The sequence below is a fragment of the Platichthys flesus genome, chromosome 13 (assembly GCF_949316205.1).
Source record: "Platichthys flesus chromosome 13, fPlaFle2.1, whole genome shotgun sequence".
In the NCBI taxonomy this organism is placed as follows: Eukaryota; Metazoa; Chordata; class Actinopteri; order Pleuronectiformes; family Pleuronectidae; genus Platichthys; species Platichthys flesus.
In genome coordinates this window covers 2,265,619-2,403,420 of record NC_084957.1, presented here as the reverse complement: position 1 = coordinate 2,403,420, position 137,802 = coordinate 2,265,619, and the positions used below count along the sequence as shown (strand labels likewise).

General features: G+C 43.3%; 15 protein-coding genes across 36 annotated transcripts in view; 4 read left to right on the top strand and 11 right to left on the bottom strand.

Moving 5' to 3' along the window:
• lrrfip1a (leucine rich repeat (in FLII) interacting protein 1a) overlaps positions 1-24,560 on the top strand; it is a 30,448-nt gene extending 5,888 nt beyond the window's left edge. Inside the window, exons 2-28 of one of the 15 annotated variants that reach the window (XM_062402910.1) lie at positions 4,826-4,912; positions 7,821-7,838; positions 7,934-8,005; positions 8,664-8,705; positions 9,409-9,459; positions 9,676-9,711; positions 10,281-10,337; positions 10,415-10,456; positions 10,592-10,648; positions 11,603-11,662; positions 12,251-12,334; positions 12,604-12,678; positions 13,093-13,170; positions 14,145-14,243; positions 14,723-14,749; positions 14,863-14,988; positions 15,253-15,324; positions 15,605-15,775; positions 15,952-16,044; positions 16,266-16,358; positions 16,492-16,584; positions 17,260-17,398; positions 22,368-22,417; positions 22,919-23,039; positions 23,129-23,205; positions 23,291-23,395; positions 23,484-24,560. In XM_062402910.1, the coding sequence (XP_062258894.1) occupies positions 4,826-4,912; positions 7,821-7,838; positions 7,934-8,005; positions 8,664-8,705; positions 9,409-9,459; positions 9,676-9,711; positions 10,281-10,337; positions 10,415-10,456; positions 10,592-10,648; positions 11,603-11,662; positions 12,251-12,334; positions 12,604-12,678; positions 13,093-13,170; positions 14,145-14,243; positions 14,723-14,749; positions 14,863-14,988; positions 15,253-15,324; positions 15,605-15,775; positions 15,952-16,044; positions 16,266-16,358; positions 16,492-16,584; positions 17,260-17,398; positions 22,368-22,417; positions 22,919-23,039; positions 23,129-23,205; positions 23,291-23,395; positions 23,484-23,591 (2,133 nt within the window). In that variant the 3' untranslated portion in view covers positions 23,592-24,560. The other 14 variants (XM_062402909.1, XM_062402911.1, XM_062402895.1 and 11 more) reach the window with 14 other exon arrangements.
• A 506-nt stretch (positions 24,561-25,066) lies between these two features.
• Positions 25,067-27,715, bottom strand: tyw5 (tRNA-yW synthesizing protein 5). Of its 4 annotated transcripts, none has more exons than XM_062403073.1 (8): positions 27,474-27,715; positions 26,623-26,777; positions 26,462-26,531; positions 26,328-26,372; positions 26,056-26,220; positions 25,883-25,970; positions 25,628-25,744; positions 25,067-25,515 (listed from the first exon to the last, which is right to left on the bottom strand). In XM_062403073.1, the coding sequence occupies exons 1-8, from the start codon at positions 27,552-27,554 to the stop codon at positions 25,196-25,198; spliced, it is 1,041 nt and encodes a 346-aa protein (XP_062259057.1). In that variant the 5' UTR covers positions 27,555-27,715; the 3' UTR covers positions 25,067-25,195. The 4 variants fall into 4 exon arrangements, with proteins under 4 accessions (XP_062259057.1, XP_062259058.1, XP_062259060.1 ...); XM_062403074.1 differs by having other exon boundaries at positions 26,056-26,193; positions 27,474-27,712; XM_062403076.1 differs by having other exon boundaries at positions 26,623-26,772; positions 27,474-27,593.
• Positions 27,716-27,790: 75 nt separating this feature from the next.
• Positions 27,791-30,587, top strand: maip1 (matrix AAA peptidase interacting protein 1). The gene is made up of 5 exons (XM_062403072.1): positions 27,791-28,129; positions 28,221-28,292; positions 28,384-28,510; positions 28,585-28,735; positions 28,831-30,587. Exons 1-5 carry the CDS (start codon positions 27,821-27,823, stop codon positions 28,907-28,909), a joined length of 738 nt encoding a protein of 245 aa, XP_062259056.1. The 5' UTR covers positions 27,791-27,820; the 3' UTR covers positions 28,910-30,587.
• A 1,068-nt stretch (positions 30,588-31,655) lies between these two features.
• Positions 31,656-32,900, bottom strand: LOC133967578 (trace amine-associated receptor 13c-like). Its single transcript, XM_062403121.1, has 2 exons — positions 32,713-32,900; positions 31,656-32,469 (listed from the first exon to the last, which is right to left on the bottom strand). Exons 1-2 carry the CDS (start codon positions 32,874-32,876, stop codon positions 31,656-31,658), a joined length of 978 nt encoding a protein of 325 aa, XP_062259105.1. The 5' UTR covers positions 32,877-32,900.
• A 3,404-nt stretch (positions 32,901-36,304) lies between these two features.
• Positions 36,305-37,549, bottom strand: LOC133967568 (trace amine-associated receptor 9-like). The gene is made up of 2 exons (XM_062403106.1): positions 37,362-37,549; positions 36,305-37,118 (listed from the first exon to the last, which is right to left on the bottom strand). The coding sequence occupies exons 1-2, from the start codon at positions 37,523-37,525 to the stop codon at positions 36,305-36,307; spliced, it is 978 nt and encodes a 325-aa protein (XP_062259090.1). The 5' UTR covers positions 37,526-37,549.
• A 2,243-nt stretch (positions 37,550-39,792) lies between these two features.
• LOC133967605 (trace amine-associated receptor 13c-like) lies at positions 39,793-40,913 on the bottom strand. Its single transcript, XM_062403163.1, has 2 exons — positions 40,726-40,913; positions 39,793-40,612 (listed from the first exon to the last, which is right to left on the bottom strand). The coding sequence occupies exons 1-2, from the start codon at positions 40,896-40,898 to the stop codon at positions 39,793-39,795; spliced, it is 993 nt and encodes a 330-aa protein (XP_062259147.1). The 5' UTR covers positions 40,899-40,913.
• A 2,904-nt stretch (positions 40,914-43,817) lies between these two features.
• Positions 43,818-45,062, bottom strand: LOC133967574 (trace amine-associated receptor 13c-like). Its single transcript, XM_062403113.1, has 2 exons — positions 44,875-45,062; positions 43,818-44,631 (listed from the first exon to the last, which is right to left on the bottom strand). Exons 1-2 carry the CDS (start codon positions 45,036-45,038, stop codon positions 43,818-43,820), a joined length of 978 nt encoding a protein of 325 aa, XP_062259097.1. The 5' UTR covers positions 45,039-45,062.
• A 2,735-nt stretch (positions 45,063-47,797) lies between these two features.
• Positions 47,798-48,918, bottom strand: LOC133966983 (trace amine-associated receptor 13c-like). Its single transcript, XM_062402125.1, has 2 exons — positions 48,731-48,918; positions 47,798-48,617 (listed from the first exon to the last, which is right to left on the bottom strand). The coding sequence occupies exons 1-2, from the start codon at positions 48,901-48,903 to the stop codon at positions 47,798-47,800; spliced, it is 993 nt and encodes a 330-aa protein (XP_062258109.1). The 5' UTR covers positions 48,904-48,918.
• A 6,562-nt stretch (positions 48,919-55,480) lies between these two features.
• On the top strand, positions 55,481-57,643 carry LOC133966981 (uromodulin-like). Its single transcript, XM_062402124.1, is given in 7 exon segments — positions 55,481-55,505; positions 55,693-55,827; positions 56,242-56,429; positions 56,526-56,680; positions 56,792-57,037; positions 57,295-57,436; positions 57,551-57,643. Coding segments are annotated over 7 exon segments (984 nt in total).
• Positions 57,644-60,559: 2,916 nt separating this feature from the next.
• Positions 60,560-61,715, bottom strand: LOC133967405 (trace amine-associated receptor 13c-like). The gene is made up of 2 exons (XM_062402827.1): positions 61,546-61,715; positions 60,560-61,373 (listed from the first exon to the last, which is right to left on the bottom strand). Exons 1-2 carry the CDS (start codon positions 61,713-61,715, stop codon positions 60,560-60,562), a joined length of 984 nt encoding a protein of 327 aa, XP_062258811.1.
• A 2,767-nt stretch (positions 61,716-64,482) lies between these two features.
• On the bottom strand, positions 64,483-71,711 carry LOC133966979 (uncharacterized). Its single transcript, XM_062402119.1, has 15 exons — positions 71,575-71,711; positions 70,596-70,657; positions 70,175-70,269; positions 69,898-70,055; positions 68,782-69,028; positions 68,251-68,407; positions 67,680-67,767; positions 67,528-67,590; positions 66,809-67,008; positions 66,421-66,555; positions 65,820-66,007; positions 65,573-65,727; positions 65,216-65,461; positions 64,690-64,852; positions 64,483-64,575 (listed from the first exon to the last, which is right to left on the bottom strand). Exons 1-15 carry the CDS (start codon positions 71,709-71,711, stop codon positions 64,483-64,485), a joined length of 2,187 nt encoding a protein of 728 aa, XP_062258103.1.
• A 2,784-nt stretch (positions 71,712-74,495) lies between these two features.
• On the bottom strand, positions 74,496-79,230 carry LOC133966815 (uncharacterized). The gene is made up of 5 exons (XM_062401842.1): positions 79,076-79,230; positions 78,173-78,317; positions 76,866-77,071; positions 76,314-76,471; positions 74,496-75,881 (listed from the first exon to the last, which is right to left on the bottom strand). Exons 1-5 carry the CDS (start codon positions 79,137-79,139, stop codon positions 75,807-75,809), a joined length of 648 nt encoding a protein of 215 aa, XP_062257826.1. The 5' UTR covers positions 79,140-79,230; the 3' UTR covers positions 74,496-75,806.
• Positions 79,231-81,623: 2,393 nt separating this feature from the next.
• On the bottom strand, positions 81,624-85,973 carry cd28 (CD28 molecule). Of its 2 annotated transcripts, XM_062402957.1 has the most exons (7): positions 85,508-85,973; positions 84,358-84,449; positions 84,194-84,267; positions 83,367-83,599; positions 82,880-83,036; positions 82,654-82,805; positions 81,624-81,998 (listed from the first exon to the last, which is right to left on the bottom strand). In XM_062402957.1, exons 3-7 carry the CDS (start codon positions 84,264-84,266, stop codon positions 81,933-81,935), a joined length of 681 nt encoding a protein of 226 aa, XP_062258941.1. In that variant the 5' UTR covers position 84,267; positions 84,358-84,449; positions 85,508-85,973; the 3' UTR covers positions 81,624-81,932. The 2 variants fall into 2 exon arrangements, with proteins under 2 accessions (XP_062258941.1, XP_062258942.1); XM_062402958.1 differs by lacking the exons at positions 84,358-84,449; positions 85,508-85,973 and having other exon boundaries at positions 84,194-84,313.
• A 2,204-nt stretch (positions 85,974-88,177) lies between these two features.
• raph1a (Ras association (RalGDS/AF-6) and pleckstrin homology domains 1a) lies at positions 88,178-132,491 on the top strand. 4 transcript variants are annotated; one of them, XM_062403116.1, is made up of 20 exons: positions 88,178-88,359; positions 103,590-103,641; positions 112,062-112,196; positions 112,309-112,417; positions 112,527-112,666; positions 112,789-113,031; positions 113,163-113,315; positions 113,442-113,615; positions 116,414-116,488; positions 122,227-122,304; positions 123,410-123,484; positions 123,848-123,932; positions 125,269-125,390; positions 125,504-125,569; positions 125,704-125,847; positions 125,941-126,051; positions 126,705-126,803; positions 127,142-127,262; positions 127,669-127,799; positions 128,896-132,491. In XM_062403116.1, the coding sequence occupies exons 3-20, from the start codon at positions 112,062-112,064 to the stop codon at positions 131,269-131,271; spliced, it is 4,437 nt and encodes a 1,478-aa protein (XP_062259100.1). In that variant the 5' UTR covers positions 88,178-88,359; positions 103,590-103,641; the 3' UTR covers positions 131,272-132,491. The 4 variants fall into 4 exon arrangements, with proteins under 4 accessions (XP_062259100.1, XP_062259098.1, XP_062259102.1 ...); XM_062403114.1 differs by having other exon boundaries at positions 112,789-113,046; XM_062403118.1 differs by lacking the exon at positions 116,414-116,488.
• Positions 132,492-134,599: 2,108 nt separating this feature from the next.
• Positions 134,600-136,425, bottom strand: LOC133966976 (acetylcholinesterase collagenic tail peptide-like). The gene is made up of 9 exons (XM_062402115.1): positions 136,350-136,425; positions 135,962-136,059; positions 135,832-135,873; positions 135,690-135,716; positions 135,496-135,567; positions 135,169-135,234; positions 135,059-135,085; positions 134,898-134,942; positions 134,600-134,808 (listed from the first exon to the last, which is right to left on the bottom strand). Exons 1-9 carry the CDS (start codon positions 136,423-136,425, stop codon positions 134,749-134,751), a joined length of 513 nt encoding a protein of 170 aa, XP_062258099.1. The 3' UTR covers positions 134,600-134,748.
• Between the last annotated feature and the right edge of the window lie 1,377 nt (positions 136,426-137,802).

Here is a 137,802-nt window from a genome sequence, read left to right as displayed (position 1 = left end):
TGCTCACGGATCTGCGTTGTGTAACTTCCTGGAAGCTCCTGCTTACTCCCATCATGCATCGGGAGCAGTGGGACAGTTGCAACATAAACTGTTGTCTGAGGCGCCATCGCCCAAGCCTCAAGATGCTTCCTATTACGTCCACAAGGGAAAGCAAGGAGGACATTACACTGTCTATCCACCGAGATAAATTCACTGAAGCTCATGAAGTATGTCCCAGTGTTGTTCTAGTTATAGAAACACGACTTCTACAGTAGACCGTTTACTGTCTGTGGTGAATGGGCGGCTAATGATTACTTGTCGTCTCTTAGTAGTGCAAAGTTCTCTAATAAGTTTCATCTTTACAGTTTGGAGACAACTTTATATAATTTCCTTGGCTGCATCGTATTTCTTCTTCACTGTTACAGCTCCAGACGCCTCTGTTGTTTTTATTTTTAGAAATGTCTGAAGCACCCTATTTATTTTATTCCTGGTGAGAAGTAGCCTGCACACAGTGGCTTACCAGTTTGTCTGCTGTGCTGGGAGCTCTTCAGCTGTTCCATGATGTGACCTTGGAACATCACAGCCCTGCACAGTGTACACAGAGTGATGAGTCAGCATTGTTTGCATGGATCTTTAACGGGGTAGAAACTGAGAATTTCTCTTATTGAGGTCACTGTTGTAATGTTCTGCAGTGGAAGAGCTACTAGTACAAAACTAAAATGGCACAGAGTAGACCGCATACCTCCGCTGATGAAACCCCCTTTACATCGACTAAATCCAGATTTATCTGGTTCAACAGCTCATATCAGTCACATCCATCCTGTCCATAGTGGGTGCTGACAAATATGATATTGGCTAATTTGTATTGTCAGCTTTTGGTGACTTTGGTGAATAATCTCAGTTGAAGTTTCAGTCACCAGCTTATGTTTTCCAGAGCTTTCAATAGTCCCGAGACTAATTACTCCTTAAACAGCTCATGATTGGATCATGAGGGGATTTAGCTTTTTCAGACAGATTTATTCAAAACTTAAAAACGGGTGAGATGTTGATGCTGCCACAGCTTCTGATTTACTCGTCAGTAAATTAATGATTCTGAAACTGAGTTCAAATCTGTGACACCACAATGTACTCAACCTTGTATCTCGCTCCAACACAACACCTCAACCGCTGCTGCAGACCTGCGCCACACTGCAGCTCTGTAAATCATCTAATAAACGGGTTACCTTAATACCTTTTTTCTTTCTTCTATGGGTTTTGGGACAAAGGCTTATTTATACCATTTGAGAAAATTACATCCATCCAGTTGACTCATGTCTGTGGCGACGTAATGAGCCCAGCTTTTCCTCAGCCGCTCCCTTCTCGGCAGCGCAGGGAGAATTACTAGGTTTTCCAAAGAGGAAGCAAACTTTATATTCTTTTTTCCTACTCAGTCATTATCGCCCTTGACTGGATAATAAAAAAAAACTAGCTATGTGGGCACTTAATTTTCCTGCCTCACTCTAAACCCAGTCAGAGCCCCAGCTAGTTAGAGATCTGCAGTATTTCTGTTTGCTGTCATTGTCCGACCTGTCCGCCCTCATGGTCATTAAAATACCCGTTCATTTTGGCGGCTGACGGCCGGCACTCGGGTCGTGGGAAATAATCTCACAGGAGATAGAGGCCGGCCACACGGGCATCGAGCTGCGGTGGCACTTGGAGATTTGGTGGCCCCTTAGAGATTGTCAGTGGACACAAGGGCTCAGGTTGACAGAGTCCAGGCCAACACAGCTCATGAGCATGAAGGTCATGAAGTGCAATTCAAAACCATCCTTTGTGTAATTAAAGCTTCTTACACCCTCCCGTTGATTGATTGTAACTTTCAAAACTGTTAATTTTCCTCATATGTAAACAATTTTCAGACGTAATGTTCAAGTGGTCGATCTCGTTAGAGCCTCGATTTGGGTAATGAGGTCATTGGTTCCCCTTGAGAACAGTCACGCCTCTGAATTAGCTCAGTTTTGATAGAACCCAGGTCCATGTAGGTCATTATAAATAGCTGTGAATCAGGAATAAAAAGAATGTGTGATGCTGTTTACTGCCCTAGTTAGGTCAAACGTTCTATCTAGAGCCACCTACGATATATCAGTCATCTGGAGTTGCAGATAATACAATGGCTGACATCAGGATGTATGACTTGTAGTTTTTGTACATAGACAGATACTTGTACATCATACACAGGGTTTATACTGATACCAGTGTGTTAACTGTCTATCTGCACTGGAGGTGACAGTGAAAATATCAGTCATGCTGGACCTGATTGCTATTTCTGTACATCTATAGTTGTTCACCAGTGACTGTGAAGGATTCCTGCTAGACATGCTCAACAAGTTTCTGAATAATAGACAGTGTAGAGAGTACGTGAGGAGAAATGTAGAACCCTCTCTCCCTGGTTCTGATGAACTCATTTCAGCAAATAATAAAATAAATAAAATGCAGAAAATGTCCAAAAAACTGGGGTAAGGCCGGAGTGGTCACAACAGGAACATGTCCCAGCATTCAGATGAGGGGTGACACCTGGGTAGAGAGCAAGCAAGAGGCAAGAGGCAGGAGGCAGGAGGCAAGAGGCAAGAGGCAAGAGGCAGGAGGCAGGAGGCAGGAGGCAGGAGGCAGGAGGCAGGAGGCAGGAGGCAAGAGGCAAGAGGCAGGAGGCAAGAGGCAAGAGGCAAGAGGCAAGAGGCAAGAGGCAGGAGGCAGGAGGCAAGAGGCAAGAGGCAAGAGGCAGGAGGCAGGAGGCAGGAGGCAGGAGGCAGGAGGCAAGAGGCAAGAGGCAAGAGGCAAGAGGCAAGAGGCAAGAGGCAAGAGGCAAGAGGCAGGAGGCAGGAGGCAGGAGGCAAGAGGCAAGAGGCAAGAGGCAAGAGGCAAGAGGCAGGAGGCAGGAGGCAGGAGGCAGGAGGCAAGAGGCAAGAGGCAAGAGGCAAGAGGCAAGAGGCAAGAGGCAAGAGGCAAGAGGCAAGAGGCAAGAGGCAAGAGGCAAGAGGCAAGAGGCAGGAGGCAGGAGGCAGGAGGCAGGAGGCAGGAGGCAGGAGGCAGGAGGCAGGAGGCAGGAGGCAGGAGGCAAGAGGCAAGAGGCAAGAGGCAAGAGGCAAGAGGCAAGAGGCAAGAGGCAAGAGGCAAGAGGCAAGAGGCAAGAGGCAAGAGGCAAGAGGCAAGAGGCAAGAGGCAAGAGGCAAGATTTACGTTGACAGCACATGGACACAGGGATGGGGCCTAATCGCCTAAAGTCCTCAAATCTCATTTTCTTTCTCAGTTGACATCTTCACCGACGTCTTCTGTCCCGTGGTGTGTGTAAGAAATGTCCTCAACTTTCTAGCTGTGAACTTTTCCTGTCTGGAAAAAGTCAGAAGTATGAAGTTTGTCCTGAATGTTCAAATTGGTTCTGACCTTTTCTTTCTCACGTGCAGCCCTGAGAACTTACAGCAGCTCTATATATCGACCGTGGTTGATTTGCATTCTGATCATTGTCTCAGTGTTGCATGTTGCAGCCTTGTTTAACTGAATAGTCGATGACATAGTGAGTCAACCGTCAGTTGTGGCACATGGGGAATAGACTTCCTGCTTGGTGTTCTGTGGTGGGGGTGTACTGCGTCCACACAATTCACAGCCTGTCAAGTTAGTCGTTCACAGGAAAGTCTACTTCAGCATGATATGATTGTCTGCCTGACCTGCCTCTCACTGTATTGTGTTGATTGTTGTAAAGTATGTGTGTACTTCTCTTTCTCATTTGAATGAAGTCTGTGAACCTGTTTCTCTTGTAGTTAATGCAAACTAGTGACAAATGACAAACTGTGCAAAGTGTTCAACCTTCATCTGGTCAGTGTCCTGGAGATGGAGCCGATTCCTTTACTCGCTGGAACAGATGTTTTAATGTTTTCTTAAAAAAACATAAAAATGAATGTGAACAGAATGAATCATACACTGAAACTTCTTCATTTTGTGTGTGTGTGGGTTTTGGGTGGAGGGCTTTCTAAACCAGCTCTTGGTCTGTTGCTTCCTGTTGCTTGGTCATAATGACTGACACAAGGGAAATGCACTTGAGTGACGGTCGGGGGGGGCGGGGGGGCAGTGACTCCACCTAGAGGCGAACAAGCGGTAAAAGTGTCCACCGCAAAGTCAGGGGAAGAAAATGCTTACACACACACACACACACACACACACACACACACACACACACACACACACACACACACACACACACACACACACACACAGTACACACTGTGAGAGAGGTCCTTTTAAGGAAGAGGCTGAGCTCGCAGAGCTGAGTGGAGCAAAGGCAAAGCCCTCGAATACACACTTATAAATACATCCACACATTTACACACTGTTGTGACTGCATGTCTGGAGATTGTCACAAGATTGGTGACTTGTAAATACAGATCAGCAGATGGGATATAATACTCTGATAATAAATACTTTCATCTAGTGTAGTGTGACACCTGTGATATGAATCTTTAGTCCTATTTCTTTGGACTATGGATATAGCACTGCACCATCCAGCAAAGGAACCACTTATTCCTTTTGATTTTAGAGCAAAGACAAGTTGGTGTCCAGTTCATTTAACAATGTGTCACCATTTTCATATCGAGGGAAGCATGTTCCAGGTCTTGCTTTCTCTTTGTGGGAACTGTTGTGTTCCTGTATACGTTTAAGCTCTCGACCCTAATATGTGAAATGCCTTGAGATAATATATGTTATGATTTGGCATTTGAAAGTGTCTCTCGAGTCTAATTCAGCTCCTGTCTCCTATCTCTCTCTCTCTTTTCTATGTTCTTTCTCTCCGTGTTTCCATTCTTTCTCTATCCCGCAGGCCGAGGCCAGGCTGGCAGCGAAGAGGGCGGCCAGGGCAGAGGCCAGAGAGATCCGCATGAAGGAGCTGGAGAGGCAGCAGAAGGAGGTACGCCAGTCAGAATACACTCTCTCACATTTCAAAATGGTGAAATACCAGGCACTGTTAGGCTAACACTGCCCACATGTGGCCTGGTGTAGTATGTTGGTTTGAGCCAAAGAGAATCAGGAGTTTCTGTCTGGTACTTAAATGACACCTAAAGCAGCTCAGTGGTGTCGGACACATTCATGCAGCATCATTACATCCGATATTTGCCACTAGGTGCTGCTGGTTAATATGCAGAATAGAAAGAGGTTGTTGTTTCAACCCCAGAGTCTGCAGATTGTTGTTTCCTGTCGACAAACACTGTTAAGCTGAAAGACTCCTTGATCCTTTGACCTGTGATCCTGCTGGTCAAAGGTCCGAGGTGTAAACACAGTGCAACACTGCAAAGTGTAAGGGAATTCAGGAAAATGCAAAGGTACAGTTTAAGACGTAAGAGAATGTAGTGTTTATCATCACAGTGGTTTTAAAAGATTAAAGTAATTCTAAAACATACTGAATATAAGTCAGGATCAGCTTATGAACTCTGGATAAATCAGTTCTATCCTAAAATCCCTACACACGCTGTAAATTCATTTTAATAACTGACGCCCTGCTAATGGGGGATTACAGATAATCCACTACACAATTTTCACAACGATACAAGATCCCTGAAGAGACGTTTTCTAATTTATTAGTCATGCATTGTACTTTGGGAATATTCTGTTGGGTGAATATTGAGCGAGGTAAAAGTGAAGTTATATAGATGGTCAGTAGATGTGGATATTTTTTACAGTGTAGGTTCCTGTTGGGAGGATTAGTGCCGAGTCGGCCAAAAGCAATGAGTAGAAAGTCCTTAAAGAGGCTCACTAATTACTCTCAAGAAGGGTTTGAACCTTTTCCAATTAATCGCATGCCAAAAAACTCTTCCAGGGCTTTGAATGGAAACTTTCCAAGACTCATTTCTTTAGAAGTCTTATCAACATGTCAGCTTGTGGAGATGAAAGACCAAAGACCAGTTAACCCTCAAAGTTCCACCAGTTCTTTGTGGCCCTGTCACATTTTCTTCAGCAGTGGAAACTGTTTTTAGATGCATGTTTTTTTTTGTATTCTTTAAAATAAATATTCAGTCGATATTTAGTCATCAGTTGAACAAACTTTATACATGATTGATGAACAGAACGAGCAGAGAGAGCCTCAGTGTGTGAAAGGTCTGTGTGTGGTTGTGTGTTTGTACTGCAGGTCAGTAGTGTGTTGCTTGTTGCTCCTTTTCTGGTTTACTGACTGTAGCATGGAGAGAGTCACACTTAGATAAGCTTCCTGTTCTTTACCTGCAGGATATATATAAACCATTTTCCATTATACCATCAAGGTACACTGGGAAATCAGCACTCATTTATTAAGCAATCACAACAAAGCCCAACAACAACAGTCTCACACACACGCACTGTCTTTCTCTCTCTCTCTCTCTCTCACACACACACACACTCACACACACACAGACCAGACAGCTTAACAATGATTGTTAATCTGGTGTGTATGCCTGTGTGCGTGTGTATATGTGTGTGTGTGCGCCTCAGCCGTGCGTCCTAAACCCTTTAGCCGAGTTCTAAAGTAGCTTAGCAGGTTGCGCTCCCAGGTCCAGGCTCCAGTGGAGCAGTTATTATGGTTGCGATGTTGTTGACGTGAGCGATGGGTCGCAGCGCTCACCGCCACGCTCTGAGTTTCTGGATAAACTTCTCACTCACTGAAAACAGAAGGAAAAAGTGGATTATTGGCTTCATAGCAGGAAACGAGACGTCGTGAGATCTTAGCTCTGCGTCCTGCCGGGAGCTCTCCAACATGACCGCCCATGGTCTCACCTGCTGAGCGCTGAGGAATGCAACCTGTCCTGGGACCCTGAGGCCAGCAGGACGGCCGGGCATCGGCTCACAGTGAGGGGGCTGAAGGCTGCCCTCACTGGACGCCCAAGAACCCCTCTGGTCCACAAGGGGAGCTCGGTGAGTTCAAGGGAGCGGTGGCAAACCAGTAAGCTGACTGGGTAACTCACCGATGAATGGGCTTATGGCGTCGCCTCGCTCAGTTGCTAATTGGGTGTCCAGACGAGTAATGACCGATAAGTCGTAGACTCAGTCCATCCAGTCAGATATTTGTCTGCTATGGACAAACATTATGCTCTGGTTAATTCTCACATGTTGTATTTGATGTTGAAAGTGGAAATGACAGCGTTTGGGCAGATGTCAAAGGTGAAACCGGAGAGAGTTGTGGGTCAGGGGTCAAATGCAGAGATGTTTCTGTGTCAACTCTTCAGGGACAGCATGTGTTTGTCTCATAGAACAATGAGGATATTTGATGAATCACTGTATTCTGGCAGCAGAGCCTCCTGGACTTCCCCCATCACTCATATCGTGATGCTTTATACGCTGTATACAGCCGACCTCTGCTGCAGTTAGAGGTCGTCAGTTTGAGGATGTGACCTTTAAGACAAAGACGTCCACTGCAAATCCTTCTGTGAAAGCAGGAAATCTGTAGGTTGGGCAACTGTACAAGGAGACAGTGGCAGCAAATCTGGATTAACGCTCTGGGCCGACGGGATGGAAAGTGCAACAGTCAGGGTAGGGTGTGTTTTCAGTGTGTCGTGCTGGGGCTCGATCTGTGGGAGGTTCTGAGATGCATGAAACTCTGACGCTACTTGAAAGTTAAAATGATTATTTGCTTTAATGTGTGTACGTCCTCAAACGTCCACAAGTGGCCGTGCTTATCCAGGCACATGCTTGTGTCTTTGCATGTCTCCTCTTTGCTACAGTTGATTTTCAGGGACACATCATCTCTCACCTTAATTCCTCTCATGAGGCTGATTTATTTTCTCCTCTTTTCATGTTTGATATCTTCTCACATTCCCCCTCCTCCTCCTCTCCCCGGTGCTGGTATGTAGATCTTTCAGGTGCAGAAGGTATGCTTCCTCTTCCTCTTCCTCTTCCTCTTCCTATTATTATTGTGAACCAGTTACCTGTGGTCTGTTTTCTGACCTTCACTGTCTCCTTTTAGAAATATTCTGGGCTGAACACTAAATTTGATGAGCGTGTGGACAACCGATGGGGAGATATTGAACAATGGATGGTACAGTTTCCGTGTGATAACAATTCAAACCAACCTCATCGGGAACTTAATATTTTTGCATGGGTTCATATCCTGTGTGTTGGTGGTTTTGCAGTGTTCCCAGTCTGCTTGTAATTTCCGGATCATTCCTGATAAGCCAGATTTTTTTTTTTATAAAAGAACAGATTATTATAATATGTCAAAGCTTGGACATTAATGCTGATGTCATTGACAGAGCCGGCTTTCAATGAGCATGACTATCTGCCTTGTGGGTGTGAGGCTGCATGAAGGGTAACACATTGATTACTCGGTTTGAACAGTCCTGCATCATAAGAGAGGTTCAACAACCTGTGTGCGACTAATTGTATTAACCATGGTGTGTTTTTGAAGGTGCATTGAAAGAGGGTGACAGGATTGTGTCCAGTGTTCCCATGTTGATGTTGTTGCTAACTGTGCGTCAGTGGTTTGTTGGCTGGATTACTGGTTGAGTGTGATGCTCACAAGCACGTGAAATGTTTGTGTGGCTGAAATGTAAATGTGCAAATCCCTGAACTGCACAAGATGTGTTGTACTTCCTCCGTCATCCGTCTCATTGATCTTTGACATTTCTCTCCTCCTTCACGCTCTCTCTCCCACTCCTCTCCACCCTTACTCCCTCCTACCTCCCTCTGTCATCCAGGAGGACAGTGAGCGATTCTCACGTTCTTCACAGATACACAGGGTTTGTAGCTTTCCCTCTGTTTCCGGCTTCTCCTCTGAACCGTTGTCTGTCCTCAATCACTTGAAAAGAAAGACACAAGGGAACGACATTATTCAATCTTAGATTCAGGTTGATGAACATGTACTGTAGAGTAGTGACTGTTATAAACACTGCTGATGTCTGTTGTCTGGAATATAATGAATTATGATCATGTTCTAATGTGTTCTTGGTTTAATATGTTGTTAAAATGTCCTCACATTGCTTTAATAATTCAGGATAATCTAGATTTTCACAACCCTCATTCTATTAGTGCCACTTAAGTCCTAAGAAACTGTATTGTTCTATGTTCACATGTGTTTCTCTATTTACCACAGTTTTCTGTAACCTGGCTTTTATGTGCAGCTCAGAAACTCTTTGAATATTGGATTTTATTTGAGATTGTGTTTCACAAAGTACATTTTAATAAATGATTTTTAGAAATGTGCTTTTCTCATTCAGTCAGAGATATTTTGTAACCTACCTCTTGGTGTGAGCATCACTAGGAAAGCAAGACAAGGCATTAGGTAGCAGAGGAAACCTAATTTTTAAAACCACAGGTCACATATAGAGCAGTAGTAGAATGAGCCTCTGTTGAGAAAGATGTTAAAATCCACTGTTCCCAGTCACTGTTGATTCACCTGTTGATGTCCAGTCTAACCATCCATTCCACTGCTCTCTCACACAGCTCTCAGACGATGATGAGCGGATGTCAGTGGGGAGCCGGGGAAGTGTCAGGGTCAGTATCACTCAAACAGCTCCTCTTCAAGCCCCTTTCTCTCTTTCAGTCCTTATCACTACAATCACTTTAATTCCTAAAAACTACACCTGATCTTCTTCAAGGTTTAGTGACGTGGACGCTGTGTGTGTCTGTTCTTGATAATCAAACGAGGTGCGTCAGTGTGGGCGGCACTTGTTGCTGGTTGTGTTGATGTTGTCGTGTTTTTCTGCACAGTCACCTCTCGATGCGGTCGGGTCTTACGCTGGAGGGGTAAGGGCTGATCTTCTTGAAACAGTCTGGTTTCTAACCCGTCTCGTTGTTTGACTAACAACTGGTTTGGAAGGAGTCACATAGTCAACAGGACTGTTTGTGTTAAAGACAGTATATGTAATATATGAATTAAAGACAGTACGACACATTAAGGTCGAATTATGAAGGAAACTCTGCATGAATGTGGACTTACTTGTTTATTATGTTGGCTCATGTATTTGTTGGAGCTTGTGTGAAGGGTCATTGCCAAACTTGGAGAACGTTCGGATTTGATTTCAACAAAAAGATCTCTGTGTTATTTGGCTTCAACCAAAAAAAAACACGTCAGTTCTATTTCAGGATCTGTTTTGTCTCTGGATTCTAAGTGATGTTTTTTTGTTGGGGGGGGGGGGGCAGTTTATCAGCTGAATGGGTTTGTTTGGTCTTGCACGTTGTTCCACTGTGACCTTGAAGAGTCCGTTCCTCGTGCATGTGGACGTGTTGCATGTTGCCTGGATTCTCGAGAAGAGATTTGTCTCGACGGCTCGTTCTCACCCTTCACGGTTTCTCCGTCTCTTCCTTCACTTAAGGGCGCCTCACTTAAGAAGCCAAAGAAAAAGAAGAAACATAAGCACAAGGACAAAGATGTACGTGAAAGCTCAAACTGCACGAACCGCCTTCAGAAGTGGCCTCAGTGTTTCTCAATGGTGTTCTCTATTCACAGGGGAACGGCTTTGACGATGATCACAGTGTCGTGTCCAGCAGGGTCAGTAGCTGTGTGTGTCCGACTGTGTGTACGCACATCTGGATCTGGTTGTTTGTGGGGATGACAAGTTGATTGCATGACTGCTCACAGGGAAGGGGATCAATCATTCCTGTCTTTTCTCTCTCCTGCTGTCAGAGCTCGAGACTCAGCGATGAAAGCCGAGTTTCCCGCGGCTCCAAGCTAGACCTAACGGTGCGTGTTGCCCCCCCCCCCCCTGCCGATCAATGTTACTGAAAAGTCTTATTATAATAACAAGGTTTGATCTAGTGTTGATCATTTGAAAAATACCGTTATACAAAACCACAGAGGTATGAAATTGACTTGGTATTGATAGTTTGTGTGATTGAGGTCAGACCCAAACATGGTGATGTGAGGACTTCATTAAAACTTTCAAACAGAGGAAACGTCTGTAGAGTTTGAAGGGAGTTCTTCATTTCTGCTGCAGGGGAGTTGCACAAAGCAAAGTTTGAAAAAAAACATTGAGGAATTGGCAACTTAAAGCAGCACCGTGTAACCTTCACTGAGAAACAGCGCCCTCTGTTGTCGCTGTAACATTGTTTAGAATTCATCTTGTAAAAGTTTCCCGACATTCTGGAGATAACCACTGGTTTTTATTGACTTGTCAGTCTCTTGAGCTGATCCACAAGGTTTTACTCTTGAACTTGCTGGACCTGATGGTGACGGTTGAAACGGAGACTTTCAGTCAGTGACTTCTCAGAGGAGATCCAAACCACTCACCAAAATTTACAAAGAGCAAGAACAGACATTCAGGGAGGGACACCAGCACCATTCTCCCAAGTCAGTGAAGCATCAAACTCATTTTGAAGCTGGGTAAACAAAGTGGCATAGTGTTGAATAGAGGAAGAACAGAAGCTTCTCATCGCAGATACATTTCCTTCAGAAACCCGCTCCTCCTGGTTTTACACGGTATAAAAACCTTTCATCTTTAATTCGACCCTCGTCTTCCTGCCAGTGTTACACAGAACAGAGCTCCGCTGTAATAAAGAGGTTTTTCTTCACCAGAGAAAAGATTTACTGCTCATCCTCAACACTTGTGCTCCTCAATCCACCAACAAATTGTGTAACTGCCCACAAACTGTTTGTGGTGGTTTGATGTTGTCGCTTCCCCCCCCCCCCGACTTGCAGAGCTCCAGACTGAGTGACGACAGCCGGTTGTCTCGTGCCTCGAGATCCGAGCTGCAGCCGGTGGGTTGTGGCACTGCTCTGCAGACTCGGGCTTTGTTGTCGAACCACTAATGGCCTGTGATGTGCACTTCTCTCTTATAGGACTAAAGTTGTGATCATGTGCTGCCATATTAACCTGTTTCTATTAACGACCTTTTGCATTTGAGTTGTTTAGTGATTTGTCAAATAAGCTTTCCTGAATAATACATGCATGTGCAGCATGTTTTTGTTTTGTGTTAAATTTCCCAGAGTTGATTCGTAGCAGTGTAGTTATATTTTTATTTTAAATGACTTTGTGTTGAAGTCTTTATAAGCACACAAGTTGTCTAGTTGTTTTTCTGTCTTAAAACGCGCTCGATGGTGTGCACTGGTCTGTGTGGGTTGTGTTGTGTTGTGCATGTGATTTACTCAACTTGTACAGACAAAGTCTGAGTTACACTTTTGTGCCATGGTATGAATACAATGCCAAGTGTAAGTTACACTTTTGCTGACAAGTTGAGGCGACCTTCCAGGACGCATGCTTTGAACTTCCTGTCTCCTCTCTTTCCCGTGTCCCTTCTTCTCTCGGCTCATTACTCTTCCCTCCTTCTGCCCCTCTCATCTTTCCAGAGCTCCTTCTCTTCCTCTGACCTGTACGGCCTCAACGGTCTGTCCTCCTCTAGAAACGCAGGTTCAGCTTTCAATGGTTACCAGGTCTGTACACTCAACAAAGGAACTGACTGTCTTTGGAGGGGACAAAAGAAAAGAGACTTTAAATCAGTTACAAGTTCAACTTTCACTGGTGTGACTGACGCCTAGTATAACCCAGTCCCACCAGTATATTCAATATTTCTCACACATATCGGGCAATGACTGGTTTAGCTGGGTTTTCTTTTCAGAATTGTTCTGTGTTCACACCCCTGAACCATGAGCATCCTGTTTACTCTGTGTGCTTGTTTGTGTGTGTGTGTGTGTCTGCGCAGTCACATGTGCAGAACTCCTTATATGAAGACAGCATTTGCAGTGGATCACGCAGACTCACTGGATCCAGCTCCCATGTAAGAATGAGTTGGGAATATGGGTTTTGTTGGTTTGACAAACATGAGCGTGGCCATGTTTTTTGAAGTAACTGAGTTGGTGTGCGACTAACAGTTGTGACCGACGCCTTGTGTCCTTGAGTTGGACCTTCTTTGACCTGCTGACTGACAGAAGGGTTGTTGTTGTTGTTGTTGTTGTTGCTGCATGGGGAAAACTTTGCATCTATTATGATCTAGTTCAACGTTTCAGTTCTGTTACCGGTTTTGGAAACAACACATTTTGCACGAAGCTGATAGTGACGTAGATTCTGAAATGCTGTGTCACGTGATGCGTGTGCTGCCTGTTGTGTTGGATTAAGTGAGCCTTTAAAGAATGCCCTGCTTGTGTTGGACTGAACGTGTCGACTGGAACATGACAGTGTGTTTTCTCCACAGCCATTAGACTACACTAGTTATCGCAGCTCCGGCTCCAGAGCCTCCAGCAGGGCCGGTTCAGCCCGGGCCAGCCCAGTGGTGAGCTCCTCCTCCTCAGACCCCCTGCTACCCACAACATGATGAGCGTCATCATGTTCTCACACTGCAGCATTGATTAACGAATCCACTGTTTCACTTCAGAGAGAATCCAAGACGCACTTAAAGCCACATGCAGCATTAGAGGGCCCTCGCACCTCTGTGCTGTCACTGCATAGCGACTCTTTAGTTCTGCACTAAACATAAAGATTCTTCTCTTGTGTGAGCGCATGAGCACAAGTAGGTGGTGGACATGGAGTCGACTTTGTAAATGGAGAACAAGATGCCGTGTGACATTTCAACTAGAGGGAGATATGAAAGTGGAAGAAAGCGCTGAGGTTGCTCCGGAGCAGCAGTGAAGAGATAAACCTCACAGATGAGCTTGTGCCGTTAACAGTTCGGGGGGGAAATTGATAATAAAAAACACTTTATTTATGGCTGGTGCCAAAATCTGGTGTCAACCGGTGCAGAATCCAAAGATCATTAAAGGTTCGTTGATGCCACAGCATGTGCACAAAGGTGCGAGGGCCCTTCAGTGAGGTGGCATGAATAGAAACACTTAGGTAACTGGTAACATCCCACAGTTCCCAGCCTGTAGCAGCAACTGGGCTTCAGTTCAGGCTTGTTTTTGGATTTAGACGTGTGTTGATCCATCAGCTGTCATTGTGTGAAGCGATGGGCTGCACCAGAATGTCCAAGGTGACTTTTGGTGAATTAATTACAGTATGATGCATTCATGTTCACTAGTTCAACCCATTTCATTTCCAACACGCAGCTTGTCCAGTTACTTCTCTCCCTGAGAAAATACAAAAATAGGAGGTTGATGATATTTTAAATACAATGAAAATAATATGCGTAAATCCTCCACGTCTACACTTGCTTTGTTTCACAGACAGTTTTTTTAATTGACTGGTGTTTCTTGTTGTAAATGTTTGGCTCCATTGTTGATATGTCTCGCCCCCTGCTGGCTGATGTAGGACAACTGCAGCTCTGTTGCCAGTTATTTGAGGAGTGCGGCCGGTGGCAGTGGCCTCCACCGGGACCTGGACGATGTTACTATCCCTGACTTTTCAGATGTGAGTCTGTCGCCCCCCCCCCCCCCCCCCCCGCAGGCAGAGGCTGGGATGTGAGCTGGATTCCTGCTCGGTTGTTTTGCAGCTCATCCTCACTCTTTGTGTGCTGATTCCCAGTTTGTCTTAACAACCGGATTGTTTCTGAGTGTGTGGCTTGATGCACAAATGGTGGATTATGATTCTATTATTGCTTTAACACATGATTTGTTGTTGTATGGACGGAATGTCAGACCAGTCGATTGACACATCGACTAATCATTTGCATGATGTTCCACATTAAAATATAAGTTGTGTTCATTGATATAAAACAGGTTGATCTGTTTTGTGTGCGGTGTTTTGAGTAGGAAGCATCAAGGTAAAGGTTTAATCACTGCTGCCTGTTGAACTTCTTTCCTTTCGCCCCCCCTCAGTCCTTTTGGCCTCGTGGCCTCTCTATGATCCTCTGATTCCTCTGACTGTTATTTTGTTTTTTGTCTCAAAAGGTGGAGGACAGAGATTATCTTGAGAAGGTGAGTGAACCACTCGTCACTCAAAATGCATTCAGGGATTTCAGTTCATGTAGAATATTGACAATACGAATTTAAGAGCCTTTTTTTTATATGTATTTTTTCACTTGTCTTAGGGATCTCGAGCAGCTTCTGCCTTAACTGCAACGACGCTCACATCCTTGGGTGGGACGTCCTCCCGGAGGGGAAGTGGAGAGACGTCCTTAACTGTAGACGCTGAGACGTCCATACGAGAAATCAAGGTAATGCTGAAGAAACGAGAAGGATGAAGAGCGGAGAGACGCTTCCTGTGCGTCCACACGAGAGAAATGCTTATTTGATCAGAAAGTTCTTCAATGCAGTTCTGTGCTCGGTTCATTCCATTTGCATTCTTTCTGCAAAACACTTCTGTCCGTGTGACTGTTGCACAGAACCTCCTGCTTCCCTCTTTCTGATGCTGTCACCCTGTGCTTCTCTGCTCGCTGTCCCCACTGCCTCTGCCTCTGCTGCTGCTGCCTCTTCACCAGGAGATTCATGAACTGAAGGATCAGATTCAGGATGTGGAAATCAAGTACACGCAGAACCTAAAAGAAGCTAAGGTATAAGCCTGAGTGAGACCCTCCCAAAATCTGCTGAGCGTGCACTGGTAACTGCAGATCGATAAACCAACTGACGATTCTGAACTGAAACTGAAATAAATGAAGGTTTTGTTTATACTTGTGCATTAGACTCAACAGTTAAATAAGGTTGCATCTGCATGCTTCTGCCTTTCTTCATGACGGCCTTCATGTCTTCACTTCAACCAGCATTTAAACCTGTGAGCTGCAGATAAGTCCCCAGCTGCTACATCCGTCTGTTCTCTCTGTGTCGTGACCCCAGGACACGTTATCAGAGGTGGAGGAGAAGTATCGTAAAGCCATGGTGTCCAACGCTCAGCTGGATAACGAGAAGAACAACTTGATGTATCAGGTGGACACGCTCAAGGACTCGCTCATGGAGCTGGAGGAGCTGTTGTCGGAGTCCAATAGAGCATACGAGGAGAAAGTCAAGGTACACGAGGGGAGAGAGGGATGATGGTCTGAGAGCTCTGTAGAAATTTGGCCACTTGAAATTCCAGTAAAGACGAATGGCGATGATTTCAAACTTCTTGTTTACAGAGGATGAATGCTTAAAAATTAAAACACTCAAGTTTGATCTGTTGTCCAACTGCGTTTTGTTCTCCACAGGATTTCGAGCGAGAGAAACACGCCCACGGTGTCCTTCAGTTCCAGTTCAGTGAAATGAAAGAGACACTGAAACAAAGTGAAGAGCTGCTAAATGTGAGTATCTGTGTCCCAGTGGGATAACGTGTCACTGAGCGGTGGAGTAAACATGGATGAGCACTCCACAGTCCAGTTTGATGGACAAACCCACTTCTCTCTACTCAGTCTGTCACTTAGAGAAGCTTCTTCTTTCTTCATCCACCGTTCGCCTGCGCTGCGTTTCTCTTTCCTCTTCCTCTCTCTTCCTCTCAAGCTTGTTTCCCTTTCTTGCCACTCAGGAGATCCGTCAGCTGCGTTTGAAACAGGACGGTTTTGTTAGAGAAATATCTGACCTGCAGGAGACGGTGGAGTGGAAGGATAAAAAAATCGGGGTACGACCCGTGAACCCTTTACATTTTTTACATTCGGTATTGTCTCTCCTTTTGCATGATGCTGAACACCTTTTACTTTCACTTCTTTCCCACGATCTCCCTTCCTCTCTGCCACTGCTGCGGCTCTGCTCAGGCCTTAGAGCGACAGAAAGAATACACAGACGCCATCCGAACTGAGCGAGACGAGCTCAGAGAGGAGGCGGTGAAGCTCAAAGACATTCTGAAGGTACTCGGAGAACACGTCTGTCTAATTCCTCTTGTGCTCAACTCCAGCGATGTGTGAGCGTGTGGGGAAATACAGTTTGAAACTATAAAGGTGAAAATAAGGTTTTCAGTGTATTATTACCGTGTTGATTACATTGAATATTAACCCCTTATTGCCTGAATTCATTTCCAATTATATAAAACAAATATTATTGGTGTTTTGGGTCTGTCATACAGATTAAGTGGAAGTTGTTAATTTCAATATAGCATATACAAAAGATATAAATTAGCGACATTAGGCATAATGGGGCATAACCTTAATTAAACAAATTTTGGTATGTAGATTATTATAATGATGCTGCTTTTGCTTGAAATTGAATAACAATATATGTTTTCTGTACAATCATTGCTGTTCCATCATCACAGTATTTCAAATACAGCTTAATACCTCAAAATAACTTTACTGCACAGTCCCAAGGGGCTAGTATGTATTTTTCAAGTCCGACCACTAGAAGGCGGCAGAGTGCCTCCAATACCTTCCTTGGTATGTGTAGTATTTGCACCATCAGGCACAATCGTCACCTCGGCGGCATTAAGAACGGAATGGGGTTTGAGGCAAATTCGCGACATTTGTCAACAAGGGTTTAACTGTCGACTCATTGACTGAGCTAATGCTTTGACTTTGTCCTGTGTTTAGAAACATGGAATCGTGTTGGGACCGGATCTAAGCGTCAACGGGGACATCGGTGAAGCAGAAGTGGACGGCTCCTCCTCTGGAGACACCGCTCACCAGCCGGCTCCGGACTCTCAGACAACAGAGGGGAACAGCATGCTCGGTAAAACCCACTGTGGAACTACACCTTCATTTCTTCTGAACGCATGGCTCATCTTTAACTTGTGTTATTTTAACTGTGATTTGCACTGATCTTAAAGGATAAACCTGGTGATCATCTAGATTTTTCTTGAGATTGGAATCAATTCTTGGAACCCTGGGCCTTGAAAACAGTGGGTGACGAATGCTCCCACCACAGAGTCAGTGTTCTGGATCTTCTGGAGCCTGCAACTCACCACGAGAGACTTTTATTAAAGAGAATTACAATCAAAGTCTGAACATCTACAATTCCCTCGCAGTTTGAAACTATTAACGGTTTCAGAACAGATGCCAAAGTTTCCACAACAATAATAATAATGATAATAATAATGTATTCTACTTACTTTACTGTGTTCACTTTAGCATCACTGTAAAAGTGAGTGATATGGTCCTTTATTACTTTCAACACATGATGTCCCACAGAGACAGAATATTGTCCTGCTGCCATAAATAATAATGACACTAACAAACACACAATTTACTCCAGTTTGACAAAATGGTTCTTGATGATGTTGGCGAACAACATCATCAAGAACGGTTTTGAGAGTCACCAGCTTTATCCTTCGAAACTAAGATCACTAACTTGTCTCGTGTTCATCGCTAACGTTTTGACCTTTGCATCATTTCTCTTGCACCTTTCGCATCATCTGGTTGTGTGTGTGTGGTGTTGGTGTGTAGATGATGTCTGGTCTCTTGTGGCATATCGACCGACGTGTAGAGACATGTGGATTATTATACAGATGCTCTTGAGCTGCCAGTCTCCGGCTTCTCTTCTTGTCAATCAGCTGTTCGGGGGATCCAGATCTTCTTTTCGGTGTCGCTCCTGCCTTTCTTCTTCTTGTGCTTCTCTCGGGTATCTTGACTCTCGTGCTTCTCTCCTTCCGGCCTCTGAACCAATCAGGTGTTCTGCCCTTATCTGCGAATGTGCTTCCTGATGAAGACTTTCTGAAAAATCATGTCTAAAGTCTACGTTTCTTTGGCCTTTTATCATCATGTGCTCTTCATGATCTCCCAGGCAACAGAGATGAGACTGAGGAGCTGGATCCAGATCAGCAACCAGACATTTTGAAAGAGGAAGCCAAAGAGAATCAGTTGAGCTCTGATCGGCTCTGTGATGCTGCCGTGTCCTCAATGGAAACATCAGCAGCTGCAGACGAACAGCAGACATTGGACGAGAGCACTGGAGGAAGCGACCTCAGCAAAGACTTGAGTGTTGACATTCCTGATCATCCAGTTACTGAAGCCGAAGATATAATTGTAACAAGTGCTGAGGGAAATAGTCCAGACACAGAAACAACCCCAGGTGAGGAAGGTTTAGTGGAGACAGACACCCAAAGCAAGAGGGATGGTTTTAAACAGACAAGTGACGAGCTTAGTGAAAACATACAGGAAGCAGCTGTGGAAAGTGATTTGAGGAGTAAAGAAACGTGTCCTCAGCAAACAGACGTGAAGGACATCTCGAGAGACGAGGAGAACGAGGAGGCAGAGGAAGTAACGGGTCAATCTCAGGCTGCTGCTGCTTCAGGGAAAAGGAAGAAAAAGAAGAGAAGAGGCAAAAAGAAAGGGAACCAACAAAAAGATGAAACAGAAAAAGAAAACATCAAAACAGAGGAGAGTGTAGAACCAGATAAAAAAGACAATAAGTCAAAAACAGAACCTGATAAAGGTGATTCTGCAATCGTCAAGGAATCAAAGATGGATCAAGTAGAGAAAGAGCAGGTCGGGAAACAAGCTGAGGAAGTAGAAGCAGCAGAATCAGTCGAACCAACTGAAGCTGTTTCTCTCAAAGAAGCTTTCACAGAACCGAGAGAGGATCATGTTCCAAACGAGCAGGACAAGGAGCCAACTGTGGAAATACAAGAAATAAAAGAAGCAGCACCAAGCGAAACCCTCTCTTGCTCTGAAACTCCTGAGGAAATAAGAGTAAGTCCTTTAACAAATGAACAGAACAAAGATCAGAGTGAAACAGCAGAAATAATCCAGGTGGTGGCACCGACTGAAACTTTTTCTCAAAGTGAAACCCTGAAGGAATTATGCAGAGAAGCTGGAGAGGATGAGCAGAGCGAAGCAGGAGCAGTTGAATCATGTCCTCCAGAGACCCAGCTCAGTACATGTGATCTCACCGACCCCTCCAACAGCACAGAGGGCATCGATGGCCTCGACAGAAAGTACACTGACAGTGTAGATGAGTCAGAACTCTCAGCTAATGGTCACATCCTCCATCCTGAGTCCAAAATCATTGATGATGCAGAGGATGAAGAAGTTGATGAGATGAAACCTGAATGTAAAACTGAGGGAAACACTGTAGATGAACCACACGTTCCGAGCAGCAACGATGTTCCTGCTGAGGTCTCCGAGTCCACAAACATTCCTGAGGGAACAGACCTCACATCGGCCTCGTCGCCAACGATCCGTCTCAAAAGCACGTCTGATTCCGAGCCTCAACCGGAGCCATCATCGCTGAGGGAGGTGTCTCCCATCGAGGTTCCTGGTGAAGATCCTGAGGAGACAACTGAGACACTAGAAGACGTAGAGGAGGCAGGACCAGAGACTGAGCAGGAGGGTTTTCCTCTCGGTGTCACCGATCCAGAGCAGAAACCAGATGAGATAGAAAAAGAAGAAGAAGAAGAAGAAGAAGAAGAAGAATCGGATAAAAAAGAGAATGGGTCAACAACAGAACCTGATAAAGGTGATTCTGAAATCCTCAAGGAATCAAAGATGGATCAAGTAGAGAAAGAGCAGGTCGGGAAACAAGCTGAGGAAGTAGAAGCAGCAGAATCACTCGAACCAAAGGAAACCGCTTCTCTCAAAGACGCTTTCACCGAACCGAGAGAGGATCATGTTCCAAACGAGCAGGACAAGGAGCCAACTGAGGCAATACAAGAAATAAAAGACGTAGAGGAGGCAGGAACAGAGACCAAGCAGGAGGGTTTTCCTCTGGGTGTCACCGCTCCAGAGGGAAAACCTGATGAGATAGAAGAAGAGCTGGACAGAGACGTGAATGAACCTGCAGGTTTCATCGAGCCAGAAAACTCCTCACGGGATGAAAAGACTCTGTTAGAGACTGAAGCTCAGGTGGAACATCTAGCTGATGTAGAAAACCAGACATCAGAGTGCGTGGAGCTGAAGAAGGAATCAGACGCCAAAGAAACAGATGAGATCAATACCTTTGAGAATCTGAATTCACCAGAGTCTCAGAAAGAGTCCTCCTGTTCTCCAGCTGAGCTCCTGCCTGAATCCAGCAAAGACAAATCTGAGGATGACTCGCCTCCACTTAACCAGCAGGGCAGTGATGAAGAGGATGGTGAAGATGAGGAAGGGCAATCTTTTGATTTTGACGACGTAGATGTTGAGGCAGCTTTTGAAACGAATCAAACTGAAGACGAGGACATCGAGGAGGGAGTTGAAGCCGTGTCAGATCCAAGTGAAAATACGCAAAGCGAGTCCACTGAGAGACACGATGAGGCGTCCGGGTTCGATGAGCAGGTCGAGTCAGAAGCAACACGTCAGGCCTCAGCACGCGAGGCGAGGCTCAGCACAGAGGAAGGAGCGGTTTTAAACGTTGGAGGGTCGTCGGCTGCTGTTGCAGAGGACGTTAACCAGGCAGCGTCTTCTCCAGTAGAGGAAGGATCAGTTAAGCCAGAGCTCAGTCCCGTCCACGTAGCCAGAGACAAAGAGCCACCGCATTCAGGCAAAGGCCAGAGGAAGAACAGCAAGAAAGGCAAAGGAAAGGGCAAAGAGGACTGTAAAATGTCTTAGTTCATAGAGGACTCATAGTGTAGACTTATGTCCTTCAGTAGTCGTTGCTTAGCTCTTAAAAAAGGGGTAGATTAAATATTTGCAAAACCTCACAGCACTTTGTTGAACACTGGTGTATGTATGTGTGCATATGTTATTTAAAAAAAAAAAGCACAGTGAAAGTCCAATAAACATCGCTTTTCAAAAGAAAGGATCATTTGTGGAGCGATGAAGATGTAAACTGAGAGGAGACAGAACTTGTGTTTAGTTATCGATGCACACGTAATATGCTGCTTGTGATGTTTTATTGATTTTGTTATGTTGTGTCTCTGGAGTAGAGCCACAGAAGAGTTGTTCTGCTTGATGCAATTGTTATTCCCTAGAAGAGCTCATTCTCATTAAAGGAGCCACATATAAGTTCTCACTACATAGTGATCTATGTACAGCTCTTTATTTTCCAGCGTAAAAGAAAGCTTCAGTTTCGATAGCGTCACGGCTGCATCCAGTCCACTCCTGCTCAGAGGACGTGTTATTATGACCTCGTGTCTCGAACATGGCAGGCGACCGTCACCGTCAACCATTTCCCACGAGACGCCACCTACTGGTAGAAGAGTGAACTTACATATAGCATCTTTAACACTGTAGACCTCTGGCTTTTTACATTTTCTAGGTATGTTGTGAAGGTTAAAATGAAAATATCCAAGCCTCTGAATTCTAGAGCACATTGATGTATGATAAATTGATAAATACATGTTTTATACTTTTTGTTGCACTTCATGGAGAATATGTCTTTGGTCCCTGGACAATGAAACACCAATAAATCCCCTGTTGACACCTATTTGAAATGTTGATGGAAACTCATTTTGGTTTATCTGTTGTCACACATTGTGTGGTTGTAAACATGTTGTGTGACTGTAAATCCACCAGCTGCACTGACCCTCCTCTCCACAGTCTGTGCATGCTAACACCCCCCACCCCCACCACCCTTACACCCCAATCCGTCACCCCCCCCCATGGATTCCTGTTGTGTTGCATGCATCCACCTCGCTTGACCCAGCCCCCTCACACCTCACCATCTCCCTGGTTCTCCCCACCCCTGGTATGTTCACTGGTTTGGTTCTTTTTTTAAAAGATGGTCTCTAGTTGTTGTGAGTGATTGTTGCTTTAATTGTCTTGATGTGTGTTTTGTCTTTTAGAGATTCGCCTGAGGAAACTTGTGGATGAGCGTGAAAAGATGATAGAGCAGGTGAGTCAGTGGTTCTCCTCTGAGACAGTAATACTGTTTACTGATGAGGGATCACTAAGTGGAATGTACTTTTATAACAATTAACTAGTTTATTTGGATATTCTAACATACCTAAGATATGTGTTTGTTATCCGGTTTCACTTAACCCAACATCCTCCCCTCTGGATAACTTATGTCCATGTCCACCTGATCAGTATAAGCAAATCATAGCACAGCATCTACATAGGAATGATTCTATCCCATCCCTTTTGATCCATATAAAAGGTTGATCACCTTGTGGTTTCCCCTTTTATCAACTCAATAAGCTCTATTAAAGAAACTGTGAAATATTCCACCTGCCACGAAGACCTGCTTTTAATATTTACTTATCAACTGGAACCAGCCGACTAGGAGCCGAGGATCATTAAGAGAGAGAGAATCTAGCAGGTTGGGGTTTAACAGCATCACATGCAGGACGAGTAGCTGAGTGAGCGACTTGTCATCTGGTGTCACCATCAACAGGTGAAGAAGCTGAAGGCGCAGCTGGAACAGAAATCACCAAAGAACGGCACAGACAGCGGCTCAAGTCCGGACGGGGAGGTTCTGGAAAATGGAAATGATCCCAACATCCTAGAAGTACAGAGTAAGTGATGAACATTGATGTTTCACTTGAAAGTCTCTGTTGCTCCCTCATATGAATCCAGAACGTTTGTTTTGAATGTTTTCCAGAAGACTCGAGCAGGCAAATGAGCGACTTGAAGTTCAAACTGGTGAAGGCCGAACAGGAAGTCACTGCTTTAGAGCAAAACGTAAGCCGAGAGGAGGCGTGGCTGTTCTGTGGGTTTGACAACAACAACACAACAATGTTCTGAGTTGTTGTTTTGTGTCGTCAAGGTGACCCGACTGGAGGGCCAGGTGACCCGCTACAAGTCTGCAGCCGAGAACGCAGAGAGGGTGGAGGACGAGCTGAAGGCGGAGAAACGGAAGCTCCAGAGAGAGGTAGAGTGTTGCTTCCTCACACTGCAGGTTGTTCAGCTGGCTCCTTTCCACCAGCAGGCGTCTCAATCTCCCACGTTTCACCCAACAGCTGCGGTCGTCCCTGGACAAGGCTGAAGAACTCGAGTCGAGCAACAGCCACCTTTCTAAAAGACTGGAGAAGATGAAGTCCACTCGCGGCATGGCACAGACTCCATAGCACCAACCCCCTACATCAAATCCACCGCCTGTGTCCAGAGCTGGCTGGTCACATGGAAGACAGACGTCCTGCGCTCTGTCCGTCCTCTGCCTGACGCCAACATTAGGAAAATTAACCCCAAAAACCCAGAAAGTTAGTTGTTTAATCTACAGAATAGAGACGTCCACCAAGCAATGTGCCATTTTTCTCTGTTTTCTGTCTGATGAGAAAGAAAAGAAGTTCATGAGATGTTTGTGGTTGAACCTCTGCACTGCTCTAGTTTAGGAGGGGGGGGCACATGAGGAGCCCGGGGACAGAACGGCACCAAGGAGACGTCTCCGTTATCCCTTGTAGTAGGAATGTGGCTCCGCCCTCTTTCTACTGCCTCTAGTCAGGATTCAGGATGTGTACTCGCCGTGATCCCACTGAGGACAGGGAAATCCATGTGGACACAGATCCCAGTGCAGCGGACAGTACCAGCGGCCACGGCCCAAGACTTTTCCCTCAAGAGGGCGCGAGTGCTTTGTGTGTTTTGTGAATGAATGAGCGGAACTCAAGTGTATCGATTTCTTTTTTTTTGACCCAAAGCCAAATGACATTTAAAAAAGGTAAATGTTGGGGTGTCAGTCCAGTTCCTCTGTTTTAAAACAAGCTGACCACGGCTTGTTAAGTTTCTACCACACAATATAATCTTCACGGTGAAAAAGCTTCAGGCTGTTGCAGCCTGGTGTCGGCCGGCAGCCGGACTCGGGCTCTTTGAACAGTTTGTCCCACAGTGTGCAGCCGTCCTTCTGATGCACCCAGATCTCTGCTTGTTTCTGCATCTCATAGTCGGTCACTGGTTGGCTCTCATGCTCTCACTGGCTGAAGGAGCGCGGCACAGAGGACTCTCACTGTGGAGATACTGCTCCACTGTTTACATAGCTTTACCATGTTTGTAAGGAAACATAAAGAACTGTAATGTCTCTGTGCAATAAAATGTCAAACATATCTACATGTGGGCATTTCTGTGTAAAATCCCCCCCCTCCCCCCCTGCCTCCACCCACCATGCTTTATTGTTCCAAATGTCAGCTGGAAAAATTGATTTCAGCTCAAAATGTTTGACCCCATCACAACATGGGTCCATGTCGGCCTAAAGATTGAGCAAGTGAGCAAACAGACTGTGATACAGTGGAAAGTTCAGGAAGAAGCTAGTGGGTGAACCATGAATTAAGTTTTCTGGATTCTTTATAAAGTCATAAACTCACTCAGTTATGTGACTTTGCAAGAAAAAGTTGAAAACAAAGACCTCCCAGAAGTAATGGCGATCGAATGGAGATGTAATCTGAACAATGTTGGTGGTTTTTGTATTGAAATCTTCAGATTCAACCTTTCGATCTTTAAATGAAATACAATATTTTGTACAGATAGTTGATTAACTGTATTCATGGCTATGCATTACCTTGTTATCCCGTTTAAAGGGAATACTTTAAAAAGATTCATGCTGGTTTATACATTTCTTATAAAGTCTTTTTATTTTTGAAAGACCTGAAATGAAAGTTCCAAACTGGACATTCCTCAAAAACACATGAAGAGGACACAGGCTCCATAGGGCCTATTCTACATGTTAGGTTTCTCTGCACACTCATCCAGGTTTGGTGAATGGCATGCTGGGTAACGTTCTGTCAGAGTCCTCCTCTGTCTTTGTGGCCGACACGCTGTCGCAGTAAGTTCGCTTCTGAATGCGCTGAATCATCCTGCGACCGTAAAAGTCCCGATAATCCGATGGAAGTTCCTCCAGAGTGTGAAGAGCCCTCTCCAGGGCCTGAAGGGCTCGAGCTGCAGCCACTGGGTCTTTATTACCGTACAGGTCCTTTTTGTCATAACAGTCAGCCGCTAGGTGGCGCCAGAATACGTTCACACCCACACCAAACTGCAGTGCAGTGGTGTTGTGGAACCACAGGGCTGCAGGACACAGGGACACTGGATTAAGACTGAGGCAGTTCCAAGTAATCAATAATCTCTAATATAATATATTACATTATTACATCTGGGACTAATGTGGACGACTCCTTACCGGGGATAAAGAGCAGGTCTCCAGGCTCAAGCACGCACTCGTACCGCTTTGCCTTTAAAAAGTCAGGAAATCGTTTGAGATCTGGGGAATCGATGTCCAGGACCTCGGATTTATCACCTGCTGGGTGAGGCTCAGATTAAAAGGCAGCACCGTCGCATTATACCAAGCTTAACAAACAAGGCAAATCAATATCAGAGCCTAAAATGAAAACGGACTTGAATTCAAACAGGCTTGCATCTGTCCGTCAATACTCACCTGACAGGTAGAGGTGCAATGCATCCTGGGGGCTGTAGAGGACCACTCTCTTCCTCCCTGTCACCTGAGCCAGCAGGTTATCCATCACCTGAAGGACGAGCAGGGACAGTTAGAGACAGCCCCCCCCCGGTGACCTCTTGACAACATTAACAACATCACATTATATCACTCACATCGTAGTGGGTCCACAGCTGCAGACCACAGGAGCTGATACGGAAAACACTGGAGAAAAACTGATCCGGTTCAAAGAAGTGGGGGACATGAAAGTCCTCTGCCAAGTGCGGGAACTGCTTGTTCAGGTCAGCAGGTTCCTGGGGGGGGGCGGGGGATACTTTTTGCTGTAGTAATATTTAGAGATATATACACGTCTAAAAATAACTTAACCCTTTTGTTGTATTTGTAAAAGGAGAGTAAGTTTTTTCACAGAATTTAAAGGTCTCCATACCTTCCGCACGTCCTCTCCCAGTGATCGTAGATAATAATGCTCATCCTGAAAAGGAATTTGTGTCATTTAAAGAATAAAACATACTGTAAAAATATATATACACACATATCATACTCTTATTTTGTGATTCTTACCTCAGACAGGAAGAAGTCTGACTGTTTTTTCTCAGATGCCCTTTTCACAAACTCGTTGAAAGGTAAAGTCCTGTGAAGAATTAGCAATGATTGAGAAATCTGAAGAGGAGGTGTTGTGTGTTTGTGTGTTTGTGTGTTTGTGCTGGAGAGACAAATCTCACTTGTACACAAAGTTCTTGTGAAGGAAGTCCATCTGTGGTACTGCGGATACGTGAATCTTCACATCCTGGTCTCCTCCTCTTAGTCTGAGATATTCAAGGGTCCACTTCTCCAGACACGGCCCCAGATCCACGCCTCTGAGCAAGGCAGGTCTGCGCTGAAACACAATACTCGATTGATTAGGAGACAATTCACTGAAAAGTCCTATCTGATGGAAGATACATGTACCTGTGATCCAAGTTATAAGGGTACTTTTTGTAGTTAAACATGAAGTACAAGTACTAGTGTGAAAACAATTATGTAATTTCCTGTGTGGCTCCGCTGGATGCTCAGTAAAGTCTGTCAAAATAATGCAACTTGCTGATTTCCCACCAATAAACTTGCATGAGTAGTTAAAGCAGATGGTTCAAGTACAAATAGGTAAATAGTTAGCTAGAAGTATTTGTTTACCAACATGACATAACGCTTCACCATATATGACTAACACAGACGTTCACAAGTGACTTGCATGGTGATCTCAGTCACGGCAACACAATTCATTGAATCACTTCCTGTTTGGCGATTTCTTCATAAATTGAAATCACAAGGTTTGCTGCAATTGAATTATATCAACGCTTTTATATTATCAGTTTAGTAAATCCTTGAATTGAGCAACACACACATTTAACTCAGTTTAATTTCATACAAAATATTGAATTTAATGTGTAAAAAAATCTGAATCCAGTTAAATCGTAGATGCAGATAAACCAGGTAGGATGATACCATGGAGCACATCACCGCAGGACATGGATCACATCCCATTCCACGTCGAAACCGGAAATGAAGACGCAGCCACGGAGGAAGCAGCTGTTACCTCTGGACAGATGTCTCGCAGGAAGACGTCCCTGTCCACTTGTGTGAATATGGACACCGGTGTCCTCTCCTGCTCCTCCATGTCCCAGCTGTCCGGGGTAAACACCAGGTGTTACACTCCTAGTGGTCCCCCCAGAAACAAAATAAAACAACAAAACAATGTCCGGTGGTTAAATGATCAGAGATTATTACTCATTCCAGAAAAAACACTAAAAGCTTGATTCATGTTAAAAAGCATCAGTGTCTCCGCGCGCTGTTGCGTTGCTACCTGTGTTTTTGAACTGTTGCACTCGGTCCTCTCCGGAAGAAACAACAGCTCGGATAACAAGAGTTCCGAGGCATTCCAAGATGGCGCTGCCCATGTTGCGAGGGTATTACAGGGTTCCGTCCCCGTTCAGCCTCGCTCGTCTGCTTATACATGAACGTGTCCTCCCGCTCTGCTCCGGGAACAAGAGGCCGCCTCCCCCCGCGGCTGCCGGGGCCCCACTGCGGGCCTACAGCTCGGACCGGGGCGGGGACAGGCAGAACCAGAAGGTGGTGGTGGTCGGGATCCCCAACCCCCTCATCTGGCTCCGCACCCGGGTCTACTACTTCCTGATCCGGGCCTACTTTGACAAGGAGTTCCGCATCGAGGAGTTCACGGAGGGAGCGAAGCAGGTGCGTGGAACCCGGCGGCTGACGTGTGCTCATGAGCAAAGGCGTGTTGGTTGCTGCTGTTGGTGAAGAGGACTTTGTTTTGGTGTTGCAGGCTTTCTCCCACGTGTCCAGGCTCCTGTCCCGGTGTCAGTTCGAGGCTCTGGAGGGACTCGTGGCCGAAGACGTGAGTCCAAACCATTATCATCTATGTGTTTATTATCCAAATATGAATATTTATCATATTTGTTGTTATTTACCTGATTATATCCTCGCAGTTGATTGGGAAGCTGAAGGAGAAGTGCAGCCTGCTCCCACTGAGCAGCCAGAAAGCCCTCTCTGCAGGTCCTGATCAGATCATGTACACAACACCCGGAGACGTGGGGATCCACTACGACGACAATGGTTTGTCAGAAACCGCTGATAAATAAACATACCATAAAAACTATATATAAATAACAACACACTGTTGTTTTTAGGAAGGAAGTTTGTCAGTATCCTGATGCGCTTCTGGTACCTGACCAGCGCGCAGCTTCCTGAAGACACCATGGAGGGAGCTCGTATCTTCCAGGTGTCCATTGGTGGAGAAGGAGAAGCAGAGACGAAAAGACTGCTCACTGCAATTTATGAGTGAGGAGATGTTTCTTGTGCTTATGGAATACAATTTAAAAAGAGCAAACTCTTAAATGGTTCTGATCTTTCCTTGTGACTGTATTTCCTGACAGATTCCAAAGGGAGTTTACTAAAGGAGTTCCACCGGACTGGACCATCACGAGGATAGAGCACTCCAAGCTTTTGGATTAAGCTGGTTTCGGTTCCGGGCAGATGTTCCAGTGGAAACTAGTCAAAGACAAGAGATTCTCCTCAGTATTTAGTTTCTGAAATTGAGAGATGAGATGAGCTCAAATTACCAGAGAGGAACATAAGACATGGGAAGTCAGAGAAAAGCACCAGGACTTGGATTCAGTCACTATTCTCCAGGAGGCTCTCCACACCTGTCTGCAGTTTGTCAGTGTTTCTGATTGTGTTCTCCACAATCCCTTATATCCCAGAAACTAATGACTAGAACTTGATCCGATCTGTGAGCTGTTGCTTTGGGAATCTAATCATAGCCTTATTTGAACTATTGTACTAATGCCAGAAGGACGGAGTTCCACAGGGATGTCAGGTGATCCCAAAAACCACATCCTGATTGGAACCTGGTGAGATGACATCTGGCCCCTCATCTGTGTTTCTTCTCTTTAATGTCTCCAGGTTCATGTATATAGAGCCAGATCCTCACATGATATCTCAGGACACTTCTCACATACAGCAGGTTCACACTGAGGATTTCACAATCTTACTAACAGACCCAGAAACTCTCACAATGACCTGGCGACAACTAGCAAGAGAGAAAGTTCAGAGGCAGCGACCTCGAGCTGTCGAAGATCTGCTGCTGCTGCAAACACTTTCATTTCAATACATTATATATGTACGATTGTGTGTTTCAATTTGTGTCCAATGTTCCCAACACAATATTGTCTTGTGTTGTCTTTTTTCTGCTGTGTTCAGTGGACTGAGCTACATCCAGTGTGTGTACTGCTTGTTGTCTGTAGTGGTTCAGGCAGCTGCAGAAAACCATTGATTTGTTTTATTAAAGGTTTGAGGAATGTATGTTGTGTTACTGGAAACTGTGTGTAATGCAGCTTTGTCTTTTTTGTCCTCCCTCACACGTACCTAGTGCTGGTTTAAAGAGGAAGACAGAACTCTGAGGTTTTCTGACTGGAGGAACCTGCTGAGGCAATTAGAGCGACTGACGTTATCAAATCTGCATAATGTTCCGGAGGAATTTATTTCTCCGGTGGAAGGAAGTTTTCATTTGGTTTGCAGCGACCTGTTGTATCCCAGACACAGTCCTCTGCAAACCATTCCACCTGAGAGTCCTCATAATATCATATCAAAACATGTTCAGAGTACCTTACACTGCTTTTTGTGGAAAGATATCCATGTATTTGACAAAGGTTGGAAGGAAGTCAATTTGTGTCTTAGTGTGTTGTGACATCAGAGTTGAATTAAAGTCGCACATTTTGACTTGACAGTTGAATAAGATGAGCAGATTGAGACATCAAGGTCTACTGCACTGTGCACATTGTTCTAACTCAGTTGAATTATGTTTTAAAAAACATTACAATACACATACGATACATTGTACTAGTTTTTATTTTAATTTGTGAAATGGTGACAACATAAAGTTAGATATATGTTCATATAATGAAAGACATACAGACAAAACATAATCCAGTTAAAGTGACGTGTCTGATAATGTAGTGATCGTGGGCGACGATGGTGTGTTTGATATAGGCATAAATATGAGTTATTTGATGTATGTTAACAAAAAACAAATAGAATAAAATGTATTTGATACATACATACATATACCCTATAATATATCTGAATTTACCCTATTATATGTATATTTTTCCAGACTAACAGAACAGATTACCTGCTAGAATTTGATTCCTTTTCGATTCATTAATTTTTGCTGCAGGAGGCAGGAGTCTGTGGGAGTGACGTCACTTGAAGCACGAGCCGGCTTGACAGTGTTGTTTACTTCACGTGCAGGGGAGACGGCGTCGTTGTGACTACACTGATACAAGAGCGACATCTAGTGGTGAAGTTTCTTGTTGCAACCAGCTGAAAACCCCTCACCTCCCTTCAAGAGGACCCACAACGTAAAACATCTAAAGCTCCTCTGTGGAGCCAGGGCCTGGTTTGTCCCTTAGGCCTCTGTAGAAACAATGTGAAGAGGACTGACTCCGAACATGGATATAAAAGACTGGTTCTTAGGTAACAAAAACATCATTCACTCTTAGTTCCATGGGATTATATAATAATAACAATATAATACCTAATTTTCATTTCCAGCTGATAGAGTCCCCTGAATCCTAAACACTGGATCATTAATGTTCAGCTTTGAAGAGAAAAAATAAAGTCACCCTCGACGAGACCAGAAGCAAACATAACATTTCTGAGACGTCAACTCTGATCTGTTGTGGTCAGTTTCTATAGTTTTGTGAGTGAAGCAAAACAAATGTGTGTTTGTACAAGTTATATGCAAAACATAATATTTATCCATGAATGAGGTAAAAACTCTCCCTGTATTTCTGTGCTGTGTCAATTTCTGTAGACTGTTACTGATTCTGCTTTTCATTCCAGTACTTTATGATCTTCTGTCTCTATATTACATTTTTTATGTAAAAACAGAGCAAATTAGGAACAAAATTCACATTTATTTACTTTCACAATCAATGAAAGCAAGTCGCTATATAACTTACTTGTTTTGGAGTAAAAAAGTTTGCCTGTACTCTGAAGTATTGCCTCTAATGCCAGTGGCTTCAATCTTAGGGAGAAATATATAAAAGAATATCATTAAATAAAAAGAAGCAGGCATAGAGAAACTTTTTAATTATTTGAGAAACTGAAACAGTGAATTTCCTAATTTACCCTGAAACCAGGTGAACAGAGGTTGAATCCAGTACATTTAGTTTCCAGTCATTCCTCTCTACTTCCTCTACAGCACCTTGTCCTCTCTGGAGCCAGGCTGCAGAATCTTCAGCGTCACAATGTGTTTGATGGTTTTTCTGAACCAAGGGTAGAAGAAAACATAGATCACAGGATTCAAACAGGAATTAAAATACAACAACCAAATCTCCAGGGCTGCAGACGACGCCCCGACCAAGTTACTCTCGGCCGCAACCGCGAAACAGTAATAGGGACAGGAGCAGAGCAGGAACACCACGATCACAATACCCAGAGTCCTGGCGGCTTTCAGCTCAGATCTCGTAGCTTTCACAGACTCTGAACGCTCTCCAGCTAGGATGTGACCACGCAGGGCTCGAGCCTGAGACACCGCCACCGCAAACACTCGCAGGTACAACACGACAATGACCAGAATGGGGCCCAACAAGGTCACAACAAGATCCACGAGGCCTTCAGCAAAATTGACGACAACTACGCAGTGTCCATAACAGGAGCTCAACCTGCCGGGCTCTTTTAAGAAGTCCCTCAGTATCCAGCTGCTGTGGACGGTAGAGAACATCCAACACAGACCCACAGAGAGCTTCACCCTCTTCAGGGTCACTCTGGAGGTGTAGAACATGGGCTCGCAAATGGCTATGTAGCGGTCAACCGATATGAGCACCATGCTTCCCACGGACACGCTGATGACGACGAAACCTAAAAAGTAATGCGCCCCACACATGAGGTCGCCCAGGTACCAGCAGCCCTGGTTGTGGAGAAGAAGAACCGGCATCTGCAGGACACCCACACAGAAGTCTGCCACAGCCAGAGAGAGGAGCAGGAGGTTGGTGGTGGTGTGGAGCTGCCTGAAATGAGAGAATATCAACACTGAAGACATACATGTAGACGTGTATTCAGCAGTTATAGGACCTTGAACTACTCTGCAACACGATTGAATAAGGCACAATATTATTATTAGAGTATTTATGTCGCTGTAATGTTAAAAAACAGATCAGTCAAAACTGTTTTCATCAGTGTTTCATCAGCTGGAACCAGAAAAAACAGCATTTGGAAGGTGATGTGGAGAAAAGGTGATAATTGATCAGTGCCTGAAGTGGGAGATGGAGATGATGACCAGCAGGTTGAGAGCCACCGTGAGCAGAGTGATGCAGGACAGGACGCTGGAGATGAGCTCTGAGTGGGGGAGCAGCGTCCTCCTGCAGGAGCTGTTGATCCTGGGAAAGCAGAGTTCAGCCTCCTGCGGGGCCTCCATGTCCAGAGAGGGAGGAGAAGCTGCTGAGCTCTCCCTGCCCTCACTTGAAGTCTGATTTATCTCTTCTCTTCCTCCACTCCCATATGCAAATTCATCTTGTCAGATGGCCAAAGCTCAATGCGTCACACTGAGACTCATGGTGTTGATTGTTGTCGGGCAGGAAAGATGTTCAAACAAACTTTAACACGTGGAGAACGAGAAATAATAGTTTTTTTATAGAGCATTTATTTGATCTAGTCATTTTTTAAATTCGTTTTGAATTTAACCCTAGAACACTAACGTAAAATGTGTTACCCGATATAATATACCTGATAAAATATACTTCTCCTCAAAATATATTAATGTACAACAATCAGGACAATTGGAAGTACTTTTGTTTTATTTTTCCCCGATACATACAAAAAGAAAAAGGTATCATGGGGGGACCCTTACAAAAGGCTCTAAAATTAGACAAAAAATTAGGGAGTCGTTAAAGAAAAATTCTTTAAATACAAAATGTATATTAGTTCTTGGAACTTGTTCTTCAGTCCAGCCGTTCCTGGGACATGTCCTGTGAAGGCACAGTCTCCATACATCATTTACAGCTCATAACATATTCCAAAATGTTTAACCCTCTAACACAGGGGTTTTCAACCAGGGGTGCGCGGCCCCCTGGTGGTCCGCGACGGCATTGCAGGGGGTCCGTGAAATTCACTTTGATATTTCAACACCATCCAGATTACTCTTGAATATTTTGAAAAATATCTAAAATAAGAAAAATATGTTTCAAATAATTTAGAGGTGATGAGGGGAACCTTGAAAGGCTTAGGGCTAGAAACTGCCAGTAGTTTTCCCCTGTGCAAGCGTGTTAAACGCAGATGTAGCGGTTGAGCTAGGTAGATAAACTCTCAGGAGGTCTTGGAGTTGTAGTTTGTATGATGGGAATTTTTATTTTTCCACAAAGAAGGCCAAAAAGGGCAGAATTAATAATGAAAATATTAAATAAATCAAAAGAGCGAAAAACAAATACTTTGTAATAATATTTTGACTGTACATTTAAGTCATGAACGTTATATATTGATGTACATATGGTTCTGAGATGCAGTAAAACTACAAACTGCATTTTCATTTTGTTTTCAATTCTTAAGCACTGAAAATCAGTTTTGTACACAGATTTTTTCTAGATCTGTTTGAGGTTTTTAAGTAGATATATCTAGATTTGTTTGAGGTTAAAAAACACCCGACGTTAGTGTTCTAGGGTTAAAGTCTGAACTGACACAGCTACATAAAAAGAAAAGGATCAAAACTGTTAAATTATTCAATGATCTCATTGAAAATTGCAATAATAATAAGGATCATTTAAAAATCATATAATTCCGTCAAGCTGTATGTGCAAATTGCCTCTTCACCTGTCAGACAAGTATCAATAACTTAATTAACTGATCTTTGTTTTTCACCAGCAAATGGATGTAAATGGTCAATTAATAGAAACAGTATAAAGGTCTTGAACTGTGTGTGTGTGTGGATGTGGATGTGCACGTGTGATTACCTGTTTGTGTGTGGATGTGTGAGTTTGTATCAGGACCTTTACAGTTATTGTGTTACTATTGTTTTCGTTTCTTTTGCTATTTCTCCACATGTCAACCTCATTTCACTCTGAAACAGCATCACACCGAACAGGACTGTGTGTTATTCTCTATGGATTTATACAATGTTGTTCTGGTCTTTTGTTGTTCTAGAAAACCCTAACCCTAACCCTATAACTCACCTGTTCACAACTGCTTTATACAAGTTTATCATATTTTTATATAAAAATAACTAAACCACAGGAATAACACAGAGCATTTGCTGTTTGGCCTCAAGTTGAAACAACAACATAACTGGTCCTGTCTCTTTCCTGAATTTCAACAACGGGATCAAGTTTAAATTCATGTTTTAAGAACATTCTTGTTTTAAAGTGAGTTACAAAACATTTTCTGAAACAAAGCTACAGAGCAGAGGAAACTGAATGTTCTCGATCACTTCAGTATATCACAGCTGCTATTTATCTATTTATCATTGTATCTAACATTAATGCATCATTGTCAACGGTTGTGTCTCTATGTTTAAATGATTATTAACAAACTACATCAATCACAAACTATAAGACATGTGGGATCATTGATCATTTATAAATATTGACAAGACAATGAACCCAAAGTGTCTTTATCAACCCCCCCTTAAAGCATTAAAATACCCACATGGTCTCTATTGTTTAACTTATGTCCAACTTTTTATACAAATTCATTCTTCAAGTTTCAAGTTTTATTTGTCATATTCAAGTTAATCCAGGGTTAAACATTACAATGGAAAGTACAGAAGGAAAAGAACAGGTCAGCTCAGCAGTGTTATTAGAGCAATAATGAAATACATTCAGATAAAACAATGTCAAAGAGCTTAATGTAAAAAAAGTCAAATACAATCATATAAAATGATATATAGTAGAGGAGTGACAACTTAAATTCTATAATAATATATATATATATATATATATATATGTATAAGTTAAAAACAGATATGCAAAGGATTGTTGATTGTGAATTAAACTGAGTTATTACTTCAATCTCTTCACCTCTTTTACCCTTTGCGTTTTGCGCTCCTCTCTGGAGCCAGGGCCTGGTTTGTCCCTTCTAGGCCTCTGTAGAAACATGGTGAAGAGGACCGAACATGTATATAAAAGACTGGTTCTAAGGTAACAATAAACACGATCACTCTTAGTTCCATGTGATCATACAGTAATAACAATATAAGACCTAATTTTCATCTCCTGCTGATAGAGTCCCCTGAATCCTAAACACTGGATCATTAATGTTCAGCTTTGAAAAGTAAAAATAAAATCACCCTCGACGGGACCTGAAGCAAACATAACATTTCTGAGATGTCAACTCTGATCTGTTGTGGTCAGTTTCTATAGTTTTGTTTGTGTGAGCAAAACAAATGTGTGTTTGTACAAGTTATATGCAAAACATAATATTTATCCATGAATCAGGAAAAAACTCTCCCTGTATTTCTGTGCTGTGTCAATTTTTATTGACTGTTACTGATTCTGCTTTTCATTCCAGTACTTTATGAATCTTCTGTCTCTATAATACATTTTTTATGTAAAAAATTAGGAACAAAATTCACATTTATTTACTTTCACAATCAATGAAAGCAAGTCGCTATATAACTTACTTGTATTGGAGTAAAAAAGTTTGCCTGTACTCTGAAGTATTGCCTCTAATGCCAGTGGCTTCAATCTTAGGGAGAAATATATAAAAGAATATCATTAAATAAAAAGAAGCAGGCATAGAGAAACTTTTTAATTATTTGAGAAACTGAAACAGTGAATTTCCTAATTTACCCTGAAACCAAGTGAACAGAGGTTGAATCCAGTACATTTAGTTTCCAGTCATTCCTCTCTACTTCCTCTACAGCACCTTGTCCTCTCTGGAGCCAGGCTGCAGAATCTTCAGCGTCACAATGTGTTTGATGGTTTTTCTGAACCAAGGGTAGAAGAAAACATAGATCACAGGATTCAAACAGGAATTAAAATACAACAACCAAATCTCCAGGGCTGCAGACGACGCCCCGACCAAGTTACTCTCGGCCGCAACCGCGAAACAGTAATAGGGACAGGAGCAGAGCAGGAACACCACGATCACAATACCCAGAGTCCTGGCGGCTTTCAGCTCAGATCTCGTAGCTTTCACAGACTCTGAACGCTCTCCAGCTGCGATGTGACCACGCAGGGCTCGAGCCTGAGACACCGCCACCGCAAACACTCGCAGGTACAACACGACAATGACCAGAATAGGGCCCAACAAGGTCACAACAAGATCCACGAGGCCTTCAGCAAAATTGACGACAACTACGCAGTGTCCATAACAGGAGCTTAACCTGCCGGGCTCTTTTAGGAAGTCCCTCAGTATCCAGCTGCTGTGGACGGTAGAGAACATCCAACACAGACACACAGAGAGCTTCACCCTCTTCAGGGTCACTCTGGAGGTGTAGAACATGGGCTCGCAAATGGCTATGTAGCGGTCGACCGATATGAGCACCATGCTTCCCACGGACACGCTGATGAAGACGAAACTTAAAAAGCAATGTGCCCCACACATGAGGTCGCCCAGGTACCAGCAGCCCTGGTTGTGGAGAAGAAGAACCGGCATCTGCAGGACACCCACACAGAAGTCTGCCACAGCCAGAGAGAGGAGCAGGAGGTTGGTGGTGGTGTGGAGCTGCCTGAAATGGGAGAATAACAACACTGAACACATACATGTAGATGTGTGTTCAGCAGTTATAGGACCTTGAACTACTCTGCAACACGATTGAATAAGGCACAATATTATTATTAGAGTATTTATGTCGCTGTAATGTTAAAAAACAGATCAGTCAAAACTGTTTTCATCAGTGTTTCATCAGCTGGAACCAGAAAAAACAGCATTTGGAAGGTGATGTGGAGAAAAGGTGATAATTGATCAGTGCCTGAAGTGGGAGATGGAGATGATGACCAGCAGGTTGAGAGCCACCGTGAGCAGAGTGATGCAGGACAGGACGCTGGAGATGAGCTCTGAGTGGGGGAGCAGCGTCCTCCTGCAGGAGCTGTTGATCCTGGGAAAGCAGAGTTCAGCCTCCTGCGGGGCCTCCATGTCCAGAGAGGGAGGAGAAGCTGCTGAGCTCTCCCTGCCCTCACTTGAAGTCTGATTTATCTCTTCTCTTCCTCCACTCCCATATGCAAATTCATCTTGTCAGAAGGCCAAATCTCAATGCGTCACACTGAGACTCATGGTGTTGATTGTTGTCGGGCAGGAAAGACAACAAACTTTAACACGTGGAGAACGAGAAATAATAGTTTTTTTATAGGGCATTTATTTGATATAGTCATTTTTAAATTCATTTTGAATTTAACCCTAGAACACTAACGTAAAATGTGTTACCCGATATAATATACCTGATAAAAAATACTTCTCCTCAAAATATGTTAATTTACAACAATACATGGCAATTGGAAGTTCTCTTCTTTTATTTTTCCCCGATACAACATCTCATAAAACGAAAAAAAGGTATCATGGGGGGACCCTATAAAAAGGCTCTAAAATTAGTCAAAAATTAGGGAGTCGTTAAAGAAAAATACTTTAATTAAAAAAATAATATTAGAGCTTGGAACTTGTTCTTCGGTCCAGCCGTTCCTGGCACATGTCCTGTGAAGGCACAGTCTCCATACATCATTAACAGCTTATATCATATTCCAAAATGTTTAACCCTCTAACACAGGGGTTTTCAACCAGGGGTGCGCGGCCCCCTGGTGGTCCGCGACGGCATTTGCAGGGGGTCCGCGAAATTCACTTTGATATTTCAACACCTTTCCAGATTATTCTTGAATATTTTGAAAAATATCTAAATTAGGAAAAATATGTTTCAAATAATTTAGAGGTGATTAGGGGAACCTTGAAAGGCTTAGGGCTAGAAACTGCCAGTAGTTTTCCCTTGTGCAAGCGTGTTAAAGGCAGATGTAGCGGTTGAGCTAGGTAGATAAACTCTCAGGAGGTCTTGGAGTTGTAGTTTGTATGATGGGAATTTTTATTTTTCCACAAAGAAGGCCCAAAAGGGAAGAATTAATAATGAAAATATTAAATAAAGCAAAGGAGCGAAAAACAAATACTTTGTAATAATACTTTGTCTGTACGTGTGTGTGTGTGTGTCTGTGGATGTGCACGTGTGATTACCTGTTTGTGTGTGGATGTGTGAGTTTGTATCAGGACCTTTACAGTTATTGTGTTACTATTGTTTTCGTTTCTTTTGCTATTTCTCCACATGTCAACCTCATTTCACTCTGAAACAGCATCACACCGAACAGAACTGTGTGTTATTCTCTATGGATTTATACAATGTTGTTCTGGTCTGTTGTTGTTCTAGAAAACCCTAACCCTAACCCTATAACTCACCTGTTCACAACTGCTTTATACAAGTTTATCATATTTTTATATAAAAATAACTAAACCACAGGAATAACACAGAGCATTTGCTGTTTGGCCTCAAGTGGAAACAACAACATATCTGGTCCTGTCTCTTTCCTGAATTTCAACAACGGGATCAAGTTTAAATTCATGTTTTAAGAACATTCTTGTTTTAAAGTGAGTTAAAAAACATTTTCTGAAACAAAGCTACAGAGCAGAGGAAACTGAAGGTTCTCGATCACTTCAGTATATCACAGCTGCTATTTATCTATTTATCATTGTATCTAACATTAATGCATCATTGTCAACGGTTGTGTCTTTATGTTTAAATGATTAACAAACTACATCAATCACAAACTATAAGACCTGTCTGATCATTGATCATTTATAAATATTGACAAGAAAATGAACCCAAAGTGTCTTTATCAACCCCCCCCTTAAAGCATTAAAATACCCACATGGTCTCTATTGTTTAACTTATGTCCAACTTTTTATACAAATTCATTCTTCAAGTTTCAAGTTTCAAATTTTATTTGTCATATTCAAGTTAATCCAGGGTTAAACAGTACAATGGAAAGTACAGAAGGACAAGAACAGGTCAGCTTAGCAGTGTTATTAGAGCCATAATGAAATACATTCAGATAAAACAATGTAAAAGAGCTTTCAAAAAAAGTCAAATACAATACAATAAAATTATATATATTATAGGAGTGACAATAGAAATATATATATATGTATATATGTATAAGTTAAAAACAGGTATACAGAGGATTGTTGGTTGTGACTTAATCTGTGAGTTATTACTTTACTCTTTTCAATCTCTTCACCTCTTTTACTCTTTTTAACCTTTGCGTTTTAACTTTGAAATGATTTCCTTTAACTTCGTGTCTTTACAATATATCTGGAATCTACCCGTGCATGAAATGAGAATCATAAAAAAACATCATATTTGTTCAGCGTCACTGTACGCTCTTCACCAACCTGGAGTCAGAGGAGCCAGACTTCAGGATCTGCAGTGTAACGATGAGTTTCATGGATTTTCTGAACCAGGGGTAGAAGAAGGCGTAGATCATGGGGTTGAGACAGGAGTTTGAGAAAAACAGACATATCAGAAAGGTATCAGATATAACGTTGCCGGACTGGTCCTGGCCCATGAGTGATGCACAAAAATATGGACTGGTACAAATCAGAAACACAACGATAACAACACCGAGGGTCCTGGCTGCTTTGATTTCAGATTTCTTGACTCTGACCTTCACCAGAGCGACGTCTGTGATTTGGGAGTGCATGACTCGGGCCTGAGCCACGACCACGAGGAACACCCTCACATGCAGAACGAGGATGATGCTGACCGGGCCGATGAAGGACAGAACTAGATCAACAAGTCCAGAAACCTGATCCTGAAGGAAAGCACATTCTCCATAGCAGGAGTGGGAGCTGCCCGGTTCCATCAGGGTGTCTCTCAGCAGCAGAATCTGAATCAGAGCTGAAGCCGCCCAACACAAACACACGTAGACTCTAACTCTTCTCTGAGTGAATTTGGTCGGGTAATGCATGGGGTCACAAATAGCCACGTAGCGATCGATCGAAATCAGCACCATGGTTCCTATGGAGGCAGAGGTGATGGTGAAATCCAAAATGAGAAACACAACACATATGTGTTCACCGAGCAGCCAGCAGCCGTCGAGGAGCACGATTTGAAAGGATACGCGGAAGCCGATGAGGAAATCCGAGATGGCCAGAGAGAGGAGGAGGAGGTTGGTGGGAGTGTGGAGCTGCCTGGGGAGGAAACACACCAAACACTTCACATCATTTACAGCATCAGTTATCATCGCACTGGCAGAAATCTGTGAGGAGTCAAATAAAGACATTCAAAAACAACATCTGACGACCTAAAGTGTGAGATGGAGATGATGACCAGCAGGTTGAGCGTCACCGTGAGCAGAGACATGGACGACAGCAGGAGGTAGGAGATGGTTCTCACAGGCTGAGGGAGCACCAGCTTCCTGCAGGACGTGTTGAGGAGCAGCGGGAAACAGAGTTCAGCCTCCTGGAGCGTTTGCATCACCAGAGCGGAGGAGGAGGCGAGAAGCCCACTGAAGCTCCTCAGTCCCAGAACTGATTTATCTCTCCACCACGCACGTCCTCCTTCTCTCTGGTGACAGTTCTCTCTCCACAGCAACCACCAAACTTCTCCTTTCTTCAGTCACTTCTTCTTTCTTCTTGCGTCATCTATTCCCCAGACTTCATGCCACCCTCCCTCCCTCCACTGTTCGGCGTTCATCTTTTTAGATTCACAAAACTTTTCCTCTTGGTTTGTTTATCATTGCCCCGTTAGGCTCGTTATATATTATCCACAGATAGTAAATGAAGATGGACAATGTGTCTTCCCTATAATATCTTTCATACAAACGCTGTCATCTTAGTCAGCTGAGATCAACTCGTAACTGGCGGAGTGCATATATGAGCGGGACTTCGATGCTGTGGCTCGACTCACAGATTCTACTATTCATGTGCAACAGGAGGAAGTTGAGATGTGTTGTCCATCTTCATTTCATTTTTCTTACAGCACAGAGAATATAGCATAATAACAAATAAATAAATAGAGGTGGTCTTCGTGGGCCGGGTAGACCTCGTTCTCCAAAGGATGCTCCTGAATAAAAAACACAGTTCACATCCCTGAGACACACATGGAGACCTACCAACACATGTCACGTGTCAGGATTTACACACATCTTGGAGTTTATGTGCATGTCTGCATGTGTGTGTTTGTGTGATGTTATGTAAAGCGGTAACTTTTGGCACCCTTGTGGTCCACCTTAGAGTCCTCATAATATCATAAAACATGTTCCCAGTACCTTACACTGCTCTTTGTGGAAATATTATGTGCATGATTTTACCAGAAAGGATGGAGGGAAGTCAATTTGTGCCTTTGTGTGTTGTGACATCAGAGTTGAATTAAAGTCGCACATTTCGACTTGACAGTTGAATAAGATGAGCAGATTGAGACATCAAGGCCTAAAACACTGTGCACATTGTTCTGACTCAGTTGAATTATGTTTTAAAAAACATTACAATACACTAACGATACATTGTACTACTAGTTTTTATTTTAATTTGTGAAATGGTGACAACAGAAAGTTAGATGTATGTTAATATAATGAAAAGACATACAGACATAACATAATCCAGTTAAAGTGACGTGTATGATAATGTGATTGTGTGTGAGGATGGTGTTTGTAATGTAGTAATAAATATGAGTTATTTTATGTAAGTTAACAAAACAACAAAATAGAATACAAATTAATTCAAAACGTACATACATATACCCTATAATATACCTGAATTTACCCTATTATATATATATATTTTTTTTTTTTTCCAGAATAACGGAACAGATTACCTCCTAGAATTTGATGCCTTTTGGATTCATTAACTGTTGCTGCAGGAGGCAGGAGTCCATGGGAGTGACGTCACTTGAAGCACAAGCCGGCTTGACAGTGTTGTTTACGTCACGTGCAGAGGAGATGGCGTCGTTGTGATTACACTGATACAAGATTGACATCTAGTGGTGAAGTTGCATAGTGCAACCAGCTGAAAACCCCTCGGCTCACTTCCAGAGGACCCACAATGTAAAACATCTAAAGCTCCTCTCTGGAGCCAGGGCCTGGTTTGTCCCTTCTAGGCCTCTATAGAAACATGGTGAAGAGGACCCACTCCTAACGTGGATATTATTGACATATACTACATACATTACACATACATTTATTGACATACACCACAAACATTCCTTTGACCTCTTTATTACACTCTGTAGAACAGTCAACACTTTGTACCACACATCCCAGCTCCCTGTTTCAATTCACACAAACACAAAGTAGAAGACAAACAGCAGATAAGGAGCAGACCTTGGCCTAAATCCTCTCCCCCACAACACACTAAGGCAGCTGCTTTGAGGCAGGAACATTATGACCTCTGGTAGCCACGACAATGGAGTGCACGTACAATATCTTCATCACGCGACATTCCAAGAGGATGAGGCACTGCCCCGTCTAGATGCAGCGGCCTCCATCTAGTTTTGACCAATCCAAGAAGAACCCCTGTCACGCCCAATGTATCAATATATAATCTATGTGCGCACTCTGTTTAAGCGCCTCTTTTCCTGTGCAGCCTGCTGCGTAGAACTAGAGAGCCATGCATGTTCAATTGATGGACACCGCGTTTTACTGACCTGTGACCTCTGAATAAACTTGCTTAATTTCAACTTGAGAACGACGACTCCTCTCCTTTGATTTTCCACCCGCAACAATATTAAAGACTGGTTCTAAGGTAACGAAAACACAATCACTCGTAGTTCCATGGGATTATACAATAATAACAATATCAGACCTCATTTTCATCTCCTGCTGATAGAGTTCCCTGAATCCTAAACACTGGATCTTTAATGTTCAGTTTTGAAAAGTAAAAATAAAATCACCCTCGACCGGACCTGAAGCAAACATAACGTTTCTGAGATGTCTGATCTGTTATTTGCTAAACATAATATTTAAACATGAATGAGGAAAAACTCTCCCTGTATTTCTGTGCTGTGTCAATTTGTATTGACTGTAACTGTTTCTGCTTTTCTTTCCAGTACTTTATGAATCTTCTGTCTCTATATTCAATTTTTTATGTAAAAAATTAGGAACAAAATTCACATTTATTTACTTTCACAATCATCAAAAGCAAGTCGCTATATAACTTACTTGTATTGGAGTAAAAAAGTTTGCCTATACTCTGAAGTATTGCCTCTAATGCCAGTGGTTTCAATCTTAGGGAGAAATATATATAAAAAACATCCTTAAATAAAAAGAAGCAGGCATAGAGAAACTTTTCAATAATTTGAGAAACTGATATACAGTGAATTTCCTAATTTACCCTGAAACCAAGTGAACAGAGGTTGAATCCAGTACATTTAGTTTCCAGTCATTCCTCTCTACTTCCTCTACAGCACCTTGTCCTCTCTGGAGCCAGGCTGCAGAATCTTCAGCGTCACAATGTGTTTGATGGTTTTTCTGAACCAAGGGTAGAAGAAAACATAGATCACAGGATTCAAACAGGAATTAAAATACAACAACCAAATCTCCAGGGCTGCAGACGACGCCCCGACCAAGTTACTCTCGGCCGCAACCGCGAAACAGTAATATGGACAGGAGCAGAGCAGGAACACCACGATCACAATACCCAGAGTCCTGGCGGCTTTCAGCTCAGATCTCGTAGCTTTCACAGACTCTGAACGCTCTCCAGCTAGGATGTGACCACGCAGGGCTCGAGCCTGAGACACCGCCACCGCAAACACTTGCAGGTACAACACGACAATGACCAGAATGGGGCCCAACAAGGTCACAACAAGATCCACGAGGCCTTCAGCAAAATTGACGACAACTACGCAGTGTCCATAACAGGAGCTCAACCTGCCGGGCTCTTTTAAGAAGTCCCTCAGTATCCAGCTGCTGTGGACGGTAGAGAACATCCAACACAGACACACAGAGAGCTTCACCCTCTTCAGGGTCACTCTGGAGGTGTAGAACATGGGCTCGCAAATGGCTATGTAGCGGTCGACCGATATGAGCACCATGCTTCCCACGGACACGCTGATGACGACGAAACCTAAAAAGCCATTCGCGCCACACATGAGGTCGCCCAGGTACCAGCAGCCCTGGTTGTGGAGAAGAAGAACCGGCATCTGCAGGACACCCACACAGAAGTCTGCCACAGCCAGAGAGAGGAGCAGGAGGTTGGTGGTGGTGTGGAGCTGCCTGAAATGAGAGAATATCAACACTGAAGACATACATGTAGACGTGTATTCAGCAGTTATAGGACCTTGAACTACTCTGCAACACGATTGAATAAGGCACAATATTATTATTAGAGTATTTATGTCGCTGTAATGTTAAAAAACAGATCAGTCAAAACTGTTGTCATCAGTGTTTCATCAGCTGGAACCAGAAAAAACAGCATTTGGAAGGTGATGTGGAGAAAAGGTGATAATTGATCAGTGCCTGAAGTGGGAGATGGAGATGATGACCAGCAGGTTGAGAGCCACCGTGAGCAGAGTGATGCAGGACAGGACGCTGGAGATGAGCTCTGAGTGGGGGAGCAGCGTCCTCCTGCAGGAGCTGTTGATCCTGGGAAAGCAGAGTTCAGCCTCCTGCGGGGCCTCCATGTCCAGAGAGGGAGGAGAAGCTGCTGAGCTCTCCCTGCCCTCACTTGAAGTCTGATTTATCTCTTCTCTTCCTCCACTCCCATATGCAAATTCATCTTGTCAGAAGGCCAAAGCTCAATGCGTCACACTGAGACTCATGGTGTTGATTGTTGTCGGGCAGGAAAGATGTTATAACAAACTTTAACACGTGGAGAACGAGAAATAATAGTTTTTTTATAGAGCATTTATTTGATATAGTCATTTTTAAATTCATTTTGAATTTAACCCTAGAACACTAACGTAAAATGTGTTACCCAATATAATATACCTGATAAAAAATACTTCTCCTCAAAATATATTAATGTACAACAATACATGGCAATTGGAAGTTCTCTTCTTTTATTTTTCCCCGATGCAACATCTCATGAAAACGAAAAAAAGGTATCATGGGGGGACCCTATAAAAAGGCTCTAAAATTAGTCAAAAATTAGGGAGTCGTTAAAGAAAAATACTTTAATTAAAAAAATAATATTAGAGCTTGGAACTTGTTCTTCGGTCCAGCCGTTCCTGGCACATGTCCTGTGAAGGCACAGTCTCCATACATCATTAACAGCTCATAACATATTCCAAAATGTTTAACCCTCTAACACAGGGGTTTTCAACCAGGGGTGCGCGGCCCCCTGGTGGTCCGCGACGGCATTGCAGGGGGTCCGTGAAATTCACTTTGATATTTTAACACCATCCAGATTACTCTTGAATATTTTGAATAATATCTAAAATAAGAAAAATATGTTTCAAATAATTTAGAGGTGATGAGGGGAACCTTGAAAGGCTTAGGGCTAGAAACTGACAGTAGTTTTCCCCTGTGCAAGCGTGTTAAAGGTAGATGTAGCGGTTGAGCTAGGTAGATAAACTCTCAGGAGGTCTTGGAGTTGTAGTTTTTATGATGGGAATTTTTATTTTTCCACAAAGAAGGCCCAAAAGGGAAGAATTAATAATGAAAATATTAAATAAAGCAAAGAGCGAAAAACAAATACTTTGTAATAATACTTTGTCTGTACATTTAAGTCATGAACGTTATATATTGATGTACATATGGTTCTGAGATGCAGTACAACTACAAACTGCATTTTAATTTTGTTTTCAATTCTTAAGCACTGAAAATCAACCGTTTTTGTTGTTTTTTACACAGATTTTTCTAGATCTGTTTGAGGTTTTGAAGTAGATATATCTAAATTTGTTTTAGGTTAAAAAACACCCGACGTTAGTGTTCTAGGGTTAAAGTCTGAACTGACACAGCTACATAAAAAGAAAAGGATCAAAACTGTTCAATTATTCAATGATCTCATTGAAAATTGCAATAATAATAAGGATCATTTAAAAATCATATAATTCCGTCAAGCTTTATGTGCAAATTGCCTCTTCACCTGTCAGACAAGTATCAATAACTTAATTGGGTTAGGGTTTGTTTTTCACCAGCAAATGGATGTAAACGGCCAATTAATAGAAACAGTATAAAGGTCTTGAACTGTGTGTGTGTGTGTGTGTGTGTGTGTGTGTGTGTATGTGGATGTGCACGTGTGATTACCTGTTTGTGTGTGGATGTGTGAGTTTGTATCAGGACCTTTACAGTTATTGTGTTACTATTGTTTTCGTTTCTTTTGCTATTTCTCCACATGTCAACCTCATTTCACTCTGAAACAGCATCACACCGAACAGGACTGTGTGTTATTCTCTATGGATTTATACAATGTTGTTCTGGTCTGTTGTTGTTCTAGAAAACCCTAACCCTAACCCTATAACTCACCTGTTCACAACTGCTTTATACAAGTTTATCATATTTTTATATAAAAATAACTAAACCACAGGAATAACACAGAGCATTTGCTGTTTGGCCTCAAGTTGAAACAACATAACTGGTCCTGTCTCTTTCCTGAATTTCAACAACGGGATCAAGTTTAAATTCATGTTTTAAGAACATTCTTGTTTTAAAGTGAGTTAAAAAACATTTTCTGAAACAAAGCTACAGAGCAGAGGAAACTGAAGGTTCTCGATCACTTCAGTATATCACAGCTGCTATTTATCTATTTATCATTGTATCTTACATTAATGCATCATTGTCAACGGTTGTGTCTCTATGTTTAAATGATTATTAACAAACTACATCAATCACAAACTATAAGACATGTGGGATCATTGATCATTTATAAATATTGACAAGACAATGAAGCCAAAGTGTCTTTATCAACCCCCCCTTAAAGCATTAAAATACCAACATGGTCTCTATTGTTTAACTTATGTCCAACTTTTTATACAAATTCATTCTTCAAGTTTCAAGTTTCAAGTTTTTTTTGTCATATTCAAGTTAATCCAGGGTTAAACAGTACAACGGAAAGTGATGAAGGACATGAACAGGTCAGCTCAGCAGTGTAATTAGAGCAATAATGAAACACATTCAGATAAATAATGTAAAAGAGCTTAATGTAAAAAAAAGTCAAATACAATACTATAAATGATATATAATATATATATTAGAGGAGTTACCATTTAAATTCTATAATAATATATATATATGTATAAGTTAAAAACAGATATGCAGAGGATTGTTGATTTTGAATTAAACTGAGTTATTACTTCAATCTCTTCACCTCTTTTACTCTTTTTAACCTTTACGTTTTGACTTTGAAATGATTTCCTTTAACTTCGTTTCTGCACAATATATCTGGAATCTACCCGTGCATGAAATGAGAATCATAAAAAAACATCATATTTGTTCAGCGTCACTGCACGCTCTTCACCAACCTGGAGTCAGAGGAGCCAGACTTCAGGATCTGCAGTGTAACGATGAGTTTCATGGATTTTCTGAACCAGGGGTAGAAGAAGGCGTAGATCATGGGGTTGAGACAGGAGTTTGAGTAAAACAGACATATCAGAAAGGTATCAGATATAACGTTGACGGACTGGTCCTGGCCCATGAGTGAAGCACAAAAATATGGACAGGTACAAATCAGAAACACAACGATAACAACACCGAGGGTCCTGGCTGCTTTGATTTCAGATTTCTTGACTCTGACCTTCACCAGAGCGACGTCTGTGATTTGGGAGTGCATGACTCGGGCCTGAGCCACCACCACGAGGAACACCCTCACATGCAGAACGATGATGATGCTGACCGGGCCGATGAAGGACAGAACTAGATCAACAAGTCCAGAAACCTGATCCTGAAGGAAAGCACATTCTCCATAGCAGGAGTGGGAGCTGCCCGGTTCCATCAGGGTGTCCCTCAGCAGCAGAATCTGAATCAGAGCTGAAGCCGCCCAACACAAACACACGTAGACTCTAATTCTTCTCTGAGTGAATTTGGTCGGGTAATGCATGGGGTCACAAATAGCCACGTAGCGATCGATCGAAATCAGCACCATGGTTCCTATGGAGGCAGAGGTGATGATGTAATCCAAAATGATAAACACAACACATATGTGTTCACCGAGCAGCCAGCAGCCGTCGAGGAGCACGATTTGAAAGGATACGCGGAAGCCGATGAGGAAATCCGAGATGGCCAGAGAGAGGAGGAGGAGGTTGGTGGGAGTGTGGAGCTGCCTGGGGAGGAAACACACCAAACACTTCACATCATTTACAGCATCAGTTATCATCGCACTGGCAGAAATCTGTGAGGAGTCAAATAAAGACATTCAAAAACAACATCTGACGACCTAAAGTGTGAGATGGAGATGATGACCAGCAGGTTGAGCGTCACCGTGAGCAGAGACATGGACGACAGCAGGAGGTAGGAGATGGTTCTCACAGGCTGAGGGAGCACCAGCTTCCTGCAGGACGTGTTGAGGAGCAGCGGGAAACAGAGTTCAGCCTCCTGGACCGTTTGCATCACCAGAGCAGAGGAGGAGGCGAGAAGCCCACTGAAGCTCCTCAGTCCCAGAACTGATTTATCTCTCCACCACGCACGTCCTCCTTCTCTCTGGTGACAGTTCTCTCTCCACAGCAACCACCAAACTTCTCCTTTCTTCAGTCACTTCTTCTTTCTTCTTGCGTCATCTATTCCCCAGACTTCATGCCACCCTCCCTCCCTCCACTGTTCGGCGTTCATCTTTTTAGATTCACAAAACTTTTCCTCTTGGTTTGTTTATCATTGCCCCGTTAGGCTCGTTATATATTATCCACAGATAGTAAATGAAGATGGACAATGTGTCTTCCCTATAATATCTTTCATACAAACGCTGTCATCTTAGTCAGCTGAGATCAACTCGTAACTGGCGGAGTGCATATATGAGCGGGACTTCGATGCTGTGGCTCGACTCACAGATTCTACTATTCATGTGCAACAGGAGGAAGTTGAGATGTGTCGTCCATCTTCATTTCATTTTTCTTACAGTACAGAGAATATAGCATAATAACAAATAAATAAATAGTGGTGGTCTTCGTGGGCCGGGTAGACCTCGTTCTCCAAAGGATGCTCCTGAATAAAAAACACAGTTCACATCCCTGACACACACATGGAGACCTACCAACACATGTCACGTGTCAGGATTTACACACATCTTGGAGTTTATGTGCATGTCTGCATGTGTGTGTTTGTGTGATGTTATGTAAAGCGGTAACTTTTTGCACTTTGTGGTCGGTTGGACAAACCTGAATTTGTCCTCCCTCCATCTTCTTCCCTGGAGCTAAATCTCAAGAGACAGACCTGAACAATGAACCTGTCAATCTCTTTCCTGCCCCGTTACATTCCAGACCAGCAATTTAACATTTCAGCTTCTGGAATGCTTTTCGTGTTTCTTGTACAACAGTGTACAAAAGCGAGCATGTCCAACCGGTTTTTATATAGTATGAGTTATAGAGCTAAATATAAATACAGCGGTGAGCAGCGATTTGCATGTTGTAACCATTTCATGTTTAAAGGCCAGAAAGGTTATTTCAGACATTTGTCATTAAAGAAGAAGTCTGCGCTGTCTGGAGTTTGCATGTTCTCTAAGTCTCAGGTGCCTTTCGGTCCCCAGAATCAAAACTAAACAGGGAGAAGCAGAGATCATCATTCAAAGCAATGCTGAAGACTTTACTGCGTTTGACACGGCCTTTTGTTAAATTCACTTATTACCCATTTCTTACACTATTATTATTATTATCACTTTTAGTATTTTATCTCTTTTATTTTATATATCTATTTTATTCTCCGTTTAACTCTTTTAATTTCTTTTTAAATGCATCCTTCTTTAAGTTTTGTCTCATGTTGCTTTTATAATTTGAGTTGATGCTGTTCACATAAGGCACTTTGTGGTCTTCGTGGGCCGGTTAGACCTCGTTCTCCAAAGGATGCTCCTGAATAAAAAACACAGTTCACATGCCTGACACACACATGGAGACCTACCAACACATGTCACGTGTCAGGATTTGGGGCGCCTAGCAGCTGACTTAGAACTGGTGCGGACCAGGGGAATCCGGCTGTTTAATTAAAACAAAGCATCGTGAAGGCCCACGTGGGTGCTGACGCGATGTGATTTCTGCCCAATGCTCTGAATGTCAAAGAAATGAAATTCAATGAAGCGCGGGTAAACGCGGGGAGTAACTGTTGGCTCTCAAAACAGGTCAATCTGGGGAGGGCTGTTTTAGACAGGGTAAAAAGGGTTAAGAATCCCGAATTCTGTTTAGGATGAAGATTATATTAATGTTCCATAAGGAATAGCCAAGAGAATTGCTAAAGAACTGCTGAGTAGCAGCACCATTGTTTTGTTTATTTATGATTATTAAAAGAAAACATGTTAAATATATATATCCGTCTTTTTGTCATAAATTGTTTGTTTTCACAAAAATATACAGAGAAATCGGTAATGTGATTAATCATGATTAATCCATAGAAACCTGTGATTAATTTGATTACAAATTGTAATCATTTCACAGCCCTATTAATTACACATTGTTTGGAGTCTGGAATGTTCCGTGACAGAAACCAGTTTGGTCACAAGGACCAGAACGAGAATGTGCTCACTGGGCTGAGGATAAAAGAAGTGGACAGAGACAGTGTGAGACAGAGACCTGAGTCGTCCACACAGACGCACGACTGAGCCAATCGGTCCGGAGGTGAAACGTCTCCTCCGACACAAAGCTGCTGCACTTCAGTTCCTACCACGGTAAGAACCACCTGGAAGCTTCTCCTCCTGTCAGTTTATAAGAGTAACAATGACTTTTAAGACAGGATACTTTTTACATGTACACATTTTTTTTTAAGATTTTTGGAATATAAATAAATAATTATTGTTAACTATAACAATAATAATAACGTTATTTGTGAAGCAGTTTTCCGTTTTTTTTTATATATTTTAATCTTTCAGAATAAGTGATATTTGCAGATCTGACAATACAAACATTTTATTAAAAAGGTAATTTGCACCTTGTGCTTTTGGTCAAGTGAGAAACTCTGTAGCTACGAGGTTCATTCACACGTTTGGATCGTTTGGTTGTTTTAAAATAAACAGAAAAATGTATATATTTATATATTTTCCGATGGTCCCATAGATTGTGTTAACAGTGTTAATGTAATTTAGCTGGATGCTCGATGGCTGAACGTTTAGTTCCCATGTGAGTTGATCCCCTCTCGGTCTCTCCGACTGAGTTCATCAAATAAAGAAGCTGAAAATCACTTTAGAAATTTATAAATGCAAACGTGTTGAATTCAGTTTGAATGCACCAGTTGAGAATGGAACATGGGACAGTGACGGCAGATAAGCAGTTAAATGTAAGATCACTGCTGTGATGCAAATGATAATTAAAGCTTTAACAAGAGTGACTGGATTTACTTCACAGTGGAAAAGCGTCTATCACCTCAGGAGCTGTGAGGTGAAACATTTCAAGGATTTCAAAAATGCTTTTATTCATAATTAGGGGGAAGAGGAGAAAAAGAAAAACAACACAATGTAAATATGTCCATTTTATAATTTGCACAATTTTCAGTTTGAAAAAAAATGTAACGGAGACTTTACAAGTTTGTGTAACTGTGTTTCAGATCCCTGATCGGCCGCCAGCATGTTCAACATATTATACCTGGCTGCGCTCAGTGTGCTCGCAGGTGAGAGGTTACACAACTCACACACAACCACTCACTTCATTCACACTGACAAGATGTCGTGTCGGGATGAAAGGACGCATTTGAAATAGCTTAACAATGAGAAAGTCTATTGCTCTGACGGACGCAGCCTCTGAATTGAGACACATCTTTCATAACAGAGTAATGTAGCTTCAAGAGGTCAGACCTTTACTGCGAAAATATGACCTTCTTTTATTTTTCTTTAATCATAAAACAAAAAATAAACCTCAACAAATTGACTCCTGAGATCTAAGGTTACCAATTAACCAAAAACCACTTGTCTCGATATCTGCAGGTACGGCAACGACCCTGGATTTTAACAGTTCAGCTGAATTGAACATCACGTCATGCCCCATCACCTACTACGGACAGAAATATGAAAAAATATATGTGAGTAATAAACGTATAAATGTGTTTTAATCAACCTACCAATTACGTTAATAACTAACTAATCAAATGTTTACATGTTATGTTGATGTTGTGTCTCCTCCTGTCCAACAGGTGGGCTACAATGCCAGCATAGTGACTGTTTGCTTCAATGGTGAGTACGAATCTGGAATCAAGAACGACTGCATTCTGATGTCGGGAGGAGCGTCTGACAGAGGAACCCTGGATATTTACCAGATGAATTTCGCACTTGGATCTTATGTCAAAAACCAGCTACCGAACCTGAAACATGCTGGAATATGTGGCAACTTAATTAAATTTGACAAAACAGACGTGTCGGTGAGAATCAGACGGGAACTTGTTCTGACACGTGTTCTTTTCAGGTCTTCTGATTTTAAAAACATTTCTTTCCTGCTTTTTGTCCAAATTCTCTTCTCAGGTTCAAATGTTTGAACTTTTAAATGTTGAACCACAAATGGCTCTGTCATTCAAGACGTATTCTACATTCACTGCTTCTCATTTCGTGAGTAAATTAATCAGGAGTATGGTATGAGTTGGTCATTGTTCTGTTGGTTGTGTTGAGTCTCGTGTGTAAATCCCGATTTATTAACGATATATCTGTAGAAGTCTTGGACGATTACTACACATTTGTTTTTCTGGCACTTTCCAGGAACTAGACGCGCAGGTCAATGGCCTCACATTCTCTGAACAGAGATTTCCTAAAAGTAAAACAACTTCATTTGTCTACACAGAACTAAGCGGTTGTAGACGCTCTGGTGAGTAAACAAAATGTTTATTAAAATCCATATTTAGACCTCAAAAGCAAAATCCAAATCTAAATCACTATTATGCTTTCTTGAGGCTATGGTGATATTTTTTAAACCAACTAAATATAGTTTTCCTGACTTCTAGGCGTTGTTTATAAGACAAACACGACAGTTCTAGACCCAAGCATCTGCTCCACTGTTTCCTGTGATGCGGGAGCAGTTGCTGATGTCAGTGTCTGTGATCCCAAGGAGACTTGCAATGGAAATGGCAGGTTACATCAAATTCCATAAGTTCATCATATGTTTCAGTCGTTACCAAACACTGATGGTGTTTTGTTCAGTATATGAATTTGCTCCTCCGCCTCCATCAGCTGCATCATCCCAAACAACGTGTGCACCATGATTGGCTCCACGGTCATTGGTTTCGCTGGGCAAGTCCATGCTGTGCTGGACCGCTGTGGCTACACTCTGTTCAAGTCCACATCCATCCCCGGCTTCCAGGTGGTGGGCGTCTTCCAGGAGCGACGCCGGAAAGACGTCAGCTTCTTGAAACGTGTGATCCTGCAGCTGGACGCGGCGGGAGTTCAAATCTCTCTGGAACAAGGGAGTCGAGCTCTGGTGAGTCACGCTCCATAGAACCCGTTGCTGCACAAAGAGCTGTTCACCTGTTGATTCAACGTTTGGTGAAAGAACCCTGAACTGGAGAATCTGCTGATGTTGCTGTTGTCTTGATCGACAGCCGCACCAGCCGCCGTCGATTCAGAGCAATAGAGTTTATTATTTAATATTGAATCGTATGACTGAATTGGCCATAAGATGAACGTTTCTCTAGATATGCGAGAGATTTCTGGAATCAGTAGACAGATGATGGTGATGCGTGTTTCTTTCTTTAATAATGAAAACCATGCTAATTATGACAAAAGTTCAAATTGGATTCAACATTTTGCTCGTGGACTTTTTTTCTGACTCGTTGCTCCGCTGCCGTGATGAAGCTTGACACCAGAGAGCTTCGTCTCAACACCACAGCGATGGTGGTCCATGGGTGGGAGCTCACCAAGGACCAGGCTGGAGTGACGGCTAAGATGTCAGCCTCCAACTTCACAGTTTCTGTCCATTTCGATGGCTCCGTCTCTCACATCCACTTGACAGGTACAATGTAAATCCTTGATTCTTAGTAATTAGGCTGAAGGTGCCATGTTGGGGGTGATGTATGGAGTCAAATTCATCTGCACTGATCAGAAACCACAAACCCAACAAGAATAACATTTGTATGTCGTGGTATAGAGAGTGATAGGAGTACTATTTAAAATAAATGTTCTTCAGTACTTGCATTTGTTCTGTGGAACAAATAAAATGGCGTCATCTGCATAAAATTGGACAAGAAGTGCTGATTTGATCACAACCACCATCTGCCATGTTTCTTCTAGCTATTCTTTGTTAATAACTGAGCCACATGCTAAACGCAAGGCTGTTAAATGGTACATATGAAATATTTAAGATGATTTAATTTGAGACGCTAATTCAAGAATCATTGCGTTCGATATTGATCTGCTCGTCACTATTTGAAGCCTTCGTTTTGCTCCACTTGCAAAGTTCATTGATCGTCACGTTTCCCTTTCTGAAACTGGTCAGGGCCAAATGGACAAGACGCTCACGGGCTCTGTGGAAACTCCAGTCGGACTGTGAGTGAAGAGAAAGACTCCACACACAGTGTCTCCGGGTGAGACCTTGAACACAACGTCCCACACCAGCAGCCAAGTTGTAGCTCAGATAAAATGAACTGATCTGATGTTGCTTATTGCCCCACAGCTGTGACAAGCAGTATAAAGAGGCTGCGGACCCGACTATCAACTGCAGCACCTCCACTGACTGGTAAATGCAAACTGAACCAAGTTGTACTGAATCCTGGAATTAGACGAACTGGAGGTTTCTCTATCCATAACGTCGTGAAAACAAGAGTGTAGTATTATAACAGTTAGCTAGCTGCACCTTCGTGTATGTGTCCTCACCAATTTTGCAGGACATTTGCAGAAGAGCTCACTTTAATTAAGATTTGCTAGATTGATCAACTGAAAGACCGGTGGGTTGATTCTAGAAAGAGCTTCATTGATCAAAAGCTGCCTGAGGATCACGATCGAAACCTGTCTCTGAGGTGAAGGTTAACATTTCCACCAGGAAGTTCTATCAACTGTCATTGGAGGCAAATGGGATAGATGTTTGTCTTCTGCCATGGGAATGGTCTAAATTATTAATGGGAGTTTTATTGATTTTAATTTTGTAATATTGACTGATTGTACTTTCCTCTGTCCTGTCATATTTGATCTAGATTGAACTTTTAAAGCACTTTGTAACTTTGTCATTGATCATTGTCTGAGATCAACACCTGTGTGTGTGTGTGTGTGTGTGTGTGTGTGTGTGTTTGCAGCTGCTTTCTATCAGGGCGTCTGTCAGGACACGTTCTGCAGTGATCACGAGTTCTGTGGGCAGAAGAGCAACGGGGGAAGCGGCTGCGTCTGCCGGGCCATGTTCGCCTCCAAGTACAACTCAACCGGCACCTTTGGTGAGTCGGCTTCGACTCAAGAGATTCACAACTCTTTTTATAATTTGTCTCAGATTTATGGAATAAGTGGAATATCCATTGAGGATCTGAATAGATGATGTGTCACCTGTCGTGGTCAGAAACCTCCTAATGAGGCCCTATGTGTTTCATTGGCTCGCATGTTCAATTAATTTGGCCCATATGAAGAGATTTGGCACCAAATAATTCCAAACATGATATAAATATAAATGTTAACAATCCTTTTTCGTGCATGTAATAACATTAAGAAGTAATACTAAAGAGACATGATATAAACTTTGGAAAGTGTCCATTTGTCAGCCCCTGAAAAGATGTTAATCAACGTATAATTAGCATCTGAATGTTCCTCCTTTCTGCTATTTGGAAAAAAGCTAACAGATCTTTATATGATGTCAGGAGAGCCAATGGTCTGCGAGAAGAACGCTGCTAAGCTGACTATGGCTAAATGTCTCTTGGAAAACAAAGGCAGTGACTTCTCTGTCTTACATCTCAATGACGAGACCTGCAAAGGTGAAATGGACAATGAGACCCACATGGTGACGTTCGGCTTTGACAGGAAGAAAGCCTGTGGAGCAGTGATCCTGGTGGGTACCTCTCAGGAGAACATTTAGTAACTGCTGCAGCCTGAAATGTTAAAATGAAGGTGCAGTAACAATGTTTGTCTCCGTGTGTCCCTACAGGCAAACAACAGCCAGATCCTCTACAAGAACACCATCGTGAACCGGAACAGCTCCATGTACGGCATTATCAACCGTCAGGACTCGGTTCATCTGGACTTTTCATGTCTTTACGATCAGCCGGACATCAAGACCATTACCTTCACACTCAAAGACAGGTGTGTGCTGTGTGTACGGTTCCAGAGGTGACGCCTTTGAGAACCAGAAACTGAGCTTAACTTACTTTTTAAGAGATGAAGACTGAACTGAACTCTGTCTTTGCCTTCCAGCTCCGTCACCCAGCAGATCACTTCTGGACAATAGATTTACAATCTGACCATGAAGGCCTACAAGGACCTTATCACCAAGGAAGCCTTACAACAACGTACTGAAATGCAACTGGACGAGAAGCTGTGGGTGGAGCTGAGCGCGGATGGGCTGGATGACAAAATGGTTGCAGTGGTGACGGACTCCTGCTGGGCGACCGACCAGCCCAGCCCGAACGGAACCCTGAGATATGACCTCATCATCAAAGGGTGAGATCACAGACTGCATGACGATACGTCTCCATTTCCTCCCACTGTGCAAACTCGAATCCAAAAATATCCCAGATCCCAGTGATTGTGGAGCGGGATCAAGGTCTCATTGATACATGAGCTCCACCAATCACGACCCAGCCTGAGAGGAAGCTGACCCAGTCTCACCCGAACCCGAGAGAGATTCTGTTCTGGCACCAACCCGACCTCAGCCCAATGTTTGACCTGATCCAGATCGTGTGACCTCACTATTTTAGATCGGTCAATGTGAAGAACAACGGACAGGGAACATCCAACAGTTTCTCCTTCAACACGTTCCAGTTCTCTGGACAGGATGGTGAGGTCTTCCTGCACTGCAGAGTGACGCTGTGTGTCAAGAAGGGTAGCAACTGCATCCCGGTAGGTCGACAGCTCCTGACTAGATCATATTAAGTTATATAAAGATGTATGAGTAGATATTTTGTATTTTTGTATCACACCTAAAACGGAACTTCTGTCATTTGATTTCCTCAGAGATGTGGCCAGGGTGAGAGAAGACGCAGGTCCATCATGTCAAAGTATGATGATGAAAACCCTGCCTTCATCAAACTGGCCTGGACTTATTGAGTAAGTTCAATTTCCTTGCTGACGGATGTAGGGGGGGGGGGGGGGGGTTCATGCGTTGGCTGAAATAGAAACAAATTCTACCCATATTTTTTATTTCTCATCGCATTTTGTAGAAGATACATCTGTATAATTTCAAGATCAATGACTGACCATAACTTGGGTTTGGGTATTTTCTCAGGTTTCCATGGAGGCTCAGAACGACCGACGCTCAGGAAGAGTCATTGATCTTTCTACAGATCTATAATGGCACATGAAATATTCATACATAATTATACATGAAGCAACCGGACGTCAATGCTGATCCTCTCTAAGCTTTGAATAAGTTGGGTCTTGATTTAGGGGTTTCTGGGGTTGTTTTTTCCTGCGGGTGTAAATGATTTTCTGCAGCAGAGGTATGGAATATATCCTCAGCTGAATGTGTGAGCGGGCTTCCTTAGGGTTCTACAGACTATACAGACTATGAAGAGTGGGCTATAAGGTTTTATATAGATGCAGCTGGTGACAGCGCCACCATGTGGGTTAGAGTTAGGGTCAATCCTCCTGTAGAGCTTTGGTATGATTTTGAAATCCAAGAAGAACTTCAACCTGGTTAGAATAAAATCAGGTTCATTTACCTTTATTATGAAAGTGTATAATCAATAAAAAGCATCATTGGAATATAATGAGTTGTGTTTTCTGTTATGTTGTCATCCCTTTCCATTGGTTGTGTGTCCATTTGTGAGGAGGCTGGTGCTACTACTCAATGACCCGGTCAAAATCCCACCTGTAATGATGGCAGCTGGGTCGTTTGCCAGATCTGGGCCACAAGTGAACCATGGAAATACTGCATGTCAACCAAAGGTGGCCCCAAGTAGTAGATTTTGTATATTTCGTGCTTTTCAAATGTTCAAAGTTTGACATTTCATGGATTTGATGAATAGAATTTGAATCTAGCAGATTCAAATGCAGGTCCATCAGGGAACTGATGGACCTCGGGGGAGGAATGAACTTTAGTGACATTTCAGTTATTGTCCCTTATTTCTGTATAATTGTAAAATGTTTTATGAGTCAAACTAAAGTTTAACGGAAGTTTTACCAAACACACACACACACACACACACACACACACACACACACTGTGTAAATAAACACTGCAGGGCTCGCTGTGACCCATTAGCTGAACCTCTGTGGATGAGGACAGTTTCACACCTGCTTTCATTAGCGTCCCATAATGACAGGACTGCAATCAGAGGCGTCACTGCAGCACAACACAAAGTCAACACCAACACACGATCAACACATGATGCAACTATTGCTCCGTTCACCAACGGTTCAAAGTAAACAAGTAAACTTTGGAGTTTCACTTCAACCACTACACATCAACATGAACCTGACATGACCCATTGGCCCAAATCACAAAGTAATCGACCTAAACTCACCTCTTGTGATATCAGCCTCACAAATATGATACAACAGTTTAACACACGGCTCTTTAACAGACGTAATAGTGAGGCGGGTATAGTTGAACCTTTTTGATGTCTACATGTATGTGCAAGTCATCATGCAACGTGCTCTTGGACCAACTGAAGCAGAAACAACCACAGAAGCAGTTTTGAGGCGTTAACATGATTCATTCTTTCCCCCACGACAGAATCTGAATCGTTTGTACAGGTTTGTAGCTGAGATCAGAGTACCTGCTAGAATTTGATTCCTTTTTGATTCATTAATTGTTGCTGCGGGAAGCAGGAGTCTATTGGAGTGACGTCACTTGAAGCACGAGCCGGCTTGAGAGTGTCCTGTCAAGCATCTCCCCTGCACGTGAAATGGCGTCGTAGTCACTACACTGATACAAGAACGACATCTAGTGGTGAAGTTTCTTATTGCAAACAGCTGAAAACCCCTCACCTCCCTGCCAGAGGACCCACAATGTAAAACATCTAAAGCTCCTTTCTGAAACCAGGGCCTGTTTTGTCCCTTACAGGCCTCTGTAGAAACAATGTGAAGAGGACCCACTCCTAACGTGAATATTGAAGAATGGTTCTAAGGTAACGAAAACACGATAATATAATAATAACAATATAAGACCTCATTTTCATTTCCAGCTGATAGAGTCCCCTGAATCCTAAACACTGGATCATTAATGTTCAGCTTTGAAAAGTAAAAATAAAATCACCCTGGACGGGACCTGAAGCAAACATAACGTTTCTGAGATGTCAACTCTGATCTGTTGTGGTCAGTTTCTATAGTTTTGTGTGTGTGAGCAAAACAAATGTGTGTTTGTACAAGTTATATACAAAACATAATATTTATCCATGAATCAGGAAAAAACTCTCCCTGTATTTCTGTGCTGTGTCAATTTGTATTGACTGTTACTGATTCTGCTTTTCATTCCAGTACTTTATGAATCTTCTGTCTCTATATTACATTTTTTATGCAAAAAATTAGGAACAAATTTCACATTTATTTACTTTCACAATCAATGAAAGCAAGTCGCTATATAACTGTGCTTGTATTGGAGTTAAACAGTTTGCTTGTACTCTGAACTATTGCCTCTAATGCCAGTGGCTTCAATCTAAAGGAGAAAACTTTAATAAAATACCCTTAAATGAAAAGCATGTATTAGTGAGAATCATTTTTATTTATTTGAAAAAATGTTTAAATGATTATTAAGTAACTCTTTAAATTATTACCTATAAGACCTGTGGGCTCATAGATCATTTATATTTCTTATATATATACATGGACAAATACACCACAGCAAATTTCTTGTATGTGTTAACCTGCTTGGCAATAAAACCCGATTCTGACTTTATATTAAACATAAGACAAACATTAATGAAAAGGTTTATACACATATACAGAACCACAATGAGCAGAGATTTCTGCTTAAGAACATTATAACCTCTATGCATGTTAGTTTCAAGACTCTGTGTGTCGCTACAGTAATTTAATATCTCTGGAGCCGGGTTTCAGTATCTTCAGTGTGAGGATGAGTTTAATACATTTTCTGAACCAGGGGTAGAAGAAGGCGTAGATGACCGGGTTCAGACAGGAGTTAAAATGTGTCAGCCAGATCTCAACAGCTGCGGACGAGGCGTTGACGGACGTGTCTTCACCTGCCAGAGTGGGGAAATAGTACGGACAGAAACAAATCAAAAACACAACGACCACGATGCCCAGAGTCCTGGCTGCTTTCATCTCTGCCTTCTTCACGGTCACAGTCCCTGAGCGTGGAGCTGCCACCATGTGAGACCTGATGGCTCGAGCCTGAGCCAGAGCCGCCACAAACACCCTCAGATACAGAACTATGATGACAGCGATGGGGAGGATGAAGGTGAAGACGAGGTCAACGACTCCCGCGATGTTACTGATGACGACGACACACTCGCCTAAGCAGGAGCTGGACCTGCCTGGCTGCTGCAGGTGATCGTTCATCAGCAGAAGCCTGTAACAAACAGAGCAAACCCAACAGAGGCAAACACACACTTGTGCCCGTCTCTTGGTCACTCTGGTGGGGTAATCCAGAGGGTCACAGATGGCGATGTAGCGGTCAAACGATATCAGCACCATGTTGGCCACCGAGGCCGAGGTGATCATGTAGTCGAGGACGTAATACAGCGTGCACACAATGTCACCCAGAAACCAGCATTTCTCCACATAGATGATTTCAACCGGCATCAGCAGGAGGCCAACGAAGAGGTCTGAGATGGCCAGGGAGAGGAGGAGGAGGTTGGTGGGAGTGTGGAGCTGCCTGGAGAAGAAGAATACCATCACTGTACTGTAATACACACAAGTCATTCCATTAGGTATGCCAGGATGTGTTTAAATGAAAGAAAGCAGCTATTTTACACAGTAAATAAAAAAACTCTACAACATCTGTGAACCTGTGTTTAAAATACAACGTGGGGGAGGATCGTATCTGCCTGAAGTGGGAGATGGAGATGATGACGAGCAGGTTAAGAGCCACTGTGATGATGGAGACGGAGGAGAGCAGGACGTAGATCAACATGGCCTGGGTGTGAGGGTGGCTGGGCTTCCTGCAGGAGTTGTTGAGTTGTGGGAAGCAGAGTTCGGCTCCCTCCGGAGTCTCCATCGTCAGAGGAGAAGCTGCAGACTGCTCAAAGTTGTCCTCTCCAGTCGTACACTCTTTTATCTCGCTCCTCCCGGTGCCTCCTTCATGCCACAGCTCAATGGACACATGGGATCCTATGGAGACCTCCTCCCCAAAGCTTTCCATCATGCACAGGACTGACAGCTGTGGTTTTACTATCCATCCCATTCTCATGAAAACCATAATAACAAAACGCTCCTTCGTCTAATTCACATTTTATCTCCATTGTCCGGTTTTATTATCATTATTATTATGTTGTCGACTGCTGGACACATGACCACGGAACTTGGTGGAAGATGTGATTGTTTTTTACTAGATAATTCAAGGATCTTGATGAAACAAATCAGATATGTTAAAGAGACTGATATTCATGAGCCTGTTCAATTTGGTGCAGATCCAAGTAAACATCTGGATCTAGAGAATTTGAAGGTGATTTCACAAGCCAGCTGTTTGGCCTTGGCGCAGGTCTGGACTCTACTGATTGACATTCTGTAAACTTTATTATCACTGCACTGTCATCACTGAACTGTGGATCAGTTGAAAAGACTTAGAATATATTAAAACCCAGAGTTTATCTCCAATATTCAGCAGGAAACTTTAAAAACATGAAGAATTCTTCTTGACAGAAGGTGGATTGCTACCGAAGCTCTGCTGGTTTAGGAAGCAGAGGATCATGGGTAATATCCAGTGCTCACTTGTGTTTCAGGAACTCGACAAATTGATAGACTTTGATTTTTCTCAACATGAAAGCTCAGCAAACATTACACAGCCTTGCTATAAGACATCGCTGTCATCAAGCCGCACCGCCTGTTTGCTCCACTGGTCATTTGTGGTGTTTATTTAAAGGGATATTTTACTGAAAAATGACATTTCACCCATGATCACCACTCTGCTGATTGAGGGAGGGTGAAGTGTGCTAAGATGTTCTCTGATAGACGTTCTGCAAGCTGCGTGATATCTTCACGGACCCTCGGAAACACAATTGAGTAGCTAAGTCTGCTAGCTTCGCCACTTGTGTCTGACTTTTAGGCTTAAAACATGGGGATAATGACCTCAATTCAGGTTGAATGTAACTGTCCTGCAGACACTTGGATGACTTAATCCCCCCAAACGATTCAGATTCCGTCGTGGGGGAAAGAATGAATCATGTTAACGCCTCAAAACTGCTTCTGTGGTTGTTTCTGCTGCAGTTGGTCCAAGTGCACGTTGCATGATGACTTGCACATACATGTAGACATCAAAAAGGTTCAACTATACCCGCCTCACTATTACGTCTGTTAAAGAGACGTGTGTTAAACTGTTGTATCGTATTTGTGAGGCTGATATCACAAGAGGTGAGTTTAGGTCGATTACTTTGTGATTTGGGCCAATGGGTCATGTCAGGTTCATGTTGATGTGTAGTGGTTGAAGTGAAACTCCAAAGTTTACTTGTTTACTTTGAACCGTTGGTGAATGGAGCAATAGTTGCATCATGTGTTGATCGTGTGTTGGTGTTGACTTTGTGTTGTGCTGCAGTGACGCCTCTGATTGCAGTCCTGTCATTATGGGACGCTAATGAAAGCAGGTGTGAAACTGTCCTCATCCACAGAGGTTCAGCTAATGGGTCACAGCGAGCCCTGCAGTGTTTATTTACACAGTGTGTGTGTGTGTGTGTGTGTGTGTGTGTGTGTTTGGTAAAACTTCCGTTAAACTTTAGTTTGACTCATAAAACATTTTACAATTATACAGAAATAAGGGACAATAACTGAAATGTCACTAAAGTTCATTCCTCCCCCGAGGTCCATCAGTTCCCTGATGGACCTGCATTTGAATCTGCTAGATTCAAATTCTATTCATCAAATCCATGAAATGTCAAACTTTGAACATTTGAAAAGCACGAAATATACAAAATCTACTACTTGGGGCCACCTTTGGTTGACATGCAGTATTTCCATGGTTCACTTGTGGCCCAGATCTGGCAAACGACCCAGCTGCCATCATTACAGGTGGGATTTTGACCGGGTCATTGAGTAGTAGCACCAGCCTCCTCACAAATGGACACACAACCAATGGAAAGGGATGACAACATAACAGAAAACACAACTCATTATATTCCAATGATGCTTTTTATTGATTATACACTTTCATAATAAAGGTAAATGAACCTGATTTTATTCTAACCAGGTTGAAGTTCTTCTTGGATTTCAAAATCATACCAAAGCTCTACAGGAGGATTGACCCTAACTCTAACCACCATGGTGGCGCTGTCACCAGCTGCATCTATATAAAACCTTATAGCCCACTCTTCATAGTATGTATAGTCTGTAGAGCCCTAAGGAAGCCCGCTCACACATTCAGCTGAGGATATATTCCATACCTCTGCTGCAGAAAATCATTTACACCCCGACAGGAAAAAACAACCCCAGAAACCCCCAAATCAAGACCCAACTTATTCAAAGCTTAGAGAGGATCAGCATTGACGTCTGGTTGCTTCATGTATAATTATGTATGAATATTTCATGTGCCATTATAGATCTGTAGAAAGATCAATGACTCTTCCTGAGCGTCGGTCGTTCTGAGCCTCCATGGAAACCTGAGAAAATAACCAAACCCAAGTTATGGTCAGTCATTGATCTTGAAATTATACAGATGTATCTTCTACAAAATGCGACGAGAAATAAAAAATATGGGTAGAATTTGTTTCTATTTCAGCCAACGCATGAACCCCCCCCCCCCCCCCTACATCCGTCAGCAAGGGAATTGAACTTACTCAATAAGTCCAGGCCAGTTTGATGAGGGCAGGGTTTTCATCCTCAAACTTTGACATGATGGACCTGCGTCTTCTCTCACCCGGGCCACATCTCTGAGGAAATCAAATGACAGAAGTTCCGTTTCAAGTGTGATACAAAAATACAAAATATCTACTCATAAATCTTTATATAACTTAATATGATCTAGTCAGGAGCTGTCGACCTACCGGGATGCAGTTGCTACCCTTCTTGACACACAGCGTCACTCTGCAGTGCAGGAAGACCTCACCATCCTGTCCAGAGAACTGGAACGTGTTGAAGGAGAAACTGTTGGATGTTCCCTGTCCGTTGTTCTTCACATTCACCGTGGAGTCAGCGGGGTTAGGGCAGCTAGTCAAACAGACAGAAGAGCAGACATGAAGGGGTATGATCCCCACAAGCATCTTTGTGTTTCTCAGCCGTAGAGTATTTAAAGATAGATAACATGAAATATCTAAAATAGTGAGGTCACACGATCTGGATCAGGTCAAACATTGGGCTGAGGTCGGGTTGGTGCCAGAAGAACAGAATCTCTCTCGGGTTCGGGTGAGACTGGGTGAGCTTCCTCTCAGGCTGGGTCGTGATTGGTGGAGCTCATGTATCAATGAGAACTTGATCCCGCTCCACAATCACTGGGATCTGGGATATTTTTGGATTCGAGTTTGCACAGTGGGAGGAAATGGAGACGTATCGTCATGCAGTCTGTGATCTCACCCTTTGATGATGAGGTCATATCTCAGGGTTCCGTTCGGGCTGGGCTGGTCGGTCGCCCAGCAGGAGTCCGTCACCACTGCAACCATTTCGTCATCCAGCCCATCAGCGCTCAGCTCCACCCACAGCTTCTCGTCCAGTTGCATTTCAGTATGTTGTTGTAAGGCTTCCTTGGTGATAAGGTCCTTGTAGGCCTTCATGGTCAGATTGTAAATCCGTTGTCCAGAAGTGATCTGCTGGGTGACGGAGCTGGAAGGCAAAGACAGAGTTCAGTCCAGTCTTCATCTCTTAAAAAGTAAGTTAAGCTCAGTTTCTGGTTCTCAAAGGCGTCACCTCTGGAACCGTACACCCAGCACAAACCTGTCTTTGAGTGTGAAGGTAATGGTCTTGATGTCCGGCTGATCGTAAAGACATGAAAAGTCCAGATGAACCGAGTCCTGACGGTTGATAATGCCGTACATGGAGCTGTTCCGGTTCACGATGGTGTTCTTGTAGAGGATCTGGCTGTTGTTTGCCTGTAGGGACACACGGAGACAAACATTGTTACTGCACCTTCATTTTAACATTTCAGGCTGCAGCAGTTAATGTTCTCCTGAGAGGTACCCACCAGGATCACTGCTCCACAGGCTTTCTTCCTGTCAAAGCCGAACGTCACCATGTGGGTCTCATTGTCCATTTCACCTTTGCAGGCCTCGTCATTGAGATGTAAGACAGAGAAGTCAATGCCTTTGTTCTCCAAGAGACATTTAGCCATATTCAGCTTAGCAGCATTCTTCTCGCAGACCATTGGCTCTCCTGACAACATATAAAGATCAGTTAACTTTGTCCAAATAGCAGAAAGGAGGAACATTCAGATGTTAATTATACGTTGATTAACATCTTTTCAGGGGCTGACAAATGGACACTTTCCAAAGTTTATATCATGTCTCTTTAGTATTACTTCTTAATGTTATTACATGCACGAAAAAGGATTGTTAACATTTATATTTATATCATGTTTGGAATTATTTGGTGCCAAATCTCTTCATATGGGCCAAATTAATTGAACATGCGAGCCAATGAAACACATAGGGCCTCATTAGGAGGTTTCTGACCACGACAGGTGACACATCATCTATTCAGATCCTCAATGGATATTCCACTTATTCCATAAATCTGAGACAAATTATAAAAAGAGTTGTGAATCTCTTGAGTCGAAGCCGACTCACCAAAGGTGCCGGTTGAGTTGTACTTGGAGGCGAACATGGCCCGGCAGACGCAGCCGCTTCCCCCGTTGCTCTTCTGCCCACAGAACTCGTGATCACTGCAGAACGTGTCCTGACAGACGCCCTGATAGAAAGCAGCTGCAAACACACACACACACACACACAGGTGTTGATCTCAGACAATGATCAGTCTCACAGAAGGTTCACAATGTCAGTACATGTGAGTGCATGTACTTGAGTCTGATTCAACCAAGCAGGCCTTTAACGTGTATTGTTTCAGTTTCAGTGCTGAGATCTGCAACTGGAAACTGGACCTTGTCTTTATGTTGAAGTAGAGAAAAATAGTCCTAATTAAAACCATAAAACAGAAGATATTGAGTCACAGCCTTACAGCAACGGGTCTCTGACTTCCATTCCTCCACTGTGATGTTGGAGAGGCTGCAGGTTCTGGCATACGCCTCCAGGAACTGGCACTTGAGACCATCCCCTTCAGGGTATTTACACAGCGTTTGTGTGCAGGCAGTAATGAAGGGTTCTGGGTCATGTTCCATGTTGCAAGCAGTAAAGGGAGCCTGCTTCAGGAGGTTACACCTGTTCCAGTGATGCAGAGGAGAAAGAATAATTACTTTTCAAAGTTACAAAGTGCTTTAAAAGTTCAATCTAGATCAAATATGACAGGACAGAGGAAAGTACAATCAGTCAATATTACAAAATTAAAATCAATAAGACTCCCATTAATAATTTAGACCGTTCCCATGGCACAAGACAAACATCTATCCCGTTTGCCTCCAATGACAGTTGATAGAACTTCCTGGTGGAAATGTTAACCTTCACCTCAGAGACAGGTTTCGATCGTGATCCTCAGCTCTTGATCAATGAAGCTCTTTCTAGAATCAACCCACCGGTCTTTCATTTGATCAATCTAGCAAATCTTAATTAAAGTGAGCTCTTCTGCAAATGTCCTGCAAAACCGGTGAGGACACATACACGAAGGTGCAGCTAGCTAACTGTTATAATACTACACTCTTGTTTTCACGACGTTATGGATAGAGAAACCTCCAGTTCGTCTAATTCCAGGATTCAGTACAACTTGGTTCAGTTTGCATTTACCAGTCAGTGGAGGTGCTGCAGTTGATAGTCGGGTCCGCAGCCTCTTTATACTGCTTGTCACAGCTGTGGGGCAATAAGCAACATCAGATCAGTTCATTTTATCTGAGCTACAACTTGGCTGCTGGTGTGGGACGTTGTGTTCAAGGTCTCACCCGGTGTCACTGTGTGAGGAGACCTTCTCATCCCTCACAGTCCGACTGGAGTTTCCACAGAGCCCGTAAGCGTCTTGTCCATTTGGCCCTGACCAGTTTCAGAAAGGGAAACGTGACGATCAATGAACTTTGCAAGTGGAGCAAAACGAAGGCTTCAAATAGTGACGAGCAGATCAATATCGAACGAAATGATTCTTGAATTAGCGTCTCATATTAGATCATCTTAAATATTTGATATGTACCATTTAACAGCCTTGTGTTTAGCATGTGGCTCAGTTATTAACAAAGAATAGTTAGAAGAAACATGGCAGATGGTGGTTGTGATCAAATCAGCACTCCTTGTCCACTTTTATGCAGATGACGCCATTTTATATGTTCCACAGATCAAATGCAAGTACTGAAGTACATGTATTTTAAATAGTACTCATATCACTCTCTATACCATGACATACAAATGTTATTCTCGTTGGGTTTGTGGTTTCTGATCAGTGCAGATGAATTTGACTCCATACATCACCCCCAACATGGCACCTTCAGCCTAATTACTAAGAATCAAGGATTTACATTGTACCTGTCAAGTGGATGTGAGAGACGGAGCCATCGAAATGGACAGAAACTGTGAAGTTGGAGGCTGACATCTTAGCCGTCACTCCAGCCTGGTCCTTGGTGAGCTCCCACCCATGGACCACCATCGCTGTGGTGTTGAGACGAAGCTCTCTGGTGTCAAGCTTCATCACGGCAGCGGAGCAACGAATCAGAAAAAAAGTCCACGAGCAAAATGTTGAATCCAATTTGAACTTTTGTCATAATTAGCATGGTTTTCATTATTAAAGAAAGAAACAAGCATCACCATCATCTGTCTACTGATTCCAGAACTCTATCGCATATCTAGAGAAACGTTCATCTTATGGCCAATTCCTTCATACGATTCAATATTAAATAATAAACTCTATTGCTCTGAATCGACGGCGGCTGGTGCGGCTGTCGATCAAGACAACAGCAACATCAGCAGATTCTCCAGTTCAGGGTTTTTTCACCAAACGTTGAATCAACAGGTGAACAGCTCTTTGTGCAGCAACAGGTTCTATGGAGCGTGACTCACCAGAGCTCGACTCCCTTGTTCCAGAGAGATTTGAACTCCCGCCGCGTCCAGCTGCAGGATCACACGTTTCAAGAAGCTGACGTCTTTCCGGCGTCGCTCCTGGAAGACGCCCACCACCTGGAAGCCGGGGATGGATGTGGACTTGAACAGAGTGTAGCCACAGCGGTCCGGCACAGCCTGGACTTGCCCAGCGAAACCAATGACCGTGGAGCCGATCACGGTGCACACGTTGTTTGGGATGATGCAGCTGATGGAGGCGGAGGAGCATATTCAAACGGAACAAAACACCATCAGTGTTTGGTAACGACTGAAACTCATGAAGAACTTATGGAATTTGATGTTACCTTCCATTTCCATTGCAAGTCTCCTTGGGATCACAGACACTGACAGCAGTCGCAACTCCACTCGCATCACAGGAAACAGTGGAGCAGCTGCTTGGGTCTTGAACTGTCGTGTTTGTCTGATAAACAACGCCTAGAAGTCAGGAAAACTATATTTAGTTGGTTTAAAAAATATCACCATAGCCTCAAGAAGCATAGTGGTCATTTTGATTTTTGCTTCTAGGTCAAAAAATGTAATTTAATTAATATTTTGTTTACTCACCAGAGCGTCTACAACCGCTTATTTCTGTGAAGAGACCTGCTGTTGTTACAATTGTAGGGAATCTCTGTTTAAAGACTGTGAGGCCATTGACCTCCACGTCTAGTTCCTGGAAGGTGCATAAAAAACAAATGTGTAGTAATCGTCCAAGACTTCTACAGATATATCGTTAATAAATCGGGATTTAAACACGAGACTCAACACAACCAACAGAAAAATGACCAACTCATACCCGTCATACTCTTTTGATTAATTTACTCACGAGATGAGAATCAGTGTATCCAGGAAACGTCCTGATTCCCATAACCGCTTGTGGCTCAAAATTGCCAATTTCGATTGTTTGAATCTGAGAAGAGAATTTGGACAAAACACAGGACAGAAATGTTTTTAAAATCCGAAGAGCTGAAAACAACATGTGTCAGAACAAGTTCCCGTCTGATTCTCACCGGCGCTTGTGTACTGTTATTTAATGTAATCACATGGATACATTTCCCAGCGTGTTTCAGGTTCGGTAACCTTTTATGGAGCTCAGATCCAGTTGGGATAACCATGGGGAATGTGACCAGGCTACCTCTGTCTGCAGCTCCCGCAGATATCAAAATGCAGTCGTTCTTGATTCCAGAGTCGTACTGGCCATTGGAGCAGACAGTAAATCTGCTGGCATTGAAGCTCACCTGTTTGACAGGAGAAGACACAACATCGATAAGAAAATGTCAGCTTGTAAACATTTGATCAGTTAGTTATTAACGTAATTGGTAGGTTGATTAAAACACATTGACTGTTTATTACTCACATATATTTTGTCATATTTCTGTCCGTAGAGGTTGATGGGGCACGACGTGATGTTCAATTCAGCTGAACCGGTAAAGCTCTGGGTTGTTGCCGTACCTGAAGATATTGAGACAAGAGGTTTTTGGTTGGATCTGTTGTTACATTATGAATAAAAACAGACCTCAGGAGTCAATTTGTTGAGGTTTATTTTTTTGTTTTATGATTTAAGAAAAATTAAAGAAGGTCATATTTTCACAGTAAAGGTCTGAACTCTTGTAGCTATTTTATTTTACGGAAAATCATTTTAATATTAATTCTGATCGAACATCACTTAACACTTTTCTACTTCGTTAATTTGTCGCTCATCTCTAGGAGGCTTTCTAACGACATCTTGTCAGTGTGAATGAAGTGAGTGGTTGTGTGTGAGTTGTGTAACCTCTCACCTGCGAGCACACTGAGTGCAGCCAGGTGTAATATGTTGAACATGCTGGCGGCCGATCGGGATCTGAAACACAGTAACACAAACTTGTAAAGTCACAAGTTACACTTTTTCCAAACTGAAAATTGTGCAAATTATAAAATGGACGTATTTAAATTGTGTTGTTTTTCATTTTCTCCTCTTCCCCCTAATTATGAATAAAAGCATTTTTGAAATCCTTGAAATGTTTCACCTCACAGCTCCTGAGGTGATAGACGCTTTTCCACTGTGAAGTAAATCCAGTCACTCTTGTTACAGCTTTAATTATCATTTGCATCACAGCAGTGATCTAACATTCAACTGCCTATCTGCCGTCACTGTCCCATGTTCCATTCTCAACTGGTGCATTCAAACTGAATTCAACACGTTTGCATTTATAAATTTCTGAAGTGATTTTCAGCTTCTTTATTTGATGAACTCAGTCGGAGAGACCGAGAGGGGATCAACTCACATGGGAACTAAACGTTCAGCCATCGAGCATCCAGCTAAATTACATTAACACTGTTAACACAATCTATGGGACCATTGGAAAATATATAAATATATACATTTTTCTGTTTATTTTAAAACAACCAAACATTCCAAACGTGTGAATGAACCTCGTAGCTACAGAGTTTCTCACTTGACCGAAAGCATAAGGTGCAAGTTACCTTTTTATTAAAATGTTTGTATTGTCAGATCTGCAAATATCACTTATTCTGAAAGATTAAAATATATAAACAAACCCGGAATACTGCTTCACGAATACCGTTATTATTATTGGTATAGTTAACAATAATTATTCATTTATAATTCAAAAATCGGGACATATAAAAAGTATCCTGTCTTAAAAGTCATTGTTACTCATATAAACTGACAGGAGGAGAAGTTTCCAGGTGGTTCTTACCGTGGTAGGAACTGAAGTGCAGCAGCTTTGTGTCGGAGGAGACGTTTCACCTTCGGACCGATTGGCTCTGTCGTCCGTCTGTGTGGACGACTCAGGTCTCTGTCTCACACTGTCTCTGTGTCTGTTCACTTGTTTTGTCCTCAACACATTCTCGTTCTGGTCCTTGTGACCAAACTGGCTTCCATCATGGAACATTCCAGACTCCAAACACTGTGTAATTAACTGAGTGTCACAGATGGAGACTGACAACCTGACTTCAGTTCAGGTGTCAAGCTCATCAACGCCAACATTCAAAGATTCCTTCTGAAGGAGCACAGACACTTAATGTGCGCCAACTATTCATCAGTAATATGATTCAACACAGTATTCAAACAGTATTATGACTCAAACTACACGTTTTTACAGTGTAGTGGATACTTTTCTATTGTAAACGGCCCAGATTAGTGTGTTAACATTTTAATTTCTATTCCACGTATATTCTGAGTGTCTTCAAAAAGTCAAGGCGGAACCCAGAGAACAACTCTAAGATGATTAAATGCTCCTTCGTCAGCCACCATGTTCGAACCCAGAAAATTGTTGTTGTGAGCCCACAGTAACAACCACTGCACCACCGTACCAACCAGTCCAAAAGACATCCTTCATCTATACTGCTCATCCTTCAAGGGTCATGGGGTCAAGATTTAAAATACCAGTTTAGTGTAAAAAATGGGTAATAAGTGGATTTAACAAAAGGCCATGGCAAAGTAAAGTCTTCAGCATTTCTTTGAACGACTTCTTCTTTAATGAGAATTAAAATGTATGAAATAACCTTTCTGGCCTTTAACCGGAAAAGGTTACATCATGCAAATCGCTGCTCACGGCTGTATTTAGATTTAGCTCTTTAACCCACATTATATACAACTGGAATGTAACGGGGCAGGAAAGAGATTGACAGGTTCATTGTTCAGGTCTGTCACTTGAGATTTAGCTCCAGGGAAGAAGATGGAGGGAGGACAAATTCAGGTTTGTCAAACCGATCACAAAGTGCAAAAAGTTACCGCTTTACATAACATCACACAAACACACACATGCAGACACGCACGTTAACTCCAAGATGTATGCAAATCCTGACACGTGACATGTGTTGGTAGGTCTCCATGTGTGTGTCAGGGATGTGAACTGTGTTTTTTATTCTGGAGTATCCTATGGAGAACAAGGTCTACCCCACGAAGACCACCTCCGCCGAAAAGTTGGACACGACAAGAAAGTTGGCTTGTTCAGCTTGTGTGTTTCAGCATGTGTGGGTTTGCTGTTCGGTCGAGTTGATTGGACGTTACCTCTTGGAAAGGCAGTTCATCACTGAAGTGCAATGCATCCTGGGAGAGGCTGGGCCACGCGGGGTCCACCAGTTGGACCCTTTGCTTCTCTGGGGCCGCATGTGTAGCAGCCCTTGAAGGAGCCTTTGAAATGGGACAGTCTGGTTCCGCTGCTGTGACACAACCGGTCTTCAAATGGACACTTTTTTATTTTTTTATTTAGTTGTTATTATGCTATATTCTCTGTACTTTTGTGTTATATTGAAAACTTGCAACACATTAGAGTCCTGACAGCCTGAAGGTGCAGGGGATGGAGGAGAGGAATCTATTTCATTCACATCCCCCGGGATTTTACTTTATTTAAGTTGTAATAATGTTACAGTTTTTAATAAATAATAATTTTCGCCTACATTACAATCATATTCAGGTTATATTTCTTTGACTGTTGTTATGGAGCAGCCCATTGGTTAGAAGAACAGCTGCATCGTTTCACATGAAAACACAACCTCAGGGCCACCACAGTGTTCCTGTGTGAAACTGGCCGTTCATGGGTTCCGCAGAAACAGTTTTCAGAGTTGTGTGTTCCGACTTCAGTGCGTTTGTGTGCCCTGAAGACAGAATGTGGAAAAACCATGAACGCTGTAAACAACACGTGTGTATTTGTGTGTTTCAGAGAAATCACACAGTCTGACTCCTCAGTCAGGTATGTGCATGATAACGAAGAGCAAAGGAAAAGGTCCAGGTCTCACAGAGACATGAATAACTTAAGACGTGAATCTTACATGTAAAAGCATTTGGATAAAAATCGTGTGGTGAGGCCTCATCATTGGAACAGGGACTATTATTTTGAAAAGGACTTTTACTGATTACTCTAAATGTTCTCCACGACTTTTCTCACAGCAGAACTCTTTGGTCGTTTACAAGCCAACATGTACATTGAGATCCTCGGGCACAAAGCCTTCTGTTCTCAGAGCATTTCCTGATTTTACCTGAATTTTAATTATATTTCTTTGAATTAAGTTTTTTATTATTCAGTCATTTTTTATTAATATTAGTCCTTAGTAGATTTTGGAAAGCTCTGTATAGAAAGTTATTATTATTTCGATAAAATTTTGAGATTCTTGGTTACACCAACCACATTCACCGCTGACAAACATAGAGATAGACAACCGAACAAACACACACGCACACACACACAAACACACACTGGACCTAATGACACAAACATCCACACGTAGGTAATGACTCTCTTGTGAATCGCTCTCATCAAGGATTCACACCTTCTTGTTTTTACTCCTCTAATCTCAGCGGCTCTTCTCCAATCAGACGTGTGAAGGTAAACATCCGTGTTCCAATGCAAACACATGATGTAAAATACACACATCAACACTTGACGCAAACAAAAACACAGCAAGTGATGATGCAACCTGACAAGAGCAACACTTAAAGAAAATAAATGTTTTAAATGAAAAATAAATCTAAATCTTTTCCTGTCGTGTCAATTCATCATTTATTGCCTAATTGTGTGTTTTATGTCTAAACTTCAACAAGACAAACCCTGATTATCAGTGTGAGTGTTTCTTTTTTAAATGACGCTGACTTCTTCAGCCGCTCTTCAACTTTACGATAGAAACATAAAAAGTGACTAACGATGAGGAAAAATAAAACAATGAACGTGGAGAAGAGCTATGAACAGAATCAAATCATCTTTATTGTGAAATATAAATCTAAATCTTCAAGGTGTACATCTTTCAAACTGTGTTTATTAAGTATCAGGACAAATGTGTAGAATTTAGATAAGATACGATATAAGATTCTAGGAGATTTGTACACAAAGATACTTTATGATACAATAAGAAACAATAAGATGAGATTCACCAAGATAAGATTTGATAATACAAGATACTATTAGCTACAATGTTATAAGATACGATTAGATACTATATGATGTTGTAAGATACAATAAGATTCGATACACAAAGATACAATATGATATGATATGTAAAGATGCACACCAATATGACAAGATACGACTTTCTTTTATTAATCTCAATATTGGAAAATGTTCTGTTCCAGCAGCAAAGGGGATAAAACAGGAAACTATGACCAGTTTAAATAATAAGAAAAAATCAGGAAATAGGACAAGGAGAAAAATTGAGATTGCCACCAGAGGAATCTTTCTTTTACACAGAGATATGTATATATATATATATATATAAGTACATATTTAAAACTGAGCCTGGTGAAGCTGGCATGGAAAACAACTGAATCTCCTCCAGATGTTCCTGAGCTAATGACACCTTCATGATCCTGTGAGTCATTGAACGCCTCGTGTGAACTTGGCCCACAACACATTCACCTGTACTGTTCGTGATAATAAGTCATCATCATATTAAAATGACTCTGTCACAACACAGCAGCTCCACCCCCCCCATCTCTAATCTCCCCCATCTCTAATCTCCCTGATTGTCTCTTAAACCCATAGACTGTTCTTCTTCTGTTCTTACTCAACGCTTCACAAAATCCCCGTGAGAATAACGACCTGCTTTACTTGTTAATGACGGGATTCAGTCATGCTTGTTTAATCAGCTAAAATCTCATTACTGCTGTTTCTCCAATCAATAAGAGTCTATGTTTTATTTGTAGCAGTTTTACTATATTAGAATATTTAAACGATGTTGTAAAAACTAAGCTGCAGGGATTTACTGAAGATGAAAACATCTGTCGGTAGATTAAAAAGAGCTGGACATATATTTATATTCAATATAATGAATAATAGCATGTTACTACATTTTGTTCTTCTGTAAAAGCAGTGATGAACTCCAGCGGCAGAGAAAAACATCTCTTTGTCGCCTCCTGCAGGTTAGCTGCAGTAGTGCATGATCAAGTAGCAAATCAAGTGATAGTTTGGGACTGTTGTGTTTCAGCTCGACTCGGAGGAAGCCGCTGTTTTATGTTGACGGTAAAGGGACACGAGCCAAAGGACGTGGAGAGGTCAGAGGTCACGCAGAGGAGCTTTCCTCATTTCCACATAGGTAGAGTTCTCATGAACAATTCTTTGGTTTTGGTTCTGTAAAACAGGAACAGAAATAAATATAAAGTTTGTAGCTCAGTGAGTAAAACATGTCAAGATCACAGCTGAGGATTGTGGGTAGTCTAGTCACCTCTACGGGAGAATAAAAAAAGTTTACACTCTCGTAACTTGTGGCCCTTCTACCAAGGATGGTTAAACTATTATACCTGATAATTAAAATCTCTAGTCAGAAAAGGAACAGGGTTTTTACTGTCAGGATATTTAGCTCCAGTGTTCATTCCAAAATAAAATATAGAGTAAATAGGAAGTAATAGTTCCACATGGTGAATTTATATATTGTTCTGACCTGAACTACATCAATATAAAAAGATTTCCTGACGTTGAGCTTCCTGCGGCCTTCATGTCAAAGATTCTTACAATACTTCAAATCATCACTAGGTAGATAGAGATAGAAAGACAACGACGTACAGTCACCCTCAGCCTGATGAAGATGCAGGTGATGACGCAGCCGTACAGGAGAAACAGAGCCATCAGACCAATCAGTATCCAGGTGAGGGCATTGAGCTGAGGAGCAGGAGCAGGAGGAGGTGGAGGAGAAGGAGGAGGAGGAGTGACGCAGTCCCTCTCTGTGACATTTTGAACTTTTAGTTTAGTTTAATTTAACTTAACAGTTTAATTTAAAAGTTATCTTCAGTTTTTTCTCCTTCACAATTTACCTAAATACATATATCTTATATAATATATCTTCTATGTCACTTTTCTTTTTACTCTTCTGTGGCCGGAGCTTTTATTTGCATCATGATGTTTACTCCTGCTCTGATTCTTTAAAACCACAATTTCCTGTTTTTTAACATTTCTGACGAAAACAGAAATAACAATATGACGCTTTGGATTTCTTCAAAAATAAGAAAAATGTCTTCCTTCTGATTTTTTGTCATTTTGTTGCAGCTTGAAAATTGCAAGTCTCTTTACAAGCAAAAGGAAAACAGAATGTTTTGTTTCACTAAGCCTCAGACGTACCTGGCCTCAGTCTGGTCGGGTTTCCCTTCTTGGTCTTATCAATGTCATCTTTCTTCACGGTGAACTCACACTGGTACTTGGCGTCCATGTCCTCAGGCCCGAGGTTCAGGAGGATGAAGAGACACTTGTTGGGATACTGTGGATACATGACGATGTTCTCACAGTCTTCCATTCCCTTCTGGCAGAGCATCGAGGTTCGGCCCTCTCTGAGAAAAGATAAAGTTATCATCATCAATCAGCCGATGAGTAAAATGGAATATTTCAATGTTTAGGGAAAGACATCAAGAAACAGTCTCACGTGTGACTGTCATTTTTACACTTTGGCTTTAAGGTTCACATCTAGTGGTGAAGTTGCATGTTGCAGCTGAACATGAAGGAAAACCTGTGGAAACCTTCAGTTGTCATTCAACTCTAAAGATGTTTAGTTTGTCCAGAGAGGACCTGCTCCAGATGTAAATATAAAGTATTTAAATATAGAGAGCTCATTCTAGAGTAAAGAAACAACAACAAAAAATAAAGAAACAAGAAACAATCATTCGTACAATTTAGATGAAACACACTGGTGAAACGTCCCTAGGGTTATTTTATGTTCAATTTCTTTGCCAATAAAAATTCACCCTAAATCTTACACACTGAACCTTTCAGCACATGCTAAAGATGTAATACGTTCCCCCTGTTTTCAGTCTTTTATGCTAAGCTAAGCTAAGCTAAGCTAAGACTTGTGCACAATCTTGGCCAAGCCTTTCGGCTGCCAGAGACAAAAGATGGACGATATTGCAAGCTCCTCAAAGGTGAAGCCAAAGCACAGCAGATGGGACATGAATCAAATATAATAATAAATATAATTGTTTCAGGTCGTTCTTTTCCCACTGACGTTTGTTCATGTGTCTGATGCTTCTGATTGGTTGAGCTCACCTCGCCACGATGACTGCTCCGCAGACTTATTCCAGTTGAAGGTCAAAAGTACAAGATGCGCCCAAATTAAGGACATTTTAGGGTCGTCAATCTTTAAACAAAGTCTATGATCTGTATAAAATGGGAGGTGAATCCAATCAGTGCTGAGGTATTTGGTCTGCGTCTGAAGTAATAACAATAATAAAACCTTATTCAAACATTTCATTCCCTAAAATGCAGCTGAAGATGTGTTTACCAGAAAAAGTCACAGCAGATGTTAAAACAAGGGAATCTTTTTTTGAAATGGGTGAAATCATCCCCAGAACAGTTTGACGTGAGAAACAAAGCCAGTGAAAAAACCACAGAGAATCGAGACAATAGATACAAATCGGAGGCAGAACCAGTTTACATACGACACACGGTTGAGTCGAACATCCAAAATGGATGATGACTGGACTGGTGCATCGTGTTCACAGCTGATGGAGGCCGACCCGTCCTGGTTCACCGTCTGATACTCCGGCTGCGTCACGTTGAAATATGACCACTGAGAAGGACTCCCTGAAAACACCAGTTCAAACAACTTACTGAAAAGTTTTGCTTCTGCTTCGTTTAGAACTTTGTTTCACATTTTCAATTCATCACTTTTTTCTTTTCTTTTCCTCATCTGAAGATTTGCTCCTCACTCATTTAACACATGAACAAGCTGCTGTGTACGGAGGGATATTAAAGGGCCGAGCACATGAAAGAAAAGTCAGGAAGTCGAGGATAATCGTTAAATTTCAAGATCAAAGTTGAACTTTTAAGAAAAACAAAAACAAAAACACCTTATGAGAGATAAACTGGTGAAATTTTTCTTCAGAATCTAGTAACAATGAAATTCTCTCGTAGTCATAAACAAACTGAGGAGAACATATAACGGAACTTCTAACGACCAAACGACCAAAGAAGTTTAATTTATTCAACATTTCAACTTGAATCTCAATAATGCGGCTTATCTCAAAATGTTCCTGTGATTTAGTTTTATTTATACATTTTAACTTACGTCTTACTCACAAAATACAAAACAAAAGGTCCTGAATTAATTTTAGCTTTAGTCTCGAAATGCAAAAGGAAAAATAAAATCTTCCTCCACACGTTTTTGTTCTATGTCTGCTGCTCATATACTAGTGCAAAATGAAAATCAATTTAAAATCAATTTCTAACAACAATTAAATGCTTGTATAGAAAAAAAGTGAAGACCAGTATACGTTTCACTACTCGTTAGTATTGGTTCTTCTGTATTTTCATTATTATAACACAATAAAAAAGGACAATACCGAGACTTTGGTGGCAGCTCAGATAAACCGTGCTGATGAAGATGATGAAGACGTTGACGATCATCTCAGCGTTTCTGCTCCTTTCTCGTAAAAACCTGGACAACAACTGAAAACCTGTCACAGCACGACAACCACTATGACAACACACGACATTCTGCTACTGAGATGAGAAAAAAAATCACTTCCTTGAGGTGGAGCATCGGCGCTGATATCATCAGAGTCTGGGGTTAGTTTGTTTATCAACTGTCAATCAAACTGTTGATCTATAAAATGTTAGGGTTGGAGATTCTGCGGGTGACACCATTTCCTTTAGCAGCGAGTCTGTCGATGTGAATTTGGAGAAGCCGTTATCAGACCAGACATTGTGGGCGACCACACCAGGAGAATAATTATTAACGAAGCTCGGGAATCATACGTTGTCTTTTAAAATGTATTCCTGGAAAACAGACAAGACAGGAAGTGCTCTGAAATGAGGAACAACAATAAAAACTGCAAAATGAAACAGGAAAAGACTCAAAACAGAAGAACACAACTTTAATTAGAGGCTTTCTGTGTCGTTATTGCACCTGTAACCCCGAAGAGTTCTCTAAGGAGTAAAAAATATATAAATTCATGGATATGGCCGATTTCTTTTGTGCATAATATCCGCGTTAGTGTGGAGAGAGACTATTTACACAGGAGGAAAGAATTCAGGCGCACAAGATATAAATCCAAAAATCCAAATATACAAATAAAATGAGATCATGAGTCCAAACTGAAAATCGAAATCCCACCATTTCAAGCCTCACAAAGCTTCTCTCGCCTTGTCTCCTATTCAAAGTGGAAATATTTGAGTTAGAAAACAACAGTTACAGCCGTCTATCACAGTATCTGTCCCACATCGAACCCACATCCTGTTTTCACGGTCTGTGCTTCTGTGAAAGTGACTGAATGAAATGAAAACCACAAAGACTCAATATGCACCGTCCGACTGAATTCTGCTCCCTGATTGGTCCGTATGATCCTTCTGTGGGAGACCGTCTCCGGTGAAGATATGTTCTACTTGAAGATTCTATGTCCAGGAAAATAAAGTCAGTGATTCTCTTGTTGCAGAATCATCTTAAGAGATGGTCTTATTACTTGATTGGCTTCAAACTAAAAGAAGCTTGAGAAGCAAACTTTTTTAGTTCTTTGCTTAAAACAAAACAACAAAAATTATTATTTTTCTTCTTTTTAGTTTTTTTAAAGGCTCAGTTTATAGGATTAAGGCCGAAAAAAAACTTGGCCGCCTCCATAGAGAAGACCCACTCCTGATGTAAATATAAGGTATTTAAATATAAAGTATTTAAATATAAAGGGTTCATTCTAGAGTAAAGAAAGCAGCAATTTGTTCAATTTAGATTATGACACACTAGTAAAAACATCACTAGCATTATTTTATACTCAATTTCTACTAATGGATCCTTTCACCTGAATCTGACTGGAGCTTCAATAATAATAATAATAATAATAATACATTTTATTTATAAGGCGCCTTTCAAGATACTCAAGGTCGCCATACAACAGTCAACAATAAAGTTAATTCAAATTTTTAAAATGCACAAAGCAGAGCAGCAGCAGACCAACAACTTCAGCAGACAGGTACATTCAAAGTCATACTCGTGCCTAAACAGGGGGGTTTGATGCTAGATTTAAAAAGAGCGATTGAATTTGGATCAATGTTCCTGATGTCAGGGGGGAGGGAGTTCCAACATAACAACAACACATAATACTTGTTTTCTTGTTTTTGTTTTTTGGCTTAAAGCGAAACTCAAGACTGACTTGAGGTGAGATCTGAAACCAACAGGCAGGAAATGGTTTCACACTAAAAGTCTCCGTGGCTGGAAAACAGCCAGTGGGAGCTTGAGCGTCACATCAGCAGCGTAACTAGGGCGCCTTGCATCTGCTGACAAACTGAATATTCATTATTCATCTCAAGTTATTCTCTTGATCTAGAGCAGATTCTGAGGACGTGGCTCAGAACCATGAACGGCTGCTGGAACGCTCACGATCAGCTCTGTCTCATCCTGGGTCTACTCACCGGCTCCCGGTGAACTTAGTGTCAGCCACAGTGATTGACAGCCGCCAATCAAACTGTATCTTTGAAAATAAAGACACACTAAGGGATTTATTCTCACAGTGGCAGTGGATCCAGAGGGGCGGGAGGGATTATTTTTTCATTTGCCCTTGAAAAACATATTTAGTTTAAGTGTCATACATCAAGCTTGAAGTGAGGCCCCCTGGTGGTTCTTGTTCTACAACTTCAGATCTACTGTGCACTATTACTCTGCTATTTCCTGTCACTTTGAACTCAGCATGTTTCATAATAAATTTGGATTTTTCATTTATTTATCTCACATAAATCTTGGATGTAATATTCATGTTTTCTATCCTGCTTAGTTACTTCAGATGTGGAACGTTATTGATTCAATTAATGCTAATGTGTTTTATATGAACAGGAGATGAATAAGAAATTGTACAAATAAAAGTTGAAACATTTTACTTGAAGTAAATACACAACATGAATATTTGCTGAACAATGCAAAATACACAGACACGAGGTAGTTACGAATAGACTGCAGGCAAATAACCTTTATGGCCATAATGCACCTTAATGATCTGAAGCATCTACCAAATAAAAAATCAAGTGATTTTGTTTTTAAACAGAAAAAATAATATAATATAGTTTGAGTTTACAACAATGTAAACATTACTGTGGTGCTAAAGAAATAACTCCTGCACCGACGTCCACATGTGGAACCTCAATGAGAACAGAGGTGCTCCCTGGATCCGTTAACCATGAATCCATTAACTCTAAAGCTGCTGCTGCTGTGGCTCTTCAGCAGCTTCCAGCAGCCGACCCAGGAACAACACGGTCCTTCTTCCCTCGTTCACACTGGAGAGTCTGCAAATTGAAAACACACGTTTAGTGTTGTTGTGCTTTCACTGATATTTCTGCCCCTTGGTCAGATTAACGAAGAGGATTGGGGCAAAAATCGCTTCATGAGCAACAAACCTTCTTTTCCTTCTTCTCTCTCTGTTGAAAAGACACTTTACATGATCTCAGGTTTGTGAACTCAGCTGATTAGACATTGTTTGCTTTCGGCACCATGTAAACACTGTATTAGCTGAAGTAGTTGGACCTAGCATTTCTCCTCAAGGCCTCAGTTAGACCCTCATTCGATTCTACAACATTAAAAACAGCTCAATAAATTCATGAGTAAAGATAAAATGATACGATACAATTTGATACCATACATTACTATACGATGCAATTCCGTAGTATTTAATACTATTATGCGATGGAATACTTTACTACTTGATACTTTTTGTACAATACATTGCAATTTGATACATTAGTATACTATACAATGCGATACGATGTGATGTAATACATTAATACTGTATTTGAATTCTCTCTATGGGGAACTTTGCCATGTTACAGGGAAAATAGAAACATCATCAAGAGTAATAAATAAGTAAAGATACAATATAAAGACAATATAATATTATTATTTATTCATTCTAAACATAGTATAGTAATAAATTTATGTTCTGACCTGTAGGTAGATTATGATGATGAGGACGAACATGACCAGAATCACCAGGACCACCACAGGGGCGCTGACTGGTTCCTTCTCCGCCTCACCCTCCTCACCCTCCTCTTCATCACCCTGCTGAACCCTCTCCTGCACGGGAGCGTCACAGTTGTCTGTGGACAAACGGGAAAGTGAGCACGAGCTATGGGCGCAGCGGGTGATGGCGCACGAGAGAGCGAGTCCTCACCTGGGACATGGATGAGGGTCCCGTTCCCAGTGAGCCGCAGGTATGGAGGAGGGTAGAGGACCTGGATCTGACAGCGATACAAATCTGTGTCTGCGGCTTTCAGTCCTGACACGGTCACCTGCACGGCGCCCCCTGTCACCTCAGCAGAACACTGCACCTGAAACACAACAGGGTCAATCTTCTCTTAAGGTGATTCACTGTTAATAACATGATCCCAGCGGTAAAATATTTTAGAAAACAGGAAAAGAAGGTGAATGTCCCTTGTACATTTGAAGGTCTTCAGCACAATGTAAGGGTCTTGGCCTTGTGATCAAGGAAACAGGCCGATATCGAGTTGAGAAGAATCGAACACACGGACAGCCTGAGGACATGATGGATCCGAAAAACTGGCTGGCACTTGTCAGGAGTCACAGCCAGTACACACACTTTGTATAGTAAAAAAAAGCTTGACAAGTGAGAGGATGATGGAGAAAACCAATGAGCCTACCTCCCCCAGCTCCTCCACACTTGTCTCTCCGTGCTCGGTGAAGTTGAGCGTGGTGGAGCAGAGGCCCTGGGAGCCGTGGAGGCCTCTGAGCAGGGTCACACGGATCTCCTCAGGGTAAGAGTAGTCCGAGGGTTGGGTCTGCTGCAGGTAGAAGGGCTGGGGCTGGATGAAGCACTGGACCTGAGCTGTGCCGCTGATGCTCGTCACTCTGTACGGCTGGATCACCTTCGCCGCTGATGGAAAAACAAGGAAGGTCTGAGGAAGATGTGACGCTCAGTGGATGAAGAGTCTGATCCATCAGGAACAGTCTGGATCTATTGGTAATAATACAAGAGTTGAGAATATCTCACAAGTTCCATCTCTCAGAGTTTCAGCCTGTATGAAATCTTTCCAGTTTCATATGTTCCTAAAGCCAAGCTCAAGTTATTTAAAATCATCTACTTCATTTTAAAGATCATTAAAAGCGTTTAAAGTGTCATGATGGAAAAAATTGCATTGTCTGATTGTCATTGGCTTAAAATTAGTATCAAGAATTATTTAATATGAAGTAAATATAACTTAAGAATAATGGTTTCTCTTACTTATCTCAATACAGTTTGTTTTCTTTATTTTTGAGTAAGATAAACTTCTCATATTTAATCTTAAATGTGTGAATCTGAGTCTTAGAGTTTGAGCCACGATATTAGTTTCCACCTCCTCCACACTTCCAGAAAACTTTTATTATTAAGAACTTTTATTACCTTATATTAACCCTGAACTGTGACAAAAGTTCTCATCAACACAAACACAGGAAATCATCCCATCAGTGTGAGTCGGTGTTTACTCACCGGTCCACACGGGCCGACAGAGGCTGAGGGTGACCAGGGTCCATCCCATCAGAGTCAGGAACATGCACTGCATACTGTTATAATTCAAACAACCCTGGTGAGGACACACACTCACACTGAAAACACACACTTCCAGTAGAATACAACAAAACAATGAAACTCACCTTTATAGTTCAGCGTGTCCCTCGGCTCAGATGGAAACTGTCTCCTGTGCCAGTACAGGAAATGATCATGACGCTGTTTTGCCGATCGCAGGCTGTGGTTGTTCAGGAAAGATGAGAAGCAGAAATCTGAATTTCTTTATTCAAGTGGTTTTAACTCAGAAACAGATGATTTGTCTTTTCCTCAGAGAAGCAAAAACCTGATCAATCTGTGAAATTTATAAAGTGTTGAAAGAAAATACTCCTCTCGCAATCTCATTATGGAAAACATGCATTCACAATATTTTCAGTTTCATGAGATTTGTGATTTAAAGTCTTTTAGGTTCAAGAATTTATTAAACCATTTAACTCCAGTGGACAAAATTAACTGTGAAACTCAAACCACAGATTTAAATTCAAGTTATTGTGAACATTTAAGTCTTTACTTTAGTATAAAGATAAATTTATGTTTTCAAGTGTTTTTTTTTGTCCTGTGTATTTTGAATTAAGCTGCAGCCACGACTGACCCACAGTATAAACTTCATTCTGAAGATAATAGGTTGAAATTACATTTCTGACAGAAAAAGCTCTTGAAAAATGAAGGAAATGCATTTTTGCTTCACATAATAACATTTGAAACTTTAACAGAGGCTGTTTGCTGAAGCAGTTTGAGAAATACAAAACATAAAACTTAAACAAACTATAGAGCAAAACAAACAGAGTATGTTTGAAATGGTTGGATTCAAAGGAGATAGATACAATTGATAGTAAGATATTAGTTGTTTGTCTATAAGCGTCCTAACGGATGTCCTCCACTAGAGGTCCCTGACAGGAAAACATAAACATGAATTGTAATAAAAACTCAGCGTTTTGGTCACTTATTCTAAATAATAGTAAAATATAATAACAATATGTTTGTGAGTAGCAGACTGAGCCTGCACACTTTGCTTTATAAGCTGCAGTCAGATCAGAGGAGTAAAGTTAGTTTTCTGAACCATATTATAACTAAACACTCCATTTACCATTGTATAGATATTTTTGTACATCGACTTCTTTATTTACAGCTAGAGCAAAAGAAATGTGGATTAGATCAGTTCAGAACTTTACAGATTACAGACATTACAGGTTTCTTTGACGCCCAGTGATAAACTGCAAACTGTGGAAAATAACTTACCTTAGAATTGAAATGCATCAAGGTGAAAGTGCTGATTTTGTGATTTCAGTGCGGTGCTGACGTCACACGTCCGTGTGTTCTGCCTGGAAACCGTCTCACTGCAGACGTTACAGTCACAACTGCAGTCACCTGGAAAACAGCGGTTTCTTTATGCTGACATAGCGTTTCACTATTGTGCAGTGTTCACAATAAAGTGCTGAAATATAACCAGAAGCTCCGTCACGGTGGAAACCAAGACGTGGTTCACAGAAAACATTTTATTAAAAAGAATCTCACGACAGTTTGATGTGAACCAGATTTAATTCATGCTCAACAAAAGTTTAAGTCCTGCATCACATGAACTGTGGATCTGAGCATCTGGAGGTGACAGATGTGTGTGTGTGTGAGTGTGTGTGAGTGTGTGTTAGTGTGTGTGTTTGCGTGCACAGAGTGAGGTTAATACATTTTGTGTTCATCCTACCGGGTCTATCTGCACTGAAAATATTAATTTTTCATCAAGTTACACTGAAACTGCTTTCTTTACTATTCACGTATTTTTTATATAATTATATATATTGCATGTTGGCTATTTCAGAGTCTTTTAAAAAAACAACTCATTCACTACTTTTCAAAATAAAAGTTGTCTAATTCAGCTCAATTTAAAGCATTGAAGGAACAAAACAAACATTGTGCTTTTACTCTGGAGACAGATAACCAAACAGGAAAGAGTGACTTCTACAGGGGCCTTAACTTCTATTAGTCATTAGTAAAGTAATAAGAAGTAGTATGCCTATAATGTAAGGATATATAAGAAAAGTACTAGTGGAGTAAAAAGTAATATGTACAGTGTAAACGTATGTATTGACGAATTAGCATTAGGTGGAGTGTCGTGATTGGCTGAGACAGCAGTGACCTGTGGAGCGGAAAGGTCGTTAAGACACTGAGATATGTGTTAAAGAGTTAAAATATTTTTTCTTATGATTCAAACTTTTTCTGCTACAAAAACAATTATAATATATGGAAACTTTTAATTCATTCATTCCGTCAGTTATGAGTTGAACTGAAACAGGGGACGTCCCCCCCCCCCCACCTCTCTGCTCGCTGGTTTGATCTGCTGCTCATCTCACGCTGCAGGTTTCGATGTTTTACAGAATCTGTTTCTTCCGAATCCTCCAGATGACTTGAGGTTGGCTTGAGGTTTGAAAGGTTTTTGTACCTGGTGCTCGCTCCTACTCACACTGTGGTTCCCTCCTCTTCCTTCCTCTGTGTCTTCTGCCAAACTCTTCAGCTGCTGGATGAACGACGTGTTCTCATCGTGGATCACTTCAGATAAAACTACATCCTGCAGATCTGCTGCTGGTTTTCTGACTGAGAAGAATCAAATATATCACAGACATAACAAGCAACTGGCAGTTTATTAGGAACACTTATTAACCCTGCCTAGGATGCTGTAAAGCATAAAGTGTTTATAATGATAATAACACATTTATTTATATAGCATCATTCAGAACAGCAGCTAATAAGTGTGCCACAAAGTGTGTCACAAAGAGGACAAAAAAGAAACACACACACACACACACAAACACACACACACACATACACACACACACACACATACACACACACACACACACACACACACTTACACACACACACAGGCACACACACTTACACTACACTGGCAGCGTCAGACCAGTAGAGGTCAGACTTTAGTATGAAAAGAAAACGCTGAAAAACTGAGGTGTACTCTGTGAGTGTATGTAGTGTATATTTAATAGTGTATATAATAACATTGATGTATATATGCTATACTATAATAATAATAACAAAGTATAACATAACATAGTATAATTAATGATAATAAAACATTATTGAACATAATATAATATAATATTAAACATAATATAGTATAAAATATAACGTAACATAATCAATATGATAAAAACTACTATACCATATGATAAAGACCTGTAATGTGATAAAGTGTAATGATCTCATCGGGGCTGATTGGCTCTGGCTAATTTCTGGGTTGGGCAGGACAGGAAACCAAGCATCGGGAGCGCGCAGGGAATGGATACGCGCTCCCGAGGAGTTTTTTGGGATCCGGAATAGAGCTCGAGGATGTGTCAAGTTACAGTGCAACACACCGGAAGTATAGCTGTACTCGCTTCACAATAAAAGACAAACAGATTTGAACGGTGTGTTTGTGCGTGTGTTTGTGTTTATTTGTGTGTGTGTGTGTGTGTGTGTGTGTGTGTGTGTGTGTGTGTGTAGGCCTTTATATGTGTGTAGATGTGTTTCAGTGTGTTCATACGTGTTCATTAAATAATAAAAGAATGAAACACATATCTGAAGGGTTGATTGAATTATTCATTAATTGGTTGATTATTTGATTGGTTGATTGGTTGATTGACTGGTTGGGTCAAAATAATGATAAATTGGATGAAGAGCATTCAAATTGAAATAGTAGAGCTTTGTAATATTATATTGTACTTTTACAATATGTCTGTATTTTTATAGTACTTATATTCCTTAAAAACTATAACAAGTTTAAAGCTTTGTCTGAAAATGATTCATGTACTGAGCAGTGTCACTCCTATCACTAGTTTATTACACTGACCTCTTTCACTTTATTATGAAATTGTCTCCCGGATGTGGAGCCCCCCCCCCCCCCCCCCCAGCTTGACGTCAGTGGTAGCGGAGCTGGGACTCGGTGGCAGCGCGGAGGAAATCTGGGAAATCCGGGGAAGGGGAGTCGGTGAAAACCCGGACTACAGCGGCAGAATCCCCGCGAAGCCTCGGCCGTCTTCCCGCGGGCCCCTCCGGCGGACACCTCTCCTCCGCGTCCTGTTCTCTCCTCCGGGATCCGCACAGTGAGTATCCCCGATCACCTTAACGCATCCCGGTGGATCCACGCTCCCTCCGCCGCCTCCTTCCACCGCAGCAGCAACACGAAATCGGGTCTATCGCATCTCGAGTCTCTGGACTGAGCGCGTCCTTTAATTATCATCCCCCGGAATAAAGGCCAATTAATCCCGTTAGAGGCCGGGGGGGGGGGGGTGGTGGAGGTTGAGGTGGTGGTGGTGGTGGTGAAGGATGGGGGGGGGGGGGCCTCAGATAAAAACCTCCTCATCCTCTGCAGCTGCGGTTCAATGCATCTCTGCTGTTTGCATGCGCGCACCTCAGCCTCATTTTGCATTGTGCGTAATTTTTGGTGCCATTTGATGAAACGCCGCAGGACCTGCAGAGCGCACGCACGCACACACACACACACACACACACACACACACGCCGGCCTGGATGCGCAGGTTCCCCGGCTGACAGCGCCTCTCCAGCCGTGTGTGGTGCTGCTGCAGCTCGGAGGCCAGGCGTGCCGAGCCGTGCTGACACAGGCAAGGCGTGGCATCGTCTTAACACGGGTATGGGCGTGTTCCCCGCAGCTGCCACCCATCACCACGGACTTCTACCATGTGCGGTCCATTCATATCCCGTCAGTGCGCGTGGACGCGTGTTCGTGCAGAGATGTTGGAAAAGGTGCATCGTGAAGATGAGTCTGACCCGGGGCTCGTTTACAATTCAGCATCATCAGACATGCAGGCTGCCATCTGTCTGTCTGTCTGTCTGACTCTCTCTCTGTCTGTCTGTCTGTCTGACTCTCTCTCTGTCTGTGTGTCTGTCTGTGTGTCTGTCTGTCGGCCTGTCTGTCTGTCACCATCTTCTGCAGGATGTCTTCTAGCTGTCAGACTCGTTCCATTCCGTTTACATGGGCTCCAGAATTCTCATATTAACCCGATTAAGACAATACTGACTACGGCCTACTTCTCAATCGATAATCGTATTCACACATACGCAGTATTCCGATCTTAGACTACATCCACATTACTGCGTTTTCGTTGGGAAACACGTTAGCTCTGTTACAGATACATCCATCGTCCACTCTACACTGGAGTTCGTAAACTCCTTTTATTCTGGACGAGGTTTGAAAACAACGACGTAGAAACTCACAGGTGCGTGCTGATTGGGTCTTTGCGGTCACGACGTAGCCTTCCCTGATTCGTCAGTCTCCTGTCACATGACCCCCCCAGAACACAGCATGGAGAATCAACTACAGGCGCCACTGACCCTGTTTTCCGTGACTGTTGTGCAGTTAAAATTCTGTATTGTACAATCTTACAACTGTTTACATGCATAGTAGACGAGATATTAATCCTCACTCAGGGTGAAAGTAAAACAACTATGGGACAACATGTGGATTTATTCTTTTGCATGTTTTTTTAGTGAGGAATCAATCAGGGTTTAAAAGGGATTGAATTCACTTCAGCAGGAGCGAACTGGACTTTACTGATTTAATCAACTTCATTTCAATCCTCACACAGTTATTGCTTCTGTGCTACCCAGCTCCTCATGGCTAGTTAACGTTAGCTTGGTTTTTAATCTATTTCATCCTTTTCTCTGAGTGGATCTCTGTGCTATATTAACTTAAAAGTGTCCCATGTTTAAATATTCATTTATTATAACTTAACACTTGTAAAATGCCCCTTTTCTTCCCCATACAAAGTCAGAGATAATGTATTGAAGTCATATCCCACAAATTGAATGAATCAACCATAACCTAAGTGAATTGCTGTTTTAGATGCAGCGATATCTGGTTTGGCTTTTGTTTGAAAATGATTTATTTCCAGTGCTTAAGAAAAAAGTGAAGCTTAACATTGAAAACTACAAACGTGCTGTTTTACAAACCTGTTATTTCTTTTAATTGATGACTCACAAGTTCTCAAATGTTGAAAGTCATCTCAACATGTTTAGAAATACAGAAGCTTATAGAAACTACATTCAAAAATGATTGTATTGATATTATATATAAGAGAATTAGCAAGAGAACATTAAATAATCAGACTGAGCTGCTTCGATGTTTGAGTCCCGTGCTGGGAGCTGTAATCTGTAACCAGGCCCATCAGAGCTTCAGTGGAATCGTGCTGACAGACTTGAGAGGTTCCACCTCTGTAACACAATCGCGTGCAGCAAAGTGGGACACAATTCAGTTCCTCCCGGTTGTGTCGAGGGTTAACTGGAGTATGAAAATCCCCACTGCCCTACTTCATCTGAAAGCTGCTCCGACTGTTTCCAACCAGCCACTCAGCTTGAGTCGTACCCCTGAGACCTGCAGGCTCCTGCCTCCACTGACAGACTGTCCATCCATTCCGCTCCTTATTACGTAGGTGGCCGTCTCTTCTTCTTCCAAGTTCACACTACACAACATTGGACGTTGTCACACTTCACGACTCGCTGTCTTGTGACCGGGACTCTTGCAGCCATTGTGAGTTAATGCAACACAACTGGCTGCGGCCAATGGGTTTATACACTACTTGATCTTTAAAGAGGAGAGAAACCCTGACTCGTATGTCTGGTCTATGTTTGGTCACGAGTGAAATGTCAAACGGGAGGGGGGGGTTGAAAGGCTCGAGTGCACTTCACAGTTGTGAAGAATAAAGTGCGGCTTGGATCAAGTTTTCATCGGCGAACATGAACCTTCTGATGTTTCCACTGAAGGAACGAGGGTCTGCATTAAGATATTTGGAGATAGTTTTACTCTGCGACTGAAAAAAGGAGATTTTACAACAATCAAGTCCAGAATTTGATGAGATGTTTGCAGAGGAAGACTTTAGACCCATGTACAAACAAGAGGCGGCTTTTCTGCCTCTGATTCGTCATGAGACTCTTTCAGTTGATCGCCTCAGGGATTCGACCGTTTTTTGTGAAGACACAAGTCACAAGGAGCTGCAGGAACCTTTTCCCTCGGGGGAAAGTTCCCTGGACATTGATGCTGGGGAAGTTAACATTCCTGGAACGTGTGATGCAAAAATAACCTTTTGATTGATCAGCTGATTATTAAATTGAAGTGACAGTACATTCATGCTCCCCAGAGGTTGAGCTGCTTCCTCTGTCAGGCCAGTTTTGCCCTCAAGAAGCTGCAGACCAAACTGAAATGTGGATAATTAGTTTGGATAGCGCTGTTATGCAGAACGATGCTCAGCGACTGCTGGGGGCCTCACTGTCTAACTCCAGGGCCCTGAAGTGGACTCATGTCTGTTGTGGGAACTGATCATCTGCATTTCCGGGCGCTGGACCGGCCCGACAGCGTTCAGAGACGATGTTGGCCTTGTGTGCTTCCTCTGGCAACTCGGCAGTCGTCGTGTAAACATCGAATTGGACGCACTGGTTACATCTGGATCAGCTGCTCTGGTGCTGTGCGTCGGTCTATTCTCATTGGTCGCTGCTGCTAAGGGGTCAAAGCAGGTCACCATCTGATGTTGTGGTTTGCTTCTCCCTCGCTACTGGGTCTTTCTTTCTTCTTGCCAAGCGTATGGAAAAGTCATCCTTCCCTTCTCTCAGGAAATTCCTCTCTGTCCCAGGGGTGGACGCTCAGAGAGGTTGTGAAGGACACAGAGCAGATCTGCTGCAGAGGGACACTGCAGGCCACAGTGTCTCATTCTGTCATTTCAGGTGTTGTAGTGAAAGTTCTCACTATCTCAGCGTCTTACTGCAGTTGTGAAGAGGGACTGTTATGACACTCTTCTCCCTTAGTGCATTCAGAACACGAGCTCTTACCTGGACCAGGACCGCTTCTCACTGAAGGAAAGTATTGAGATGTCTTCTTCTCTGATGTTCAGGGCGTTGAAGATTCAAAGGTTCTAATTTGAGAAGGTCAAACCGTCGGTCTTGCTTGAAATATGACGAATCCATTATCAAAGCAGCTGATGGTTAATTAAAACTGTTAATTTCAAATCAACCAATTGATTTGATTGATTAGCTCATAATGGGAGTGTTAGTTCTGCCCCAGTGCTGTAGATGTGGGTCTGTCCTGCCCAGATAACCAGTCTCACCGACCAGAGCCCACCAGCCCCGGCAGATTAACAACCTTATTCATTTACAGATGGTAATAAAATGGCCTAGTTTCAGTCAGGTTGAGATTAGATATTGGATTAAATTGCGTGGAAGCTGAACAGAATCAATTTATTTAAGCTGCACAGCTCAGAGCTCAAGAAGGTGAACGAGCAGCAAGTCAATAACTGATAACCGTTGTTTAAAGACATTTAAGGACATTTTAAGGTCACTGTGTTATTTTAAATAAAAGCTGCCAAGGCTACGAACGCAGCTGCAAGTCTATATTACAAATCTTGGCTTGTATCCCCCCCACATACGAATCTCCCCACATGGGGCCGAATCGCTGGTTTTATGCAAAACTTGTAGATATTTTCATCAATCATTAAAATGCCTTTGTTTCTGCCAAAAGTGCAGCACAGTAAAAATGCAGCATAACTGTTAAAATACATTGTTTTATCAGATTGGGTTCTCGTTATCGGCGGATGTCCAAGTCCAGGTATCAGAAGCAGAAAGGTGATTATTTGGTATCGCAACACATCTAAAAAATCACCCATGATCCCACCTGATTTTTGTCACACATGTCTGAACACTGGAAACGTTGGTCCCAACAAGTTACCAAAGAAACCAGTGGACTCAACAAGTGACACAAACAGAGAAGTGTGTGTGTGTGTGTGTGTGTGTGTGTGTGTGTGTGTGTGTGTGTGTGTGTGTGTGTGTGTGAGCGCTGCGATAACAATAAATGTTTTTTCTGCTGTTTGTTGTTAAAACAGGGAACTGGCAGCTGAATGCAATGACTCAGCCTGTGTGTGTGTGTGTGTGTGTGTGTGTGTGTGTGTGTGTGTGTGTGTGTGTACCCCCCTCCCACACACACACACACAGTATTAATGGAGTATCCAGATGAGGGAACACTACTCCAGTTTCTCCTTAGTTAACTGCTCCGTAAACCTAACACCACAGACTCTTGGACAAACAGCAGAACTGTAAAATGTCCTGATTGTTTGGTCATTTTTCCATATTTTAATGTATATTTTTAGGACATTGGACTGAACAAAAATGTTTGTATGTCTATGATATGTGCAGCAGGTAAACCCTTCAGGGGTCAGAGGTCAGGGAGGAGGCCATTCAGAAAGCTGGTGCAGGTCTAAGGGACATTCCGCTCATAGCTCAGTGACGTGGTAATACAACAAGGAATCCTGGGAAAACAAAGTCAATTGATTCCATTTGTTGGCTCAGTTGTCACTTTGACAAACTCAGTCAGCTGTTGGCAAAAAGATTCTCAAAGGAAATCGATCCAAAGAAAAACAAGAATTAAGTTTCAGGTATGCTAACAGAACGATTCACTCCCTAAACTTATTTTTCCTGCAAAACCATTTTTCTCCCCAACAACAAACTTCTCAAAGCTGCTTACGCCGATGCAGGAAGTTTGCATCGGCGTGTTATTAAGAAACAAATCCACTAGAGGGCAGCGCAGAGTCAAGGGTTTGTGACAACAGCTAACAAGGAGACGGTGGACATATCGTTCATTTTAATTTTGTGTTCTATGGCCGTCGCGCTTGAACAACACTGCCCCCTGAAAAGTTCTCGTGGTACTGCTCCGTTTCTTCTGTTTTCGTCCATAGCCGTTAAGTATGGACACAGAACTCTGTCAGCTACCGGATGATCCCATCATCCACGAGCTCAATTATTCAAAGCAATGTAACTTCTTTAGTTTAAAATATATATTAATATATATCTGACAGCTGAACGTTGCTTCTAAATATAACAACATCACAGCTTTTCCTTTGTGTTCATCCTTTTGTCCTTTCGTGATTCGTCTGTTGGTGCAGATCTGCTTCGGACAGGAATCTTCGTAGTTTCCCTTCATCTCCGTCACACGATCACAGCACTGTAGTTCAAATGGAGTTTTTCCAGCAGCAGCACTGTCTGTCCTCATCTCGGTTTCTCTCTAATTCCACACAGATGTCGGGTCTTTGTGGCGGCTGTTTGCCGAGTTTCTGCACCGCTCGTCGTTCTTGGAAAATGTAATCTCATTTCTTCTTTTTTCTGTTTTTTTATTCTTTTATTTTTCCCTGTCTTGTGTTTCTTATTTCTTCTCCGAGTTATATCGCCCCAGCCAAGCCACACTTTCTCTCTCTCTCTTTCTCTCTTGGTCTTTCTCTATGTCCCTCGGCCCTCGTGGAGATCCAGGGGCCGGCTGTGCAGCTGGGAATCAGGACCTCCGCTTCGTAAACACGGCTGAACGGAGGCCGACTCTGTTTAACTGGACTTTTAAAGTCTCTATAAACACTCTGCTTCAGAAGAGGTGCAGGAATCCTTCAAATACTGAGCTTGAGATTCAAATTTAGGCAAACTACACAGAACACAGAACTAAATTCTGTTCTTCATTCTTGCAGGTCATGTTGGGATGTTTAAGTAATTGCCCTCTTCCCACGTTGTTATTGTTTCATACCTCATAGATCTCAGACTGAAATGAGAAGCATGAGACAGACGATGCATTGCCCTGCACTGTTTACACTCCAATCATGTAATGCTAACGTATCCATTGTGGATGTAATCAGGAAGTCATTAATACCATATTAGGGCTTGGTACTGAAATCTTATCTGGTTCCTTCCAGACTGAATCAGGACACAGAGTTCTGTTCCTCGTTTCAACACCTGAGCCACGAACTGAAATAGTAAACATCACCGCACGTGCCTGGTGAACATTACAATCAACACTGATGGCAAGACAGCAACACAACAACACAATGCATTAAGCTAGATGCTCAAATGTGAGGCTGCATTTCAAATGAAAGGACTCCGACCCTAAACAAAATGAGGTAAAATCTAAATAAGCTGTAATTCTCTGTCTCTAATCTTATTGGTTGCAAAGGTTCATGTATTACTACACAATATGATGTCACTTGATGAGGAATCATTGTCTTATCATTCTGAGCTTTACAGTCTCTTTCTTTCTTGCAGAGATATCATGTAAAATGTCAATCTCTTAATTGAAGGGTGCTTGGAGGATGCTTACCTCCACATAGGCTAACGCCAGACGTCACCGTGTTAAAGTGGAATAAACAAAGTTCCTGGATGTCCCTGTTAATCTGGATCAGCTCCAGAATGTAATGGCTTCTTTTTTATGGGTCAAATGTTAGTTTTTGATTAATCCCGATGGACAAACAAATGAAAACATCCTCGGCACAGGTAATTCGATGATTTTTCAAAATATAGGTAAATAAATAGACAAACATTTAGAGAGAAGTGCCGAACAGATAATCCTCTAGTGGAATAATTACAGATGTGAATGATGCCGTTTGTCAGCCTGTTAGCTTCAGCAGCAGTGAAACCAGTCAGACTGATTATACCCTGTGAGCCGGGCCACACGGCCTTTATTGTGTGTGTCGGTGACGTTTAAGGGAGATGATGTTATTATGAAGTGTGTGTGTGAGAGAGAGGGTGAAACAAAGTGAGAGTGTGTTTGGGGTTTGTCGGTTTAGTCGCTCGGCGGCTTTGTAGACGTTGTGAGTCTTTGTATGTGTCGCGGAAAGTGTTGATAGTGTAAAGCCTGTCGGTTTTCCATTTCTCAAACTAAGAGAGAAGGGTGCAGGCGTTGAACCTGTGTGTGTGTGTGTTTGTGTGTGTGTATGTGGTTGGATTATGTGTGTTAATGTTATGTCTTGGAGAGCGTCTGGAACAGCTACTGTTTTTTTGGGCTGGCTCTTTCAAATGTGAAAACACACACGTGAAGCGGGTCCAGACCACAGCTACCTCTGGATCCAGACAGCGGAGATGGAAAGTATGTGAGCTCTCGTTCTGTCTGCACACGTTTGTCTCAGCGTTTGGATGAAGCCTGATATTCTGCAGCTTTCTCTGCACGACGACTGCTGCGACAGAGGTCAAGGTTCAAACTGTATCTGCAGCGTGGCCCCCTGAGACGAAGACATGATTGAACATAGAGTTTTAATTTGGGGAACCTGACTTACACAATATCAGCACAGGGGTAGGTGCGGTTGAGTTGTGACTGGGAAGCCGCCAGCTCAAATCCTGCGTCTGATTCGGAAAAATGTGTGGATGGAAAGTGAGTCGGGACTGTGATCGCCCTTCCTCAGTGAACGACTGTGTAGGTGTCTCGAGGAAATCAGGCGGACTTCACATCCATTCAGCTGTTACACGTATGTTTCCTCGTCCTTCAGTAAACTGGCCGATGGAGTGACTCCACATCCCGATACCTCCACAAGCTTCTGTTCACAGAGTGCTCGTTCTCTCTACAGCTGGTTTCAGATAAATCAGCATTAGGAGAATGTCGAGGTCAGACTCGTTCACAACAACAGGAAAATTTCCGCAGCATTTAGGCGAGGGGTGGAGCCCGTGAAGACCATGAAGGAGGAGGGACATGACCCAAAATGACGTCAGATTAAGCAAAATCACATTGAATCACGTCGTCTTTCCAAGTTGGCGTCTTTGTCTTCCTGTTAGAAATGTCCTAAACTTGATTGTCTTTCCTCACATGTCCCCACGTGGGCTCACTCTGACATTCTGCATTATTTTACTCAGGGAATAGTTCTGTAAGATACCCAAATCGCTCCCAGTGTGTTTAAGTGGGAATTCAAGTTGCTTTGGACAAAAAGACGTCTCTAATGTGACGGACTGTAAATCTCTGTTGTGCGAGCTGCGATGTGCTTTCACCAGACGGCCCATCCGCAGCTGGTTGAGTCCGATAAGCCTTCGATGAATCCACATTCCTGCCAGGACAGATGAGGAGTGAGGTGTTGCACGTGCTGTAAATGTCATCGTACACGAATAGACTGATTGCTTTGGTGTGTTAAAGGCGTTCCCCGCGTGTCTCAGGTGTGTCGGGCTGGTTTAAGTCTTCATCACGCTGAGGTGAAGCCGGGCCTGGGGACGGGGACTTGTTAGAACTGGAGCCGGTCTGAAGGTTTTCAGCTGACTCAGGTTCAGGTGCTCGTTCTCTGTCATTAAACGATTAAATGAGTGTGTGTTACTTCTGTGTGTGTCTGAGCAGGTTCTGTCTCATCACGGCAAAATGTCTCTATCCGTCTGAATGGCTTGTGAAAGGGGATAAAAGCAGAATCCAGTGATGTGCATGAACAACACACCCACTTCAATCTGTTCACTTTTTCCCCGGTGCTCGCCCGTGTTGAGAAGTTTGTCGTAGGCTCCTGCCGCAGATGTTGTTCCTGGCAGGAGCCGATTCAACCGAGGACGGACAGAAGTGGAAAGTTTGACCTTGTTTCTCTCTCTATGAGGCTTTCAGCTCGGGGGGGGGGGGGGCACTGTTTGTGTAGGAGGAAAAACACTCTCAAACCACCGGCATGTGACACGAGCTAAAAATGGTGTGTTTGGAGGTTGTTGTTTGGTTTGTTTTGTGTCCAACCCTAGAATTTATGAATCGGTGCAGGTTCCAGTCGACTGCCTCCACGAGAGTGTGACGTGTTTTCCAAGGCCACTGATGAGCTCGTGAAAAACGTGCTGGTGGGAGGATTTTGTTACGTATGTGCGGTCACTCAGTATTTTCTCTCTGTAAACGCAAATGTCAGCGACAGACAGACTCAAAGATGAAGAAATACAGAAAACCAAGATTTCCTGGTAAAAAAAGTGGCGACACGTGTAGAGGACACCCACGAAGATCTCGAAAGTTTGTGGTGATAAGAGTTGATGGCGTCTATTTTCTAGTTCAATGCAAAATAAACAGTGACAATGATCTTTTTTAAACATATATTCAGTATCTGTTGAAAACATAAAACATGTATATTTGCAACACTTCTTGTTTCTTCCGTGTCTGATGACTGGTCCTGGTTTTTAGTTGAGTGCATCGATCTACTTTAATTCAAGGAAGTACAGTAGATGTTCCAGAAACCTGCAGCTGACACGCTCCCTGTGTGAACCACAGATCAGCCACGCGGCCGTCACGCCCTGCACATGCTCCCAGGGCGGCCCCGGCCCCCATCAGCTGTTTTCACCGAGAAATTGTGGGAAATTGTGTCGCTCTCCGTAGTTTTATCAGTTTTTCAGATGTGAAGAATGCAGCTGACGTCCTCTGACCTGATACAGTTTCACAATGAACCCAAGATCTTACTTTTTTATTAACAGTTGCCCACACGTGTTGAGTTACTACTCTTGTTCAAACGGGTAAATCTAAAATCATATTCCTGTTTCTCTTTCTCTCTCACACTGAAATACATTTACAACATCATTTGGTATTTTACACAGAAATGACAAATGTGTGTGTTTAGAGCAGGGAAGTGAGATCTGACCACAAGCTGCTGACACGTGGAGATGCTTTCTAATGTGCTCAGAGGAGTCCACCTGTGATCAGATCACTGCAGGTGACAGGTTAACTCCGGGTGTGAACTGGGCCACTGTCACTAACACGCCAGAAACCATCAGTTTGATTCTTTGTGGGTCGAGTAGATCCACAGCGTCCTGCCTCGCCTTCGGTGCTCTGGTGTGCAGTGAGTTCCCGGATGATGTCTCACTGTCCTCGTCTTTCCTGCTCTTCCTCCTCCTCTTCCTCCTGTTAGCAATATTTCATCCCAATCGCTCAGTGTCCATGTTCTGAGCGTGTGTGTGTGTGTGTGTGTGTGTGTGTGTGTGTGTGTGTGTGTGTGTGTGTGTGTGTGTGAGAGCAGTAAGGCAGGGAGCTGTGATTCTTCCTGACAGATCTGCAGTGCGTCCGACTCCACTGCAGCAGCGCTCGACCTGTGTGCGTTGCAGGAGTGTGCGTGTGTGCGTGCGCCTCCTTTAATGCTGGTATTGTGATTTGGGGATTGTGAGGAAACCTCTTCACACACCAGACGTCTCGGTCTGGACGGGGGTTCGGGGTTTTGCTGCGTTCTCACTCGAAGACTCTGCAGGAAAACGTGTTCACGACCAGCAGCCGTCCGGTTTCAGAGCAGATTCTCTCTGAGGTGCTGATGAATGATTGGATGAAGAACTGTGCCACTTGGCTCCGCCCTCACGACACACTGACCCCCGATATTCCATCATGTGAACACAGGGAAGTTCACCGCCTGTCTTCAAACTGAGTTCACATTAGAGACCGACTAACGAATCAAAAACGACTGAAGATTTACATTTTTTGAACGTAGTCAGTACACGTGTGCGATATGACGTCAAATCAATATCACGATTATTTCAAACATTTACCGTGATTTCATGAACCCGACAGTTCATGAATTCTGAACATCAACATCAGCAGCTACAAATTCAAACATGTAAATATGTCCTGTAACTCGAGCTCAGGGAGCAGCGACTACAACATTTGAATTTATTGTCGTTGTTAAGTCATTTGAATCACAACACTGTGGTTCAGTTCTTTTTTTTTTATATTCTATTTCTCCTGCCCTCCAGCGCTGGCAGCTTGTGGCCCATCAGAATAAAGGAAAGAAAAAAGCCGGATGCAGATGTAACCCGAGGGCGGAGTCAGAGGAGGCATGCAGTAATGTGACCTGACGGCCGGCCTCGTCTCGGCTTCATCGTGGGTTTGTGTGTTAGCTGGTTACCGGGCAGACTAGAAGATGCATGTATTTCTTGCAGCTCAGCAGCAGAGTCAGACAGGGGCGAGGGTTTGAATCCCACTGGAGGGAAGATTTGCCATCTTGAAGTATCTTGCATTTTACTGAAGTATCTTCAAGCAGTTTACGGCCCTGAACTGTGGAGTAAATGGCACTAAATCCAAAACGTCAACCTGTCTGTGCCCTTCAGCTGCTGCAGACTAAACTGTCGAGGGACAAGCTCCTTTAAATGGGTGGCATGACGGGGAGGGGGGAGGGGGGGTGTCTCTGTGACATAATGCATTCCCTAAACGTTAACCTAATTCCAACTTTGACATTAACACCAAGTCTTAATCTTCAAACGGTTCGTTAATAGAACCAGCTGAAATCTGAAATGTCCTCAGTACAATAGTTTAAAACTAACACACAAACACACACACACACACAGACACACACACACACACACACACACACACACACACACACACACACACACACATCCTCCAGGCTGAAGTGACCTCATATTTCCAGTTACGTGATGTTCGGTGAACAGTCGAGCACCAGATGACAGAGTGTTCAGTTCAAACTCACACATACAGATGTGATGTGAATATTCAGGAACGTTTTTGTTAACAACGAAGGATTGATAGGTTCACGTTGGACACGTGTGAACAAAGATGGACGACACGTCTCCGCCTCCTCCCGTTGTACATGAGTGAAGCTAAATTATCTCTGGTGCATTCGGGTGTCGCCATCTTGAGCTTCATGTGTGGACGACATGAATGAAACGGATTCGGAGCATTAAAAAGTGTTATGATGTTATAGGAGGTCACCAGAAGACCGGGAGTTCGAGCCCCAGCTCCTGTTTATGAAGGGGCGATAGACTGAACCCCAAACTACCCGGGCATCTGTACCAGCAGTGTGTCAGTGATGTGTAATAGAAAGAGTTCTGCTGAATGTTTGTGTGAATACAAGTTGTAAAGTACTAAAGTGGTCGCTGAGATTAGAAAAGCTCAATACAACAGAGTTTTGAAGCGTTGCCTCTTTTTCCTCTGCTGAAGCTTTACGATCATTTATTTCCACTGTCAGTTAATCTGCCAATTATATTTAAAGTATGAAAAAATGGACAATTCGATGAAATCAAGTCTAAATCCACTGAGATCTGAGTGGAGCTGAATGTTCTCTGCATGTCTGTGCTTACCTCTGGATTGTTTTTCAGAATTATTAAGAAATACCCTCGAAGTGAAGTAACAATACCCTCATTGTTCATATTAAATGTTTCCCTGTTTGAAACTTATTCTGGTCATTTATTGTGGAAACTGTAATAATGACATTATAAACGCCATCAGCTGCCCAGCCCCTTGAAATCTGATTTGCAAAGCTCGTTATGAGTGAAATAATCAAGAGGTAAAGCCATTGTTTCCAGTTTGAGCACTGGTTTTAAAGCCTGTGTGCTGGCTGGCTGCCTGGTTTCATAATAGCCTTTAATGCCTGTTAGGCAACGCAGGAGTCATCAATGTGTTGGGAGGGAGAGACGGAGCTTAAAGCATTACACAACCTCCAAGCATATTAATATTCACCAGGCGAACACCCCAGAGCTCAGATTCAACTTTTCAAAACCAAGTCATATATCTGAAATGTTAAAATAGTGAAACGTATCTGAGGATATTCACCAGGAGAGGTTTGCTCCCTCAGCAGTGATCAGAGCTGCAATAATCAGTTACTTTGATTTCATCGACGATTTGAGCATCGATTAAGAAGATTAATAAATCAAAACTTGAACCGACAAAAGCTGCCTTTAAAATCAGTCTAAACTAATGTTTATCATATTTACAAACCATGTTTACAAATGAGCGTGAGTAATGATTTTGGGCCGACTGAAAGGATTCCAGTTTTAATCTTCATTAAGCTTTAGGAAATGATTGTTCGTCCATGTGTTTATTGCTTAAAGATATTAAGTCTTAGCATGAACGGTGAGAATAATAAAGGTCCAAGGCAGCAGCCCTGTGGAACCCCCAAAACGCCTGTTTGTCAGTCACGTGATCTCAGACGCTGACATAGAACTTCCTCTCAGGTCTTGGAGGATTAGAGGTGAAACCTTGATTTCATCAGAGTTTAGTGTGAGCTCACTGATAAGTGTACAAAGCGATTATGATTGATTCATAACTGAAGACATTCAGTAAAAAAACTATCCTGAGTGTTTCCACTGGGCAGGCGCTCAATCACGAGCTGTTGTGAAACCGTTATTGGCAAATTCTTCTCAATACTTTTCCTGTTGCATCACAGCGACATGAGGAACCTTTTTAAACGACACATCAGTTTTTTATTCCAGGACAGAGATGGAACTGTTGAGTTGTGTAAATAAAAAACAGCAGAACACAAAGAGGGGCAGTTTTTTACTGCTGTTGTCAGCTTGTTGCACTGAAGTTCCCCATCCATCCATCCATCCATCCATCCATCCATCATCTATCCATCCATCTATATATCCATCTATCCATCCCTCCATCTATATAATCATCCATCTATCCACCCATCCATCCATCCATCTATCCACCCATCCATCCATCTATCCAGCCATCCATCTATATATCCATCTATCCATTCCTCCATCTATATATCCATCAATCCATCAATCCATCATCTATCCATCCATCTATCCATCTATCCATCTATCCATCCATCTATATATCCATCTATCCATCCCTCCATCTATATAATCATCCATCTTTCCATCCATCTATCCTTCTATTTATCATTGCATGTCCTCTTATTATTTGTCAACATCATATAAACTACTGGGGGCCTATAGATTTCTTATGGGATCAATAAAGTGGTGATTGATTGATTGACAGTAAACGTCTGTGTCACAGCTCCATCAGGCTTCCACCTGTTACAGTTTCAGTTTATGTGTGAAGTAATGCAGGTTCCAGATGTTGGTTTGTCACTGAATGGTTGCTGGTTTGAATCCCCAGATTCCACGGAAGCTCTGATGTACACATGATCAGAGAACTGTGTGTGTGTGTGTGTGTTTGTCTCAACAACAGCGTTATTGTTGTTTCAGCCAACAGTCACTGATCATATGAGAGCTGCTAATGATCTTATGCAAGCTGGGATTTGAGCATGTGTGTGTGTTTGTGTGTGTGTTTGTGGATAAAGTGTTGTTCCTCTGTCCATGTGATGTGTTGACGTTTTTGTGCGCTCGCGCTGCATGATAAGCCTGTGGAAGGAGGACACACACACACACACTCCCACACATCCATGTGACAGATCAAGTCGCTGCAACGTTCAGTCGGACTCACACATTTTAACGTTCACACAAACACACACACTTTCTTCAGCATATTGGGAACGAGGGAGAGCGGGTGACCACAGCAGTGTAGATGCTGTGGCCTGTCAGTTATTTTTAGGTGGCTCACATCCAGCCTGCACAGCATGACGGAAACACACACTAGTGCCACCTGCTGACTGTGCACTTGGTGTGTAGGCAGCTGCCAGGCGTGTGTGTATGTGTGTGTGTGTGTGTGTGTTGGGAGTTTCTGGAAGATGTATTTTATCACACTGGATAGAGCGAGGCCCAGTTTCCTCCTCGTCTCTGCAGTGAAACGATGGATCCTAACAATCACTGAATGTTTAACAGTCAGAGACTCTGTGTGGTTTCTACATTCTGAAACACAATCACGTCTGATAACACAGTTTCTCCCGTGTGTGTGTCTCTGCAGGGGGATTGAACTCTGTGCTGTATTGGAGCTGGACTGAGTTAACAGACCAAAGGTAAACAACATTAATTTCATATCGCACCGTCACATGTGGGAGGTTCCGTTCTGGGAAGGGTTGAATTTTCGAACTCACCAACACCTTCTAACATCTGTCTGTTGTCTCTGCAAAGGGAATGACCCAATCACTCTGGGGTCAAATGACTCTTTATTTAAAATGTGAGGCCTTGCCAATGTACAAGTCAGTGCAAGGAAAGCATCCAAGGAACGATTTGTAACTCAGCATCTCATCTCCTTAAAGTATCTTATCTCATCAGTATGGTTTTGCTCAAAAATGTCCCAGATGATAGGTCAGTAGGGACGTCACAGCTTGATTCCACCTTTAATTTCCACAGTCATCTACACTTGATGGACAGAAAGTCTGTGGGTGGTCGTGACCGTCTCCTGCTGCAACATGACAATGCTCCTTTGCACAAAGCCAGAAACCATAAGGAAATGGATTCAGATTGTTGCACGCCAAGTTCACGGAACCTGCATCTCAGCCCCGTCTTACAACAAACTCACAAACGCCTCCGTGGCAGAATTAGGATCAAGTCTCCGCAGCCAGGTTCAGAAATCTGGTGGAAAAACCTTCCTAGAGAGGAGGAGGCTTTTACAGCAGCAGATTAACGTGATTATGGAACGAGATGCTCGACAATTACACAAAGTATGGGCATAATGCACTAACATCAGATTGCATTGGACAGAATTAATCCCGTTGTTACGTCTGGTGTCACCACTGCAGCCTCGGTTCGCGCTGCTCGTTCTTCCAAAGCCTTTCTCTGGCTTCCTGTGTCTGTTCTTGGCTGTAATCTTATTTAAACTGGTCTCTGGCGTCTGGAAAAGTTACTGCTGACATCTGGTTCAGACATATTGGGAAAGATTTGTTTTTATCCCTTGTACCCAAAGAAAAGTATGTTATATTTTTTCCCCTAGCATGCTGCAACTCACTTATTCACTCCCTGTGTTTAGACACGTACGCTGAGGTTTCCAAAATAAATGTTTTTGTGGAGACTCCACATTTACCCCCAGTTTATTCCACGTTGATCAGATATCACGGACGATTAATCACTGGTGGCCTCTTGCAGGCTTCTGTGTTCTTTACGCTTGTGTTCCGTCCTCACTGAGCTGTGTGGAAAACGAGTTGTCTCTGTGGTAAGAGGCTCCGACATCGAGCCAAATCAACAGTGTTCAAATCTGTGGTCGGTGCAAACTAATATCTGGATACTTGAGACAGAAGTCATGTGATCTTTACCTGCAGGAGACGGAAAATGTCACCATTACTTTGGTGCTTTGGAATTAAAAACGCTTTTTCCTCATGAGTTAAGTTCCTTAGCTGTCTCATGAAAACTGATTTACATTAGTTAGAAACCAGAACAAATGATGGTTAATGATAACAGCCTTTCACAGAAATATGGTATTTGCATCTATATATGCAGATACAAAAAGTCTAGCTATTTATCATTATTATTAATATTTTTTGATGTTTACAATGATCAACACTGTGTTTACAAAGCTATTTAAAAAGCAGAAAATATATAATTTATTTAACATTATTCAAAAACTTAATAAAAACTCTTTCTTTTTATGTTATTTATAAAATTACATATCATTGTCATAAGGTTTTGATAAAGACAACTAAGTGATTATTGCCAAATTATAGAAATATAGTTCCAACTTGTGTTTTAATTTTACAGGGCGTAATCATACAACATTTTTTGAACAGAGTTCTGTACGAGAGTTTTTTCAGAAACTTGTGTTTTGTGGGAAACTGCCTCTTATATATCATTCAGCTTTGGAATGAGTGTAGCTGCACACACACAAACACACACAGCTGCACATGCTGCACTGATGTGATCATATCAAAGTGGTATGTGTGTGTGTGTGTGTGTGTGTGTGTGTGTATAAATACAGGTACTATAAATACAGTGTGTGGTTGTGGGCAGTTGTGAAGGAGTGGCTCGTGTTTCTATGTTTATTATAACTGAGCTGTTTGGGTTTGGCAACGTATATAAAGGTAAATATATATAGAGAGAGATGTCTAATCATTATAAAATGTCATGTGATTGAAGGCTGAGCATGTTGGTGGAGCGGTCTCCCGCTGCACATGTCCACATGTATGTAAGTCCTTCTGTCCCAGAGTGAGGACGGTGGCTCCCTCTCAGGCCGACCTGTCCCAGGACTTGTCCCGCTCATGAAGCTAACACGCTATCGCTCTGGGTGGCGCCACTCAAAGTAGCTAACGCTGCAGCGGTAAGAGCGAGACAAGCTGGAGAGGCATACTCTGTCTGGCTTCCTCCCTCGTGGTCTGTGTAGAACGTGTTCTCTTTAGACCAATTTTAGACCAATGATCGGGGGGGAAAGGTTCTCCATCCATTGTCTTGGTTGAGGTGGACGGCCATGTAGGGTTTTCCAGACGTCCCTCTCCCAGTCACGCTCTCCAGCTCTTCATGGGGGATCGGTCCAGAGTCGTTCCCAGGCCAGATGGGATATGTAACACTGGGTGTACCTCTTGGTCTACCTCTGGATGTACCTCTGGGTTGACCTCTGGGTCTACCTCTTGGTCTACCTCTGGATGTACCTCTGGGTTGACCTCTGGGTCTACCTCTTGGTCTACCTCTGGATGTACCTTTGGGTTTACCTTTGGGTCTACCTCTGGCTGTACCTCTGGGTCTACCTCTGGGTCTACCTCTGGGTCTACCTCCGGGTCTACTTCTGGGTCTACCTCTGGGTCTACATCTGGGTCGACCTCTGGGTCTACCTCTGGGTCTACCTCTGGGTCTATCTCTGGGTGTACCTCTGGGTCTACCTCTGGATGTACCTCTGGGTTCACCTCTGGGTCTACCTTTGGGTCTACCTTTGGGTCTACCTCTGGCTGTACCTCTGGGTCTACCTCTGGGTCTACCTCCGGGTCTACCTTTGGGTCTACCTCTGGGTCTTCTCCGAGTTTGGCGTGCCGGGCAAACCTCCAACAGAAGTCACCAACAAACTACCTGAACTACTACACCTTTGAACGCACAGCAGTTTGAATTCGAGCCCGAGCTCCCTCCAGATGCCAGCTTGTAGCCACACCCTTGTTTTTCCGATCACCCCGAGCTCGTAGATGAGGGTCGGGATCGCAGAGCGGCCGATCAATCACAGCGACCCGCTTGTCGATCTCCTGCTCCATCTTCCCCTCACTCGTGAACAAAACCTTGAGATATTAGAACTCTCCCAGGTTCTAAGCTGTGCCTCCTCCGCTTTCCCACCGTCACGTACAGCTCGCTGCCCCACATGCATCATCACCTGAGCGTCCAGCCTGTGTGAACGGGGGGGGGAAAGCTTTGACGAAGCCATGATGCGTCCATGTCTTTTTAATACGTCCATGGTGAATCCGTTCAGTTAGAGCAGAATCGACTTCCTGGTGCTGTTGTTTGTTAGTTTTGGATCAAAAATAGACCTCGTTTGTTCTTTCCCTTGAATCTGGAGCACTTGTGTGTGTGTGTGTGTGTGTGTGTGTATGTGTGTGTGTGTGTGTTTGTGTGTGTCAGGTTACATGGCGGCAGCTGAGCCCCCCCGGGGATCCAGCCACGGGGCTCAAGAGCACAACTCAGACACAGTGACGTGTAATTTGGGCCACGTCACATCACATGAACTCAAACATACAATGTTGTATTTATCCCACTGCTCTTAAACAGACGTTCCTGTGATGCTGGGATCCAATGAGTTAAAAAGTACTCTACCAGTGTGGCCCTATGTGTGTGTGTGTGTGTCTGTGTGTTTGTGTGTACACTACATTTAAGTATATTGCAGCTGAGGAGGGTGAAATAAAAGCCCCACTCACTCTGCCTCCACCCCCCCCCACTCGTCCTCTGCATTAATGCTCCTTCCTTGAAGTGAGGGACGGAGGCAGATGTCGATACGAGGCAGGGAAGCGAGGAGGAAATGATGTAATCCCTCCTGCAGGTCTCGGGGGAAGTGATATCATTGTTTCTGAATCAGCAGGCGGCTCCTCGCTCGTCTTCTGCTTCCTCCCTGTTTGATACCAGCGAGAACATTTCAGATCAGATCCACGGAAAGTAGGCCTCCGTCGTGAATTAACCTCCAGAATAGAGAAACTGTATTTGTGTGGATCAGTGGTCGTTGTTATGAGAAGAATGAGTTTGAAGGTTGTGTGTTCCTGTGATTTGTTGTTGGATCAGTTCGGACTTGGAACATCCTGAAGGTTTTCCAGAGAGACGGAGATAACATGCGTGTCTCCTGAATGAAAGAGTCCCCCCCCCCCCCCCCCCCCACAAACACACACACAAACTTTGATTGAGGCCAAATCGTTGCTTATTCCATTTGCTGTGTTCAGCTGTGATTTAATTCAGAAAAGTTTGGCACAAGAACCAAATAAAAACAGAAACGATAAAATAACAAAATGTAGAATTCAGACAAATTCTAGAGGATTGGTGAAGTTTTTGCAAAATCAGTCCTTTATAGTGTGTGTTTGTTTGTGTGTGTGTGTGTGTGTGTGTGTGTGGTGTGTTTGTGTGTGTGTGTGTGTGTGTGTAAAAGAAACGTCTCAATGTCTGCATTCACTCGTTTTCTTTGGATGTGATTTATAGGTTCTCATTACAAAAAACCCAACAAGCTAAAAATACCATCAACTGTGTGTGTGTGTATGTGTGTTTGTGTGTGTGTGTGTGTGTGTGTGTGTGTGTGTGTTTGTGTGTGTGTGTATGGTAGAGTGTGTGTGATCCTGATATAGAGCCGTGGGAACAGGCCTCATTCACTGCACTCAATGGGACTTAAAGCCTTTTCTTTTGGTGTTGATGTTGTTGTTGCAGACCATTGATGCTCTTGTGTTGCATTGTGGGAAGGTACTACAGATGCAATGTGATGCTCAAGGGCACTTAATCAGTAGATGTGATTCTCCTTCATCATCATCATCATCTTGTTCTTCTTACTCTTGTTCTTCCTTTTCATTTTCATCATCTTCTTCTTCTTCATCATCTGCTCTCATCTTGTCCACATTCCAATTGTCTCCTTTCTTTTCTCATATTCTCGCCCACTTGTCTCCTCTCCTCTTGCCGGCTTTCGTCTCCTTTCCTTTCTCGTCTTCTCTCCACTTGTCTCCTCCTCCCTCCCTCGACAGATGTATGTCCCAGTTTGACACAGGGAACCTGTTCAGTCCTCGTGTTTCTCCCTAAAAATATCCGCAGTGTAACACTGTCCATGCGTCGGCCCTGTCGCCTCCCTGCCTGACAACAGCTGCCTTCACCTCCATATTTAACTCCTCGTGAAGGGTCAGAGGTCGGCGCTCTGAGGCTCAGGCCACTTCCTCTTCTGGAGTGTTTAACAGATCGTCACTGGACAAACTGTTCACCCGCTGAAAGCTTGTTTAGCATTACACCGTGTGAGTAATACGATCTGTAAGCAGAAGAAACCCAAGAAACTCATTTTGTTTGTACTGTCAGACTCCCTCTGATTAAAGAAGAGGAGCGACACAGTAAAGGACGGGAGTGAGGAGAACAAGGACAGGAGGGAATAAATGAAGGAAAGGAGGAAGAGGTGGAATCAGTAATAGACGGAGAAGGAGGCGGAGAAATTAAGGGAGGGAATAAAACTGAGGAGAAGCAGGAGGAGTGAAGGATGGGAGGATGATTGCATGGTTTCATCCTGACAGACAGGAGGAGTGAGGCTGCAGCAGCACAGTAATTACTGTTTACTTTGGATGCACACACACGCTCAGCAGTAACAGAGCGTCGCTGCGACTCGCTGCCTCGGCTCCGACAGACACCACAGCTCGACCGGGTGCAGCTCATACCACTCGCTCTTTCTGGGGGTGCGTTCCATCTGAACCTCGAGTCCGGAATCTGGAGCAGAGCAGCAGGAAGTTCAACAGAGACGACCAGATTCATGTGATTCTCTTTCACCTCCTCTGAAGACGATGTTTTCCCCCCCTGTCTGTTTGTGTGTTTGCTGTTTGTCAGCAGGATTACACAAAAACAAAAAAACTGATTTCCACAGAACTGGAAAGATGTGGGTCACGGAAGAATCCATTAATATTTGGTTTGGATCTTCTTTTTTAGATAATACGTTTTTGGACCAATTTCCCAAAGAATAATTTATGGATCTAATTTAGGGACTGACTCTTTGCTGATGGAACTTGTCAGTATTCAAAGCAATAAACTTAAATGTTTATGACATGACAGTAAACTGCAAAATTCCAGCTAGTGAAAATCCAGATTATTCACCAAGATGTCAGGAGACGTGTTGAAGGGAACTGAGGCGATCATCACACGTACTTATCGGACCAATTATTCATTTGTGCAGCTCAAAGCTTTCACTCTTAAAATGACCCCAAGACGAGGCCTCGACCTTGAGCAGAGGATTCAGGATTTAGTTTCATCCCCCTCCGTGGTTGGAGGCCGATTTTTAAAGGTTGAATCACCCGTGTGTGTTTTATTTCTGAAGCTCAGACTCAACGTGAAGTGAATTTTGTCCTCGGCCATTTGTGCCCGCGAGGAAAAAAGGTTCATGTGTTTGCCTCCGTCGAACCTCCGCTGTGTGGAAGCAGCAGATTGTTGTCGGAGAGCGCAGCTGTGAGAGTTTTCACAACGCTCCTCTAGTCCCTCAGCAGTCTCCAAACCACACACACACACACACACACACAGACACACACACACACACACACACACACACACACACACACACACACACACACGTGCCCTAGCCTCCAGTCTAAATGATAGACCTTCTTAACCACAGGGATCTAATTGTAGCTCCTCAGCGTGTGTGTGTATGTGTGTGTCTGTGTGTGTGGTGTGTTTGTGTGTGGGTGTGTGACATTCTGCTCTCTAATCTTGTGTGTGTGTGTGTTTGTGTGTGTGTTGGTGGACTGTCTCTTACCATTGAGGGACAGGGGGGGCGACAACAAAACTGCTACCCAGGAATAGCACACTGAGCCCTGGGTGATGCTTTGGTGTTGGCCGGGTGGAGATGTGGAGAAGGGAGAAGAGGAGGTTCGCTCTGCCACCGTATGGAGGAAACTCATTTCACCTGTTTTTTCTAGATAAAGATAATCCCCATAAAGGCCTGTGGACACCATCGTAGACTGAGTTATGTTTAAAAAATGTTAAATATGTGAAAAACCAGATATTAAAAACATGCGTAATAGATGATGAAGATGAGAAATGTTCCAATAGCTTTTCATACCTTTCCAGCACCGATTCTGATACCTGGCCTTTGTCTCATATGACTTTTATAATTTCTATTCTAGTATTATAGACTACAAGCAGAGTATTCATTTCCGATAAATCATTTGAAACTAAATCTGTGGAGTAAATATTTGCTTCTGGTTTTCAACGCAGAAGAATTCAACAGCTGCTGCGCATCTTTGTCTCTGAACTGTATTCCAGCGTAAACATCCATATATTTTCATGACACTGTGTGAGAGAGAGAGAGAGAGAGAGAGAAAGAGAGTGTGTGTGTGTGTGTGTCATTAATCACAAGGACACCCCCCCCCCTCTGATTTGTGTTGACTCGTTCTCACACACTAACATTTTTGTGTTTTGTAGTTATTATAATTATAACTTTAACAGCACAAAGCAGACACATGAAAGTCAGTTTGCAGAAATGTATAAACAATAAAACCTTAGTAATATAGAAAAAATATGAATTAAGAGAAAATACAGAAGAAATTAAATAAAAGCAGACAAATGGAATTTTTGAATCAACACTATTAGGAGCCATCAACTGGTGAATTATGAATATTGCTGGGAACATATTATAACACTATATATATTATGTTACTCTGGAACAAGGCATTTCATGGGAGAATGAACTCACCCACCAAACCTTTTGGACATGAGGGACTGATATTCTCTCTCTTGTCTTTTCTTTGCTCTTCTTTTCGTCCCCGTCTCTTCTGAAAAGCGTCTTCTAAAGTATTTATAACGTGTGAAACCCGGCGAGGAGCAGCATGTGGTGACAGGAGGTCAAGACAACTCTTCAATCCGCTTCCTGTTTACTTTATTAAATACAGCTGGACTCCGTCTGTGTAAATGTTCCTTTTCTGATTCCGTCTCTTTCAACCGTCTCCAGCTGTGCTCTGTCACAAACAAGCTTTTATTGACATCTTTGAATTTTTATTGCAGCTTTGAAATTTGTCTTCATAAATAGTTTAACTGGCTTTTTACAAAGTGGATTTCCGTTGCTCAAAAGTTTTCCAGAATAAATTCCAAGCGTTGAACTGTGACCTTTGACCCTTATCTTGCGTTCACGGTGACCCACAGGAGCTGGAGCGCCCTCTGCTGTTCACTTCAGAGAGAGACAGAAATGTAACAGAACATGTAGTGCACCCAGTTGGCCACTAGATGACGCTAAGAGATCACGCTCTTTTCATCCAGCTGAAGAAGAATTAACCAGTTTCTCTTCCTCCTTTTCTTTTCTTTTCTTTTCTTTCTTCTCCAGATGGAGCAGTTGTCAGACGAGGAGGTGGATGTGAGGGAGGAAGAGGAGGAGGAAGAGGAGGACAGCGATAAGGAGGACCAGGACCTGGACAAGATGTTTGGAGCCTGGTTAGGGGAGCTGGACAAACTCACACAAGTACGAGTAGACACACACACACACACACACACACACAAGTCTTAATAGTGATGTCATGATAAATGCCGAGCTGCTGTTTTCATGTTTCTGATTTTCTCTTTGTCGAAACCAGAGTCTGGACGACGGCCGCCCGGAGCGGCCTCCTCAGCAGAAGGCTCCACTCCGACAGGAAACCAACATGGCCAACTTCTCCTACAGGTTCTCCATCTACAACATCAATGGTGAGACACACACACTCACACTCAAAAGACCCACATTTATGAACACACACTTTGACCTCACTCCTTTTTGACCAGCTTGTCTCATGTCCTGATGTGTCTCCGTCTTCAGAGGCGTTGAATCAGGGCGAGAACGTGGACCTGGACGCCCTCATGGCGGATCTCTGCTCCATCGAACAGGAACTCAGCACCGCCGACAAAAAACCTAACAGCGCCGGCAGCATGGCTCGCCTGGGCCTGACCGACACCAAGGTACACACATAACCACTTTGTTGTGTGTCAGCTAATATTTAGTTTTTTTCTAAAACTTCCTTGTTTCTATGTTTTTTTAAATCACATTTTACATTTCTAAAGCTTTGATCTATATTCTCCAGGTCCGACAGAAGCCTCCAGCAGGGCGCAGTGGCAGGCAGCAGCCAGCAGGGAGCAGCAGCGGGGGTGGCGGTAGCAGTAGTAACAGCGTTAGCGGCGGCGGCGGCAGCAGCGGAGCGAGCAGCAGCAGCAGCAGCACCAGGGCGTCCCCTGCTGGAACCATCAGAGCTCCCACTGGGCAGCATGGGAGACCGGCACTGGCCTCCAACTTCAGTCTGGACGACATCACGGCTCAGCTGGAGAAGGTGCGTGAGAGCGCGGTAAATTATTTATTTGATCAAATATAAATATACGATAAAGATCTTAGTAAAATGTCAAAGAAGCCTAAGAAGATATTCCTCATTTATTAAACTGAGATGTTTGGGTTCTTCCTCAGGCGTCCCTCAGCATGGACGAAGCCGCCCGTCAAACCTCGTCCCTCTCCCTTAGCTCCGCCTCCACCTGCTCGTCGGCCACGATGCGGCGGCCCGGCTCGACCCAGCGGCAGCACCGACGCACGGGATCCGTCGGCACCGTCAGTGAACACGAGGTAAAGTGATCGTAAAGTCATGGTTGATTAATCATCACATTTTTTCCACTGACCCTGGATCTGTGGAACTTCTTTACGTTGTTTTTAAATCAAACCTTTTCTGTGTTGACCTCTCTCTCTCTCCAGGCGCGTTCGATCGTCCACTCCTCCCGCTCCTCCGTCACCTCGGCCTCCGGCGTGTCTGTGAACTCCGCCTCCTCCATGGACTCTCTGGACAGCGTCCTGCGCTCCAGCGAGTCGGACGGTCAGCAGCCGGCGGGTCAAGGCGAGGCGGCCGGCCCGGGTCATCAGGTCACAGAGGTACGAGGCCACTTCCTGTGAACACTCAGTGAATCAACGAGCTGAAGTTTAAACCTAATGCACCGACTGCTAACGCTGACCTGAGTGCTGCCGTCATCACAACACACATCGATGCTAATTTCATTTACAGGCTTTTAGCACCTGTCCACTGACGCTGAGTCAGCGATTGTCTCCAGCAGATTATGAGGAGGTTATTTGCATCAGATGATAATTACATTTGGAAAACGGGAAAATTACAAGCGTGCATAGATTCTTTAGAGAGGAAGACTCTCAGGGGAAGAAGGTGAAGGACCACGTGCAGCGTATGGATTGGGGGGAGGATACCACAGTGTGATTGACAGCTAGTAACGTCCAATGGGTGCAGGGCGCAGGTGTAGGTGCAGTCAGGCTCCACCCCTTGCTCCTCTACTGCTTCGGGCTGCGTCTTCGCTTCTTTCATCATCAGGTTCTGAACCCGATATCTCAAGAACACCCTGAGGGACTTTCTTTAAATTTGGTAGAAATTGTCGCTCGGGCTTAAAAATGAACTGATAAAATGTTGGTGGTCAAAGGTTAAAGGTCGAGGTCTCTACGAGCTCACAAAGCACATGTTTTGCCTTGTGAACGAGATATCTCCAGAAAGCCTCGAGGGAATTCTTTCATATTTGATTCAAACATTCACTTGGACTCGAGGATTATTTTATATAATTTTGGAAGCAAAAGGTCAAAGGTCAGGGTCACACAAAATATCTTTATGTTTTTCTTAAATGTGATATCTAAAGATCATCTTAAAGGAATGTCTTCAAGTTTGGTGAAACTGTTCATTTGGACTCACGGGTGAACAGATTAGAATCTGGTGGTCTAAGGTCAAAGGTCAAAGACACTATGACATCATAAAAACCTTTTTCACATGTTTTTTCACACAAATCCTGCAAATTTTTGTACAAATATTCACTTAGACTCGTGCATTACCTGATTATTATCCATAGTTCGGTAATTTCTTGTCACTCAACACAAACCCTGTTCAGTGCGTGGGGAACTGCTCCAGTTCATCTGAGAGACCAGCGATGGAGAGAAGAGAGGAGGAGAGAAGGAGTGAGAGATATTAGAATAATGGGAGTAGAGGCCACAGTGAGTCAGCAAACCACTCTGGACGATAAAGGCATTAGGCGCAGAGGATGATGGGAACTAAAGGGAGAGGACGGAGAGAAGCACATAGAGCAAAAGAGAGAGGAGTCAGACAGAAGCGAGGGATGAGAGGAGATGTGTTTTCTCCCTGAGCTGCTCCCACGAGTCCAGCTCATTAGAAACTGGGACCGCTGCACTTTGAGTCTTCCTCCGATTTAGGGCAGTAAAAATAACGGCGTGTTGAGACTTTGAATTGTTCAGAGACTCAGTCGACCTGAAGGAAGAACAGTTTACAGGCTGAAGGGGGCGGAGCCTTTGGATCGATCTGCCAGGAGAGCAGAACTATTATCATCAATAATAATAGTGATTATAATACAAGTAGAGTTTTGTCAGATCTTGGCCAAAGGGAAAAGCTGACAGCAATCATGTGTGTGTTTGTGTGTGTGTGTGTGTGTGTTTGTTTGACCTAAATATTATTTTTAATCTGTGGTTATCATGAAAGAACTAATGCTTTCTATAAAATGGTTTCTAGTGATTGAAGCACACACACACACACACACACACACAATTGTACAACACTAAATAGATATTTACAGTATATCTGTGAGAAACTGTTAAATTAACCAAAGTATTAATGAAATATATCATTTGAGGAAGTCGATTTTTTTGTTATTCTTAAACAAAAATACTTTGACAGATGTGGAAAATCAATCCGATCGGTTCCATGTGTAAAAAGTCTAACCCCCCCCCCCCCCCCCTCCCGCCGGACGTGTGTGAGCTGAGCAGGAAGCTGCTGAGGATGAACTTGTGACTCACTGCTGCACGTGCACGTCTGTGGATTATTGTTTATAAACCTCTGAGCCGCAGATCTGACCAGCGTCTGTTTGTCCCTTTACATTGTCAGTAAATATGAGTCATGTGGTTAATAATTGAGCAGATGAATAATTAATGAAGACGTGTCTGGTGCCCCGATGGCCGGGAGTTCAAATCCTGTCTCGCTCTTCAGTCGCTCGCCAGTGAAGCCTGAAGCTGAAGAGATTCTGCTTCGGTTACTTTACCTTTTATCAGAAAGAAACGTTCCTCATACCTATTTATTAGCTAAGAAAATAAACATAAATGCATGTTTACTCTGCAAACATGAGCATGTGCACAGTTGTGTTTATAAAAAAACATCAGCCGATTCTTTATTGACCAACCAATAACTCTGTCTGGCTCTAGTAATGAGACTTCACAGGGAACATGTCTCCCAACTGGTTTTATCTTTATTACCATCACATCGTTACAGACCCAGAGGGAGAGTTTCCAGTGCAGTTTGAAATCTGGCTTCACTTGTTGGGAGCAGTCACGTCATCCATCTCTATTTACAGCACAGACACACAAAGTTTAGAAGTTTTTTACATCATTCAGCTGATAAACAAACAAACAAACAAACAAACAAGCCTCTTGATGAAGGTGATAAAACATCAAAGTGTTGGTTGACGTGTGTTAACTTGTTGTTTCCTCAGCGTCACTGTGATCTGTTGTTTACCTGTTTGGCTCTTTACAGGTTTCAGTTCACTTTCTGCTGCTGATCTCTGCTTCACCGCACAGCTTTCTGCTAATCTGCCACATCCAATCAATCAATCAATCAATCAACCAATCAGCAGATCCATTCACTGGGACTCTCTCTCTCTTTCTCTGTCTCTTTAAAGCACTCCTATCTGGACAGGGAAACCTCTCTGATTCTGAGAAACATAGCAGGAAAACCTACACACCTGCTGACCAAGGTGACTCTCGCTTCACTACCACACGCCTCCCCCACGCCTCCCCCACGCCTCCTGCATGTCAGCCTCCTGCCCCTCCCTCCCTCGCCCTTTGTGCATGCATGTTGTCTCACTGTGGGTGATGCATGCTCCCTCCTCTTCTTTCCACCTTCCTCCTCAGTCTGTGTCGCCCTCTCTTCCTCTGTGGTGTCAGAGGAAGCTGAGTCTGTGTTTTTGGCCTCATTGTGATAAATGGTGTGAAATCCCAAAGCTTTACAGAGGCGGCTGCTTCTCAGGTTTCACTTCTAAACTTGTGAACATCTTAAATCCGATCATCTGCTAACGTTCAGCTTCAATGATTCATGATCAACTGCAGCCTGATTAAAATAATCAATCAGTGTTTGCTCTGAAATCAAACATCTGCCTGCAGGCGGAGATTCACCGGAAACATCCGATACATGTTTAATCTCTAATGACTGAACAGATCATTACTCAGATTAGAAACCAGTAGCACCATTTCAAAAGAGAAGAGAACATTCACATTTGACTCATTCCTAGTGGAGCAGTGATGTAAATAGATGTTACAGATGTAAAAACCCGTTCTAACCCAGATTATCAAACAGTGTGATCAGTCCCCCCCCCCACAGTCTGTGAGCCTTTATTCTGTAAAGCTTTGGCGTCACTGCTCATGTCTCCGCTTCCTGTTGAAGTTTGTTTTACGGTGACGTCAGAGTTTGGTTTGTTTTCAGATTGTGATTTTTCTCTGTGAAGCATGAGAGCATGAGTGACAGTTAACTGACTGCACGTGTGCGAACTGAGTGTCAGAGCTTCTCAATGAAGGCCATCACACGGGAGTTTGTGTCAAAGCAGGAGCATGTTAACACAAAGTTCAACCTCTTCATTACTTTCTAATTAAATGGAGAGATGAGATTCCAGAAGAGTGTTTCTAGACAAATGAAGCCGCTGACTCTCTCCTTGTGTGATCGCTCTGTGAAGCTGCTTCTTGTTTATTCGAAATGAAAGTTTGGATAAAACATTCTGGGATGGAACTCACAGAAACTCCAGGTGCAGGTAAGTGTCCACGCTTCTGTGTCTGAAGGTCAGAAATGAAACATTTTCTCCATCGTTCCTGATTAACTCTGGATTAAAGAAAAAAGAAGAATATTGGTGGAACGTTTTTGAAACTGGGAATCAAGTCGGCAACTTTTTATTTCTCCGTGCCGGCGATGGCCAGTGGCCGGACGTTCTCTTGAACATAATATCTCAGGACAAACTCTTTGGGTGGCCAAGAGTCAAAGGTCAAGGTCACACTAGTCAAGTCTCCCTTTAGGGAATTGATCTGTTGTCACTTAGCCTCAATGTGAAAAGATAACATTCAAAGGTCAAAGGTCGTGGTGACCTCATGTGAATCTGGTGACATAAACCCATAGTGCTTTGATTCTAGTTTTGATTATTAGATTGAAATGCCACTGCTGTGTTTTTGCCTTTTTATTCCACTTTTATTCGGACGTGCATCTAGAGACTGGGAGAAGTTGTTAGCTGATGAGTGTCTGGAGCCTTGTGCAGTTATGGAGCTTCCTAGTTGATCTGTGTGATCGATGCTCACAATGGAACGAGCTGCTGCTGCTGCTGCTGCTTGTTGTTTGAACCCAGATCAGGAAGCTGGTGACACGTTTCTGTTTGAAGAGGTTTTATTGAAATCACTGTAATGTTTGAGTCCGTGCTGCTCTTAAGCTAAAGCTGCAGACGTCTTAATGGCTGAGGACAAAGTTGTATTTATCTGTGTGTGTGTGTGTGTGTGTGTGTGTGTTTGTGGGAATTAGATAGGAAAGTAAGTATGAGGATTTCTTCTGATTGGATCTGGGATGTCATGATTTGATTGGATGATAAAGCAGATGAGGCTGTTTTATTGGACGTCAGAGGAATGTTCCGGATCTGCAGGGATAATCTCCTGTGGTGCAGCGAGGGGGAGATTCCCCGGAGCATCATACATGTGCACATGCAACACCAACACACACTCTCACAGCGGCGGCTTGGCAATGTGCTCTCTCTCCTTTTGGGACGACGTCTTTCTCTCCTCTGCTTCTGAGCCCTCGCTCATTCTCATCTGGGCTGAGTTGAGTTTAGGATCCAGCAGACGACCCTGAACGATCAGATTTCACCCTCTTACTGGAGAGTGCTGGATTTGTCCACACGACCTCTGCACGTCCGTCTGAGCTCAGTGGATCAGAATAAAGTGAACGTCGTCAGATTAATGTTTTACTTTTAGGATCCATTTATCTCAGAGCAGCTGCCGGTGGCTTCAAATCCTGCTTTTACTGCCGGGGATTTCAACCGAGCCGAGATAACCTTCGTCTTTCAGGGTTTCCCTCCAGCGCTTAGTCCGGCTCCACTGATTCGTGGCTTGAATCGCTCTGAGAACGTGATTCTGTTTTAATTTGAGGGTCCAGATTAAAGGGGTGGGGGGGGTGGGGGGGTGCAGCTGCAAAGGGCCCTGAGATTCCAGGCAGATTATGAGCCAGGGGGGGCAGTCTAATTCCTGGAGCAGTGATTAGGCTGAGTGTGCAATTATCCTCACTCAGAGCAGCTTCCAGTGTGTGGGTGTGTGTGTGTGTGTGTGTGTGTGTTTGTGTAATATAAGGCATTAAAAGCTGTTTGTGTGTATCGGATGTGAAGCTGCTTGCATTAAATAGTGTGTGTGTGTGTAGTTCTGCATATAGGATAGTCTTTTTGTGTCAGTATTACAACTGCCTCAGCAGTAACTGCAACCCACCCACACATAGTCACAAACACACTCCCACACACACAAACACACACACACACTCACACAGCTGGCCCACTTCTGCAGCCTCCATATGAGTCGCTGTGCTCATGAGCCTACGGCAGCTCAGGATGGACATTTTCCTTATGACTTCCAAAGCAGCAGCGTCTTCACTGAGCAGCAGCTAATTTTAGAGCCTCTGTAATGTAGGTCAACATGAAAATCTATGATGTGGAGGGAAAATGTTTACAGTGCGAGCCGGGAACCATGATGACGGAGGAGGAGGAGGAGGAGGAGGAGAAAACCCCTGTGGACTGGAGGTGGCTCTATCGAATAGAAAACTAAGATGCTGTGACAAATCATTAAATGGTGTCATAGACAGATTTAAGGGTAATTAATGGATGAATTAATGGATTATATTATAATATTAAGATGCTTTTAAGGAGGATTTACACATTTTTAATAGAATTAAAGATCGTTAATTAATAATCCCTCTAAAATCACATTATTTACAGAACCATAACTGGAGAGTTGTTCACTCACTACAACAATTGATTTTGAGTCACACAAACAAAATAATATTCGGAGGGTTACGAAACTTATTACAGATTTAAGGATTCACTATCGTACAATAATGATTTATCACATGAAAGAAAATAATGTATTGGAAGATGTGTAATATTCTGTTAATGATGAATTGTGAATGCAAACTAAAACACACTCATATGCTCAGTTAGCATTCAATTCTTAATGAACACACAACATCAGTCGCTGGTTCAAACCCCAACATTTTTCTAGACTAAACAACTTGAGCAGCCATTAAACCTTATTCTCTTATGTCATGGTTACAGCTTCAGTTCAGATAAACAGAGTCTCTGTTATATAATTTGTTTTGTCATATTTAATCCTTCGCTTTTTGTCTCGTCTCCACTTTATTTGTAGTTATATAAAAAAGAGGTTATGTAATTCTAGAGTCTGAGAAAACTACTTTACAGCCGATAATGTGAATTGTTGATGCTACAGTTACTGTATATGCATAATTTATATTTTTATTTTCATGCATTGTAACCCAAGTCTGATTTAATTTATTATTTATTCTTTTCAGATTCCTCTCGTCTTAAAGCAGCCGCTCATTTTAATTTATGTTGTTTAAAGTTATTAACTGAATATTTCTAAAATGCAGATTTAGGATCAAACACAAGCTGCCGATAACGTAACATATTATTATTTAAATGTTTTCTTTTGGTCTTCTAGTTTTAATAATATTAAATGGCGAACACAAGCAGTATATCTTATCACATGTTTAACTCTTTAATATAATCATCATCTATCTCTTAGTTATCTTTGACGGCTCAGAGCTGCTGAAGCTGAACTGGTGATTGTCCACATTCGATTTAATCTTCTGTAGAAGACATTAACCAAAACATAGGCTTGTCTTCATGGAGCTGTTTATGAGCTTAAACTGGAGGATTCCCTGCTGAGGCTGTTTTGACAATTTAGGTCTGTAGTGTGTGTGTATGTGTGTGAGTGTGTGTGTGTGTGTGTGTATTGGTGGGGGTGTTTGGGGGGTGCAGATAAGGAGATTGGCTGATAATCTCCTCTCCATCATCCTCCTCATCGTCTTCATTTCCCTCTGCCCTTTCGCTCGTTCGCAATCTGGACCCCCTTGTGTGTGTGTGTGTGTGTGTGTGTGTGTGTGTGTGTGTGTGTGCCTGTGTGTTTGTGTGTGTGTCTGTGTTGTCACCGGGGCACACTCAGACACACTAGACAACAAACGAGAGGAGTGAGACAAGACAAATAAAATCTGATAGACGAAGTGGAAAGACGAGAGCATGGAGAGAGGGAGGGAGCATCTGAGGGGGGGGGGGGTGAGAGCCTGAGATAAAGAGATCAGCTCCTCTGTATGGAAGTTGGCACAGCAGCATCATCGCCCATCCCCCCCCCGATCCATCCCTCTCTCCTCCTCCTCTCTCTCTCTCTCTCCCTCCTCTCTCGCTCGGCCGGGGAGGATGTGACAGGACGCTCAGATTCTCGGTGAACGAGCCCGAAGGTGAGAGAGGGGCGACCAGCCGGCCAATCAGCTCGTCTGCTCGTCAGATGGGGGGGATTGAGTTTTTTTAATCAGAGTCAGTCTGTCTCCTGTCGGTTCAGTGGAGGAGCAGATTAGTCACCGTGCAGCTCCGACTCAACTCCTTCTTTTATCTTTCTGAGCTTGTGTCTCCACCTCCACTCTTTTATTTTGTTGCTTGCAGATTCGTGTGTTTTTGCTTCCTCGCTGAAATCACGGCTGTCTGACCTCGTCCTCCTCAACTCCATCTTGCGCTGAGTGTTGAAAGAGAAGCTGCGATTTCAGATCAGCATCTTCGTCCGTCTCTTGGTTCGTGGGCTGCCCTGGCAAAGAGTCGCTCCAGTGTGTGTGTCTGTGTGTGTCTGTGTGTGTGTGGGTGGGAAATTTGGATAATCCTCCTCCTGAGAGACAAGTATCCAACATGTAGCGTCTGGTCGTTAATCCCGTCTCATTCTCCACCGGGGGGCGACGATGGTGCTGATGAAGAGGAGGATGAGGAGGAGAAGAAGCCGGTCTCTCGCTGCCAGGCTCACACGTGTGGTGGTTCCTCTCACTTTGGGATCTTCGGGCATTGATCCTCTGTCTTGACTCGTGCTTCACGTCAAGCTGGACTTCGTCTTCCTCTTCATCTTGCACCCTGTCAGGGAGAAACGAAGGCACCTCATTGAACAGGAGGAACGTTCCAGGACTGAGCAGAAGAGACTGGGAATACTGGAAACACTGGGATGGTTTTCTGACTCTGTAGATTTTACTTGATGCGAAACAGACACAGAAGCGTTTTGGGAAAAATCAACTGAAAACAAACATGAATTCCTGTTGGAGGAATCAGGTGAGAGACGAGTGGGTTTACTGCAGACAGGAGTGTGTGTAGGTTTGCATCGACTGACTTGTGTGTGTGCATGTGTGTGTGTCTGTGTGTGTGTGTGTGTACAGGAGGAGCAGGCTGCGAAGCTGAAGGCAGACAACATCCGAGTCGCCCTGGAGAAGATCAAGGAGGCCCAGGTGAAGAAGGTGAGTCAGACTCAGACAGACACACACACACACACACACACATGCACAAGAAAGATTGACATTAAAGAGACATGTGCGTGTGTGTGTGTGTGTGCAGGATGTGTGTTGCTCGATACATGTGAGTGTGTATCTGTCACGTGTCCAGCGGGCTGGCTTCTGGGTCAGATCAGTGTAACTCCACATTGAAAAGCTCTGGTCAATAACAGCTGGGGTCAGCACACACACACAAACACACACACACACACACACACACACACACAAACACACACACACACAGAATGCACTCAGCTTAATGACAATCGCAAGTTAAGTCTCAATCCCAGAGAGGGAGAGAGCGACTGGATTGACAATCTGGATTTATAACACACACACATGACATCCGGCTACCTGTGTGTGTGAGTGTGTGTGTGTGTTTATGTCCCGTGTGTGTGTGTGTGTGTGTGAACAGTCTATTCATCTGTACATGGATCCTGTACAAATCTCAAAAGACAAAAGTCAGATGTCAATCTATGAAGCTCTTTCAGTAATACTTTCATACGATCAGTTGTCAGGAGTTAAATACGATTATTTATTATATAAAAGTATATAAGCTAAATAAGATATAAAAACAAAATAAAAACAATATAACATGTAAGTGTTAATGTTCTGTTGTCACCACTGAAGCTCTTTGAATTGGATTAGATTTGATTGAAAGGTCTTATATATAATTTAAAGTATCAAATAGACATAATGGTCAATGCGAAAGCCCCCCCCCCACCCCCCCTTCTCATTTATATAATAATAATAGTAATCTGCTATGTGTGTGTTTAACTGTGTGTGTGGGAGTACATGTGTCGTGACTCGTGACATACTAAAGCCATGCATGACAGTGGAACATGCATGAGTGGCATCACTTATCTTTACTGGGACACATCAGTTCCCATCATCACTGCACGAGCTTCTCTGGACAAACCAGTGAAGGAAACTTGATCCTCTTATGAACAATGTGAACATGATGCTCTGAATATTTAATGCTCTCTGTTTAACAAGAGAGTTTCTCTACAGAGATTCTTTAAACCATCTTGAACGTAAACCCTCATCTCTTCTCTTTCTCTTTCCCTCGTAGTTGGTGATTCGCGTTCATTTGTCAGACGAGAGCTCGAAGACCATGATGGTGGACGAGAGACAGACGGTCAGACAGGTAAGTGTCCAGCTCACGAGTTGTAGTAGCAGCAGCAGGAGGGTTTCAGGGGACCAGTGGGGGCCTCAGGCAAATGGTACCTGTGGGGCCCAACATCATCCTCCACTTATAAACACAGGTCAAACTGTGCATAGACATGAATTATAGTTAGAGTGCAAACCTATGCAAAATTATAATTTAAACTGTGGATTAAAGTAATCAGCTGTTCTTGGGGAACCCCTCTCAGCTCAGTGCCCCAGGCCATTGTTTCTACGCCCCTGGTCATTAATACTGTAGTGATGGTAGTAGTTGTAGTAGTAATGTTTGTATTATTAATCCATTGAGAGTAGAAGTTGTGTGACTGTAGATTCTCCTGTTCTTCAGGTTCTGGACAGTTTACTGGAGAAATCTCACTGTGGCTTCAGCCCAGACTGGTCCCTGGTGGAAACCATCAATGAGCTGCAGATGGGTGAGCACACACACACACACACACACACACACACACACACACACACACACACACACTGAACGTTTGAGTGACTCACTCACACACACCTGAAGTGTGACCTCTTCCAGATGTGTGTGTGTGTTAGTGCACGTGTGACGGAGGACGGACGTTATTCAGTGAATTCACACACGTGTTCTCTAACACTGTTTCCAGCTTTGACTGTCAGAGCAGATACAGTAGATACAAGCACACACACCTCCCTGGGGGGCGTGACCTTGCACACACACACACACACACACACACACACACACACACACACACACACACACACACTGCTGCCACAAGCTCCAGCTCCACTTAACAGTCTTTGACGTGCACGTACACACACAGTGTTGGTGTGCGTGCGGTGCAGCGGAGCGTGTGATCTAACCTACATCTTCAGGGCTTCTGCTGAACAGCCAGTCAGCATCACTGTGAGAGAGAGAGAGAGAGAGAGAGAGATAGAGAGAGAGAGAGAGAGAGAGAGAAAGAGAGAGAGAGAGAGAGAGAAAGAGAGAGAAGGTGAAGTGAAGCTCAATCTTCTCCTTGTGGGTTAAATAAAAAGCAACCTGGTCTCGGGGCCTCGGGCTGAGTTACATCGGCCCCTGTGTTGATTGGGGGAGTCGCTGGTGTCTCCGGCTGGGGGGGAGGAGGGGAGGGGTTAAACCGTCCTGCTGGTTAAACCAGCGTGTCCTGCTGGGAGCCCTTTGGCTACAGACTGACTTCCTGTCAGAGTGTGACCCCCCTCTGACCCGCCCCTGCTCGTCCTCTTCTGCTCACTAACTTATAATCCATAACTTCAGTACATCAAACTAAAGAGTTTTTCATAATATCAGATCAGTTTTTCAAGTTTAACATGAAACATGAAACCAGATCATATCCTGAACCGAAGCAGTAGAGAAAGACAGAAAGTGTAAATGCTGCTGTGAACGAGCTCAGTCACAGAAAAATCAGGTTAACACAAGTAAATACTGAGTGAAAACATCTGTCCCCAAATAGAACAAGTCTTTCTGTTAATGAGGTGAAAGCAGTGGTTCACAGTGGATGTGGGTCACAGCTGGTTCCGTCCCTGGCGGTCGTCCTCAGAGAAACAAATTAAAACTGCTGGGTTCAAAAGAGAGAGAAGAGAAGGAAGTCTGAGAGAAGAGAAGGAAGTCTGAGAGGAGGAGAGAAGTGGAAACAAGAGGAGAGGAAGAGGAAATGGAGTCAGAGACAATAACACAGTAAACTATAATAAAATCTGAAGATCTGATTCTTATTGATTTTCGTGCTGCGACTGAAGTGAAAGTTGTCGACTCGTCTCGTTCTCTGTGTTCAGAGCGAATCTTCGAGGATCACGAGAACCTGGTGGAGAATCTGCTGAACTGGACCAGAGACAGTCAGAACCGCCTGATGTTCACTGAACGCATCGAGAAGTACACGCTGTTCAAGAACCCTCAGGTGACAGACACACACACACACACACACACTTTAACATTACAACACTATAAGTGTGTTTTCATTTCACTAACTTGCCACCTTCCTCATCTCCTCTTCTGTCCTTCCTGCTGCAGAACTATTTGTTGGGGCGGAAGGAGACGTGTGAGATGGCTGAGAGGAACAAAGAGGCTCTGTTAGAGGTCAGTTTGTTTATCTTCACTCAGAAATGACAAGTCATAGTTTTCTGTCTGAAAACATCTGAATCCAGATCTCACTGTATTTATAATGTGTGTCTGTGTGTGTGTGTGTGTGTGTGTTTGTGTGTGTGTGTTAGGAGTGTTTCGGCGGCAGCTCGGTGTCCGTCCCTGAGATGGAGGGAGTGTTGTGGCTGAAAGAGGACGGGAAGAAGTCGTGGAAGAAACGCTACTTCCTGCTGAGAGCCTCTGGGATCTACTACGTCCCCAAGGGCAAAGCCAAGGTCAGTGTGATAAGCTACACACAAAAAGATTCGACTAATGTTTATTCTACCAGTGAAATAAATGATATTTATTAAGTGTGTGTGTTTTTCCAGGCGTCCAGGGACCTGGTGTGTTTCCTCCAGTTGGACCATGTTAACGTTTATCTGGGTCAGGACTACAAGAGCAAGTACAAGGCCCCTACAGATTACTGCATGGTGCTCAAGGTACTTTCACACACATGCAGACGCACAGACCAACACATGTGATGGGAAATATGGCAACTTCTGATCTTACACTGTGCCCTAGTGGTGTGATGGAGTAATTACATCTATAACAGATTCTTAGCTTCTGCACCAAATCAAAAAACTGTTGAAATCCACATTATTTTGAGCTTCACACGTGGTAGTTACAGTCTCTGTATTTATTACTGTACAAGTGAAAAAAAAACATCTGTCGTATAAAAGGTGGGCACACACTCATAAATATCAGTCCCCTAAATATTGCAGATTAACATCCATGAATTATTCCCTGAGAAAATATCAGAGAAATCCGCATCTGCATAAAAATGAAATGTTTTCTTTGTTGGTTCAAGTCCCATCCTCCAGAAAAGGTTTTGTGGAAAGTCGTTGAGTAGTTTTGTCGTAATCCTGCTGAGACACAAACGAACGGATAGAGCTGAAAACACACAAATATTTACAAATATTTCATAGGAAATACAGCTACAAGTATAAGAGAGCAGTACTTTTGTTTAATTCATTACTACGACAGTGTTCGTGCATAAATGGAGTTTAATCGTAGAACTCAAAGTACTTTCTGTAGTGATAGTCGTATCCTGTGAAGTAAAACATTGTGTGTGTGTGTGTGTGTGTGTGTGTAGCACCCTCAGATCCAGAAGAAGTCACAGTACATCAAGTACCTCTGCTGCGACGATGTCAGAACCCTCCAGCAGTGGATCAACAGTATTCGTATTGCAAAGGTAAAAATAATGTTTTTTTATGGGAGGATCAGTTTTCCTATTTGAGGAAGACACAACATCGTTATTACTTCACAGTGGAGAGAGAACCAGTGTAGCTCGGTCTTCTACTGGGAGGAGATGATGGGTTGTTTGTAGGCTACCAAGTGTTTTCAGTCTGTTTATAATAAGTTAAAACCTCAGATTAGCTCAGTTTGACCTGCAGCTGTTTAGGGACGTTGGTGTAAGTGAGGACAAAATAAATGGACCTAGAAAATACTTTCACTCCTTGAATCACCATCATCAAAATGTGTTATTCTCTTGTTCTCATGTTCTCCTCCGTGCCTCTGTGTGTTCATCAGTATGGGAAGCAGCTGTACATCAACTTCCAGGAGGCGATGAGGAGAACGGAGGCTGCGTACGACTGGTCCTCCCTCTCCTCCTCCTCCATCAAGTCAGGATCCAGCTCCTCCAGCCTTCCAGGTGTGTTCACCTCTTTCACATCAGAGGGAAACTAGCTGGAATATATTTTTGATTGCTGGTGAAAAGTTTCAGGACTTTTTTGAGCAGGAAAGACTTTTAATGGAAACTTTACAGAAACATAGTAAATGTAATATCTTTGGGTTTACACAAAGCTTTTTGAAACGTCACCTTGGACTTTTCTTATGTTTTAATAAAGAAAATTTAAAAAAAAGTGAGAGCGAATGAACAGGAGCTGATTTCCTGCAGCCCTCTGTCGTTTAAAGCCTTAAAGGTCAAAGGTCACACAGATACAGCTAAACTGGACCAGTCATGTTTAAAATATCAACACTTTCCATTTAATATCAGTTATTAATAAATGGAAAAAGCTTTGTTAACAAACCGTAACTCCTGTTTGTCCGAACCTCAGAGTCTCAGTCCAACCACTCCAGCCAATCAGACAGCGGCGTTTCAGAGATGACGTCAACAGGCCACACCCGCTCCCAGAGCGCTGTCAGCTCCATCTTCTCTGACGCCTGGAGGAGAGGAACGCAAGGAGAGGTGTGAACACACACGCACACACACACACACACACACACACACACACACACACACACACACACACACACACTCCATCCTACCCTGTCATTGTCCTGTTTCCCTGTGGACTACATTACCCATGTTTCCCCTCTGCTTCCCTGCCAGGGGTCAAAGGTGAAGGGACGTATGCCAGTTCCTCTTTGTGCAGGAGGAGGAGGGAGCGGAGGTTAGACAGGAAGTGATGTAACAGGCATGATAACAGTTCAGCTGCAGCCTTTTAAACGAGTGACGTTGATGATCAAGACAACTGATTCTCCGGTTCAGGTTCTTTGTGCCGAGTTCAGCTTCACCGAACTTTGAATACACCGGTGACCGGCTCTTTCTTTGTGTGAGCGGTGCGTTATTCTCTCGACTGAATCCCCTGATTTGAAATGGCTGCAGCTGAGCTGTTGATTGGTTCTAACCTCGTGTGGTGACGGAATGTCCTAACCAACAAATAACAACACAGTCTGGACAGTTAAGCATTCAGCTGTTTACTAAAGTTCTAAATAACCTATTTGATGAGATGATGCAGGGGTTGAAACGCGGTGCAGGTTAACTAGCTGCAGGATGAAGATACCGAAAGATCTCAGGTGATCCAGAGGCGCACATCAACTCCCTGGTCTGTTCACATGTCTGAGGACACACTGGTTTTGTTCCCACCTTAAACCTTAAACCTTACAAACCCTCCAGTTTCTTTGCAGATGCCGATGAGAAAACTAACTTAAAGTGAAAGTTTGAGGTTCTGAATGTGTTTGACCTTTTTCCAACGTTGCTGTGTTTGAAGCTCTTCTTCTTCGACTGCACTGGTTTGTTGTTTGAGTTCTTGCATCTTGTGTAGGAATGGGTTCCAATCACATTTCTTTAAAATTCAGTTCTGAATGATCACGATGCTTCACGAGTTCAGGTATTTTACTGATTTGACTTGGAAGCTAATTCAAAACAAAAAAGAGGATTGGAACTCACTCCTACTGTGTCCTGGATTGTTCGTTTGACAGAAAAGTGACAACAACTGACTTGTTTAATACTTTCTTGTGTCTCTTCACCTCCGTCTCCTCTCTTTCTTTCCTCTGTGCAGATGATGAGGATCGACCCTATCAGTAGACCCATCCCTCTCCACATACCCACCATGTCCCCACTCCCTCTCTCTCAGACTCCGCCCTCCCGGAGCAGCTACACCGACAGCCTTGTCCCATCAGATGATTCCTCCACGTCGCCGCCCTCGCCTCCTCCACCTCCTCCACCTCCTCCTCTGGTATGTGTGCCCCATCAGCCGGCACCTCCCACCTCATACGTCAAGTACAGCACGCTGGCTCGCCTGCAGAGCCAGAACCAGAACCAGTCCAGGACGCCGCTGCCGGGAGCCACGCCAGCTGCTCTTCCCATTCAGTCGACCAAACCAAACTACAATACTCTTCCAGCTGCTTACAGCACCTCCCCTCCATTACCACCATCTCCTCCCCCTCCTCCTCCACCCACAGCACCAGCTCCTGGCTCAGCCATGGCGATATTAAAATTTGGTCCACCAAGCCCCAGCTCCACTCTCCCTCCACCACCACCGCTGGATGAGGAGGAGCAGGAGCACGCCTACCTTCCACCTCCTCCACCGGAGAGCCTGGAGGCCAACGGGTTGCCACCTCCTTTTGACCCAGAGTCCGATTCCTGTTCTAATTTCACCAACACTGGCCTCCAGCAGTTCCTGTCACAGAAGTTTCCCCACATGGTGTACGACTTTACGGCGGAAGATTCCGATGAAAATTCTCCTCATCTTCCACCTCCAGCCGGGCTCTCTCCTCCCAGCTCCCTGCTGACTCTCCGGCCCCTGTCCCCCAGCGGACCCCCGCCTGCACCTCCCAAAACCTTTACTGGTGGTTTTCCCCCTCAAACTGCTCCCAAACCTTCAGGTCCCTCCTCCCTTCCCATGGCTCTGTCTCCTGTGTCTCCAACTCCTTTCCTAAGCAGCCAAGGGTCTTTTAAAAAGCAGCAGAGTTTCTCTACGGGTCATTCCCCGAATCAGCCACCCCCGACTCTTCCAAAGCAGCACAGCCTCTCCTCCAAAAGCCTCACCATGTCTCCTTCGTCCTCCTCCTCTTCGGTCTCCATTGCAGCGGCTACCTCCTCTTTGGTCAAACAGATTGTCAATCAGTTCCCGGGAAATGCTGCCTCCTCCTCCATCTCTGCCTCCAGCTCCATGGAAGGCTCCAAGTTCAGCGCTCCTCAGTCTCCTCCGGCGGTGAAGGCCAAGCCAAAGTGGCAGCCAGGAGGAGTTGTGGCTCCTCAGTCACCAGAGTTCCCCCCACCTCCTCCAGATAACACCTCAGGAGATTTCCCTCCTCCTCCGTCTTCATCTTCCTCTAAGACGGGCTCCCCTATAAAGAAGTCGCCTTCCACCTCGTCCACAGGATCCATCAAGCGAGGGCCGCCAGCTCCACAGAGAGCCTCCTCCATGCGCTCCAACTCAGGCGAGGCCCAAGACGAGAGGCCGAAGAAGGTGGAGAGCCTGGTCAACAAATTTGCCCAAGCTCCTCAGACGGGCACCTCCTCCAGCTCCTCGTCAGCGACCGGGTCTCCTTCTAAAGATTCCTCTGCGCTTCCTGCTCCGCTCCCCAAGCCGGGGAAGCTGAACCTGGCGAACCTCCCGCTGGTGCTCCAGGGGCTGCAGACCGGCCAGCACCATCAGCCGGCGGAGTTCCCATCCCCTCCTCCCCCGCCTCCACCTTCCCATCCGACCAACCTCGACTCGTCTCCCGACTACTTCCCGCCTCCCCCCAGTGACTCAGAGCTCTTCCCTCCTCCCCCTCACCCGTCAGAGTTCCATCACCCCCCTAAGGTAGCCGTGGTGAACCCCCAGCCTCAGATGCAGCAACATCAACAGTCGGCGACGCCGGCCTTGTCGTCAACGTCGTGGAAACAGAGCTCCCTGAAAAAGGGGGCGGTCCCTCCTCCATCACTGAACCGGTGGAGCAGCGGCACGACTCAGTTTGACAACACGATGTCACTGCCGCTCTCGCCGCCTCCTCTGTCCCAGACACCGCCTCCTTCCCTGTCCTCTTACACCTCCTCCTCGTCCTCTCCCGTCCCACCCACCTCCCCGAAATCCTCCGGGCCGGTCTCCCTGGCGCTGAAGCCTCACTTCCTGGAAGACCTCAACCGCACCCTGAAGAGGAAGTCGGTGTCTCGCCACGGCTCCCTCACCTCCTCCTCCCTCATCCCCTCGTCAAAGATGGAGCCTGTGGGCACCATGGACGACATGGCGCTCCTGCCGCCGCCTCCTCCCGAGCTCATGCAGCAGCAGCAGGGGGTCCGAGGACACTCCCAGACTTTGTCTCGCCACCACACACACTCCCACTCCACCAAACACGCCAACATCTCAGGCTATGCAACGCTGCGGCGAGGCCCGCCCCCCGCTCCTCCGAAAAGGGACCAAAGCACCAAACTGACCGGTGATTGGTAGGGAGCGAGGACACTGGGCGGAGCCTAAACAACTGAACTGATTATTTAGGACTCATGGTTTCCGCAGAGAAGAAATAATCAATGTCTGTCTTGACTTGTCCGTCTCCCCTCATCCCAAAACATCCACCCTGGGATTTCTGAGCAAGTAGCAAGCTGTGTTTCCTACTCGTACTCTCAGATAATGATTGTTCCTATTATCCTCATTATTACTATCATTACAACACATGTTTAACCCAATGACATGAGTTAAAAAAATATATATGTATATATATCTGTATACAAGCAAGCCAGAAAAATCACCAATCAAGCTTTTTTCACAATGTCCGTGCAGCTTTGCATTGAAATATACAAAAGACGAGACGCAGACAATTCACTGCAAAATATCTGGTACTGCATGGAGCCGCGGCTAGGGAAGGAACCGACGGAGGGAAGGAAAGGACTTAATGGAAGGATGCGAACGTGAGATGATGTGTATAGACATGTTGGGGGGGTGGGGGGGGGGGCAGGGCGCTCTTAGAGGGAGCATTGCCATTTATTTCAAACCTTTTTGTGTGTGTGTTTTTATATAAGATTATTTAATACTGGAAAGATATTGTTATTATAATTATTTTAAGTTTTTAAGGAGTATCAGAAGAGAATGAGTTTGACTGGACGTGTGTTCTCAAAATACTTAGAAAGTGTTGATCTGGTTACTCAGTTTATATTTGGATCGTTTGATCCGAACGTATTTCTTTAAAGTTACAGTTCCGCGGCTGATTGGCCGCTGACGACTTAGATTTATCAAATACTTCTCGTGAGGTTGTTCTCAGATTACAGGAGGTTTCAAATCAGTTTGTATGAAGAAAAAAAAAAGACGCCAGAGGGAAGAATAACGTTATTTTCATGTCTTCCCTTTCCTCTGTGAAGGTCGAGGTCTTGCACATTTTCATTTCTCTCAGTTCTCCAAATTAAATTTGTTTCCAGCAGATCTGAAGGATCTTGACCTCAGTCCCTCTCGACCAGAACCTCCAGTCGTCTGAGTTCAGCCTTCACACCCGCGTCAGTCGGCGACATCAGAATAATGTTTTCATGACAGTCCTGGTTTCCCACCTTGTTTACACGGACTCAGCTTTGCCGTCGGTGTTTGTTGGCTTGTAGACCAAGCAGCTAGTCAGCTCCAATGAACTCTGTCTGAACGAAGGTGATCATCACTTTGCTAGTGAATAAAATCCGTCAATTGTTTGTGATCTTAACGGCTCGTCCATCTCTCTGCATGTTTATAAGGAGTCGGAGCGTCTTCATGGACCCGAGGCGCCCTGAGGAGCAAGTGCCTGAAAACAACATCGTATCCTGAAGAGGATTTAACATCAATGATGCCTCTTATTGGGTTTCTGCCATTTTGAAGCCTGTAGTTTAGGGTCATCCTCCACACACTGGGATCGTGGTCAGATTCGGTCGATGAGAATATCGTAATTGCATTGAACGCTGCAGAAGAGGTTGCTCGTGGTGAATCCTGTGGACGATCCTCCTGTGTCTCATACTGACTTGCTCCAGAACCTCTGGAGCAAGTCAGGAAAGTCTCAGTCTCACTTTTGCCTTCTCACGTTCATCTGTGCCAGAGAAGTTCAGGAGATTTTCCAGAGATCAGCACACGACAGAAAGCATCTTTACCAGAACTCGACGTGAGGGAGAGTCTTAACTTCTCATTAATTAAAAACTCATGAAGTGGCTCAAGCTCAACCTGAAGGTGGAATACCAACAGATTATTTAGGTCTTTGGAATCAACTGAAATAAAATATCAGGTTTATCTGCACCTCTCAAAAAGATAACGGCCGAGGAAAGGGCGCCCCCTACTGTCAGATCTGTTTTCTGATCAGCTTTATTTATTTTATAACATTGAGAACTCAAGATCAAAAAATAAATGATTAAAATCTGACACCAAGTCAAAAGACATTCATCAGATCTTTATTTGTCGGAGTTGAATTCTTTAAATTCATTCATACAGTGATTGACCACAGAGAAACACTGTGGAGGACGATTTTACCTTGAGGAGTTGGAAACGATAAACATGCATGTAGAAATCATACAAACAGAAAAAATATCATTACAATTAAACATAATTAAAGCTTTAAGGAGATTCTCCTGAGTCCAGTGTGTGCTCAGTGTCTTGGTTCTTCCTGGTGTCCGAGGGAATGAAAACACAGAGAGGACAAAACAACAGTATTCATTAAACCTAACGGATGCTGAATCTAAGAGTAAAATAATGTGAATGAAGCTAATATTACTTTGATAACATATATACTCTGACCTTCATGAGGGTGTTTTTCAGGAGTGTTGTGTTTATGTGTGATGTTTCCATCAGTTACCAGTATGTTGATCCACTGGGATTCGGAGTAGATGTACAGAGCTCGACGGTCGGTCCTCAGCACCATCACGTTCTCTCCTCGCAGCCTCCGCATCTGTCTCTCTCCGTCCGCCAGAAAAACCTGGAGACAAGCTGAGGTTAGAGGGAAAGAGAGAGAGAGAGAGAGAGAGAGTGTGTGTGTGTGTGTGCAACTAACCGTCTGCACTCGGTCCAGCGGTCGCTCTGGGGTTTGAACCTGTGAACAGTCACATTTGGCGGACGGACCGCTGTCTCCTTTGTCTCCATGCAGACCTGACAGGACGTACACTACAACACAACAGAGCCGATCAGTGAGACACAATCAGTGAGACACAATCAGTGAGACACAATCAGTGAGACACAATCAGTGAGACACAGTCAGTGAGACAACAGGCTCCGAGCTTCTGGACCTGCTGTTTTACATCTTCTAGAATCAAACCTGAAGGGTGGAGAGCTGGTGGGCTTTAAATCAATCAATATGTCTATCTATCTATCTATCTATCTATCTATCTATCTATCTATCTATCTATCTATCTATCTATCTATCTATCTATCTATCTATCTATCTATCTATCTCTCTCTCTCTCTGTCGCTCTCTCTCTCTCTCTCTCTCTCTCTCTCTCTCTCTCTCTCTCTCTCTCTCTCTGTCAATCAATTACATTCAATTAAAAAGTGTTGCAGAAAGAACTTCACAAAAGCAACAGAATAAAAACTGTCTCTCCAGAGTTCAGGGGTTCAAACCTTGTCCAGGTCGTCCAGCGTCTCCACTCAGACCAGAACGTCCTGCAGCACCACGATGACCCGGTTTCCCCGGAGGACCACGAGAACCTTTCAGCGCCTGAACACACATCGAGTCACTGGGAATCGAACCTCTCACCTCACCAGCTGTGTGTCCACATGTTGTTTAATTCAGGCCAGAGAACAGATGTGACTTCACAGTGATGTCATGATGATGTCATGATGATGTCATGATGCGCTCACCACTGCTCCTCTGCCTCCAGCTCGTCCTCGGTGTCCCTGCCCCCCCCTCAGACCCTGGTCGCCCCTCACACCCGCGTTACCCTGGAACAGAACAGATCACAGAACATCATCAGTGTTTTATTCTGAAGGGGACATTCACGGCGTCACAGGTTCCTCTACCTTCTCTCCAGGACGTCCAGCGACACCTCTCTCATTCTGCAGACACACAATGAGACAGTCAGTTGTGTTAATTTGTCACATTTGCAGAAACAGAAACAATAGAAGACGAGTGACTTTGTCCTTACCGTCTCTCCCCTGGGTCCTTGGGATCCTTTCATACCTTTATCTCCCTAAAGATCAAAATAAATCAATATAAATACATTATATATATATATATATATATATATAAGTGGACAATGTCAGAGGTGTTTGAAGTGTGTATGTTTGCAGTTTTTCCATCACATACCCTGAATCCCTTATTGCCTTTACTGCCCTGTGAAAACACAGATTGTTATTAATGAATAATTTATCACATTATTTTGCACCACACTAATATTGGTTCATGTTTTTTTTAACCTTTATCATCCCGGGCGCTCCTATGTGTCCGTACAGACCTCTCCAGCCTCGGAGTCCCTTCTCCCCCTGAGGAGACATTTCACAATAACAAAGGTTGTGTAACTGTTTTATCAGATCAATTCAGTTTAATTTGTATAGCACCACATCACAACAATATGTCCAGACTTTCTCCAGAGTTCAGCAGCAGAAAGAGGCAACGTGCGAATTCTGCTGCGGAGATCATGTGTTTGTTTACAGCACAACAACACAACAACACAACTGACAATATACACTCAGACAGGGAGCAACAGTTTGTGTGCTGCTCGACATGGTGGATCTTTCTCCGACCTGTTGTCCTGCTTGTCCCATGACTCCTTGTGTTCCTGCTTCTCCCTCAGGACCCTTCACACCAGGTTCACCCTGAAATACACACAACTTCATTTATCCTTATATAACTGTTGCTCCGGCAGGAATATATTTATAAATATAAAGGTTGTTTCACATGCATCTGTGTGTGTGTGTATGAGTGTGAGACACTGCACCTTCGGTCCTCTGGGTCCTCTGCAGCCCTTCAAAACACAAAGGGGATTATTAACTTTAATGATTATCCTCATAATGAAAACACATTATTTTTTTTTATTAGGAATTCCCAAATTTCTGCACTTAAAATTAAACTTGTCGCACCTTTTCACCTCTAGGTCCTGTGATATGTTCGGTTATATCAAACTGCAGAGATAAAAACAAGTTTAGATTGAGAGTGTGTGTGTGTGTGTGTGTGTGTGTGTGTGTGTGTGTGTGTGTGTGAACTTATCACCATTATCTCTGCTTTCCATTTGACTGGAGGAATCATGAGCGGAGGAGGAGGGATGAAGACGTCACATTTCCGAGCCGACCACCTGCCGGAGGGAAACTCTACAGACAGAGCACGTGTGCAACTTCCTGTTTGACCTTATCACACACACAACATGAAGAAGAGAACATCACACAAACCACATGAAGAAAAGAACGTCACACACAAACACACAAACACACGCTCGCTGACTTCATCACAGTTTATTCTTGAAAACCTTCTCATTTCTGGAACTAGCTGAGAAATGTCTGAATCCAAACCAGTTCATCTTAGTTTGAAATGCTCGAAATGGTTTCACATTAGATGCAGGATCTGAAACAGAACCAGTTCCGTGTTTGGTGTTTGCACTTACTGGTTGTGGCAAAGGAAGCAGCCGGCTGGAGGCCACTGAGCAAGGCAGTCCATCCCAGAACCAGCTGAGTCAGCATCTCCTCTATTCCTGCAGCAACCACATGTTAGAGGACCCCCAGTGGAGGATACAGGGACATCTAGTGGTGAGGGTGCAGATTGCAATCAACTGAAGGAGTTCTGAGCTTCTCTAGAAACATGTCGGACTGTGAAGGGAGAGGATCGACTCCCAGAGTAGATTTAAAAAAAGTCTCAATCTAACGTAACAGAAATAACTCCATCAGGTGATTTTATTTTTATATTAAACATTTAAAATGTGAATTTTCCATTTAAGCATTATATCCTGACACTGGACCTTTAATTATAATAAAGTACATTCAGAACATGAGCATTTGGACAGTTACACATTTTATTTTTTTGCAGCAGGTGGAAAATGCCAGGATGTAAATGGACATGCTTCATTTTTTAACAATGCAAGAAACCCTCAGAGGTTTTACAACAATATGCAAACACCTGATAAACCTTTAAAAAAAAAAATCAAAAAACAGTATAATTATCTGATTTACAAGTTAACTATATATCAAGTGGGAGATTTAAAAATGATATTTCACTTGTTTACAGTTTGCAAATTTCACAATTAGAAATGCATAAATTCCTTAGTTGACAAAGATCACTAATCAACAAGGTCACAGATAGATTATTAAATAATATGAATTAAAAATAACAATCAAAATGAATCCTTTCCTGATTCATCCATGAATATGTGACTGTTTGTAAAACTAAAGATGAATCTCAAAATATCATCCTGATCCTGATCCATGATTAATCTCCTATAATTATCATGAATATTGTCTCCAGTACTGACACTGCTTCTCCTCATGTTGCATGTTGTGTGTGTGTTCAGCCTGATCCGTGTTGTGTGTGTTCAGCCTGATCCGTGTTGTGTGTGTTCAGCCTGATCCGTGTTGTGTGTCTTACCTCGGTGACGTCTCCTGTCCTCAGCTGTGTGGACGCTCTCCTGCAGTGGAGGCGTCTGTCCGAGCGGCTTCTCTCCGTCCAGCTGAGCCTGGACAACAATCTGCTACGTTTGCACGTCGACTCTCAACTTGTCTCAATAAAGCGTGGAAATGCAACGCAGCCTCTGGCAGCGCTCTGCGGGAATAATCAGATAATTACTCGGTGGCCTGAGCCAAAGAGAGGCCGGCTCCTCAGGCCACGCTGAGCAGGAGGAACCGGCTGAGAGCAGGCGACGGCACCTTCTGTCATTTTGTTTTATATCAACATCCCTGTATGTCATTCACGGGTCAGGCGTTTAGCCAAGTTCCTCACAGGAAGCAGAGCAGCTGGAGAGATGCTCCTGTGGAGACCTCACAGTGAGGTCAGGGGGAGAGAGGGAGGGAGGTCAAAGGTCAGAGCCAATTCTAAATTCATCCACACATCAGGGTCACTGCTCAATG

What these genes read in the sequence shown, in the direction of transcription:
- LOC133967605 (XM_062403163.1), bottom strand. Translation starts at nt 40,898, where the DNA reads ATGCAAACGCTCCAGGAGGCTGAACTCTGTTTCCCGCTGCTCCTCAAC. An exon ending in ATCTCCATCTCACACTTTAG is followed by an intron (nt 40,613 to 40,725) that starts GTCGTCAGATGT and finishes TTTCCTCCCCAG; the next exon opens with GCAGCTCCACACTCCCACCA.
- LOC133966976 (XM_062402115.1), bottom strand. Translation starts at nt 136,425, where the DNA reads ATGCTGACTCAGCTGGTTCTGGGATGGACTGCCTTGCTCAGTGGCCTC. An exon ending in TGCTTCCTTTGCCACAACCA is followed by an intron (nt 136,060 to 136,349) that starts GTAAGTGCAAAC and finishes CTCTGTCTGTAG; the next exon opens with AGTTTCCCTCCGGCAGGTGG. An exon ending in AATGGAAAGCAGAGATAATG is followed by an intron (nt 135,874 to 135,961) that starts GTGATAAGTTCA and finishes TTATCTCTGCAG; the next exon opens with TTTGATATAACCGAACATAT.
- LOC133966815 (XM_062401842.1), bottom strand. Translation starts at nt 79,139, where the DNA reads ATGATCGTCAACGTCTTCATCATCTTCATCAGCACGGTTTATCTGAGC. An exon ending in GAGCTGCCACCAAAGTCTCG is followed by an intron (nt 78,318 to 79,075) that starts GTATTGTCCTTT and finishes TGGTGTTTTCAG; the next exon opens with GGAGTCCTTCTCAGTGGTCA. An exon ending in GTTCGACTCAACCGTGTGTC is followed by an intron (nt 77,072 to 78,172) that starts GTATGTAAACTG and finishes ATCTTTTCTCAG; the next exon opens with AGAGGGCCGAACCTCGATGC.
- LOC133966979 (XM_062402119.1), bottom strand. Translation starts at nt 71,711, where the DNA reads ATGTTCCATGATGGAAGCCAGTTTGGTCACAAGGACCAGAACGAGAAT. An exon ending in AGAAATATGACAAAATATAT is followed by an intron (nt 70,056 to 70,174) that starts GTGAGTAATAAA and finishes CCTGTCAAACAG; the next exon opens with GTGAGCTTCAATGCCAGCAG. An exon ending in GGATCTGAGCTCCATAAAAG is followed by an intron (nt 69,029 to 69,897) that starts GTTACCGAACCT and finishes CGCCTCCATCAG; the next exon opens with CTGCATCATCCCAAACAACG.
- LOC133967568 (XM_062403106.1), bottom strand. Translation starts at nt 37,525, where the DNA reads ATGGAGGCCCCGCAGGAGGCTGAACTCTGCTTTCCCAGGATCAACAGC. An exon ending in ATCTCCATCTCCCACTTCAG is followed by an intron (nt 37,119 to 37,361) that starts GCACTGATCAAT and finishes CTCCCATTTCAG; the next exon opens with GCAGCTCCACACCACCACCA.
- cd28 (XM_062402957.1), bottom strand. Translation starts at nt 84,266, where the DNA reads ATGCAGTGCATGTTCCTGACTCTGATGGGATGGACCCTGGTCACCCTC. An exon ending in GTGTGGAGGAGCTGGGGGAG is followed by an intron (nt 83,037 to 83,366) that starts GTAGGCTCATTG and finishes GTTGTGTTTCAG; the next exon opens with GTGCAGTGTTCTGCTGAGGT. An exon ending in GACCCTCATCCATGTCCCAG is followed by an intron (nt 82,806 to 82,879) that starts GTGAGGACTCGC and finishes GTTTGTCCACAG; the next exon opens with ACAACTGTGACGCTCCCGTG.
- LOC133966983 (XM_062402125.1), bottom strand. Translation starts at nt 48,903, where the DNA reads ATGCAAACGGTCCAGGAGGCTGAACTCTGTTTCCCGCTGCTCCTCAAC. An exon ending in ATCTCCATCTCACACTTTAG is followed by an intron (nt 48,618 to 48,730) that starts GTCGTCAGATGT and finishes TTTCCTCCCCAG; the next exon opens with GCAGCTCCACACTCCCACCA.
- raph1a (XM_062403114.1), top strand. Translation starts at nt 112,062, where the DNA reads ATGGAGCAGTTGTCAGACGAGGAGGTGGATGTGAGGGAGGAAGAGGAG. An exon ending in CGCTGTTCAAGAACCCTCAG is followed by an intron (nt 125,391 to 125,503) that starts GTGACAGACACA and finishes TTCCTGCTGCAG; the next exon opens with AACTATTTGTTGGGGCGGAA. An exon ending in ATTACTGCATGGTGCTCAAG is followed by an intron (nt 126,052 to 126,704) that starts GTACTTTCACAC and finishes GTGTGTGTGTAG; the next exon opens with CACCCTCAGATCCAGAAGAA.
- LOC133967574 (XM_062403113.1), bottom strand. Translation starts at nt 45,038, where the DNA reads ATGGAGGCCCCGCAGGAGGCTGAACTCTGCTTTCCCAGGATCAACAGC. An exon ending in ATCTCCATCTCCCACTTCAG is followed by an intron (nt 44,632 to 44,874) that starts GCACTGATCAAT and finishes CTCTCATTTCAG; the next exon opens with GCAGCTCCACACCACCACCA.
- maip1 (XM_062403072.1), top strand. Translation starts at nt 27,821, where the DNA reads ATGGCGCTGCCCATGTTGCGAGGGTATTACAGGGTTCCGTCCCCGTTC. An exon ending in TCACGGAGGGAGCGAAGCAG is followed by an intron (nt 28,130 to 28,220) that starts GTGCGTGGAACC and finishes TTGGTGTTGCAG; the next exon opens with GCTTTCTCCCACGTGTCCAG. An exon ending in AGGGACTCGTGGCCGAAGAC is followed by an intron (nt 28,293 to 28,383) that starts GTGAGTCCAAAC and finishes ATATCCTCGCAG; the next exon opens with TTGATTGGGAAGCTGAAGGA.
- LOC133967578 (XM_062403121.1), bottom strand. Translation starts at nt 32,876, where the DNA reads ATGGAGGCCCCGCAGGAGGCTGAACTCTGCTTTCCCAGGATCAACAGC. An exon ending in ATCTCCATCTCCCACTTCAG is followed by an intron (nt 32,470 to 32,712) that starts GCACTGATCAAT and finishes CTCTCATTTCAG; the next exon opens with GCAGCTCCACACCACCACCA.
- tyw5 (XM_062403073.1), bottom strand. Translation starts at nt 27,554, where the DNA reads ATGGAGGAGCAGGAGAGGACACCGGTGTCCATATTCACACAAGTGGAC. An exon ending in TGCGAGACATCTGTCCAGAG is followed by an intron (nt 26,778 to 27,473) that starts GTAACAGCTGCT and finishes ATTGTGTTTCAG; the next exon opens with CGCAGACCTGCCTTGCTCAG. An exon ending in TGGGAGAGGACGTGCGGAAG is followed by an intron (nt 26,221 to 26,327) that starts GTATGGAGACCT and finishes ATATTACTACAG; the next exon opens with CAAAAAGTATCCCCCGCCCC.
- LOC133967405 (XM_062402827.1), bottom strand. Translation starts at nt 61,715, where the DNA reads ATGGAGACTCCGGAGGGAGCCGAACTCTGCTTCCCACAACTCAACAAC. An exon ending in ATCTCCATCTCCCACTTCAG is followed by an intron (nt 61,374 to 61,545) that starts GCAGATACGATC and finishes CTTCTTCTCCAG; the next exon opens with GCAGCTCCACACTCCCACCA.